General features: G+C 32.5%; 11 protein-coding genes across 27 annotated transcripts; 6 read left to right on the top strand and 5 right to left on the bottom strand.

Moving 5' to 3' along the window:
* The first annotated feature begins 9,176 nt into the window (after positions 1-9,176).
* On the top strand, positions 9,177-15,729 carry LOC129309739 (protease Do-like 9). Of its 3 annotated transcripts, none has more exons than XM_054951427.1 (11): positions 9,177-9,334; positions 9,728-9,794; positions 10,546-11,195; positions 11,397-11,596; positions 11,923-12,103; positions 12,228-12,419; positions 13,764-13,996; positions 14,759-14,860; positions 14,949-14,999; positions 15,113-15,217; positions 15,327-15,729. In XM_054951427.1, the coding sequence occupies exons 3-11, from the start codon at positions 10,583-10,585 to the stop codon at positions 15,423-15,425; spliced, it is 1,776 nt and encodes a 591-aa protein (XP_054807402.1). In that variant the 5' UTR covers positions 9,177-9,334; positions 9,728-9,794; positions 10,546-10,582; the 3' UTR covers positions 15,426-15,729. The 3 variants fall into 3 exon arrangements, with proteins under 3 accessions (XP_054807402.1, XP_054807404.1, XP_054807403.1); XM_054951428.1 differs by having other exon boundaries at positions 9,194-9,334; positions 9,731-9,794; XM_054951429.1 differs by lacking the exon at positions 9,728-9,794 and having other exon boundaries at positions 9,181-9,334.
* Positions 15,730-17,782: 2,053 nt separating this feature from the next.
* Positions 17,783-19,959, top strand: LOC129309649 (RING-H2 finger protein ATL48-like). Its single transcript, XM_054951305.1, has 2 exons — positions 17,783-18,031; positions 19,453-19,959. The coding sequence occupies exons 1-2, from the start codon at positions 17,947-17,949 to the stop codon at positions 19,623-19,625; spliced, it is 258 nt and encodes an 85-aa protein (XP_054807280.1). The 5' UTR covers positions 17,783-17,946; the 3' UTR covers positions 19,626-19,959.
* A 15,285-nt stretch (positions 19,960-35,244) lies between these two features.
* LOC129309648 (RING-H2 finger protein ATL46-like) lies at positions 35,245-37,024 on the top strand. Its single transcript, XM_054951304.1, has one exon. It carries the CDS (start codon positions 35,871-35,873, stop codon positions 36,900-36,902), a length of 1,032 nt encoding a protein of 343 aa, XP_054807279.1. The 5' UTR covers positions 35,245-35,870; the 3' UTR covers positions 36,903-37,024.
* A 4,663-nt stretch (positions 37,025-41,687) lies between these two features.
* LOC129309309 (RNA-dependent RNA polymerase 2) lies at positions 41,688-46,672 on the top strand. The gene is made up of 4 exons (XM_054950840.1): positions 41,688-42,438; positions 43,261-45,164; positions 45,500-45,647; positions 45,741-46,672. Exons 1-4 carry the CDS (start codon positions 41,905-41,907, stop codon positions 46,512-46,514), a joined length of 3,360 nt encoding a protein of 1,119 aa, XP_054806815.1. The 5' UTR covers positions 41,688-41,904; the 3' UTR covers positions 46,515-46,672.
* A 5,393-nt stretch (positions 46,673-52,065) lies between these two features.
* LOC129309080 (uncharacterized) lies at positions 52,066-53,442 on the bottom strand. Its single transcript, XM_054950433.1, has one exon. It carries the CDS (start codon positions 53,091-53,093, stop codon positions 52,578-52,580), a length of 516 nt encoding a protein of 171 aa, XP_054806408.1. The 5' UTR covers positions 53,094-53,442; the 3' UTR covers positions 52,066-52,577.
* Positions 53,443-55,976: 2,534 nt separating this feature from the next.
* Positions 55,977-59,628, bottom strand: LOC129309079 (protein NUCLEAR FUSION DEFECTIVE 2). Of its 3 annotated transcripts, XR_008592790.1 has the most exons (5): positions 59,425-59,628; positions 59,232-59,311; positions 58,674-59,083; positions 57,138-57,267; positions 55,977-56,143 (listed from the first exon to the last, which is right to left on the bottom strand). XR_008592790.1 is itself a non-coding variant. In XM_054950432.1 (4 exons), the coding sequence occupies exons 1-3, from the start codon at positions 59,485-59,487 to the stop codon at positions 58,678-58,680; spliced, it is 549 nt and encodes a 182-aa protein (XP_054806407.1). In that variant the 5' UTR covers positions 59,488-59,628; the 3' UTR covers positions 56,909-57,267; positions 58,674-58,677. The 3 variants fall into 3 exon arrangements, 2 of the variants coding, with proteins under 2 accessions (XP_054806407.1, XP_054806406.1); XM_054950432.1 differs by lacking the exon at positions 55,977-56,143 and having other exon boundaries at positions 56,909-57,267; XM_054950431.1 differs by lacking the exons at positions 55,977-56,143; positions 57,138-57,267 and having other exon boundaries at positions 58,448-59,083; positions 59,425-59,626.
* A 1,304-nt stretch (positions 59,629-60,932) lies between these two features.
* On the bottom strand, positions 60,933-66,897 carry LOC129309610 (probable alpha,alpha-trehalose-phosphate synthase [UDP-forming] 9). 7 transcript variants are annotated; one of them, XM_054951245.1, is made up of 8 exons: positions 66,516-66,670; positions 66,352-66,409; positions 66,027-66,093; positions 65,169-65,294; positions 65,012-65,086; positions 62,214-64,295; positions 61,807-62,080; positions 60,933-61,724 (listed from the first exon to the last, which is right to left on the bottom strand). In XM_054951245.1, exons 6-8 carry the CDS (start codon positions 64,202-64,204, stop codon positions 61,383-61,385), a joined length of 2,607 nt encoding a protein of 868 aa, XP_054807220.1. In that variant the 5' UTR covers positions 64,205-64,295; positions 65,012-65,086; positions 65,169-65,294; positions 66,027-66,093; positions 66,352-66,409; positions 66,516-66,670; the 3' UTR covers positions 60,933-61,382. The 7 variants fall into 7 exon arrangements, with proteins under 7 accessions (XP_054807220.1, XP_054807222.1, XP_054807221.1 ...); XM_054951247.1 differs by having other exon boundaries at positions 62,214-64,209; XM_054951246.1 differs by lacking the exon at positions 66,516-66,670 and adding an exon at positions 66,693-66,897 and having other exon boundaries at positions 62,214-65,086.
* A 10,054-nt stretch (positions 66,898-76,951) lies between these two features.
* On the top strand, positions 76,952-82,293 carry LOC129307908 (uncharacterized). Of its 6 annotated transcripts, none has more exons than XM_054948858.1 (7): positions 76,953-77,630; positions 77,933-78,013; positions 79,444-79,583; positions 79,660-79,698; positions 79,766-79,920; positions 80,094-80,218; positions 80,449-80,649. In XM_054948858.1, exons 1-5 carry the CDS (start codon positions 76,998-77,000, stop codon positions 79,824-79,826), a joined length of 954 nt encoding a protein of 317 aa, XP_054804833.1. In that variant the 5' UTR covers positions 76,953-76,997; the 3' UTR covers positions 79,827-79,920; positions 80,094-80,218; positions 80,449-80,649. The 6 variants fall into 6 exon arrangements, with proteins under 6 accessions (XP_054804834.1, XP_054804833.1, XP_054804835.1 ...); XM_054948855.1 differs by adding an exon at positions 82,074-82,293 and having other exon boundaries at positions 76,963-77,630; positions 79,660-79,920; positions 80,449-80,533; XM_054948859.1 differs by having other exon boundaries at positions 76,952-77,630; positions 79,766-80,218.
* A 12,228-nt stretch (positions 82,294-94,521) lies between these two features.
* On the bottom strand, positions 94,522-98,317 carry LOC129309686 (spermidine synthase 1-like). Of its 2 annotated transcripts, XM_054951357.1 has the most exons (9): positions 98,091-98,315; positions 96,803-96,879; positions 96,379-96,501; positions 96,126-96,230; positions 95,908-95,980; positions 95,747-95,818; positions 95,460-95,655; positions 94,972-95,098; positions 94,522-94,884 (listed from the first exon to the last, which is right to left on the bottom strand). In XM_054951357.1, exons 1-9 carry the CDS (start codon positions 98,263-98,265, stop codon positions 94,810-94,812), a joined length of 1,023 nt encoding a protein of 340 aa, XP_054807332.1. In that variant the 5' UTR covers positions 98,266-98,315; the 3' UTR covers positions 94,522-94,809. The 2 variants fall into 2 exon arrangements, with proteins under 2 accessions (XP_054807332.1, XP_054807333.1); XM_054951358.1 differs by lacking the exon at positions 96,379-96,501 and having other exon boundaries at positions 98,091-98,317.
* Positions 98,318-116,719: 18,402 nt separating this feature from the next.
* On the top strand, positions 116,720-119,050 carry LOC129309494 (U-box domain-containing protein 19-like). The gene has a single exon (XM_054951091.1). The coding sequence runs from the start codon at positions 116,816-116,818 to the stop codon at positions 118,856-118,858; it is 2,043 nt and encodes a 680-aa protein (XP_054807066.1). The 5' UTR covers positions 116,720-116,815; the 3' UTR covers positions 118,859-119,050.
* Positions 119,051-121,547: 2,497 nt separating this feature from the next.
* LOC129307841 (serine/threonine-protein kinase STY13-like) lies at positions 121,548-124,709 on the bottom strand. Its single transcript, XM_054948763.1, has 6 exons — positions 124,126-124,709; positions 123,541-123,662; positions 122,824-123,017; positions 122,539-122,713; positions 122,210-122,344; positions 121,548-122,114 (listed from the first exon to the last, which is right to left on the bottom strand). The coding sequence occupies exons 1-6, from the start codon at positions 124,433-124,435 to the stop codon at positions 121,908-121,910; spliced, it is 1,143 nt and encodes a 380-aa protein (XP_054804738.1). The 5' UTR covers positions 124,436-124,709; the 3' UTR covers positions 121,548-121,907.
* Between the last annotated feature and the right edge of the window lie 3,901 nt (positions 124,710-128,610).

Genomic DNA, 128,610 nt, shown 5'->3' with positions numbered 1-128,610 from the left:
TAACCTGACCAAAGGTCATTACATTTACTCTCAAACCATGATTTCTCCCATTCTCAAATCGCTGGGTGTCATTATCCTTGAGCTAGGTTTATACCATGTGAACATGATCACATGGGTGTCATTCTCGAATCTCAAGTTAGGTTTTGAGTTCCTTGACAAACAATGAGACTTCCCTCAATAAATTATGAGATAAAGGCTAGTATTCAGTTATCGAAAGGCAGTCACACCACATGAATTTATATCTATTCCTCTCTCTAAAAAAACTCCTGCTAACATGATCATACAACTAACATGCTTATACACATCAAACACGCCATTTATCATACTATCAAACTCAAGGCATGCGATATATCATATCTTAATCATTTTCACATAACCATATCTCATTATTACAGCCTTATCACATTATTATACTCATTTTGTATGTCTACATTCACAAATCTCATATTCAAGCATCACAATTAATTTATATACATAGTTATGTACATCATCATGTACCCATTTAAATTTCAAGGTTCACTAACATATATCTCATTTAGGCACATTTGCCAACAACCTCATCATTATCCATTTTCCAGGCCACACTTTGCATTTAAACATTTTCCAAACATATTCATATTATAGTAATCATGGAAAGTAATATTTCACATTTACAAAAACAAGTTCTAAAACTCTAAAATCAATTAATAAATAATTTTACAAACTAGATTTTTCTCAATTATCTTGTCAAAGGTTTACCCCTTATACAATTTGCTTTCAAGATTAATCTAAAATTCCAATGGGGTACAAGATGATTAATTTATAATTTATCATACTAATCACTATTAATAACATAATAATCACACTTCCAACTCTCACATCCAACACTTGGCACACCTAAAATTCCTAACTCTTAAGTTTAATCACAACCATTAGGTTTATTAGCTTTTCTAAACCACAACTAACTTCATTCAATTCTTAAACCACTATTAATAATGCCCAACCACCTCAACCACCATTATTAATGGCACTTTAGGGCATAAATTTATCCATTATTAAGAACTCAATCTCATGAACACATAAATGTAAATGTCCTAAGAGGGGGTGAATTGGACTAATTAAAAAAATTATAAATTTACAAAAATAATTAAAGTAATGAAGGAACAAAAAAACTAAGCACGAGAGGTAGGAGAGCAGAGCTTGACATAAATGATTTATCTTGGTTTGATTCCTACCATTTAAGTCTACGTTTAGTCCCTAGGAACCTCCTAAGATTTTTAACTATGTTACCAAGATTAACACGGGTTCTTAGTTACCTCAATACATTAATAGATTTCACAATAAGTCTAAATATCTCTCCCTTACAAAGGTAATGAAAACTCCCCTTAAGTTTCTCTGTTTGAAGATGGAAAATAGGAGTGACTAGAGTAAGTTCAATAATAAACTACTACTATTTTAAACTCTCTTTAAAAGTAGATATATGAACAATAAAGCTCTCAACTAATAAATAATACACAAAAAGTAGGTAAACTTTAATGCTTAAATAATCACAGGGTTTTTCTTTTGGCTCACATTTTTCGTTCTTGTTCTTAGGTTTCATAAATGAGTCTATTTATAGTTAATAATTATAAATGATCTGTTAGACTTATAAATTTTTTTTGAAGGTCGCTTGTGTTCTGTTTCCTTCTTTTCTTTGAGTTTTCCTTAGATATCCTAGCTTAACTAAGGTTCTTCGATGGATGAGGCAATGGAATGGTAATTTATAGCAAAGACTTCCTTTTTCACACAGTAACAGCTAAAAAAATTAAATGCTTCTAACAAAAGTAGGTAAAGCTTATACATTTTGGTGTAACAGAGAACCTAGGAGATAATTCAAGACAAGATAGGCAAAACAAATAGCTTCAAGATAATAATTATGTTTTAATATCATTCAATAAGGATTTAGAGTGACACAATTGATTACAGATAAAAAGAAAGGTTGAGAGATGAGTTTCGGTGAGATTCAAAATCATCATGAAAAATAGAGCACGAGAAGGTAAGGTAGTACCGATGTTGTAGAATGCCAGCATTGGTGCTAATGTGATGAAAAAGCTTTATTAGATAAGATTACCACATGTGTTGTTCGAATAGTATCAATGTCGTTTATCTTCATAAATGATGAAGATTTTTAACAATATTAAGTGAATAAAAAATATTTTTGAAAAGATAACTTAGCACTAGTATTAGAGAAAAAGACATCAAAATTACATGATGAACACAAAGTCCTCATAAAAGAAAGGATGAGGCAGCATTGGTACTATACAATTAGCACTAGTGTTACAGATAATGTTCATAATTTAGTACATATACAATTGGGTAGCACAGGTGTTATCTTATCTCAGACAAAGATAAAAGTGAAGAACAAGACTGATGTTAGATAAAAAATACCAATACAAAGAAGAGGGATCAATTGATAGAAAATCAATTGCACATATACAAAGGGATAACACCGGTGTTAAGGACAAGTAAGAGCAGTGTTAGATGGAACACAAAACAAGAGAGAATCAAGGAGATGAAGATCCATAACATATAGCATCGGTGTTAAGCCCATAATATCAGTGTAAAGGATACTTTGAAATAATTCCAGAGCAAGATTTACATCATAAAGCATCAGGAAATTACAATCACACGGAATATAGTTAAGTCAAATACTTAACTAAAAAAGAGATACTTAGAAAGAAGAAAAATCTGTTACATGGATAAGTTTACACTTAGTCAGTTTTAGATTAATGTTAATCCGATCAACTTTGGTTAAGATTAGGTGACCTGTAACGCACAAGCTTCTCTTTATTTTATCATAATCAAAACCAGGGTTCACCAATAAAATCACCAATACTAGGTTTTGATAGCTTAAACAACTCTCATTAACTCCATTTAAGTCTATGAGTTTGGACCCAAAGTCTTATAGTTTGATATTCATCTTCATATAGAAAAACCCTAACTCAAAAACTCTTAAAAGAGGACAAGAAAGGAATAAAAGAGTTTATAAAACTTATCCTAGGTATTTGATAGCTCCAAAATGTTCCTATACCTTCCAATCAAATATGCCCTAACAGAGCAAAACAATGCTCTCTGCTACTCCCTCTCTATCTCTTTCTTTCCCTCTATTTATGTGTCTTTCCATTATTTAAAATGCAACTTTGCAATTTCAACTACAGATGATTGTCCTCATTGTAAACCATGTCCATCCATGGTCAAAGCCACTTATCCTAAATTTATCCTTATTGTCTTTAACTATGACTGGTTATCTTCAGTGTAAAACTTAACCACGAATGGTTGTGATTAGAGAGCCCACCCTGCTTCCATGGATGCTCAACTACAATCAGTCATCTCTCGTGAAGGACATAACTGTGAAGGGTTGTGAATAGAGAGTATACTCCACTCTTAGAAGAGTTCATCCATTCATGATGATTACCTATTAGGTTACAACTGTAGACAATTATAGATAGAAACCTAACTTCTCCTTTTAATTTACTTTTAAACCCCAATTATTGCTCCACATCATTCTTAACTAATTTTTTTCTTTGTCTAATACTTTTAATTAAAATTTTCAAGATGTTACATAGAGGGCATTTTGGATAGACAATAACACATCCTTTCCAACGCTAAGGGGTAGGTGGTATTAAATAATCCTATCGGGATGAGATTGTGATTGGGATTAAATTTTGTATTGCCCCATACCAAACATGAAAAAGTTAACATTACCTAATATCAGTATCAATCCCACCCTCTCATTCCTTTATACTAAATAGGGAATAGGGGTTTTTTGTTGATTATTTGTGAAAAATTGTTCATATAAACCATGTTTTAGAATAATATGTCATGAAGACTATCCTATTAATAATACATATTAATATATACAATCAAGAGAAATAATTTGAGAAAAGATAATAAATATGAGAAACAAATGAAATCAGATTGTAGTCTTACATTTGAAATTAAAAATAATTAGTATATAATTTAAAATTATCTTACATTTGTAGTCTTACATTCTCCATTATCCTAACTTCCCTTTAATTTATTCATAATTTAAAATTTAAAATTTAAAAATAATTAGGAAACTATTATGTATAATTTTATCGTCTCCAAAAAAATTCTCCATTATCCTAACTTCGCAACTTCTTATCCATGAATTTTAATTTTAATTTTAAAAATCTTGAGAAATTACTCATAATTTTAAATTTCAATTTTAAAAATGTTGCAAAATTTTTAATAATAAGCAAATTCTATGTAACTTCCTTATTCTTGAAATTCTCTTAATTGTCCTAACTTCTCAACTTTTTATTTATCTTAAAAATCTTGAGAAAATTTTGATAAAAAATATATTACATGTAGTTTATTTGACTAACTGTCATGGATTTTTTCCTTGCCATATAGAGTCTTTTCTCAATATTTTCTAGATGTGGGTTAATTGTTTCTTTTTAAATTCAAATCCCCTTCCTTAATTTATTTTGCATTTATATCAAACTAGCCAGAGATTGATGACCTCGATGATCGTGATGTTGAATAAGAAGAAGATTTTAACATGGAATAGCACCACCATTGGTCCTGCCACCGATTGCTTATCACTCCACCTAGCCCCATCACTATATTTTAGGTGCTAATTGATAATATTAATTTGGTAAGAAAATAAAAACTAATTATTTGTTTTCAAAATTATTCCTCTTTTAGTGCCTTTTAATATTTTTTAGAGAGTGGGTGTTATGCTGCTCTCTTTCACATGTTATTAAGGCGCTTGATCATTACAAAAAGAAGACTGTAGGTGAATTTTTTTTTTAAGGTATGATCTAGGTATACTATCCCTACTTCATGCCCATCTTAAGTGCAAGCATGCTTGTTTGTTCTTATTAATAGGCATTGTAAATAATATAATATTTGATTTATCAAGTCTATATTCATATTCTTAAGTGATAGCAATGTTATGACTGCATTATCAATTCAGTGGTTGTCTAAGTGTTGCTACAAAGAAAGAATTTCAAGAATGGTCAAGTGAGATCAAATCATGCACTTGTGAAGTACTCCCTTTGATCTTTATTGTATGACACTTTTAACTATTTCACGTATCTTAAAAAATTTATTTTTTCTTGATATAATAAAAAATAAGATATATTTTTATTTTTATCTTGGGCTTTAAATTATGATACAATTTTATTAAATACCTTCACGTTAACTGAAAAAGGGTAAAATTAGAAAAAGCAATTTAATTATTATAAGGTGTTCTATTTTTTGTACTAAAAATTATTTTTAAAAGGTGTCTTAGAAATAGGACTGACGAGAGTATATGTTATTCTTTCATACTATGGAAATTATATTCTCGTCGTGGCTTTTTTTGTTAGATTCAATTTTTTCATCACTTTCAAATTTATTTTGAAGATTGCTTTAAATTTAATTCATCTTAACTTTATCATAATTGTAATTATAAAAAATATAAATAAAAATATCATGGGCATCCCAAATTATTTTACTTTAAAGTTAATAGAAAAATTTTATTCTATTAATATCAATTATACTTTTCATTTCGTTCATGTTGTGCTCTTGTTTTGTTCTATTATTTGAAACTATTTTATTGTGGCTTATTGGTTTTTTTAATGTGGTTTATTTGTTTTAACCGCATTAATAATTAATTTTAACTTATAACTATATTTTTAAATCAATTTTTTAACTTTATTGAGAATTACTTCTATATTCCCTGCGTGCATAGGATAACGGTGATATACTATTTATGCTTAAAAAATATTATTGCTAAGATTACGTAATTATAACATCACATAAAAAGCATCATAGGTGTATATAGAAAAATATAATATTGTATTTAACTTTAGTTTAAACATGTCATATGTAAATATTATGTAATTTAGATGAGAATATAATTTTTTTCAATAAAACAAATGAAATCTCTCTACTATATGCATCTGTGTGTATCTGTATATGTATGAATATGTGTAAATAGAATTAATTTAAATAATCAAACCCTTTAACATAAATGAAATAATAATTGTAATTAATTTTTGTAATTCATTCAAATAATACTAATTAAATTAATATGAAAGAATAACGGTAGCTTTAATTTTGCAATTATTTTAATTTAAGAAAAATACAAGTTTTGGTTATGATTTAAATCTTATTATTCATTTAAATTATTAATTATATGGTCACACTCGTGCATTGCATGGAACATATGCTACTTTAGTATTAAAAAATACTATATTTGGTCCCAAAAAAATTTAGGATTTTTTTAACTTTTTGTTAATTCATCGCTTACATGTTAACTCTAATTTTACATGTATCTAGTAACCTTTTTTCCTTTTCTTTTAAACATGCTTCATGCTACAACCATAAATAATTAATAGACATAGAATGTGTATAGTAGCTTCTTACTATCTTTTGTTGGCCAACAAGGAGTAGCTTCTTCCCAATTTAAAGTGTTTTATTTTAAATATTCTCATTTTCTAAATAAATGGAGAGATAGATGAAGGGTAAAAATTCAAAATAATTATTATTCCATTAAAATTTTAAAGTTCCAATAATTTTAAAAATAAAAAAAATCCAATAGAATAAAAAAATATTATTTATGGAATATTAAAAAATTATTGATATTGGTAAATTTTAAAAGCCAAGAAAAATGTATGGAATTATGTGTATTTTGGTTAAATTTTATATGGAAAAATATTTATTCCATCACCTTAAATTTAGTTCTTTATGAAAAACTGTGAGCAAAAACATATTCCTATTACTTTAATTCTGTTTAAATTTAATTTTCACTCTGACTTTTTTTCTTAATTTTAAATGTTTTCTTTTTTCTCAAACATTGACAAAATAAAATACTTAATAGAAAAATTCTTAGAGAGAATGGCCCCTAAGGCCTTCAAAACAAAGAAATTTGCACATAATGCCCAATATATTGTGAATTTATTTTGCGAGCCTTATATAAAAATAAGTTTTTTTTAGTGAAAAGACTCACTTGCCCTTCTTTTGAAATGCATAGGTTTTCCACATATATGTATCACATAATGACTATATATAACATAACAAGATATATACATTAATAATACAATGTTTGTTCAGTATACATAATTTATCTGGCCTAATTGAATAATAATATACAAGTTTTTCATGTGTGTGAACAACAAATCCATATATAATATGATAATGTTCATACATTAACAATATAATATTCGTTTATTATATATAGTTTATGTAATTTAGTTAAACAATAAAATACAAATTTCTTAGGTGTATAAATAACAAAATATTTGTATATAACATAACAATATTTATATATTAACAACATAAACTCATTCATTATGTATAGTTTGTGTGATTTTGTTGAATAATAATATATAAGTTTTTCAAGTATATAAATAATAAAATATTTGTCTATAACATAATAAGATTCATACATTATTGTCTTGTGCACGGTATTATTTTTTTAAAACTAGGAGTAAATGAGTTTTTTAATTAAATAATATATTCACATGCAAGGCTTTTGAGCCTGTAGAATAAATGCAGAATATATTAAGACTTATGTGTCATTATTCCAAATTCTTATTTGGCTAATTAGCAATTTAACTAACAATTTTTTTTAGATATCAATTTAATAAACAATTTACTTGATGCTTTGTTTGCTTCATCGTTGTCTTGTTTCCCATTAAAAAAAAGAAAAAAAAAGAAAGAAGAAAAGTCAAACAAATGTATTTGCGTCCATTTAAATTTTAATTGAATATAATAAACTATAAAAATAATTAATTAAATGATAAATTAATTATAATTAATTATGTTATAACGCAATTTACTGAGATACAGTTTTTTTAAAATTAATTTTAATATAATTAAAGATATTTGAATAATTTATTTAAAATCAAATTTAGTTGTGTAAATTACTATAAAAGATATTGCCTTTCAAAATTAAATTATTGATAAATTTATATTTAATATTATTAAAGTTGTTACATTTTATTGGAGAAGTAAGATATATTATTTAAATTACATGTCTAATTAATTAAAAAATTTAAATTATATTAACATTAACATTTAATTTTACATAAACAAGTAATTCAGTATATTTTAATTAAAATATATTTAATAAAAGAGAAAAATTTAATTCTTAAATATCAAACATTAACTTTACAATAACTAATGAAGATGTTAATATATAAATTAATTTTTAATAACATCACGAATATGAAACATATCTAAAGCATTGTCTAAAAATTTTGGCAACATAAAAATATATAACAATGAAACAAATAATACAAAATCTCTCTCTCTAGACCTTTGTAACAATAATTGTAATAATCCTCAATTTAAAATTAAATTAAATTAATTTTTTTCTATTAATTAATATTTTATTTAAATTAGTTTTATATAAGAACTTATGCTAGAAATTTTTTTAGGATTCAAAATTTAAATTTTATTAAAAAAATAGAAAATAAGAAAGTTTGATTTTATTTTTATTAAATTTTATATTTTTTTATAATTTTTTTGAGCCTTTCTTACAATTTTTCCACGTGCTTTTATAATTCTAACACAGAAGCTGAGTGTTGTGGGTCTGTTTGGATTTCAGTTGGGTATAATAGATTATAAAAATAATTGATTAAGTGATAGATTTTAATCATAATTGATTATATTATAACGCAATTTGTTTGGATACTGTTTTTTTAAAATTAATTTTAACATAATTGAAGATATTTAAATAATTTAATCAGAATTAATTTTATTTATATAAATTATTATTTAATTTAATTTTTAAATACCAAATATTAATTTTTTAAGGATACAAAATTTAAATTTTATTAAGAAAAAAAAGTTAAGAGAAAAGAGTTTGGTTTTATTTTTATTTAATATTGTGCATTTTTTATAATTTTTTGTTGGGCCTTTTTTTATAATTTTCTCCAATACTTTTAATCAACTTTTGGCACCGAAGGAGTTTTTGAAAAAACGCGTGTTTTACCTCATAATCGATTTTTAATTTTTTTTGACTGTTTGGGTAAATTGGTTCAAAAAATCGATTCTAAAGTAAAAAATCGATTATATTGCGTATCCAAACACACTGGCAGCTTAGCGAATTAATCGATTTTTTGGGCAAAATCGATTTTTTAGTTTAATTGGTGTTTGGGTAATGTGATTGGAAAATCGATTAAAATTCGTATCCAAACACACGCGAAGCACTTCGAAAGTTCATCCGGTCTCCACCTCCCCCCGCTCCCTCCGTCATTAGGCCCTGTGCCAGCAACCGTCGCGGAAGCGTCACTTTTCCTCTCTTCTTCTCTTTTGCTTCCTCTTGTGCCGTTTTGTTTGTGGAATTGGTACATGCTTGGTATGTATGCCTCTAGTGGTTCGTATACTTCAAACGCAGTTGGTTTTTATTGAAATTTTCACTTTAAACAACCGCATAGAACAGGAAAAAAAGGGATTTTCTGAGGTTATTGGATTTCATCTTTGTTTCGTGAAAAGGGTTGGCTTGGTTTTAATGCGTTATCCCCGCTCGCTTCCCGTTTAACTCATTGCCCAACCCCTCGCGCCTTCTTTTTATGCCCAGTCAGTGTTTGTCTTTAATTTATAGCCTTTTTCTTTATACTATTGTGCTTATTCTGGAAGGAATCATTCCTAAAAGCTTAACTCTTTACTCCTGAATCGCTGTACTGCATCTAGAGCTATCCATTTGTGTAATAAAACGCCTATTCGAGAAATTGAAATTTTTGTTGAATAGGAGGTGGCGCTTGGCGTTTGAATATCAGAGGCCTTACAACCTATTCGGATTTGTAATTATTTTATTGGTACGCACCAACTCGTGTCCTAGCTCGAATCTTTCTAGTCGATTTTTCCTAACTGCAGCATTCCAGGTCCACATGCGTAACCCCATTTTGTTGAATATCTGATGTACTTTCTTGGTCTATAGCTGTTTTGATCTTTAATAAGATTTCTAGTTCATATATGTTTAAATAAATATTAAATGCAGGCGTGGTTAATGCTTATCTAATTGTTGGTGGCTGAACTAGCAATTCTTATGAATAAGTTTGGCCAAATCCTTCTCAAATATGTCACCATCATTTAATTTGTGAGTTTGTTGCATGGGTAGGAATGCACCATCATTGTGTTTCTTTTCTTGGTAGCTTAGTTTTGTTTACCGTTCCATTCTCTATCCTTTTTCTTTTTTATATTCCTTAATTTTGTTAATTTCTATGAAGCAGCAATTTTGTTGTAAATTCTTGATTTGATCATCATATCAAATTTATTACCCAAGTGTCAATGTGTTGAGTAAATTGCAATCTGAGCGTCTAGTTTGCTGATTCTACAACTTTAAGTAGTCTTTTCACTATTTCTGACTTTAGTTTGTATCTTGGTAGATGTAGATAATAGGTTTTATCATCATCATCGTTTGTGATTTTGCTTAAAAAGGAAAATGATCCTTGCGGGTAGAGTTATTTAGGCCACCAATCTATTAGTAAAGTCACAAAAATATCACTTTTGCATTGGTCTCGTGGGACTCTACCTAATTCTGTCAGTTTTCTTCATTACTGTTTGCAGATAAGAACCAAAATCAGATTCTTTACAATACCAAGACATGGGGGACAACAAGCGAAAGAGAGGACGCAAGCCCAAAAATCCTGCTACAGAAATCCTAGACTTGCCTACCACTGGCACTGCCCCTAACAACAACAGCAACAACCCTTCCACTAAGGATGATGTCTTCTCTGTTGGCAATGTTGATCGAATTGACAACACTACCTCTCCACGCTACCGTCGCCGACCAAAGAAATCAGCCAATCACTTTGACAAGCTTGATAAGGCACCTGTAATTTCTACTGCTAGACGGGTTTCCCGTTCTGTTGACATTGATGGAGATTTTACTGTTCCTGGTGATACAGGGGGCTCTATGGCAGTAGCAATGGCCATGGAAGCAGATCCTGCATGGGAGAGTGTTTCGGCAAGAGTGGTGCCAGCAATGGACTCCGTTGTTAAGGTGTTCTGTGTGCACACAGAACCTAATTTTTCATTGCCGTGGCAGAGGAAAAGGCAGTACAGCTCTAGCAGTAGTGGGTTTGTGATAAGTGGGAGGAGGGTGCTCACCAATGCCCATTCAGTGGAGCACTACACCCAAGTCAAGCTCAAGAAACGTGGCTCCGATACCAAATACTTGGCCAGAGTGCTTGCCATTGGGACTGAATGTGACATTGGTACACATTTTTCCGTTGACATCTAAATCTAACTAATTTTTAATATATTAACCAGATGAATATGAGAATTAAATAGTAAAACAAAAACAGTGACAACATCAGCTATTTTATGAAAATTTGGAGGGAATCCATCACAAAGGAGGCCTCTAACTATAATTCTTATAAGAATCTGAATTAAATCTCTTAATGTTGCACTTGCAGCCATGCTTACTGTTGAAGATGATGAATTCTGGCAAGGAATGTCACCTGTAGAGTTCGGTTGTTTGCCCACACTGCAAGATGCGGTTATTGTTGTTGGTTACCCTATTGGCGGAGACACCATTTCAGTGACTAGTGGTGTTGTATCTCGCATTGAGATTCTATCATACGTCCATGGTTCTGCTGAACTTCTAGGATTACAGGTTAGGTTGAAATGACTGGCCTCTGCCCTTTGAAGCATGGACAAACATGCATGTTTACACGTCATCCATATGGGGTTTCTAGTTTCTCATTCTCTCTCTTTTTGGGGCTAGCCATGTTGGACTTGTGTATGATGCACATCATAACTGAAAATATTTCATTTTGGCATGTTTGTACACATAACATGTTAGGCTCGTGTTGATAATTTGTTGTGGCTGTGTCAGATACTCACATAGTAGAAAATAAGTGTGTCTTCTTTGTTCACTGGTATCATCAGGTTTGCTTCATTTGTCTCTTCCTAGTTTTGTGAAGGTTATTTCTTTTGCAGATAGATGCTGCTATAAACTCGGGTAATTCTGGTGGGCCTGCGTTTAATAATAAAGGAAGTTGTGTGGGAATTGCATTTCAGTCCCTCAAACATGAAGATGCAGAAAATATAGGTTATGTCATTCCAACACCAGTTATCATGCATTTCATCCGTGATTACGAGAAGAATGGTGCATATACAGGTATGATGGTTGCTGATTTGATATACGAAGATGTAAATTTGATTTTGACAAGATGCATCTAACAATGGTAAAAGAGTACAGAAGTTTTAATCTACTCGTTATTTTTGTTTGCATCTGCTTTCAGGATTCCCTGTCCTTGGGGTTGAGTGGCAGAAAATGGAAAATCCTGATCTGCGAATGGCAATGGGCATGAGATCTGATCAGAAGGGGGTACGTATCAGAAGAATTGATCCAACTGCTCCAGAATTTAATGTTTTGAAACCGTCAGATGTTATTCTTAGCTTTGATGGGGTTGATATTGCCAATGATGGGACAGGTAAATGGAATTTTGCTGCCTTGTATACTTTTGGGCATGCTATCTAGCCTATATTTTTATTGATATATATTTTTTTTTAGCTGGTAGAGAATTCCTTTGTTGGAGGACCTATCATTGCTTTTCTAAAGCAACCACTATAGACAAAAATGAATTGCGAGAGCATGAGCTCTTTACTTCTACTGTCCATCTCTCAGATTATGATCTTTTTGTGATATACTCTTCAATGTCTATAACTGATTGCTTAAAGTTGATAGATTTTACTTCCTCAAAACTATGATGGATAATACAGATAAAGCCTTTGTATATTGCTTTGACTCAGTTAGATAAGATGGAAACATCTATTTATATGATAAAGAGACATAGAGAAGAACAATCCTTTTGATGTATGGCCAGCTGAGAGGAAAGAATCGGGAAACATAAAGGCTGTTCATAAATACTATACAATCACATAGTTGACTATCCACAAAGGAAAATTTACGAGGGACTTAGGTAATATGAGATTCCTAGTTGTATATTGAGCAGTATGGCAGTATGGAATGGGATACTTAAACTGGATAGCTCTCCAACTTGAATAGTTAGTTTTTAGGGGTGTCATATCAAAGTTGATGATTTTGGCTTTGGAAAGGATATATATGGAGGGATCTGATTGGCAAAGAAGCTGAGTGAAGTGTCAAAGCATATAGCTGCTGAGATGTTTGCTTTTGAAGGGCGCATCCAATTGATGGAGACCAAGGTAACATGAGGAACTATATGGTTGTTCTATGGGGAACTTAAGTGAGTTAATTCTTCTATTTCAGTAGTTAACTTTTGAAGGAGTGTTCCTTACCTCACTTGGGGTGTCCATTAGATATAAATCATTTAATTTTGAAATTTCTTGGAGGAAAATAAGGGACATCACAGCAGCCTTTGGAAATAATTTAAATTTCAAAATTCCTTGGTATGTTCCTTAACCCCTGTCCGTTGTACGTGGTAGTGATGGGATATCTTTGTTAGTTAATCATCTCTCCTGGGGATGGGGATGAGCTGTGAAATTTCAAGTACCATACTTGTCATGATCTTTTCCTTAATTCTTTATTAGATGAGCTGTGAAATTTTGAGTACTATCCTACGAGGTTAAAGTTTATCTATGAGCAATATGTGATCTTCACCTAGTAGGATAAGATTTGTTGTTGTTAGAATGTGTGATGCTTGTTACTGCTGACAAGAAGAATTTTGGGCTAAGCACCTGTCCTGGCATAACTTTTCAGCTTATATGTTGATGTTTCATTGCTTTGTATCTAGTTATTGAGTTTGGTGTTCAAGTGTCTGCCCCTAATGCTTTAACTCCTTTGTTACATTTTACAGTTCCATTTCGCCATGGAGAGCGCATTGGTTTCAGTTATCTTATATCTCAGAAATACACTGGGGATAAAGCAGTAATCAAAGTATTGCGAGATTCAGAGATATCGAAATTTAACATTAAACTTGGTAGTCACAAAAGGCTCATTCCGGCACATAGCAAGGGCAAGCCTCCCTCATATTATATCATTGCCGGATTTGTTTTTACAACTGTCTCAGTTCCATATCTTCGTTCTGAGGTTTGTGGTTGATTCACCATCGTATGCTTCCAAAGTCAGTCTATTTCATGTTTATGTTGACAACGTTAATTTTTTTTAATATGCATGCTATCTCGTGTTCTTAGATTTTGTTTCTTGAAATGGTATCAAATGTCTAATACATCTGTGGTCTGCATTAATTTCAGCTGAACTAACAACATAAAATGATTCTATTTTTCATGAAACCAAAGAGTGTGACCATAATTGCTTAGGAGATTGTTGGGATGTGTGAAGAAATTTGATAATTTCATGAAAAATGATGAAATAAACCATCCACGTAAATTTGTAAATTTGCAGTATGGTTTCCATGTACAAGTGAATGGTGCTGTTCATCATTCATTAGCAATATGAATTATTGTCGGCTCTTGACTGCACTTATAGGGCCCTTAATGTGTGATCGGCCTTGTGCTTGTGGGATATGCCTGAATTAAGTTGGACCCTGTGGTTTAGTTAGTTGCTAGAGAATCTTTTGTATTTAGTCGGATACAATAGTATATTTAATCAAAGTCCAGTGATGTGTTAGTTTTCAATCCCTTTATTTGATTTTAGGTATTTATGGCAGAGCAGTTTATACTATGACTTGTTTCACTTTCACATTTTCTAGACTTATACCATGAGCTTTTGAAATTTTTGACCTTTTCCAGCTAGACTCCTGTAGATCTGGAAACACACTATAACTTTAGTAACTTGTGTTTCTGCATGAATTCCTGAATTTTCAAACCCTTCTCTTTCACGTATAAACAGTATGGAAAGGATTATGAATACGAGGCTCCAGTCAAGCTTTTGGATAAACTGCTGCATTCAATGCCACAGTCACCAAATGAGCAACTTGTTGTGGTCTCTCAGGTACACTCTGTCACTGTCTCTTGCCTTTTGCTGTTGTTTCTTTGTAGTTTCCAACAAAGTTGGATGATCTGTGTCCGCTAAATTGTAGGTGCTGGTAGCTGATATAAACATTGGGTATGAAGATATTGTTAATACTCAGGCTAGTATTAGTAATTTTTATTTTTCCATTGTTATTTCCTTGCTTCTATTTATATTATATTTAGTCTAGTCCACTCAGCCCTTCACTGACTCCCCTTCCATTTACATCTGAAGGTCCTCGCTTTTAATGGAAAACCTGTTAAAAACCTGAAGAGCTTGGCCACCATGGTTGAGAACTGCAATGATGAATATCTAAAATTCGATCTAGAGTATGATCAGGTGCCTCTTCTATTCCTTCTTCAACTGAGTGCTTGTGTGAAACATGGCTTTGTTTTAAGTGGAACATGGAATTTGCCCATCTATTAACCAGTAATCATGTCACACGCAGATAGTGGTCCTTCGCTCAGCTACTGCTAAAGCAGCTACTCTTGATATTCTAACTACGCACTGCATTCCATCAGCCATGTCGGATGATCTCAAGGGATGAATTGGAATGTGATTTTGTGGATTGTGCCTTTCTTTAACCCTTTACATCATCTTTTGAAAGGTTCAGATATGTAGGCTTGTAGGGTAGACTTTGCTAACCTGTTGTTTATAGGGAGATGGCGTTTCATTTCATTCAAGTGTTAATACGTCTCTAGCGACTGATAGAACTCCTATTTTTGACGTGGGTTTGGAAGACGCCAAATCAGGTTGCATAATTTATCGGTTTGACTGTATTCTTTTACATTTTTCTGTTACGAAATTTTGTGTCAGATGAGCAATACGAAATTTTGTATTGGATCTTTTTACTTTTCCCACTGGGATAACACTAGCTCATGATCCTAGAGTTCTGTTTTCCTTGGCTTGCTTTTTTTTTTAAAAAAAAAAATATTAATCTTCGTATACTATAAAGGGATGCTTCCATGAAGAGTTAAATTGAAATACCAAAGGCCTTTTGGGTTCAACTGGTTAAGGCAAGGACTGTTTGGTTTAATTAGCCAAAGAAGTTGGATTAGTTTATTTTGATCTCGAGTTTGAGTTTTAAAATATTTAGTCGAATAAAATAAATGTGTCAAATGTATTCTTTAGATAGTCATAAGGTCGTTGATGATAATTATTTCACAAAATGTTTTCAATTAGTTTGAGCGAGCGAGTGATGATAATGTTTACAAGTTTTTCAATAGGTGGATGGCATAAAGAGTTAAATTGATGTGTATTTTCTTAAACCTCTTCAAATAATCATTGATGAAGGACTAAAATGTAATACCGGACATTAACCAAAAAAAAAAAAGCCTTGAAAGGAAACTTCTAATTTTAAAATTAGTGCCTTGTCTAAACTTGGGTATGAGGCATAAAAATAGTCCCTTGTTTGACTTAATTTCTTTCTCTTTTTTAATAATAAAATGAGTTGGATACACGCTAGTTATAAGTATTAGGATAATCTTTCAGGTTTAAAAAAAACACTTACAAAAATATTCAAAAAAAAAAAATACTTATAAAGGTATTAACAGATCGTTTATTTTTTATACAGATGGTTTTGATTAATTTCTACATTTGGGCCTAAGGGAATAGTGTTGGAGTGCATTTGGTTCATTAGCCAGCCCAAGAATATCCACATGTCTGGTGTGAAAGAGTGCTACGTCGACATCAAAACGTTAAGGACCATAACACTCCCAGATCCTCTCAGCGGCAAGAATCTCAACCTCCCCAAGCGGCTAAATCTAATCCATTTAAATAGTTAAAATCTCATCAGTACATATAAAAAATATATGTAAATTCATGAAAAAAATATATGCGTATTTTTAAATGGCTGTTAAAAATACATGTAAATAAGTTATTTTAAAATAATAAAAAAATATTGTGTTATATCACATAGGAGTGAAAATATACCAAGTTTAAGCTATATTTTGACTAACCAGGTTAAGTCTATTTATATAAATAGCTTAAATTATAAATTTAAATGGTTAAAATCTCATTAATACATACATCATATGACTATTAAAAATACATGTAAATAATTTATTTTTAAAGAGTAACAAAAATATATTTGTTATATCACCTAGAAATGAAAATAGATCAAGCTTAAGCCATATTTTAACTAAACAAGTTAAGCCTATTTATATAAATAACTTAATTATAAATTTAAGAATTATCTCTTTATTAAACAAATTGCCCCAAAATTTAAATATAATAGACTGGATGTTTCTACAGACTTGGCTTGGCAACAAAAAGGCTGATTATATTAAAATAAGTAAATAAGTGTGCAGAGTCGTACACTTTACCTTGTTCAAATTTTAGCCTTATTTGTTTAATAAAAAAGCCATACTTAAATTTATAATTAAATTTATTTATATAAATAAGTTAAGTCTGTTTAATCAAAATTTAGTTTAAGCCTCACATATTTTCATCCACATGACATTTTAAAATATTTTTTTAAAAAATAAATTATTCATATGTATTATAATGTACTCATTCTGTTTTAAATTATAAAATATTTTTTTAAAAAAATTAACATTTTAAAATATAAAATACTTTGATAAACATAAAATTTTAATAATGATAATTTTTTAATATTACTCTTCTCAAATATTTTTTTTAATATTTTTTTATCAATGAAGTATTAAATAAAAATTATTTTTAAAAATTTATATTTTTATTTAAAAAAATAAAAATATAGAATATATTTAATGAATTTTATTAATATATAAAATTTTATTTAAAAATATTTTATAATTTAGATCAAAAGAGTGGTGTGTAGTAACAAGATTTTGGTCATTTACTGGTAAATTTTTTTTTTTTTTTTTTAACCATTTGAATGGACTAGATTTGGCCGCTGAGGGAATCGACTTCTTCCCAATAATATCAGAGTGTTCGGTTCGGTGCATAGCCTGCCATTGCGTCAGGGACCCTCAGGCTTCTCGCTCCACATATTTCAATTTTCAACTCAGGCTTCGCTCATCCTCAATTGCTCACTCCCTTCCCCTGGTCCGAACTGATCCATTTTCTCCTTGAATTCTCAGTTTTGTATGGAGAAGATGGGTACTGATGATCGCAGTTTAGAAGAATTTTTCGAAGAGAAGAAGCGCGTCAGAAACCCTCTTGTCCCCATTGGTATCATTCTCTCTCCGCGATCTCGTATTTCCTTGTTTCATTTTTACTTAGACTTGATGCTTCCCAAGTTGTACTTTTTTTTTTCCCAATAACTTTGTTCGGTTCATATCTTTTAATCGAATTTTCGGTGGCATGTTGCATGTCTTCTGTTTGATATGGTTGTTCTGTTGTTTTTTTCCTCTATCCTCTGAATGAATAGGAAAGAAGGTGAATAGCAAGTACGGAATGTTGAGAAAGATCCGAGGGAATTTAGGATTTGATTGAGGGAGAAGAATTTTAGGGCTCTCGGGACAACTCGCTCATTCACATAATAATAAACCCAATAATCTACTTATCAAGGGTGAATCCATCACCCTCAAAAGTCTGCTTTTCTTTTCGAGTTTTTCTATGGTCTTGACCATAGCTTTGCCCATAGACGGATCTCTGCATACACAGGCCCACAGCTCTTCTGGTGAGTGTGAGCCAATCACCATAATTCATAGGCTGGTGGCAAACATCCTAATCTATCCACACCTCATCTTCACACCTGAGCCTTATTAGCTTTTCTTTCTCCACTGAAGTAGTAACCTTGAGAGCAAATCACCACCTCCATACTCGCTGACCATTGATTTTGTTACCCTTTGTTGAGTTGTGACTTGCTAGGGATGTAATCTTGGGGGATAATGGTGTTCTTGGATCAATGAATATAGAGTCGGAGCGAAGGGAATTAGAGATCTTACTGTTGAATCTAATGTGGTACAAAAAAGCACCGTGCCGTATGGTTTTTACTTATTAGCTTATATGCATGTATTAAGAAACTAAAATCTGAATCTGACTTTCATCTCCTTTGCTACCTGTTTATGTTTCCATGTTGATGTAATAATTACTCCCTTCTCTTGGTCCTGAATATTTTTATATCCTGAGGATGCAAAATCTTTTGCATGAAACTTACTTTTGACCATAGATGTAGTCAATCAATTCACTAGGTTGCTGTAGGTTGTTGTCTGCTGACCATTGGAAGCTAATTAATTTAGCAAATGGATCATAATTCTAGGTGGAAATGGTTTGCACAATGTCAATCTCTGACGATTGAGATGTGGTGGATATATGGTGCTTTAAACGAATTCTGATGGGGAGTTCTCTTTCTGATTGATGCCATCTTCTATCCTGCATGCAAACGCGATAGACATTGTCCTGTGTTGGGTAATTTCAACTTTAGATTGTTGTCTCCAATGAGATGGTTCTTAATGACCTTTGTTAAATTAGTACTTCGGTTCTAATTTTATTGGCTATATTTCTATTTGGTCTTCTTCACTTGTTTTGTGTAACAAAGCTAAATGCTTAGCATACAGATGTTATGAATTAGAAGTTAAAAGGACGAATCATGAAGCAATCTTAAAGAATTAAATTGTCACTTATTACTGCTGGTGTGCAAATTTTAGGTGCATTTATTACTGCTGGTGTGCTTACGGCTGGCTTAATCAGTTTCAGACAAGGCAATTCTCACTTGGGTCAGAAGTTAATGAGGGCTCGTGTGGTGGTCCAAGGTGCCACAGTGGCCCTTATGGTTGGCACTGCATACTATTATGGAGAAAATCCCTGGCGATCGAGTTAAACTTTGAATTGTCTTTCCCCTCTGGTTGATTTTTTTGTCGCGTAATGTGAGCTTTGGTAATTGAAGGACCAAAATCCATATTCACATCTTTTGAAACTTTGTTGAGATTAACATTTGCATACGCAGTTGAATTGTTATCAGTGTACTATGATATGTATATATATATATATATATAGTTTATTCAATAACACAGCTTTCTTGACATGCTTGAGCGAACTGGAGGGAAGCAGAAGGGATTTGGGTCCTACATAGATAGGAAATTGTAATCTTCATCGGAGTATGTGGACTGATGTGTGTTGCTTTTTACAAATAGTGCCCTACCATGTTGTCTAGATGAGATGTGGCTGTGAGCCTCCTGCCCATTATGAAATGCTCACCTAAATTTGGGTGTCCCTTGTCCGTTAGCGGTTTTTTTATCTGCCCCTGCTATGTGGAGTTGTTAAGTGTATGGTTGAAGGGTGATATTGCAATGGTTCATGCTTAAGGGGTCATATTACTCCTATAAATATTACTGATTTTTTTTTTTGAATCAAACATATTTATTGATAATTTTTAACTGCTAATCACCAATTTTAATGAAAAAAATCTTGAGGACAAATGAGAAAAAAAAAATATTAATTAGCGTTTTTAATATTTATCTATTTGTATTTTATTCAAATAATTCATAATAAATTCAAATAGTGCTTTTATTGCTTTCATAAGTTTCACTGTAATAGTGCTTTTATTCATTATTATTTTTACTATGAGATAATAAAATTTTTAGTCTTTTAAATTTATCTCAATTATTGATTTGGTTCTTAAATTTAATATTTATAAATTTGGTTATTTATGTTTTCTTAAATTATCAAATTAGTCATTTAAATTATAAAAAATAAATTAAAGTGTTTTAATAACTTGATATCTATGTGTGTAGCTAAATGATAATAAATTAGCCTTTAAATTAAATTAATTTTTTTATTAATATAATCCCTCATGTTACGTTTTGTTGTTTTATTTTTTTTAATTTGTGAGTCTGTTTTTCTCAACCTAAATAATTATATTTTTTATTAATTTATTAGTTTTCATCAGTATTTAAGTCAGTATATTTTAACAATATTATCTTTCATTTAAATAATAAAGACTAATTGATAAAAATAAAATTAATAAAAGTTAAATTTAAGAATCAAATTGATAATTAAGATAAATGTGAGGGATTAAAAATTTTATAATTCCTTTTACTATCTTCAGTGACATTTTCCTGGCGAAAAAAGTTATGACTTAGTGGCTACATCTAAATATCATACATCTATATAAAAATTGTTGAAGCAGAAGGAAGATATTAGAATTTCTTGTTTAAAATTATGCAATAATGTAAAAGTACAAAATTTTATAAGCTACTAAAAAGTAATATGTTGTTTTATATAAAAAAGACAGGGGGTGAGGAGGACTGAAGAGTGGTGTGAATTATGGTTAACAAAAGCAGTTTTTTTTAAAAAAGATAAAATGTAGAATCGCTCTCACTTGCTAGTATATTTCGAAACTAAGGTGTAGATTTATATTTGATGGTGTTTCTGTTAATCCCAAGGAGGTGAATAGATTGGTTGATTGTGTTATAAAGGAGTTTCAAGATTTATCTATAAGAAATAATGCTGTTAAATGTTCTCATACCCATAAAAATAATTGTTCTTGGAAATTTCTTGAAAAGGGCATGATGAAATTGAATTATGACGGTGTTTTTGATTGTAAGTAGGATGTTGGTGGTATTAGAATTGTTGGCAGGGACGATGAAGGTAGATTTATTTTGGGCTTTAGCAAAAAAGTGAGTTGTTCATCTGCAATAATGGTTGAAGCTTTAGTTCTGAAAAGGCTTTAGTATGGGCAAAGGATTTGGGATTATAGAGAGAATGTGTGGAAGGTGATTGTGAAGTATTGTTTAACATTATGAATAATGGTTTTGTTGTAGGTTGTGATTGAAAATGCTCTAGTGTTATCAAAGACAATCAAAGCTTAAAGAATTCTATAAAAACTTGTATTTTCTCTCTAATCAATAGAGATTGTAATAGGGCTGTAGATTTTCTTGCAGGAGAGGCTAAAAGGAAGATGGAACCAGTTGGCTTGGTGTTTTCGCCTCCATCTACCTTAGCTCAGATGTTGGATATTGATAGAATTGAAGCTTTAATTTTTTTTTTTGCTAATGCTAATAATGCTGGTTTTTGCAAGACAAGAATTTATTTTTTTTGGCCAATGGAAACTATCATCAAAAAATCGAACACGTACCAGGTACAGGAACAAGCAAAAAATAAAAGACAACACTAACATAAAAACTAAACAGAAGTTAAGCCAGTTCAGCCAATGCCATCATGTGGCACTTTATTAGCATCTAAGCTTTGCAAATCTTCAGACATACTGGTAAGAAGAGAGGATGGGGGTCGAACCAAAGGCTGCTAGTAAATCTATAGCTCTGTTACCTAATCTCTTCACAAATGAGAAAGAAACCCAGCTCAATTTATGTTTTAGATCTAAAACATCCAAAAGAACTTGAACACTCTGCCATTCACAACCAAGAAGGCAATTAGAAGATAAAGCTTGGAAGGCAACAAAGCTATCAATTTCAATCACCGTATCTGTTGGGTCAACTTCTGCCACAATCTCAAGATCCTTCTTAATTGCTAAAGGTTCTGTCTCAAGTAGGGATTTAACTTCCATAGAAATAGCCCAACTGTGAAGCCAATTACCAATAAAGTCTCTACAGATAATCCCAACTCCTGCTCTTTCGAGATCTGGAAGAAAAAAGCCATTCACATTTATCTTTACTTGACCTTGAGCTGGAGGAAGCCAGCGAGAAAGGTGGTCTTGAAGGAGATTCCTAATAACAGCTTGGTCCATAAAGCGTCTATTACTCTTTTGCATCTCCACATCCCAAAATTCCTGAAAAGCTCTTTCAGCTAGCTTTAAAGTTGTTGCAGGCTCCAGAGGAAGATTTTGGAAAATAAAATTACATCTTGACTTCCAAATATACAACAAAAAATAGAGATAAATTTAGTTCTGTCATATTCTTCAAATGCACCATTGTCAAATAAATTTTCACGCAGCCATCTATCAATTCTCATAGGAACTAGATTATCAGTGTTAAAAGAAAATTGTGAACCAAGCCATAATGCCTTCACCCATTCACAGAAGAAGAAAAGGTGATCCTGGGACTCCATAGTCAAATTGCACATTTGACATATGTTTGAAGAGGTGCACTGTCTTTTATACAGGGCTTCCCTTGTAGATAGCGAGCCAGAGCATAGTCACCAAAGGAAATGCCTAAGTTTCAGAGGAGCTTGTAAAGACCATATTTTCTTGTAGAGACTTTCAAGAGGTTTCTCTGAGTAGTGTGGGTTAGGTAAACTTGAAGAATCCCAGCCTTTCCTTGCTACTTTATATCCAAATTTTATTGAGTAAATCCCATCTTTTGATTCCAGCCATATTGCTTTATCTCTATGATTGTCATTATAGATTGGGATTTTTAGAATTGCTTTAATTTCTCTCGTAGATAATCTAGATTTGACAATGTCAACATCCCATAAACCTATTCATAATAAGTTGATTAACAATCATTTTCTTTTCAGCTTCAATTAAGTTTTCCACCTTAACTTTATAACTTGGGAGGCCCCAAATCCACTGTTCTATAAAGACTTCAGCTTTATTGCCATCTCCAATTTCCTAGTATAAAGATTTTTTAATAAATCTTGTCCAGCTAGCAAACTAGTCTATCCCCAAGATGCTCAAGGGCCTTTCTTTTAATGTAAAAAATTAGTATTCTAGAAGTACACACTCTTTATGACTTGTACCCAAAAATCATTTTGATTGTGCATGACACGCCAAGCATTTTTTGCCAGCAAAGCTAAATTAAAATCTTCAAACTCTTTAAAACCCATACCGCCAACCCTTTTGGATTTTGAAATATCCTTCCATTTCTTCCAATGAATTTTATTTCTCCCTTCATTTCTACCCCACTAAAAATTAGCAACAAGGCTATCTAACTCAACACAACTTTTTTTAAGGAATTTAAAGACAAATATGGGGTAAATGGGAATAGAATTCACAACAGTTTTAATAAATAACTCAAGGCCAAGATCAAATAACATATTTTGCTTCCAACCTTGTATTCCTTTACCTACTCATTCTTGAACATTAGCTAAAGCAACAAATTTAGACCTTCCCAAACAGTTGGCAAACCAAGATATTTTCAAGGTCATTAAAACCAACTACACCCAAAATAGAGCAAATATCTTCCCTTACCTCATCAGGAGTATTAGATGACAAGAAAACACAAGATTTTGTTGTATTGATCTGTTGTCCTGAAGTTGAGCAAAACATGTTCATAATAAGCTTGAAGGTTTCACATTCAGAACAAAGCACTTAAGAAAAAATAAAGCATCATCAATAAAGAAAAGATGAGTAAGTTTGGGACAAGTATTTGCTAATTTAACACTCTTAATCTCATCAATTGTTGCATGAATAGATATCATTTTTGAAAGAACATCCATTGCCAAAATGAAGAGATATGGAGATATAAGATCCCCGTGCCTGAGGCCTCTCTCAGGGGTAACTTCAGCAACAATTTTCTGAAAGAGTGAGATTAAAATTCACAGTTGTTAGACATTTCATCACCCATTTGATCTAACAAGAAGTAAAGGCTAAGCGGGTAAGCACGGCTTCAAGGAAATCCCATTCTAATCTATCATAAGCCTTGTTAAGATCAACTTTTAAAGCCAAATCAAAACTACTTATATCTTTCTTGTGCTAGAGATAATGAAAAACTTCATGAGCTAGCAATACATTATCTTGAATCAAACGATTGGGCACAAAAGCTCGCTAATTAATAGTTACTAGCTTTCCCAAAATACTTTTAAGTCGATTAGCCATCACCTTAAAAATTACCTTATAAACAAAGTTGCACAAGCTTATTGGCCAAAAGTGACCAACACTCTCCAGTCAATTCACCTCTGAGATAAGAACAATATTGCTGCCATTTATACTAGACAAATCTTCATCGCTTTCAAAGAAACCTTTCACCATTCTTACAATATGATCATCTATAGTAGGCCAAGCCTTTTGATAAAATAAATTAGAGAAACCATCTGGGCCTGGAGATTTAGTAGCTACTAGTTTAAACACAACCACCTTAACTTTTTCATTTGACATTGTTTTACACATGAGCAAATTATCTGCCTCAAAGACCTTAATATTGATATAGTCAAGTACATCAGAGACCTATTAAGTTTAGAGGCTCTAAAAAGCTCCTTGTAGAAATAAAAAAATTAGCTATCAGAATTTGATTATTTGCCCAGGCCCCACTTCCATCCTTAATCCTTAAAATTTTGTTATAGTTCCTCCTTTGTGTAGTAATAACATGGAAAAATCGTGTGTTTCTATCCCTATCAAGAAGCCATTGTATTCTAGATCGTTGCCACCTATAAGCTTCTTCTCGCTCAGAAATCATAGCAAGTTCATTCTCCAACTTCTTTTTTAAATCTGCCTTCTTATTAGAATAATCACCATGAAGACACTCAGCAATTTGGGACTATAGCTTTCTAATAAGTTTCTTATTATTGGGGAAGACTTTTTTGCTCTAACTAATTAGATCCTCTTTACACCAATTTAACCTTTCTACCACACAATCCACTTCTTCAGCCTTTATGATTGTAGGTAAGCTCCAGCTAGGATTTATAATATTTAAAAAATAAGGACAGTTGCACTAGTTCACCTCTTAAAACATTCTCACTCTACTAATCATAATTAACTAATATAACTCCTGGCAATCCGAGACTTAACTCGAAAGGATGATTACCAATGTTTAATTTAAAAACAGGGGATCCCACATTATCTAAATAAAAATGAGTTGAAATCGATTAAAGTCTTTCATATCAGAATAAAAATAAGTTACAGAAGTATGAGATATCTCAGAAGAGTGAAAGAAGTCAAAAACAGTTGAAAAACAAAACATGTGTTGTGATACAGGACAATGCACCATGGTGTGTTTCTCTTTGTGCCACGCGTCGCGGCTCAAGCGCCTTATGCAGGGATGTGTTGCATGAAATTTTTGTTGATTCTGCTGTCATTTTACAGCAGAATTGGGGGACTTCTGACTCACCCCAATTCTTCGTCCGATGTCCGAAGGATGTGATCTATGTGTCTACAGAAAGCTCTTTACAAGAACTAGCTAATGGCATAGGCTTCACTTTCAAAACATGTCATACTAGAAAGTTGGGCACCCAAACACATTTAAACCACTTTTTTAACATTTTTACACAAAATGGGTGTCCAAAACTTTTAACAATTGCCAAAAGCTTTTCTTATCACCTGGACCATGTCCAATAAACCTAGGACCACCAAAACAACACGTTATAAGTGTTGAAACATTAATATAATAAAAATTCACTCCTTAACCTCATTTTACCAAAAATAGAAGGGGAAGTAATTTGTTATTGCATCTCGCCTAAATCGTTCACAACAAGTTTAAATCATTATTTTTACACTTGCACTAGTATTTTGACCTTGCAAATATATATATATATATATATATATCAACATACACAAATACTAAGGGTCTAAAATATAAATCTAACATTTTCAACAACCAAAATAATGTAAATGTGATAGCATGCATCCTAGAATTGGCAAATTATATACTATTACACAATTAAATCTAAACTAAAGGCATATAGAAAGAAATGTTCTAATTCCTCGCCTCTTTAGTCTTCTCCCTCTCAACACTAAAGGTAGAGCCTAAAAAATTTTAAATAAAAGGGGTTAGTCTAGCCACTCGGTAACTAAGGTTAAACCTACCTTATGCAGTTATATATTAATTATAAACCAAATATATGCACAAGAAATTTAAGTATGTAAAACATGCTGGCATATAACATAACCTGTCGATTATCATTAAATATCTTCTTTAATTCTCATAACTAGGTACATTGTCACCATATTCTCAAATATGTGACATAACCCATACTCATGCGACTTACCATCTCTTAACACGTGTGACACGTCATAAATTTACTTAGGCAATGATCAACCAACTTTTTATCCTCCTTATTTTCTCAGACTGAAATCATAGGTTATAATACTGACTAGGGCTCTATTCGTGTGACTGGACTACCCAAGCTCACCAATTGTGAGGTGTGACCTGGCCAAAGATCACAAAACTCACTCTCAGACTACGGCTTCTTCCATTCTCAAATTCTTAAGGTATCTCATACTCTAGGCTATTCTCCTTATTGAATCAGTAGAGATTGCTAGGTTCTAGTCCCTCAACAAATTATAGGATGGTCCCTCGATAAACTGTGGGATAAGGCTATATGCCCGTACATCAAAAGACAGCCTAATTATTATTTAAATTTTCTCTACTTCCAATCCCTAGGTGAACTCTCGCCACTGATCATGCCAAAATCAATACTCATTCATTTTTACTTTTTCGCTTTCATATACTCATTATTACAACAACTACGTTGGGCTCACAACCATGCACTACCCAAGTGTGTATTCTCATCATTTTCTCAAGATTCATTTCTCATTAACACAAAAATACCTTTACACAACATCACATTTATTTTTCAAAAATATAAGCATATTCATCATTAAGATTCTCTTGACTTCACATTTTACATTTTTAAGCCAAAAATAGCTTTTTCATACACTCATTGAAACTAATATATAAATTTTACTTTAAAAATAAATCCCACGCATGTAACATTCACAATTCATATTTAACAACCAACTATTAATAAATTAACATATAATTATCCAAAGTAGAGTTTTTCCCTGTTATCTCAAACCTTTGAAAGGTCAAAAATTTACCCCTCAATCAACTAGCTTCCAATCTTGAATTTCCGATCCAATAGGTGACCAAGAACTAAAATTATAATCAATCAAGTTGAATTCCATTAACATAACAAATTTAAACATTTGAATCCTCAATCTCTACTTCTAAACTTCCTAACATTCACTCTACAAGAGTTGGAGCCTATCTATTAAGTTTAGTAATTACCTTTAGTCCCCAATAGCATTAATGAGCAATTAAATCCCCATTAATGGCATCATAAACTTCCAACCACCTATAATAAATGAGATTTTTGAATATTAATGGTGCCCAACAACCCAAGACACCAAAACTCATTATACCTAAGTTTAGATACTCTAATCTACCCCCATTAACTCTATTTGAGTAAACAAATTCGGACCTATAATCTATATGGACCAAAATTTTACTTCTACTAACAAACCCTAATCATAAACTCATAAATGTGAAAGAAATAGGGAGATTAATTAGTGTGATACTTACCTTGGGTATTTGTAGCCTTTAAAATACTCTCAATGTCATTCACAAGTAAACCCTAGCAGAGCATTGACACACCTCTCCATTTCTTCTCTTTTCTTTCTTTCTATTTCTATCTCATTTTGCATCTAATAAAATGTAGAAAATGGTCATGTGCTACGATGCATGGCATAAAGAGGTTCTCCCTTATTCAAAAACATATGAGCGCTGCATCGGATGATCTTCATGTCACAACGTGTGGCACAGCAACATCAACTCTCCCTTTTCTTCTCCTTTTGATGCACGGGTGGCCCATCTCGATACCGGACCCACAACTAGGGCTGAAATATTATCAAATATGGTTATTAGACCTCTCTGGTCACACACCACTTTAACTTACTTAATTACCCTAATTAGGTTTAATTAATCAGGGAATTAAAACTCAAGATATTACACCTCTACCCTAAAAATCTTTAGAGTAATTGTATCAATGAAGCACAAATTAAATCTCAGCATAGAATGGTTCAAACCTACAGGTTCCTTATGAAAAACAATAGCTTTGGGGAACTTGTTACAAAAAGATACATAGCCCATAGCTCTATCTATACGTTCTTTAATATGAGCCTCATCTAATCTATTATTTGTCCAAGTAAAAGGAGATCCCTTGAATTTCAGATCAATTAGTTCACCTTTAGAGATGAAAAGCTAGAAATTCATAATTTTTCTAACAAAATGGGGATTCCCGCCCCATTTTTCAGCTTGTAAAATAAGATTATTAAAATCATCAATACATAACCAATTAGTATTATCATGAGGTTTTAATCTTGCTATCTCAACCCAAATGCATCTCTTCAAGCCCTTATCGGTAGGGCCATACATAAAGTTAATTAAATTAGGAAGATCATTTTCACTAGAGCAAACAGCAACATGAATAAAAAAGGCCGAGCTAGAGAGGACTTAAACCTGAATATCATCTCCCCATCATAAAGTTAGTCTACCACTCAAACCTTTTGGGGGTTTATAGAAGCAACCAATTAAACCCAACTTTTTTTTAATTTTTTCAACTTTACTTACCATCATTTTAGTCTCTATTAAGAAAACAAAAGATGGTTTATTAGAATGGCACATTTCCTTCAAATTTTGGATTGCCAAAGTGGTACCAAGTCCTTGGCAATTCTAAGATAGTAAAATCATTAGGACCTATTGACTGCATGAGGCCAATCACTAGTGCCGTTAGATTTTTTAGAGTTATTTAAAGAGCCTTCAAAGATGAACCAATCTTTAGGAAAATATAAGGGTGCTTATAAGAACATCAACTAAAATGTTACCTTCACTATTCAAGTTTTCAATAAGGTTCTTTTTTGCTTTGCTTTTCATTCTTCCCTTCCTCCCTGAACTTCTTAAGTCTTCTTCTTTACCCATCAAAAACTCAATCTTGTTTCCAAACAAACCACGTCTCTTCTTATCCTAAAGGGTGCTCAGTTCATACGGACTATACTTCAGCTTTATAAAGGTCATTTCTAAAACCATATATGAAACCAGAGCTTCATCTTGAATTAAAACAATCTCCTTCCCTTTTATCCTCTTCAGTTGGAGAGTTTACAATATAATTCACATTAAATTCTGTCGTTGATGACAAGCTCACTTCTTCAATATGAATGTCTCCTTTTCGTCTAATATGGGCTCTTCTATGGTATTGTAAATTTTGGTCCATGTGAAATGGCCCAAAATTATCATTATAGTACAACCGTTGCTTCAGTCGCCCAGCCCAAATTTGATCTACTTCTATACAGGTTTCCTTTGGGCCTACATAAAAACTTCCTTGGCCTAACTTGTCCTCAACTCTACAAACCTTACTAGTCAACATTCTCTCACTTTTCTCATAGTTATGTCGTTTAGCCTGTACCATCGCTAAGGCGTTCTAACACCCCTCATTATCCAATGGTGAGATTGTATTACCTAACCGATATCCCAGAAAATTTGTTTGACCTCCCTGAGCTCCCCAAGCATATCGTCCACACCTTCCTCACGCACCACCTTGAATTTCAGTACTTTGCCTTCGCACCAAGTCTGATCCACTAAAATGAGGGATTCTTCCCAGCTCTTCATCAGAGAGGCATTCATTTAAGGCCCAAACATTAGCTCACTTGGGTCATTATTAGCCATACGTTTTTCTAGAGAACAAAATCATCGCTCATGGCTAAAGCATCCACAGTTAAAGCATATCATTGTAAGACGTTCATACCGGATTAATACCTAAAGGTCATAAAAAGGAGGTCAAGGAACCCAAAAGCCAATAGGAAATGCTTGACAAACATTAACTAGAATCCTCGCTCTGATAAAATCTCTTTTCACATGGCCATTGACCTCCGTTGCTTCAAACATCATTAAATGTCCTACCACTGAGCACATCCTCCCAATATTATCCCTATTCATCAAACTAATAGGGATATTATGAAATTGTACCCAGAAAGGGCACCGATCAAAATTAATATCATCAATAACTTTCTAAACTTTCCTCTCTTGTATACTCAAAAGATTCCCCATAATAGCCCACGAGCGCCCTCTAAGGACTCTAGAATAATCATCAGCGTTGGCAAAATAGAAGGTGAAGTCCTTTGGACTGCTTTCCATAATATCTAGATCTTCCTCCTTTAAACCCCAAGCCTTGCGAATCATTCCGATGATAGTTGGCTTGTTAGTTTCCCTTTCGAAAAAAAGTCACCCCACCAGAGACCACCTAGTGTTTCCTTTATCATTCCATTAAAGGTTCAATACTAAACCAGATTTCCCCCTTGTCCCCTGTCCACCCCTTGAACTTCCCTCCATCTTGTCGATAACTATCAAAGAGAAGAAGAAAAAACCTAATTGGAAAATAAAAAAAACTAGTGCCCACTCAAAGCTCATAGGAATTTTTCACTCCAATAAAACCAAAATTGAAAACCAAAATCGCAGACAAATTTCACTCAAAGAAAGCAACACGAGAGAAAAATCACTCACCACTCTTGCTCGCACACTCTCACTAGTCGAGAGAGAACACTTCAGCTTGTCGAGAGAAAAAAAAGAAAAAAAATTGGTTAATTGTTTTGTTGGCTTGTTGAATAGTTGGAACTTGTTTTTGTACTTTTTTTGGGTGAGTTTTTGTTGGTTAGGTTGTGTTTGTAGGTTTTTTTTTTTTTTTGGTTTTGACTATTAGCATGTGCACTATTTTTTTTGTGATTAATAAAATAGTCTCTTTTTTTGCCCAAAAAAAAAGAGAAGCAATATGTTATTTTTAAAGCATTTGATTATAAAAACTAACAAATTATCATGAACAATTATAAAGCCTCAACTTTACAGGATTCATATTCAATAATGAACACAGGAATATGAATAACATGCATGTCTCTTTATATATATATATATATATATTTGACCTGAACATAAATCTTTACATTAGATCATGGACGTCAGGCCAAAAAAATATTACATCATGGACGGTGATCGAATGCCTCATACGTGACATAATTCTTGTAATTTCATGCTAGTATTTAGCACCAAATAACCCGAGAAAGCATCAAGGATATATTATCATATTAAGAAAAAAATTAGGAATGTCAATAACAAACAATCCAAAAAAGAAGAGGAAGGGATGTCAATAACAACATGTACATGCACATATCTTTTTACTAAATCATGGATGGTGATCGGGGGCCTCACATAGTCACATAGCGTACATAATGCTTCAAAGCCTTAACGGTATTTAGTTGCGGCAGTTGAAAACCTCAAGAAAATATAATATTATTGGCGAAAGGAAAACTTAAAAGAAAATATTGTTCACACAGCGCTTAAGTATTGATCCTCCCCAATCAAATCCAGTCCAGTCCAAACCCAACTATATATTTCCGAATTCTGCTTTGTCAATCAGACTCGTGCTCATTCATTTACTTGCATTCACCTTGTCATCAGAAGATCATAGCGTTCCTAGCACAGACAGATTGATCCAGTAGGTTTCTTTCTTGGCTATTTTCTTTGGTTCTTGTGGCAATTAAAGCTTGGTAATAAACATTGTGCACTTGTTTTTCTTTCATGTTTTGTTCCCTGGGTGATCTAGATACACGTCAATCTCTGTATCTTTCCTCATTATCTGGGTATGGTATACTTTATCGGTACTATTGCTTATACTTGACCCAGAAAGAAATCCATATTCTTTATCACAATCTTTTCTTCTTTGCCCTCTTTCTGCAGAGAATTTGATCATCTTTATAGTAGGAGTCGGAATAGTCATCTTGAGATTATGTGAACTTTATGCTTCTTGCAAATTTGACATTAGATTAATTCCAAGGTTAATCATGCATGGGTTTTTGTGCTTCTTCATCTCATATATCAGCATCTTCTGAGTTACGAACAAGGCCCCTGTATTTAATGGAAATATATTGAGCTTATGAGGGCAGCACAATGGAAGTAACTCTTGATTTTGAACCTTTGATTGTGGCGAAGACAGACACAAATAGAATTACATTTACAATTTTCTACTTTTGGCTGAGCAAGAAACATAGAAGGTTGAATGAAGTTATTTACTCACATCAGAATGTCATCTTCAGGCAAAAGAAAAGAAACAGATGTAATGAACTTGTAAGTGAATTGTTTTATTGTTGATGGATATATACTTATAATATTAAATTTATCCTTGGTGACCGTTTTCTTCATAGCTGGTCAAATTGGTTAAATATCAATTTGCTTGTCGTGAGATGTTGAAGAATTTATAGCGTGTCTGATAAGCTAGCAATCATAATGTGTCGTAGAAAAAGAAATGCAAGATTTATTAAACACATAGAAGTCAAGAAAGCTTATGTAAGTACCAAGTAGTAATTTGCGGACAAATGATGAAAGTATTGCTGTCGAACATGTTGGCCACCTTGTAAGTGCTTACAAATGCTGGAGATATAGGCAATAATCAGTAACGTTTCATAGGTCATGTTAATTAACATGTACATGTTTTCCTTTTTCCCAGGTTGATGGCTGATTTTAAAGTGATAGGCTTGATATATTGGAAGTGGAATTTCACGGTCCAGAAGATAGTACTGTCCACGCTACTCTATCTCTCTAACTTGCCGTGAAATGGTTTTGATTATTGATAATATATGAATTGGCTTATAATACCTCTGTAACAACCTAATGCTTGCAAGCCCTTACGACGATGGAGCCTGGAAAATTCGTGTCGAGATTCCCCATGAATACCCATACGTACCCCAAAGATGTATTTTGTGAACAAGATTTCACCCAAATAATGATTTTGAGTGGCGCACCCAATTTTCTGTTAATTTTTTCCCCTCTTTTTTCTTTGCCTAATAGGGAAATGAAATCGTTTTGGACTATGGAATGATATTTAGAAATTGTTTGTTTTTCTTTTTCAAAGGTTGGCTATGGCTATGGCTATGGCTAATGGCTGACTCTTTGTCCATTTCTTTGTCTGCAGTACTGGTAAAATATGCGAAGATTGGAGTGGAATATATGGTAATTGCTAATTTTAGGATCTTCATACTCAAGTACGTAAAACGCATAGGGCCCTTTCACCCAAAAAAAAAAAAAAATGCATAGGGCCCTCTCGCCGTATCCTAGTAACCTGATTTCCTCGTACTCTCTTGCATGCATGCATATTTATATATTGATAGATGACCGTGCATGATGCATCTTTTGTTTTTCTCTTCTTCCAGATCTTGTAAATATCTTGGAAACCTTACTTCCACAACTCTTGCTTTATCCAGATACTTTTGATCCTAACAATTGTGATGTGGCATTGTCGTTTCTCCAAAATAAGTTTGATAAAGAAGTGGGGAAACTGTAGTTTACGGGTTCATTTTCTTTCCCAACAGCAAAAAGTCGTTGTTTAATTCCTTTAAGTGACGAGCTGAACCATGTTAAATGTGAAATACTGTTGTTGTTGGGACAGAATATTGTGCTAGGAATGCAAAGAAGACATTGGAAGCCCGTCAGGTGGTAAAGAGAGTGGAAGTGAGGAGGATGTGGATATCAGTGAAGAAGAAAGTGGATCAAGTGATGAGGATGAAGGTTCTGGTTCTTGAGATTCTGATCCTTGAATGCATTTGGTGGTCTTAGCTTTAGACATTTCAACTGTCCATAGCAGAAATGTTCTGATTCATGTCCATTGAAGTTACTGTATGGTGCTTTTTTTCCTTGCATCTTCTCTGGGGTAATGACTTTGAAGGACAAGTACAAAATAAGTTTCAGCTCACAACTTTGATAGGAGTTAGCAAGAAATAACTTCATATGAACGACTTCTTCCACGCTGTGTATGATTGAATTTCTCATTTTGGAGTTAAGCAACGTTGGCAAAATGCCTGAATCTCAAATCAGAATGCTTCTGAAATGAGAAAGGAAGTGAGAATGAAGACTTATTTTCTCTTTCTTTTTAACCCTTTTCTATTGTATCTGCATTTTTTTTAGTTTTAATTAAAGCATTTCATAAATTTGTATTTCATAGAATCCAAGTCCGATCCTTTTGACTTCTAGCTAGTTGGGAGTTGAACACCAAAAATCACCACTAAAGCAACTTTTGGACAGACATAATCATAGGCAATATTTAGATGCCCTGCGTGCAAAGGAAAGGAATACGGGACCCCACCATCCTGTGTTGTCTTCCGTTGGAATCTCTCTCGTGTCACTTTCTCTGAACATGTGAAAATGGACTTACGGGAGGCTCGTGAATATCATCTCACATCCCACCTACCACGAATGTCCATCTTTTATATTATGGCCTCAGTGAAAAAAAAGGAGGGATGAACATCTTTAATCTTGGCCTTCAAGAATTGTTCTTCCGCTGCAATCATGCCAAGATTGAGGTGAAATGGCGTAATTAGTCGAGCATGATACGGTGTCATGATAACCTGAAATGATTTCGATTGTGAACTGCGTTTTAAAAGACAAGCCACCCTAACAAGTAGACAGGTTTGGACAATGAAATTCCATGAAAAGGTCAATATCTTGATCATTTGGCGCTTTCTCTGTTTAGAAGTACGCCTAAATATTCAAAAAGTAATATGTTGCAGAAGACAGTCAATGCTTAAGTGTACAAATTTGAAGTTTCAATCAGGGATAACATCTTAACATTCCAGGTATGATAATACTTTTTTGAGTTACAATAAAATGCCAATAACTAAAAAGATTCATATACAAATCGGATCAAAACTTAGATTCATATACAAATCGGATCAAAACTTTCCTATCTTATCATGGTATATTCAAGTATTCAACAAAATGGTGAAGTACGTAGACCCTGTTCCCAGAGCTGCCACAGACCTTCTTTTTCAGAATTAAAAGGAAATCTTAGTCCCGTTTGCAGGATCTGATTGCCGACATATTGGTGCTTCCTCTTTATTCATTGTTTAGAATTCTTTTACAAGCTTTCTCTTTTGTGCAATACCTATCTATCTATCTATCTATCTATCTATCTATATTTCTATATAAATGTATTATTTTTGGGTCTGCACTGTGAAAACATAAACAAGAGAGGACCTTTTCATTGTGCCGTCATTATGTGCTGAACCACAAACATCATGCTGGTGTCTATGCTTTCTTAATAAGAACTTACACAAGTAATATCACATGATTCGTTATCTTAAAAAAGTTTTTCTATATAATAAATTTTTATTAAAAAGATAATAATACTTTACTTAAGTCATTTTATTAGTTACTAGAGAAAAAGTAAACATTCTTTGCCTCACCACTGAAAAAGGCGAACACTCTTTGTCTGGGGTTTCTTGATTCAAAAGTAGTCAAAAGAATCAGCATCCCTTCAATTGTTCTCATTTGCAGTGAGTTCAGTTCTGTTCTCCAATCTCTTTTTCTTCAGTTATACTGACTCTGAGTCTCTTTGATGGAGTTTGCATGAGGAAATCGCCCCAGTGTTCCTGTCTCCAAACTCAAAGATTGCTTTAAGAATCTTGATATCTGTTAACATGCCCAGCGTTTTACTTGAAACTCAGCAAATAGGTGATAGCTTGAAGTACTCATCCCCTGAATCGCCTCTCTCTTCTTTCCAAGCTCCTTATTACCTCACTGTAAAAGACAACGAAGAACCATCTCCTTCATCATCAGTAAGTAAAATCAGCCCACTTATTCTGTTAGTGATAATAGTTCTAGCAGTCATCTTCTTTGTCTATGGAATCGTTCATTTGGTTCTTTGGCTTCTGACGAAAACTCCATCGTCCTCTTCACCTTTATATCATTCCAATAGATTCCCAGAATCCACGCGTTCTCGTGTGTTTCAAAGGCAGCTTCATCATCTCTTTCGCTTACATGATTCAGGATTAGAACAATCTCTCATAGACGCGCTTCCTGTTTTTTACTACGAGGATGTCTTGGGTCTGAAAGAACCCTTTGATTGTGCTGTGTGTCTGTGCGAATTCTCTGAGCAGGACAAGCTGAGACTGTTGCCAATGTGTGGCCACGCTTTTCACATCAGTTGTCTAGACACGTGGCTTCTCTCAAACACCACATGCCCTCTCTGCAGAGCGACAATCTCATCAAGTTCTGGTTTTTCCATGGAAAACCTATTATTCAATGATGAGAATTCATGGGTTTTGAATAGATTCAAAGGAGATGAAGAGAATGTCACCAGGTGTTCAGATGCTCAGAGAGTACTAGGCAGTGAAGATGGAATGATTGAAAAAAGGGTTTTTTCTGTGAGACTTGGAAAGTTCAGAAACATTAACGGAGGAGCAGAAGAGGTTGGAGAAGAAGAGGGTGGTAGTAGTAACATGGATGGAAGGAGATGCTTCTCCATGGGTTCGTATCAGTATGTGGTGAGTGGCTCAAATCTGCAAGTGGTGATGTCTGATGTTTCGGACAATGAGGAAGCTGTGGAGGGGAAGAAGATAGGAGATAGAGTTAAAGGTGAGAGCTTCTCTGTTTCGAAGATCTGGCTTTGGTCCAACAAGAGCAAGTATCGAAGTTCTTCTGATGACGCTGCTTTGCCTTGGTTACTGTAAGTAGTTCAGTTCACAATGAAGGTGAAGTTTTTTCTATATTCAGAATTTCATGACAATAAAATGTGCTTTCTTGGTCTCGACATAATGGTAAACATACACGGGGCTATACATTGTTGGTTTTGCGTCTAGTTTGTTCTTTTTCATTTTGTTTCTGGAATCAGATCCACCCACATGAATTTAGGAAAAATATGACTCTTCAAACATGATTAGCCATGGAGTATGACGCGTGCTGTGAATGTTGTGCAATTTGTTATTCATTGGTTTTCATGCAACCCTCTTTTTCTGAATTTGTTAAAACATTTTCACAAGATTTAAATGTTAAAAAATAAATATGTTGTGAGAAAAAAAAAATATTTCTGAGTTACTATTTATCTTTTGCATAGTATGAAAGAAAGGTATCGAATAATATTTTTATATTTTAGGGAAGTTAATCTCTTTCTCTACTGTTTTGTTTTTAACTCTAAAAAATTTGCATGGTCCAATTAATCATATTTTTCTCAGGCCAAAATAAATTAATAATATTTTTATTGAGAATTAGAAGGCTACTTACTAGATAAGAACATATATTATTTTTAATGTTAAATACATAATTATCCATTTTTTTTTGGTATAACATAATTATCCATTTATTAGTTACGAATTAATATATTTGGCAATGTTAAATTTTAAAAAAGATAAAAAAACTAGGAAATAAAATTTAACTATATTTACCTCAATAAGTTAATTCCTAATAATCAAGAAAGTTAGTCCCAACTTCTTGAGAATTTATAATTTTTAATAAACCTAATAATAACAATTTCATTACTTTATGTGAAATTTAACTTTTCTTTTTTGACAAAAAAGAAAGAAATAAAGAAAGAAACTTAACCTCTCCTCTACTTATCCCAACCGAGCAACTCATAATTTTATCAATCTATTAATTTTTTTAATTCATCATCTGCCTAATTAATATTAATATTATTAATATATTATGGAAATTTATTGTGTTAAGATTTAAGGTATATTTTATATTCATTATATATTATTAAGATATTCATTTGTTATTATTAGAATAGCCTATATATTGCAAGCCTTTCATATCAATAATGAATAGCACTTCTTCAAATCTCATTTATTTCTCTCGAGACTTCTTTCATGATTTAAGTAATATTTTGCATTCATTAAATATTATTAAGATATTCATTTATTAGTATTAAGATAATTTATATATTGTAAATTTTTTATATCTATAATAAATGACACTTTTCTCAATCTTTTTATTTTGCTTTTGGAATGATTCATCCTTTTGAGAATTTCCCTCAAGTTTCCTATCCAATGATTTATTCATCTAAGAATCGTTCACTAGTTTTCTGTCCAATGATTTTAAGAATCACTCTAAAATTTTGTTTAATGATGATTTATGATTATATATTCATTGATTAAAGAATCACCTTAAGTTTATATTTGCTCTTTTTGAAGCCTCTCTATGTGATACATTTTTCAGATCAAACTATATAAATTGTTGCAAAGATATCTTGAGTTTAAGGAGAAATGTTAAGTCATAGATTTATTTTGTTACGATATATTATCTATAAAAATTTATTGTGTTGAGTTTTAAGAACTGTTTCTTATTCATTAGGTATTATTAGAATATTCATTTGTTATTATTAAAATTATTTATATATTGTAAGCTTTCACATTAATAAAGAATGACACCTTTCTTGGTTTCTTTTTTTAGTCTCCCGACTTCTTTAAGTGGGATTTAAAACATGTCAAGTTAGATATCAATCATCTAAAAACAACACTTGCTATTTAACATGTAATTTGAAGTATTTTATATTTTGATTTTAAAAGGGCATGAACCATTTTGTCATTCCCTTCTTGAAAGAATCCCTTTCTCCTCATTTCCATCACAACCTCGCAAGTTGCTAATGTTCTGCAATTGCCATAACACTACAAATTGTGATTGCAAAGAAAATACAAGAGCCAGCTTATGAGCGTGCCATTGCTTATGCTCTTGATGCTTCCTTCGATTCATCTTCCCGAAAAAAAATCTAAATTAACAAATTGTGTATAGGATGAAATAAAAGAAATTAAAACTTACAAGTGAGTCTCAAATGGATGTCTCACTTTACTTACACTTATCAACCATGGCTGACAGTGGATATCTTGGTCTTTGAGATCACTTCTTGTTGTGATTGCAATGAAGGGAGAATACAAAATGTCCATGACTTCTTTAAATCAAATAAAGATATACAAAACTCTTAATTTTTGAAGTTAATGATTAAAATATGAAACATTAATCAATTAAAGCTGATATAAGTGGTAGAGATATTATTTATTGTTGGCGAAACTTTTCTTCTTATATTTATTAAAAAAATAAAAAATACGTATAAAACATTTATGCAATGCTTACTACATAGAAAGATGTTTTTTTTTTTTTTAGAAAAATGTATCTATCATATTTTTTAGGCACATTTAATTTAAAAAAAAAACAGTGTACGCCAAATATTTTTTAAACTAACCTAAAGTTCAAAAAGAGAAAACTAACAAGTTGTGCGGCTATTATCAAACTAAATAAGTCGGAGCGCATCTCAATTACAAAATCCAAGCAAATAGATCATCACCAATTGGGCCCTGCATTTATGAGATCGATCCTATTCTGGATCCAGGCTTGTGCGAGAGAGTCCATGCAATCACTTCAATTGGGTAAACTTTACATGAGTTTCTAAAAAGGCCACTATATTCAACCAGTAGAGCATAATACAGGGGATCTCTTCCAACAAGACATCCAACTTTTGCTCCCGGATTATTCATTTTTTTTTTTAAATCAAATCTGAAATTCATTCATAAATCTGAAGCAGAACAGTACAAAGGAACTGAAGCAAGAACAAAGTAACCTCAATCATCATTCACATCCTAATATAATATCAAGTGAGGAATGATCAAATGTATAAAAAGAGCTCTCCATAAAGTGAGCTTCCCTTGTTAGGCAATGGGCATGACTAATAATGTTTCTAAAAGCAAAATTAATGAAAACAAACTGATCTCTATAAAGAATATTACAAGCATTTTGAATAATATCATGATAGAGGTGGTTTTTATGGTGCCCTCTCATTATAAGATTGATGGCTTCCATACTGTAAAAGTAGACTTCAACATTTATAAACCCCTTAAACTAGCAAAGATCAAGCTCTTATAAAATTCCTAGGACTTTCACAATAGTGGAAGGATAGTTTTCAAGTTTGCAATTAAAACCCACTACCCAACCCCCTCAATCATTGTAGTCCGCAGGTCCTAACACATATAAGTAAAGGTTATTAGCCATGTTGGGTGTAAATTATAGTAGGAACTTGATGGAATAGTAGAGTTTCATCTGATCCATTATAATAAATCTAGCTGCATGAATTTTGATCACAGCTCAGGTTTGATTGGTTGCTTCTACACCTCTTGTGCAAATTTACAAGCATGTATAATATACATAGCAGTCTCCACTTCACCACATCTCAAAGGGCATTCATTTGATTCAACCATCCCCTTTTATTCCCTTCGACTTGCTGTATGTAGCCTATTTTTACTAAGGAGCCAAATGAAAGCTTTTATCTTTTCAAGAATGTTCTATTGCCATATTTTTGTCCAACTTTCAAGACATTTTTGTCTCTTAACTCTTTTTATTTTATATTTATAATTTTTGAATCTTTCAAATTAAATTTTGATTATTTTGATTGGTGATAAAATAAATTTATTAAACATTTTAATTTTAATAAATATAAAATAAAAATTTTAAATTTAAACTATTCAAATTTAATTTAATTCATATTTTATTTTACGAAATGGAAAGGAAGGGTAGCGGAGAGAAGCAAGTCCATGTCCCACTCCACTCTTGTGTTCTTGACACACTAAGGCCCTGTTAGGTATGTAGATTTTAATTTAGAAGGATTGAAATTAGGATTGGGATTAAAATTGGCATTGAGAATGATGATAAAATTTTAAAATCATGTTTGATATGAGGTAATACTTACAAAAAATATTTATTTTTATTTTACTTTATAATTAAACATAAGTTATAAAAAGACTATAATAACCTTTATAATTTTAAAAAAAATTGTTTGATCTTTTTAAACCTTCTAATGAGCGACCATGGCAGTGGAGTATTATCTTCTCCAACGAAGCTCCACGCTCCACCACCCCTTCATTGCGAGATCCAAAGGCCGATGGTTGTGAGATTAGAGAAGGAGAAGGCGGTGGCGTTTGCTAAACCCAAAGGCCGATAGCGACGAGATCGAAGAGGAGAAGGCGGCGACGTTTGTGAGACCCAGAGGCCCTTGGGTGTGAGATCGAAGAAGAAGGAGAACCCATCAAAGATAGTGAAGGCGAAGGTGAGAGACCAGACGTGTGCGACGGATCCAAGCAAACCTGAAGAAGAAGATGATTGATTTGAGTGAGCGAACGCAACGACAAAGATCATCTTTTGGAGCCAGATCTAGAATATCTCAAAGTGAAAATGATAATGATGGATCTGGGCTTCTGACGATGGATCTTGAACCAATGAAGGAAGAAGATGAAGTGGATAGGAGGGCATTTTAGTCTCTCCAAAAATCAATTCCAAGTTTGATTTTGCAATACCAAGGGGAATGGTGGTACTAAATAATCCCACCTAGATGGGATTGGAATTAAAATTAAAATTTTTATTTTTACATACCAAACACAAAAGCTTGGAATTAGTCTATTCCAATTCCAGTACCTCTCCTTCATTCCTCTGTAGCAAACATGATCTAAAGTAACTCAACGCGTGTTGAATTGAATTCAATTCGTGACTAGGGTTTTTCTTTTTGACTCGTGACTCGTATGAACTATGACCTCCACACTTAAATTTCCACAGTTTTTCCATTTCGTCTAAAATTCCAATCGCTTTTCTAGGCCGTATCGCCACTTCTTTTCCTCGGTCGGCATGGGCTTCCTCTGTATCGGAAAGCCGCTCGTATGATTCTGTTATAGGCCCTTTCTTGGCTCTCCATTTTCAATGGGTTGGCAAAACAATCCCACAGTTCGAATCTCCAACATACCCCATTCTGCCGTAGCCAAAGAGCTCCTAGAATTTCTGGAGTCCATAACCGGTCATGACTCAGTCTTCGCCTTGGAAATCTTTACGGAGCGCAAGAACTGGAAGTCACGGGGTTTCGGCCGCGTCCAGTTCGTTACCCTCGACGCCAAAGCGAAAGCTCAATCGCTTTCTCTTCAAGACCGCCTTGTCTTCAAATCCCACTACCTCAAAATCTCTGAGACTTCAGACGACATCGTCTTCAGACCTGCCAATGCGAGAAACCGGGTCGACAATGGGGTCTTGCATGCGGGTTTTATGGTTAAAGAGAACTGTATGAGTGTGCTGGAATCCTGGGAGGGTGTGAGAGGATGGATCATGCCCGAGAGGGAGAGGGCTGAGTTTTGGGTCTGGCAAGAGAAAGAGTGTTACAAACTGGAAATAATATTTCAGGATATATTGGAGACAAATGGGTATTTTATTGGGGAAGGAAAACTGAATGCACTACTTCTGAAGGTATGCCTTAAAATTGTTGCTGTTGTTTCATGTATCTAGGTGAACGTAATTTGTAGCTATGTAATTTTTCCCATCTACTTGGAATTCATTGACCTTGAGACATATTCTCGCAGAAAGTGCCAATATTGGGAATATAGGGTGGAGAAAAGATTTGGCTTGATGTGTAGATAAATTAACTAATTATTGGTAGGATTTCCTGAAACCAGAGTAAAAGTTCGTTAAGTTTTCTTCAACAGCCAGATTATTTCCAGAAGACAAAGATTGTAAGGTTCTGGACTCTGGTTAGTACAAAAGTCAGTAATTACAAGTGTTCTTGAGTGGTTTGAAGTTCTTATTTTTCTGTGTCATAATATTGGGTGAAGTACAATTGCACAAGATGCGTCAGGGCTCAGGATGTTGATGACCACTGAAATATTTTGACAGTTTGTTTTACCCTTGTGAAGCATAGTTGTTGTGTTGGTGTTTTCAGTGACTTGTAACATGAACAACAAAAAGACCGAAAGGCTACTTCTATTTCTAAAAACTTATAGCCATTCAACTTCTCATTGTCATTTAATTGATTGAATGAGCTAAATATGGTTTGAATTTCTGCATATGAAATAATGCTGTATGGTTATTATGTGTATTGGAAGTATGGCTTTCATAGTCACTTTGTTGATCTGTCAGATGTTTTTTCTACTGTCACAATCCATGGTATAATAGAACTTATAGCTTTTATCATTATTGGCTCTTTCATTTTGACCATTTCTTATCTTCTTAAGGTAAAGTTAAATATTTGTTTTGCCCTCTTATAAAACTGACTGCCACATTTGTTCATTTCAGCTCAAATATGGACCAAAGATCTATAAAAAAATCGCTGGGCCAAATATAGCATCAAAATTTAAAGCTGATAGGTACCACTTTTGTCGGGAGGATTTTGAATTTGTTTGGGTACGGACAACAGACTTCTCGCCTATGAAGTCAATTGGACACTCGACATCGTTTTGTTGGGTAATTGAAGAAGAACCATTAGCTGTGGATATTTTTCGAAGTTTCCCACTCTACAGAGAGAATTTAAATGATCTAATTCTAGAAGATGGGGAAGAATTCTGTTCTTCAGCAGAAATAGTTCCACTTGTAAAGTGTGGTTCAGATTCAAAGTTACAATATGAAATTATTTTTCAACTCAATTCTCTTGTTCATACACAGAAAATAAGTTTTGCATCAGTAGATGATGATTTGATTGATTCGTTCAGCACCTTAAATGAAGAAACTTCTGCTGTAATTCTTCAGAAGTTGCACAACCTGAATTCCACATGTTATGAACCCCTAAAATATGTGAAGAGTCAGTTACATGTGCTAAGGTGTAAAAAAAGAACTATTCCGCCATCTTCACATAAAAGGTTGACAGATAATAACATCATGAGCTGCCATAGAGCCTTGATTACCCCATCAAAGATTTATTGTCTTGGTCCTGAGCTTGAAACCTCTAATTATGTGGTAAAGCATTTTGCATCATATGCTTCAGACTTCATTAGAGTTACTTTCGTTGAAGAGGATTGGAGTAAGCTTCCAACTGGTGCAGTCTCCACTAGCATTCAAAAGGGCATCTTTCCAAAGTCTTTTGAAACTGAAATATATAAGCGGATATTGACTATTCTTCAAGATGGGATTATAATTGGGACTAAAAGATTTGAATTTCTGGCCTATTCAGCAAGTCAACTCAGGTCAAATTCTGTTTGGATGTTTGCTTCTAATGATAGTGTGACAGCAGATGATATTAGAGAATGGATGGGAAGGTTCAAAGTGATACCCAGTGTCTCTAAATGTGCAGCAAGGATGGGTCAATTGTTCAGTTCTTCCATGCAAACCCTTGAAGTTCCTACACGGGATGTGGAGTTAATTCCAGATATTGAAGTAACCTCTGATGATGGTACAACCTATTGTTTCTCTGATGGTATTGGAAAAATTTCACAATCTTTTGCCAAGCAAGTAGCAGAGAAGTGTAAATTGGACCATGTTCCATCAGCCTTCCAAATTCGCTATGGTGGATACAAGGGTGTCATTGCTGTTGATCAATATTCTTTCAGGAAGTTATCATTGCGCAAAAATATGCTTAAGTTTGAATCCAGCAGCACAATGCTTAATGTCACTAAATGGAGTGATGCTATGCCTTGCTTTCTGAATCGAGAGATTATAACCCTGTTGTCCACCTTAGGAATAGAAGATGAGGTATTCGAGGCATTGCAGCAGGATCAGCTGTCTTTATTAGCAAAAATGTTGAATATTAGAGAGGCAGCTTTGAATGTTTTAGAGAGTTTAAGTGGTGCAGATTCAAAAAACATTCTAGTGAAGATGTTGCATCAAGGTTACGAACCAGACATTGAACCTTACTTATCAATGATGCTTAGGTCTTATTATGAGTACCAGTTATCTGATTTGAAAAGTAGATGCCGAATATTTGTCCCTAAAGGTCGGGTTTTAATTGGTTGCTTGGATGAAACTGGTCTTTTAAATTATGGTCAAGTGTATGTCCGCATAACCATGACAAAATCTGAGCTTGAATGTGGACATGAAAGCTTAAGGAAAGTGGATGAGAGCACATGTGTAATAGTGGGCAAGGTGGTCGTCACAAAAAATCCTTGTCTACACCCAGGAGACATCAGAGTCCTTGATGCTATCTTTGATGTTGAATTAGAGGAGAACAGTTTGAGAGATTGCCTTGTCTTCCCCCAAAAAGGGCCTAGGTAAGTATAGAAGATTTTTACATGGACTTGATAGATGTTATCGTCGTCTTCCAAAAGGCCATACCATTTCTGCTGTTTGTGTTTTTATTCTCTGCTTGTATTTAGAGTCATTAGTCATGTTTTTAGGTTGATTACAATCTGATGCTACCAGCTGATCAAAAGTTTGGTATTCCAATGCGCATTGTTAGGGGCATACCTTTCATTTCTGTTGTTACCTATCTGTTAAAAGTAGATATTGCATATATTGTCTTGTGAAGATTTACTTATGAGAGTAGATATTTTATAGTTCTGATCTATTGCTGCTACGGAGTGAAAACACATCTCTTGGTCTACAGGCCACATCCAAATGAATGCTCTGGTGGCGATCTTGATGGTGATTTATATTTCATAAGCTGGGATAAAGACCTAATCCCATGCAAAACAGTGGCTCCAATGGACTGCTCAAGGAGGCCTCGTGTAATGGATCATGAGGTGACAATGAAGGTAGTTTTTGGCACAGTTCAGTTTAGACTTGACCATTATCTAATATTAATGAATGTGAAATTGTTCCTTATTTGTTCACACCTGTGTGTGCAGGAGATCCAACAATTTTTTGTTGATTACATGATCAATGATACTTTAGGTGCTATCTCTACGGCTCATCTGGTTCATGCAGACCGTGAACCTGAGAAGGCTCTGAGTAGAAAATGTCTGGGGTTAGCGGAGCTTCACTCCATGGCTGTTGACTTTGCAAAGACTGGAACACCTGCTGAAATGCCAAGAGCCTTGAAACCGAGAGAGTTTCCTGATTTCATGGAGAGGGTAGGAAAACCAATGTATATCTCGAAGGGGGTTTTGGGAAAACTATACCGAACCATAGTCGAGTTGATCTTGCAGCAAAGGTCCAACTCTGATTGGTGGTCTGAGAAACTAGCAGAAGCATATGATCGTGAACTTGAGGTGGATGGTTTTGAGGACTTTCTTGAGGCTGCAAAATTTCATAGAGATATGTATGCTGAGAAAATGAAATCTTTAATGAACTTCTATGGAGCCGAGACTGAGGATGAGTTGCTGACTGGTAACTTGCGAAGCCGTGCTTCATATTTGCAGCGTGATAACAGGAGATACGGAGATATGAAGGATCGGATTCTGTTATCGGTGAAGAATTTGCAGCATGAAGTTAAACATTGGTTTGAAAGTAGTTGCCAACCACATGAAAAAATGCAAATGGCCTGTGCTTGGTATCATGTTACCTATCACCCTCCATATAACCAGGAGGGCTCTAGTTTTCTGAGTTTTCCATGGATCTTAGGGGACATTTTATTGCATATAAAGTCTAGGAAGGGGAAAAAACTGAGGGTAAACTCGTAGTTATTGAATAGCATGTTTTTCAATGAAAATTAGATGGGTACGCGGTGTTGCAGGGAATTTGGTAAATGAACTGTACTATCCATGACTTGTAAATGATAGGACTTGTTATAAACATTCTATATTTTAGCATGATATAACATGTTAGAATTTGTTTGTCATTTGGAGCTAGTTCAGGCAATAGATAAGACAAGATGCATGTTGTGATTAAAGTACAAATCCACTTTAGGGAACCAAATAATAATAATAATAATAATAATAATAACATAGAACTCTTCTAGAACAACTTATGATGTGTGTTTTCTGTGGTAAAGGATTTTCCGTCTACTTAATTTAATATAAAATGCAGTGGTGGTTGGTACTTAGGAATTGTGTGTCAATGGTTGAGAAGATTTTCCTCCCCGTGTTCCTTGTATTATCTTATCATGCAGGACAAGTAATGAGCGAGAGGGTTTTCCTCCTGATGTTGTATATGTTGATGAATGATGACGATTTTGGAGTGAAAGAGACATCATGTGGGGTTGACATCTACAATTTAGTCCATTAGGGAGGCCCGTCGAGGAAGCCTTTGCTTTGGTTGGTCATGTTTCTAAATTCTAAGGAAGGCCATACTTGTCGTGAAACATTTATAGCTAGATATTGATTGAAGGCAAGACCTCATGGCATCTCCATGTACGAGTCCATGTTGCAATGGTAGATTCAACCTGTCTGCTGATATTATTAGGCCTAGGATAATTGCACATTGCAACCTCAGTTTGAGGGAGATAGTGTTGACTAGCTTAGAATCACGGATACGTTGGAAATACTAACGTTATCCCAATCTGATTCACCGGGGACGCCGATATGTGTCCTGTAAACATAGGTTCGTCTATATTGTTACACTTTTTGTGTCTGATACATTGGAAATGAGCCGATGCGGCTAGGTATAGAGCATCGCGTTTTTATCCAGTTGTTTTTATTGTTAAAACCGTAAAATTGAAAATCAAACCTCAGATTGGGACTATCTATAAGGTTTCTCTTACTAATTCACAATTAACTTTAAAATTAAGATAATCATGAGACTAACTTAAATAAATTATTAAGTTTACAAAATTTACATAAATAAAATCTTAAGTTTTTAAAACTTAAAATGTTATAAAATTATTTTATAAACAGAAGTTAGAGTAAAACCTATATATAAAAGTATGAACATCATATCAAGTAAGATAACATCAAATTGAAGTCCAAAGAGAAAAAATAAAGAATTCTGACAAAATACGCTGCAGCATAAAATTTTTAATTGTGGCATAAACTGTAAAACTCATGATAGCAACAAGCTTTCATGTCAGATTTCTTAACCAAATTTTTGATGCATCCTAAATCTTCATTCGATATTCGATTGAGGTGAATTAGATGTCTATAGAAAGCTTTTTTCAAGCTCTAACTAATCACATTAGTTTCACATTCAAGTGATTTCTCAATCAAAAGTAGAATATCAAAATGCAAACTCATTCATTTCTTGCTTTTAAAAGATAACTAGGTGTCCAAAATCACAACCAAGTATCATATGCTCACAACCACCCTTAAATCACACTCAAAAGACTCAGGACAACCTATGTAACACAACATAATAACCTGATTTTATATATTTCACAATTTCAATCATTAACCCCTTGATTTTAGAAATAGCAGGGGGAGGCTTTTTGACTTCAAAATTCAATATAATTCAATACAAACATGCATATAATCAAATTTATACTTGCACTAGTATTTTAACTTTGCTCATATCTTTCAACTAAAAAGATACCACATGTATTAGGGTCCAAAAATACACATTTCAATAGTCAATATTCAATAGCGCAAATAATAATTAAATATGAACATCCTAATTAGTAATTTCAATTAATTACACATATGTATCTAAAATTATGAGAGGCTTACAGTAGAAAACTGAGTTCCTAAGCCTATAGTGCCTTCCCTTTGTCTTGCTCGAAACTAATGCCTGTAAAATATTAAATAAAGAATTGAGTACAATTACTCAGTAACAAAGGTTAATCTAGCCTATACAAATGTATGTTAATTAATTATAGTGATGCAAATCGCATATTCAAATGAAACATATTCACATATAAAACCACCTATTTTATATAGTTACAAAACTAACAATCATGTAACATTAGATTACTTAGCAAGCAAGGGCTACAACAATAACAACCATGTATCCTTCGTAAGACATCCAAGATCGTAAAAATAACAACCATGTGGTCATATAATAATATGCATCAAAACACATATAAGGTTATAATACTAACAACCATATGCCTCAGTCAAATTATGCCAAACCACAATAACAACAACGATATGGCTGTGATGTGATATACATGATCACCGCCAACTTTATACCTTTCTGATACTTTCAACATGAAATTGGTGGCTATTTAGTAGGCTATGTCCATGAACTTGGATTTCCCAAACTTTTCACTTATAAGGAGCTGTCAGGCCAAGAGTATTACACTTACTTATGCGACACAGTTTTCTTCAATACTAACAATCATGGAATGTTGTACTCCTAATCTAGCCTCTTCATGAATCGGTGAAAACTAATTAGATTTAAGTCCCTCGTAGAACAAGTGGGACAGTCCCTATGCAACAATCGGACAATAAATACCTCCCGATTCTAACAATTGGCAATCTGGCTAGCTTTCGATTCTAATGGTAAGCCATCAATAATATGTGAATTTACAACATCTACTCCTCTTCTTATAGGTGAACTCTTGCCTCATATAATCATGCCATGCACAAATGTTCAAAACATAGCAAGCATATTCATGCCCACCAATAGCATGCAACTTTTATTGACCTCAATCTTATCATATCATGCTTATCAATATCACAAACACAGTCATGCTCAACGCAAGTCTTAATTCACAATTTTTTTTATAGGCACCCTTGTACACTTTAATATCTACTCACAACAACAATCATATATAGCATATTTTTTACAAATGCCATTCACATCAATTTCATCACATCATCTAAACTTATTTATATTACCACAACTTACATCAAATATAGTTTTACAATATGTCATGGTTTTCAAATAAGTCTTTTCACATATAATCAATTAATTAAACAAATGCACAAGCTAATTTTTTTCGGTTATTTCAAACCTTTGAGAGGTCGAAAGTTACCCTTCAATCACAACTTGCTGTTCAAGCTAAATTCAAGGTCATCAATACTTCACAAGGTTATCTACAATTAAAATTGACACTCATTACTAATAATAATTAAAATTACCACTTTCAACATCTAATTTCATACTTTAATAATTAAATTTTTTAACTACAAGATCAACTTCATATTCAATAAGTTCATTAAATCCCATCAACTTTATTTAGCTCTCAAAAACTTAAATAATCCTTAATATATCATTCAACAACCCAAAATTATCATTAATGTCACAAATTAATCACCTCCAACAAATGTTTTTAAAATTAGATTGGATATTAAATCGAAAAAGTCAGCAGTTCATGGTTCACATGATTCAACTTGGTTGGACCAATAGTCAAATCAGTGATGTAATAATTAAATTAAAAAATTATATATGTATATAACAATCTAAATATAAGAAATAAATATGAAATTATTGCTTAACTTAAAAATAAAACTAGATATTTTAAGTTTATCATGACTTAAAAAGCCACATGATACAACATAACATTAAATACTTAAAAAAATTGGTCATTTTTTTAAAAAAGTTGATCAAAAAATTTTAAATTTTTTTTAAACAGTCTGATTTTTGAAAATCGGGTCTGGTTTCTAGCTTAATCTCGATTCCTGATTTGACTACCTATCTAAAATGACGTGACCTCTAAAACAATTTTTACATGCTGACTGAGCTGAAATCCAGATCGTCAATAGTTGAATCAGTCTAACAATCCAATTCGATCTAATTTTTTAATCACGGCTTTCAATTCTCAAATTTAAACATTTTAATCACCCAAAACTCTCAACTCTTGAGTTTAATTACAACATTAGATTTATTAACTTTCATTAACTTTAATTAACTTCATTAAATCCATTTACCACCAATAATAGCTTCCAACAATTCTAACCTTTATCACTAATAGCATTTTAATGCACAAATTTGTTCATAATTCATAAGTCACTTTTATAGACGCATAAAACCACTATATGTAGGATTAAATAACTCAAACAACTCTCATTAGTCCCATTTAGATCAATAAATTTGGACCCATAGCCCTAGATTAGAAAATTCTTATCTCCCAACTTCAAACCTCACTTTCAAAACATGTAGAGAAAAGAAGAGATAAGGAAAGCATACCTAGATGAAATTAAGCTTTAATCACTTTTAAAATGTCCAAAAGTTGATGCCTTAACAAAGCAACTACTTTCTTCATTGCCCTCCCTCTGTTTTTGTCTTCTTTCTCCTTGTTTCAGACATTTTTCACATTTTTTAAAAAATTGGTTCTGAAAATCATATTATAGTGTAAATTTTTATGCTACAACATAATGCATAATGCGCCAAAATTCAATTTTTATCTACAGTTCGAGTCTAAGTAACCCAATTCATTTCAAAACCCAATTCAAAGGTTAAAGCCAAATTCAATAATTATTTCTAACTGTCTTTAAACTCATTTATGCTTAAATTTATATATTTATCATTTATTAATTTAATTACTTAAGAGGATAATTTTCAAGATATTATATCATTGGGCAAGTTTCTTCACTGTGTTGTAATCGCATTGTTCCTTGTCAGACACTCCTGCACGTATCAAAGGCTAATCTGATGTGGAGTGCGGAGTTTGGAGCATGGCGCACACCCATGCACAGGATAAAAAATAATAAATGTAAAAACGGACGTCGAAAGAAAATATGAGAGATAAAACAGTGGAGATAAAATAATACATTACTTCTTTCAAATTAGTACAATGTGGCTGATAATTTTTTTCCTAAAGATTTCTATAAACTGTATTCATAAGGTACTGAACACTGACATGATCATCAACCCAATCAAAGTAATTAAAATATGCAAAAATATTTATATATACTATTCAAAAGAATAATATTCAAATAAAAAGACATTGAATCACAAGTAAATAGAACATTCACGTATAAATTACATCGAACAAAATGGAGTTATCAAAGCACAAATCTAAGAGTCTACTATTTTTTCTTTTCTTTTCTTAACTCAACAATGTCTTTTTACGCTTAGCAAGGAAAAGAAAAGCAAAAAATTCATTCTTATCAACCCGCCCAAACCTCTTGATCAATTGAGCAGAGCCTGGTTTATCAATTTCCCAGGTCTGACCCACCAATCCGGGTTGGGTAAGTTTTTTTTTTTTGGCCCTTTTATTCTCTTGGGCGAGAGGACAAGATGCAGGTAGCACTCAAGAATGTGATTCTTAGACGTGACCCCATATTCTGCTTAAATTGCCCCATAATCTAACCTAACCTATCAAATTCCGGCAACATGGTTAATACCATTTTTCCACTAAAACAACAGAAGATCAATAAAAATTAAAAAGAAAGGCAAGGCATCCATTCGGACTGGTTCAATAAAAACGACAACATATAATGAATAAAATATAATACACAGTGCATTTCCCTTAAAGGCCACATTATCTTTCTTGCAGTTGATACCAGCAAACCCCACCCTCCCAACAGAAGAGACAATAGTCAGAAAACCGAAGGAGAGAATTGAGTATTACAACTTACAAGCCAAATCCTCCTTTATCCCATGCCCTTTGTATACTCATCTCAATAGCAACACGCCGCCGTTTGTATTTTTATACGTTACCAACCACCAAAAGGAAATTATTATTTTACATACATAGACAGATACAATATTCACTAGAAAAAAAAAAATACCGTATAAACAAAGGAGGCCAAAAATGAAAAAGTAAGCGACGAGACGCAGCCAGCGAACCACTAGTAACAGCAGCGCGTAAACCTCGCGTGATCAGCGTCTCGTGCGTTTCTGTCATCTATTCCAACTCATGATGTGTCTCTTCCAGCGCACTACCCCACACGCACCTTAGCTTGTACGGCGCACTCAGCAAATTTTCAAGCGAATAGCGCAACGTCCTTGCCCGGAGCTGCATCAACAGATTTCAACGGGATTGAGCCAGGCGTGGCGGCGTAGCGGGTGGAGAAATTGAGGTATCCGTCGTAGCCGTTGTCTTCGCAATCGCCGTTCTGGTTGTTAGGGCCTTCGTCGAAGTTCAAGGCGTAGCTCAAGGGGTCGTATTGGTATTTCCCGTGCTTGCAGCCGCCGCCGCTTCTATTCCGGTTGAACCTCCTGATAAACGTCTTCCATCTCGGCCCAGCGACGATCTCGGACCACTCACGGATCTTCTTGAGGGCCCTGAGGCCGCGCGACCACCAGCGATCCTCGGTAATAGGAGAAGCGTGCGCGCGTGAGTGAGACCATGAAGTAGCTCGTACGCGCTCCCACCAGGCGAGGCCGACGGTGGGGGAAGGGCGGGAGCCGAAGCAGGGGAAGCAGAAGCAGCAGCGCGTGTTGGCTAGGAGACTGTTGGGTCTGTCGTCGGCGGCGGATTCGGGCTCCTTGCGGGACATATTAGAACCTTGAATTTTGCAGTGAAATCGAGCGAATCGATAGAAGAATAGATGGGATTAACGAAGTAGTAGGAAGGAAGAAGGGATTGGTAATTGTAGGATTGTGTGAGAAGTGATGGAGCGGGAGACGATGAACCCAATCATTCAGCGCTCAGTGCTCGCTCTGGCACGCAGTCCAAGCTTAGCAGTGGGTTATACGAAGATATATAATGTGAGGGTTAAGGACGAGCCGACGAGGGACAGGGTGATAGGCTGATAGCTGATAATTGTGGGGGGGAGCCAGGGCATAATAGTAATTGGAGTTAGAGAATGAGCCGTTGAAGGGATTAGCCATGAGTGGATCAATATTGTGGTGGGGCCTAGCTCAGGGGTGTCAAGCCTTCACACCTCTTGCACAGGAAAGGTTTCGAGAATTTTTTTTTATTATTATTATTATTTTTGTGGGTGTGGGGCCCGGTAGATTAGAAAGAGAGTGATAAACTAACCCAAGCGCAATGTAATGAAATTTCTTTTTCCATACGATTTAAATTTTACTAAAACAATTTTTTTTTCTATGAGGTAATTGAATATGCGTTTTATATTTTTAACTTCAATCTTACATAAAAAATACAATTGAAATGATTTTTTGTATGAGCTCTGATAGCCTAGATTTTTTATCCAGATTAATCTAGCATGCAGCGTGTGGGCATTTTTCATGGGCATACCTCAACAAATTATTGTTTTGATTTCACTTTTAAGCACAAAATATTACAATCATCATCATCAATCAATCTTTAATTATAAAAATTGTTTCCACAGAAGAAGCAGCAGCAGCAGCATGGTTAACAAGCCTTCAGTTGTGGATGGCAAAAGAGAAAAAGTCCTCAATCAGGCAACTCCTTTCTCAAAATTTCATTGTAAAACGACACCAAATAGTGGGAAAAAAAAACAAAATTTTGACCTGAATCAGAACCATTATCAAAAATAAATTAATAATGAAACACTTAAACACCTATTGTTTTTCTTAGACACTGTGACTGCGTAATTATAAAATACATGTCACAGTTTACTTGGGTGGTGTCACTCTCTTTTTAATAATATAAAATGTCTTCCTCCCGAAGTTGGATGTCACGGGACAAAGTTGCAGTATACATAGCTTTGGGTTTTGGAATACTGTGTGCTAGCCCCAGCCCCCATGTGCAGCATATAAACTGGATAAAATTGTCATCACTCATCGACTGTCAGCCAAATAAATAAATATAATTTTTTATTTTTTGCTTTATTCACATTTTACTTTTAATTTATATTTTTTTTTAATATTTTAAATTCATATATATTTATTTTTTATTATTTTTAATTCTTCTATGAGTAAGGCATAAAAATTTTGAAAGGATTTAAAATAATAAAAAATAAAAATATAATAATTTAAAATACAGAAAAAAGTATAGGAATTAAAAGTAAAACGTGAGTAAAATATAAAAATTAAAAGTTATATTTATCCTTTTAAAAAATAAAATTCACTCATTGACCAATTTAATTTCATCAGTTTGATATTATATTTGTACCCCAAAACAAAAACAAAAAGTTTGATATTACATTAAAATGCTAAACCAAACACTGATAAGATTGTGATTAAAATTATGAAAATAGGGACGCACTTTTTTGCCTGCTACCAAACAACTGAACTAGAGCATAATGGCATATGGCACCCAACTGTAGTTTTTTTCTGTTTTGCCGGCCTAAACCTAAATGATTGTTATTTGTTAGGTTGGTTTCAATACACTATTTCAAGAATTGATTTGATTCTACCTAATAGTTTTGCGTGGCTGTTCGCCCAAAAAGAATATTGTGTTTGGGCAGCTACTTTTGAGTAACGGATATTATCATTTCTAATTACAGTATTAAAAATTCAGTCAATCTGACTAATTGAACCTATAAACTATTAAACCAGCATATTATCCAGTTACATGAAATATTTTGTTCATGACTAATTTGATTATACTTGACTGTAATTTGACTATTAACTCTTGAATTAATGTTTTGATTGATACAATAATCAATATGATTTTGTTTCTACCTCATTTTAAATGATTGGTGGTAAAACCTTATGAGCTCAATCAACATAAATTAGCAAGCTTGTATTAAAAATTGACTCCTTTTGGTTTATTATATATGTGGAATTTTCGAAAGTGAATTTAATATTGCACGTACTTTGCAATTTTTGCATTTTAAGCGAGTACACTTAAATGGGTAGAGAGCATTCAACGAATAATGAATTTGTATTGTTGATTCAAGTTGAAATGGGAAAGTTAATTTATAAATGGATGGGAAAATAATTTTGTTTTTCGTCAATTTGACAATTTGCATGAAAGTCCTTGCGCGTCAATGTCTACACAAAACAAGTAGGGCAGGGAATCTTCTATGGTCTTCTATCTTGTCCAGCGCACTTTTGATGGAAGAGATTTCTAACTTCCAATTCAAGCGGCCTTATTTCAGTGACATGATCAATTAATTTAAGAATTAAGGTGGAAAGATATAGACAGAGGAAGAAAAATATTTATGCTCAATAGTTATTGGCTGTCACAGATTAATCTTATGATTATCAAATTAATCAATATATTACATCAAAATAAAACGGTAAGCAATCTTTTTTCACCATTCAATTATCGCTCATTAAGTGATTGGGTAGTTAAAGAACGTCGTGCCTTTCTGATTGGGAATTTTCTCAATGTGATCTAGTGTCAATATGTTATGTTATGATAATAAATAATTGTTTATTGTGCTTTTCGAAACAATTTGTATATCTTTGCTTTGTGCAAGATCGAGATCAGCAGTTAAGAAATATATCACATTTAATATCTAACCACAACTTAAATAATATATAAAAAGAATATAAGTTAAGCATAATCTTAACATGATGTTATCTCTATTTACTAATACCTTTTAGATGACATTTGGATAGATGGATTTAAATTTAAAATTTAAAATTTCATATTTAAAATTTTCTATCTGACATCAAAAGTTCACACCAGTAAAAATGAGTTGTCCTGCTTGCATGACTTGTCACCATGCTTTGGTAGTTTCGAATGACGATGGTTGACAGTTGAAAAAATTAAGGTCGATCAGATATTTGAAATTCTAAAAGAATAGTAATAAAAAAAATTGTATCTAAAGCCATAAAATTTTGTGTTCAAATAGTAAATATTGTCCAAATCTAAATCTCCACTAATCCAAACATTACCTAGGTGTTATTTTTTATTCATCAACATCACATTTTACTCATTTTTAAATCTCATAACAATTTCTTCAACTAATATTACCGCATCTAATATTAAAAATTTAAACATTTTAACCATGTACATTACATTAATCTAACATAAAAAATAAATAAAAATTTATCTTTTAAAAAAATAAAATCATGCACTATTGATGACAAAAAAATAAATGAATAAAACTAATATAAACATAAATATTTAAAATTTTATACAGTGATAATAATATTTATTTTATTATCAATGCCTTAACTATTTAAAAAATATAAAAAATTTATTACAAATAATTATAAAATATAATATTCTTGTTTAATAGGATTTTTTTAGTTAAACAACATTTTAATCCTAACATAATTAATAATAGAGAGTTTTGAAATATAAAATTAAAGATTAAGTAAGTTAACTTTAAATTTTTAAAATAAAAAAGGTCATATACAACTGTATTAAAATTCAAAAAAAAAATTATGCATTTAACTTTAAAAATTTTATTTGCGACATGGTACTAAATTATGTGCCATGGTGGGTGAGAGTAAGGTCTAAAATTCAAATCATGCCAGGAAATTTTTTTTTTTTTTTTAAAAAGACTCAAGCAATCTGTGACATATTGGGCCAAGCCCAACCATGCCGAGATTAGAGCTTTTTTCAGGCTGCTTGTTGAGAAATGAGAATATTAGTAATAAATTCGTTTTTGGACAAAGAAAGAGTAAAATAGCATCCTAGTTCCAACAGTCTGCACTCTTTCTCAAATGATATTGGATAAAAGGCTAGTACGAGAAAGTCGTGATTAACGCACCTAATGGCGATGATACTCAGGTATCTCGTGATCTTCAACTAAACGTCCATCTTCAATCCAATTTTCTCTCTTAACTTCGCAACATTACTTTATGTTTCTACCCTCCTCCATCTGTCCACACTTCTCACTTCTTTTTAATAAAAAATCAATTAATAAAAAGAAATTAGTTTACAAGACATACATTTGCAAAAATTCTGAAGGGAATGGTGATAGAAGAGTTTTAAATCCAGGGAGACATTAAATAAAAGAGAAACAAAGTAGCTAGCAAGCATATGAATACCTTGCACAAACAGTAGAAAAGGGTAATGCTTCAGAAGAAGGTAGTAAAACAATTTCTTTCGATAACACTTAAAAATAAGACCACATTGGATGGAGCTCCCATTTAAAGAATTTTTTTTTTGGTTGTTGGTATAAACCATTCACATCTTGAAATATCCTGAATTCATTATTCATCACAAACTAATTCAGACCTCTCGAAGAAACCTTACAGTGATAGCGAAATACTGATAGAATAACCCCTTTAAAATTACATTAATTATTACGTTTGTCACTTCTCAAGATTCGAACAATCACCCTAGAGAATGTTGGCCGTAGTTCTTTCCAACTCGATCAAGCGCCCATTGGTTAAAAAAACTTAGATCCAAATTAGCAAACTAGGAAAACAAAGCAGATTGTAACAATTTGACTCAGGTCCGCACTTCTCACTAAATATGGCATGGTTTTTTTTTTTTTTTTTAACTTACCCTGGCCACCCCCTTTGCACATCCCCTTGATGTACAGGTGCATGTTAAAAAACATGTTAAAAAGCAAGTTAAAAAAATACCCTGCCACTAATATTAAGTTTTATAAAAGCAAGCTATTTTATCCTTATGGATGTCAAAGACACGATCATAATTCCTAGCATCGCTCTATGATATAGATTCAAATTCAAGAAGTGAATCGAGAATCAGTTTTATACTCACATGAGAATGCATCTTTGAACAGGCTTAAGATCAATTACAGCTACATTCTTCCCCGTCATATTACAGCGTAATCCAAGCAAATAAAAAAGACTTGCGAAAGAAAGCTAAGAAGAAACAGAGAAATAGACTGCAGTTACAAACACATCCATGGCATAAAATTAAAAGATATGAACAATGACATCAACAGAAAATTTCTGATGAACTGGATATTGTGTTTTTCTTTTGGTGTGTTAGGTTCTATTCATAGATTTTTGTGAGCCTTTTTTTTTTCCGGCTATTAGTATGTTATTGTTTTGTTGTGATTAATAAAACTGGCTCTTTTTCTAGAAAGACGAAAAACCACGAAAATTCAAGGCAAACATATTTATATAATCGTTTTAAACACCTGCATGGGTGAATAATAGTAACATACGGAACCATTTAGTAATTCCCGTAATACGCGCAAGTGCATATTATCATGTACATAGTCACAACCGATCAAACTACAATAACTAGCAAGTACGTACATTAGTCATTAACATGGTTTTCAGTATCAGAAACAAAGGGCAAGCAACTGAGAAGTTAGTTAACTCACTGGTTCAAAATGGCAGAGCAACGCCGCCCTTAGAGCCATGAACGGCCCAGAAAACGTTGCCTGCAGCATCGTAGTTTGCGGCATCAATAGCAATAGCACCAAAGATTGCACGGAACGCACCACAAACCACAGAAGGTGCAGAAGAATTGGTCTTGGGGGAAACCCGAACCACTTTGTGCAATCCCAACCGCAATCCGTCTCCAGTACATGCAGATTCCACTTTGGAGATTTCCGCTATTCGACGATTCAGATCTCTCGAAGAAATGTCAATGTCTTTAGATAGTAACTGGAATAAGACAGCTTTTTGCATGATACAAGCACCCAAAATGCTCAAACCTCTGTTGTTCTCTTCTGAGAAGGAAGCATGAGTCATGGCACGACGAAGAAGACCTGTGCTGTTGAAGGAATAGCTGGTGATAACATACAAACTGGTTAGCTACAAATTACTAGAAGGATACAAGGAATTTGCTTAATTTTGAAGGGCCAGTGTTTAACCAAAAAGAAAATAGAAAAAGAATAACACGAGAGGGGGGGAAATGAAAAAACGAAAGGACAAACCCTAATTGTTTCTGAAGGGTTTCAAGAGCCACTGAAAACGGCGATGATGATCTGGAGTAAAGATCACTAGCGGCGTATCCCTGCACAAAAGGCAGTAAACATATCATCAGCGATCGACCAGCGATCGTTCGATCGCTGAGAAAAAGGAAGAGGGAGAAGAGAAAAATCTGGAAAAGACTACAAATCATTGCACCTGAAAGTTGGGAAGGGTGGCGATCAGTAAAATAGAGAAGAGAGTAAAGCAAACGGATGGCATTTTCCACTTTGTTTTTGTGTCTCAGAATTGACGACGTCGCAGTGTCGTCTTCGTCTTCCCTTCTGGTTTCTTCCTACCCTCGGCAAAGTGTCACTGGGACCACGGGGTTTCACTCCTCCCGTGTGGATTCAACTTATTTTAAAGGGTGAATGTTCAACTTGGTGTTTGTAGATGTTTTTTAGGAGCGTTAGATATTTTATAGTTTTAAGTGACGCAAGTTGAATAATTTTATTTTAAATTATTTTTTTAAAGAGCAAAAAATTATATTATTATTGAACCGTTAACTTATATATTGATATGATATATTCATGGAGTCTATATACATTGACAAATAAGTCTTGAATTTTGATATTAATTTATTTTTAAATTCTTTTTTAATAACATTAAATATCTTAAATTTTTTTTCTAAAAGCACTTGGTATTTTAAAATTTTATTAAAATAAAATTTAATTATTTATAAATATTCATTCAAATTTTATAAATTACTTTTAAATATTAAGAATTCAAATTAATATTTAATAAATTTATAGATGACTTTTTATTTTTTATATATTGATCTTTGATTTTTTTTTAAGACAGTGTTCAAATCTTTATATTTTTTGTGCATGTCAGAACTTACTTACATTTTTAATATTGATTAAATTTCTTTATTTTTTTGGTTAACTTACGATTTTCCTCTAAAATATTATATTATTCATATTTAATGCTCTTTATATGTTGTAATGTTAAGAGTAAAGTTAGAAATATGACAATCAAAACCAACAAAATAACAAAAAAAATGTTTATTTAAAAGATATCGTTTATTTTTTTAATGTGCTACAAAAAAATTTATTTAACAAGAAAAAATAGAGAGATAAGAAGAAAATTTTTTTTATTAATTTGGAGGTTCATTGCCTTCATTTTTATTGCAGAATATTTTATTAAATTGGTTAGGTAATGTTTTAAATAATAATATTTAAATTATTAAATATTAAAATATTTAATACTTTAATAATATTTATTAAATTTTATTTTAACAAGATTTTAAAATGCCCATCACTTCTAGAAAAAAACTTTAAAATTTTAGTGCTCTTGAAAAAAGAGTTTAAGGACAAACTAACATTAAAAAATATAATTAAAATTCTATATGTTACTGTACATGAATTCCATAGACATGTCGTGTTAGCATATAATAGTAGAGTTAATGTTTCATTATTAATAAAAAAGGTTTTTGCCCCTTGAAAAAAAAAAAAAAAACAAACGCGCGCGCGCACCCCCCTCCCCAACCAAACCCGCATGCATCATTTCCTTTCACCTCTACTCATAATAAGCACTCTGCCCTACAAATTTTTTCCTTTGAAACATTAAATTACCAAACAATTAACAAGCTATTTCATCGAAGATACACCAGGGTTTACTAGATGGAAAATTAATAGAAATTAAAAACAAATTCTGAATCCATCAAATTAAAAAATTGACAAGTCATTTTCTTTCCGGTTTACCTCTATCTTTTCCAACTTATGACTGAATCCATCAAATGAAAAAAGAAAAAAAAAATTGAATCCATCAAATATGTTACATAATAAGCCACAGATATGAAATAAGAACTCTTCTAATGGTGTGCATAACCGCCATTTTGAGACTTGAATGCCCTAATGACTTGCATAAACCAAATTAATTCGAACTATACAAAGGATTTGCAAAGTCCCATGAAACTAGAATTCCTTAACCCCTCAATATATTTGATATTTTTTCTTTTTAAGGCTACTTCTAGAAAGCAAACAAATTCACTCTTCCCCTCCCCTCATATCAATCAAAGTTCAACCACTCTAAACACCTCTTGCATTCCGAACCATATCCTCTAAGTTTGCTTCTCCACCCTATGCTACTACTTCAACGAGCAAGTCCAGCATTTTTCAAGCAATGTTCTCAAAACCAGCTTCTACTCTGTCAGAATGACCTTCTTCATCACATACTGGTTTAAGCCTTGAAGCAGCAGTACCAAGGCTTTTAAGCAGCAACATCACATCAGCAGTATCATCTAAGTAGTACCTGGCTTTGCTTGGTTTCTGGCCAACAGTGCAAGCAAAGATTTCCGGTGCTGAAGATGGGCTTCCTCCGTAAACTTTGGTTGATATGCTCTCGAACATGTCCTCATCAGACCTATCATCCCCAATGCACAGAATGAAATCTGGCGATTTCTCAGTCCTGGCCAGTGTAGACAGAACCTCCTCTACAACTAACCCTTTAGTGATTCCCTGTTGTGTTGATTATCCAAGTTTAGAACTTTTTATGAACAATTATGGGTTGAGACGGAGAAAGAAAGGGACAGAGATTTACCTGTGGTTTAACTTCAACAATGTACTGTCCCTTCTTAACAACCACCGGGTCATTTGTAAGGACACTCTCAAGGTGATCCAGCAGCGACTTGGCCTGCCAAGATCCAAAATCAAGATCTGCATCACGGTGGTGCCAAACCAAGGCACTCTCCTTCATCTCCATATGAGAGCCATCTGTTGCCTCAGTATATGATCTCATCACAGGTTCAACAATGCTTTTCCAAGCAAAATCTGTAGCTATATGATTTGTTTCCCAACTTGATTGTCCATCCCACCTGCATTCAAGAGTAAACAAAACTTCAAAAATCTAGAGATTTATAACAAGTAAAATCTCCCTTGTAAGCACGTGCAAAGAGAATTTAACTTCATATCTAAGAAGCCAATGCTTTGGATTGAGGAGAGACTAACCTTATAAAATAACCATGCTCAGCTGCTATACCAAGGTTCTTGCACTGATTTAACCACTCACCCAATGAAGCCCTTCCCCTACCACTAACTAAAAACACAATGTTCTTGGGGTCACTGCATAGGTTGTTTAGCACAGATATGAGTTCAGGACTGGGGCTTTTAACGATGGAATTTTGGGACACAATTGTACCATCATAGTCCAAAAAAATTGCTCTCTGATTTGACCTTTTGTATGCAGAGACAATCTGGCCAATTGACAGCTTCCTAAAACTGGGAGAAAGGGCCAGGATTCTGAAACCCAGTCCAAAGCCAATACCCCAACAACGTTTGTAGAGGTGATCCTGGCATGAACGAACTAGATCCTGCACAAAACTTCGAGCCCAATAACCCATGTCATGAGAGCTAACATACCTATAGTGTTTCTCATGCCGCAACTGTTTCTCTGCTATAGACATATTGATGGCCAAATTTATTGCATCAGCTACAGCCCTAATGTCCCATGGGTTCACCCTCAATGCCCCACTAAGAGATGGCGAGCAACCTATAAACTCAGAAACAACAAGCGCACTTGTACGAGCGAACTCTGAAATAATTCCCAAGGGTTGATCTGTTTGCATATTCCCCTGCCTACAGACAATATACTCATATGGAATTAAATTCATACCATCCCGCACAGCATTCACAATGCAACATTCTGCCAAAGAATAATAGGCTATCTTCTCATAAAAAGGAAGAGGATGATCTATGATGATCACAGGTTCATAATTTAGCAAGCTGAACCTTTCATTTATCCTGTTAGCAATAATGTGTATCTCCCCCTTTGCTTCCTGAACATCTTTGCCTGAACTTTTTGGGGGATTTACAATTTGGACTAGTACTAATTCACCTTGCAGTTTTGGATTCTGCTCTAGGAGTAATTCTATAGCCAAGAGCTTCAAATTGACTCCTTTAAAGATGTCCATATCATCAACACCAAGAATAAGTTGCTTCCCCTTAAATTGCTCACACAGTTCTTGAACTTTGACAGAAGATGATGGGTGATTTATGGCAGAGTGAAGCCTAGCCATGTGAATCCCTACTGGCAAGATTTTAATGTATATTGTGCGGCCAAAGTATTCAAGCCCAATGTAGCCCCTTTTGGATTCATATTCCAAGCCAAGCATTCGACTACAACAAGATAAAAAATGACGAGCATAATCAAATGTATGAAACCCAATTAAATCTGCATTGAGAAGTGCTTTCAAAATTTCATCTCTGACAGGCAGAATCCGAAAAATTTCTGATGAAGGAAAAGGGCTGTGGAGGAAAAATCCTAGCTTGACTTTATTGTATCCTTTTCGAAGAAATGTTGGCAGAACCATTAGATGATAATCATGAACCCATACATAATCAACTTCTGGATTCATAACCTCCAAAACCCTTCTCGCAAATATCCTGTTAGCAGCAACATAGGCCTGCCAAAGCAACCTATCAAAGCGATTGCCATGATCAGGAAACATGGGTAACATGTAATGAAATAGAGGCCACAAATGTTGCTTGCAAAATCCATTATAAAACTTATTCTGAATGAGCGATGGCAGGAAGGTAGGCCAGCATTTGAATTCATCCAGCAACTCTTGAGAAATTTTCTCTTGTTCACTTTCATCAACATCGACCTTCAAAGATCCCACATAAACAACATCAGTATCATAAGAAATAGCATCTTTTAGCTGCCACAAAACTGAATCTTCATCATAACTAAAGCACCATCTGCCTGAATCTTTATCCTTTTGAGCATTAAGGGGAAGAAAATTTGATACAACAATTATCTTTTGACTATGTTCAGATGAGGAAGCATGTGAGTTATCATCACCAGTACTTTCTTTCCCATCTATATCAGAAATAACTCCTGGAACAGTATTAACACGCGGAAGAGCTCTGGGAGTTTGAGGGTAATTTAAAATGTCCCCAGACACCAAGTCCAACAAATTTGTGCAAGACGTAGCCACCATCTTTACTGCAATTTCCAATATTGGGTGTCAGGCCATGCAATGTTATGTTGGATCAGCAGTTACAAGAAATGGCACAAAGAAAAGGAAGAACCTGTGACAATAGAAAAGAATTCGTGATGACTATAACATGCAGGACTACACGCAATGCTATAGGACACAAGTACATAACTCAAAGCAAAAAACTCAAGGTTAATTAATCAGTACTTGAAACATTGTTTAGGCAATCACTTGCTTCTTTTTTGTAAAGGTTTAGTCATCGTGATTGCTTGTTGAAATAGAAAAACAGATAAATGCTACTCAAATCACCTGATAATTATTTGATGAATATTTTTTACCATGTCTAACTTCATCATCAATTGTTGAAATATGGAAAACAAGAGACAAGATCATTATTCAATCAAAAACACCCCTACCAGATGCATGTGTGAGTGAATTCCCTAATCAATTCAATTAAAACCACATTAGATAAGAAGCAGCATGTTAGACGAAAGCCAAGGTGATTACAAGTTCAATTTTTTATACAACGCCTATCGGCCAGGGAAAAAAAATAGCAAAGTATGCTTGGCTTTAAACACTAATTGGAAAAATCAACTTTTCCCAAATAATATGTTCTTCGCTCCTAGCAAAGACAAGGGACAGCAATAAATCAGAAAAATGATTGAAGCTTCTATCATAATTTCACTGCTGATAAATTTTTCACTAATCCAAATTATCAAAATAAAGGACATCAAAATTTCATATTCAAAGAAAGAAATAAACTTATCAGGCAGAAAAGGAAAAGAAAGCAAGAAAGGCGGAGATTCCAACCAAGGGTTTGGCCAGTCCAATTATACTTGATCTTGGAGTCATCCAATGCTACAAAAGCACTATAATATCTGTCATCTGACCAGAAACACAGACTCACAATATTAGAATGAAAGATGTGGGATAAAATGGCTAATAAAGAAAACGAACGCATACATACCTAGATTGAACTAGCACTTATACAGCTAAGCTCATGATAATCAGTTCTTGTATTACTAGCCCTTCACGCGGCTTTCCTTCCCTTGTCATATAGAGCACGTGAAGAAAAGAGCGTTACCCTTGGGAACTGCAAGTAAAGCAGAGTTAGGCAGAATAAAGAACTGATTCACATTATTTATATATCATTTTAATTTAATCCAGAAAAATCATTAAGACTAATTACCGGTTGAGACAATAAATCAAATAATTGAATAATTGAACTCCTCAAGTGAGAGAGTTCATCCATTTATTTAATTTCACAGAAATACAGTATGCAGAAACATGGTATACTGAAATAAACCCAGCCAATATGCCAGGACAAAGGAGAACGTAAGTAAAAACAGAGTAGCAACATGGGACAATTTCCAAGCAACAACATAGATAAGTGGGTGGATTCATGGATTATCTCAGGAGTTTGTTGAACTTTATCTTTTTGTGAGCATGAACAGTCAGTGGAGGCATAAATGCATTGCTTTTCATTTGCAGCTATTTAAACATATTCAGAATGCTTTGTTTATTTCTACATAATTTGTTTAATTTATACCTTACATTTCTTTCAGTAATTTTTATTTTCCTTTTTTCAATTTTCAATAGTTCGTTTTTACATTGCCCAAACATGCCAAGTAGCTTCAATACCAAGTAACTACTGTTAGAATAAGGAATATTTATAAGCACCATCGTTACTTTCATGTACATGAAACAAACTGGCTTTCATTTCTTTATGAGCAGTATATTTCTTACCAAACAAGCAGCCCCTAAAGCAAATATAACAGAGCCGACACACAACGCTAAACAGCCAAACAGAGGGAAAAGAGCGCACCTTTTTCTGAAAGGAATCAAACTGATGCGACACCAAGAATTTACAATGACTGTACATAAATTTCCTGCTGGAAAAACAAACAAAATTCAGCATGAACAAAGAACTTCCGTTTGATCGCTGAGGAAAAAAAAATCCTCAATACCAAGTAACTAGAGTTTCAATAAGGAATATTTAGATGTGCTGTTGTTACTTTCATGCGCATGCAACAAGCTGGCTTTCATTTCTCCATGAGCAAGTATATTTCTTAACAAACAAACAGATCCTAGATCAAATATAACAGAACCAAGCCACAATGCCAAACAGAGAGAAAAGAGCACACATTTACCTGAAATGAATCAAAATGATGCAACAACGAGAATTTCCAGTGACTGCACATAGATTTCCTGCCGGAAAAGCAAACAAATCATTTTCATTTGATCGCAGAGAAACTAAGAGAAACGAAAAAAAAAAAACTCTTTCAACTGGGCGAGGTCTCAGGAAGTCATTTACCCTGTTCTCCAGTTTCTCAACAATCAAGCAGGCCCATTACAGGAAAGATTAAATGAAATGCAGTGAGACAAAAGAAAAGGAGACAACAATGGATAAATTCAAAACTGAAAAGTGGGTAAGAAGTATGAAGACGAGTAAGGAAGAGGGGAAAAATTTACAAGTGGAGAGATGGTATACTTGGATATATACGATGAGTGTGTTAGGTTGACGACCGGTGAGATTTTTGGGAGTTTCATGGGTTTGAAACCGACCTCGAGAATTAGAGAGACGAAAAGAATACGATGGGAATATTGTTTCCGAGGTTCCGTTTGGTTTGGGCGTCTGTTCTGTTCAAATTTTTGTAAATTCAACAAAGGATGCTGCATTGAATTGCTGAGACAGCTTGAACATGGGAAGTAAAAAAGAGAAAGATATATCTCATTTGGATATATTAATATCTTATCAATTAATTATAATCATTAATTTGATATAAATAAATAATCACCTTTAAAATGGCGAGAGAAGCCAATCCAGTTGGATGGCAACTCAGGTCGCTCTTACGTTTTAGTCCTGATCCTGAATTCCTAATCAGGTTTGTTTTACACAAATGCCCTCCTCGTATGGCATTTTAACCCCCACTGGCTTGCCATTGTATTCAAATTTTTTTTTTACCAGATGTTCAAACTAATCAATGATCCACCACAACCTTGAAAATTTGAAAGAAAAAAAGAAAGAACGGAGAGAAATTAATGATTGATTTAAGTTTTTTTTTTTTTACCAGCATGCTTGATTTAAGTTTGAGCCATTATCAATTCAATTATCTGTTGCGATTATTGGGAAATGTCTGGGTCTAATAAAGAAGTAGATTAAATTAAAATGATTATTAGGAAAGCAGAAAAGGGTAAAACAGTGATTGAACAGAGTAATTAGATTAAATTAAAGAATGGAGAGGAAATCTGAAAGGCAGTGTCGTCAAATTAATTAACAAATTGGATGGATTGGATCATACAGAGACCGAATTCTTCACAAATCAGTCTTGTGAATCCAAATAGCATTGAATAAATTTAATTTAATTTAATTATTATGTGGAATACGGATTCCTGGCATGCCGTTGAAATTATGCTTTGCATAATGGGAACAAGATTGACCATGTCTGGCCACCCATATTATTCTATCATTTTGACCATCTCCATCTTTATCTTCTGATTTTGATGATCACGGATTATGAAATACTATAGGGAAGACAGATTAATTAGGCAATTAAAGTTGTCGTAAACAGAATGTTAATTTGGGCGATTCAAAAGAACCTTTTTCGAAATAAATTAATAAGGTTACAAGATTGACGCCAAGAGTCGTCCCACAAAATTCCCACTCGGTTTCCGATTCAAGGCATATTAATCGATGAACACGTTTCCTTAATTTATGACATGGAGCGTGCCATTCCAACCTACCGGTTTTTTCAATATTAATCCATTAACACGTTGCCCACTACGCATATTTATATATATATACACACACACACACACACACACAATATGCAACTGAGCAATACTCTATCTATCACAAATAGCGATATTAACGTCCTAACGAGGATACGATCGTGCGCGAAATTCCACCCACAGGCGCACAATTATCCCCATGTTGTTCTTATCCCGTTCGTGACGGCGAATCATAACATAGTTTTTTCTTTTAAATAATGAGATCAAATTATAATATTAAAATAAAACCATGGCAAATACACGAAAAAAAATGAAGCCAAATAAAATCTCATGATGCTGTTTAGAGGTCCAATGTATAGCACTGCTTCATCGTTTCTGGTTTTTATGTTTTGAAGCTTTACATGCCATCCTGACCAAAGTCATTTTTGGAAGTGTGGGTGAAAATCTTCAATGTCAATTGCTTCATGAGTTTAAAAATTGGTTTTTTAAATCTTACGAGAGATTATTAGATGATTCGATATTAAGCTATCCTTTCATTATATAACTCACAGCTCTTCCAACTACTATCATCGAGCTGGACTTCAAGCTGACTCCACCTCATCTTCAAGCGAGTTTTATCAAGTTTCGTCCACATGGATCCAAAATGTTTGGCTCCAGCTTCATGTGTTTATCCCGTTTAAGTTTTTGTATTTTTTACTGTTTTGTAACTTGTTTTGTTGTGCTTGTCTTTATTTTTTATTATGTTTAGCCTTCTTTTCACATGGGCCTTCAAGAGTTTCTTCTGAGGTCCTTTTGTTTTTGTAATTGTTTTACTTATGTTTTTTTAAAATAAAGTTTGAACTTGTTTTAAAAATGAAATAAAATCCCACATTGGAATCTGCATAGGCTTTACACCATGATATCTCTTCAAGTTTGGGGGAAAAGGATTTTTTTTTTTTAGTCATTTGACAAAGCATATCATTAACTTTTCATCACATAACTCTTTTTTTTTTATACTCCCTTTATTTAAAATTATAAGATACTTTTAAATAAAATCTCACATACTAATAACCCTAATTAAAGACACTTAACAACCTCATTTTTTCAAAATAAAAATATAAAATTTTAAAAACGTCTTTCATTTAATAGCCTTAAATTCACACCAAATTAATATTAAATAGAAAGAGAGAAAGGATAATATTAAAATAAACTTATTTAGTGAAATTTTAATTTTTTTAAAGTGTCTTATATTTTAAGATGACAAATCTCTCTCAAAAATATCTTATAATTTATAATAGGGGTAGTACTATTAAATATTGGTGGAAAAAATATTATATTAAAATATGTTTATTTAATGGATATAAAAATAAAATTTATTAGATTTTTTAGAAAAAATTAACAAGTTTTAAGGTTGGAAAGACTTGTACAAGAAGGAATAACACGCTATAAGAAACAACACACACACACTTCATTAAAAACAAAAACAAAAACAAAAAAGACAAAGGCGCGCGCGCGCACATATATATATATATATATATATATAGCAAAAGTTGAAGTGGACACCAGCATCAAATTCTGGTTCCTCAAACTGTGCGTCGCTAATAAATTCAGGACGAGTTATTGACATATATTGAAATCGAACAAGGTCAGATGTGGCAGTGATTTTTATTAATATATGAAAGAAAAAAAAAACATTCAATGGATTTGAAGTTTGCCTCATTCACGATGGATTTATTTGTATGCTCAATACAATCACAAATGTGGTCAAATATTTTTATATTAGAATCAAAAGTCCCGAAAATCCAATCAATAAAAAACCCTTGAAAACTTTAAGTAGATTCAATAAAGATAAATAAATAATTTTTTTAAAATTTAGATGGGAGACATGTTTAATTATTTACTGTCTCGCCCACGCAGTTCATGATTGAAAGAATTTATGGCAACCGACAACGCACGCGGCAGATCGAGCATGTTCCCTACCTCAGTCTCTCGTTCTCGTCCCAGTCAGAGGATTGAGGAATGATTAATGTTTTTTTCCCCACCCCGTCTTGTAGATTCGCTTTTGTGTTTTTTTAAGTGTAAAAAAGGAGCAACAGAAGAACTATATATAAATGCCAAATCAAAAATTAATTATCCAGGAGTTCTAATTATTTGTAGATACATAAATTTAAAATATACATGTAAAACTTAATTATCTTATACATAGAATTGAAAAAATAATTAATTTCTTTATTCAAAATATATTTATAGTTCTCAAAAGCATTTTGGTAAGTATAAAGAGTGGGTTTCATCAACAGCAAAAAAAATATCTCCTCCAAGATAATAACAGTGAACATCTCTTAATTAAATTTTTATATAAATAACAATTGGAATTTAAATCCATGCATATATAGCAATTTGAGTTAAATAATGAGAATTTACATTATTCACGTTAATTTTAGTTAGTTTTTAAATAAAATGAATTTGTTAGATTAATAAAGAGCTTACCAAAATTCTGTACACACTTTTTAAATTTAAAAATATATCTTAATTTTAGTAAGTCCTCAAAACTCATCTCATATGAACTTTTTCATAACAAAAAAAAAAAAAAGCTTGCTCAGATTATTTGGAAAAAAAAACATCATCATCATTTAAAAAGCAGAAAAATACTTCAAAATTACACACAAAATCTTCATTAGGGCAACAGATAGATCCGAGTCTATATCACGAGTCACGTCTTGTCAATTGTGTCCATTAATTAAAATATTGAGCACCAAATTAGCCTACAAATATTTTGAATTGTTCCGTGTTTTACCAAAAGGTGAATATATTATATGTAGACAAGATTTGGGGGAAAGAAAGGAGGAGACGGTCTTCATGAGGAAATCAATCAATCAATGGCGCGTCTTGTGGCAATTAAGCGGTCAGGGATTATGCTCTGCCTCTATTATCTGTGCTACGTACTACTTTCATGCCCCTTGATGCTTTGATTGTGTTTTATAGAATAACAATTACATAATTAAAACCGTGGGCCAAAAAAAAAATTACATAATTAAAACAATATTTATTAACGGGGGAATATATGTAATATGGTTTTTCATAGATTGACAAATGTATGTCGATGAGATTTAATGTAGTTTACAAGGTATGATACTTTAATTATGTAAAATATAATTTATCAATTTTTCATTAAAAAAATTGTTGACATAAATGCTAACATGAATTGGATATTGAAAATTCACTAGAATCAATCCATGAGACTTACAATTCAAGGTATACTTATAGAAGTGCTATAGCGTGTTTCCGATTAATAAGCTCTTTACTTCACTTATGACATTTAAACACACACTGTTTTTTAAATTTTGTGAAACACGAGCAAGTATCAATAACTGTCTCATTAATCCCCCAATGATGCAGAGAGAAATTTTGCTCCTTCCTAATTAATATCTCGTCTTATTTTAGACAAAAAAATAAATTATTCACTAATTTTCTTATGCTAAATGTAATTTTAGAAACGTCAAAATTATCCGCAATGTATTTTGTAATGTGATTGGCATGTCGAGCTCGTTTCTTGAAACCGTGCTGCAAACTGTGTTGCTGATGCGCTGGCTAGACATATGAGATTATCTTTTGATTTGATTTTCTTGTCTGACATTCCTAATGTTCTTTTGCAAGAATTTAATACCGAGAGGTCTGTTTTATTATTGTTGATGGACATCTTTTGTGATGTAGCATGTAATTTCCTTTTGAATAAAAAAAAACATCAAAATTATCAGCAGCTAATTACCTCGCTAATTTCTATTTTTAAGCAAGGAATATGACTTTGTTCACTAGTTTTCTCAGTTAACGTTTCAACTGCCGAGGATCCATCATCACCTTGTCTCCCTGACTTCGTTAATTAATTTTCCTCATCTCCTCTTTAATTTTCACTTAGTATTATAATACTAATTGTAATTTCTTATTAAACATTCCATTCATGGGTGATGCCGTAATTAATGGTCAAGCCTGACATCTTATGCGGCATAGAAAATATAGAACCTCTTATCATCTATAATTTGTTATTACTAATTTACTACGCCATTAATTGGACCTCTTATTAGCTTGACCATTCCTTGCGTTTTTTAAGAAAATAGAGTCTGTCATGCAAATTTACAATTTGTGGAAACCATACTTTAGTTCAAATTAATAGAAAAGGGGATGTGGCTTACGTGCACACCTCCTATATGATTCTACAACAAGCAAAGGCAAGGGGGAACTAGCAGGGATTACAACCTCTTAAGTTTTTTAATTATTTGTAGCATTAATTGTATAGATGTTACATCTTTCCATCCTCCCAGAATTTATAAAAGCTTTGTAGTATATATATTTTTTAATCTCAACTCCTTTATTTTTTATCTGTTCGTGGCAACAAGTTCTTTTGGCAACGATTATTCTACATTTCTATACCCCGAGCATGCTCTTTATATACACACACTTCCACACACATATCATAATATTATCTTTTGTTGTGTTATTAGAATTATAGAATGGTGGTTTTGGAATGGACGAGGCGATTTGCTTTGAATGCGCATGACGCATGATGCTAGCAGCAGTGAATGACCGGCATGCTCATTGAATCCTGCAGAAATTTCAATTATTACAATTCGAGTTGTTATTGTGATAAAATAATCACAATTCTTACATATAATATATCTTGTTCTGTGGCAAAAAAATAATAATCAAAATTTCCATCCACATATAATAAATTAAATTCTAGCGGTTCGTGATTTATAATATTATATGAAAGGAAAGTTTAAGAATCCAATAATATTTAAATATGTATTATTGATGAAGTCGTAATGTGTCCTGAAGAGTTTTTTAAGAAGTTAAGGGGCAAAGAATAGGGAACAAAAGGTTTCCAAGACTGCAAGGAATAGGACAAGGAAATCTTTGGCTCGAGTAAAATACATAGATGATGAAGAAGGATATTTGTTTTTGATAGGTGGAGACGATAAAAATATATGGAATGGTAGCTTTTACAAGCTTTTCAATAATAATCGACTAGCAACTTGAAGAAATCGATAACTCAAGAAGATGCGTTAGCAATCATATGCAATCGATGTGAAAAAACACTTCAATCTTTCACCTTTGATTCTAAAGTCTAACATTGTTATTGAAGATCTTTATGAATTGTTTCCTTTTGTTCATCACAAATTATCCGTTGTGTTTGAACAATACAATTATCACACATGTTAGAGATGTGAGATCTCAAATGTGATAAGAGAGTTTTTGAATTCTCTTACCTCAATTCACTTGAATGTAAATATTCAAAAATAATGATATAAAAGATGATTTGATCATTGCTAAAATTAAAGTACAAAGTTATACTAATTACAGCTATAACATTGAAATGACAAACTCTAAACCTAAGTAAAGAATATATAAAGTAAATTTGAGTCAAAAACTTATCAATGAGTTTGTTATGCATGTGGATTATGTGTGTGTTGATTCTATTAGTTGGACCCCTTCTTTTACTTGTGTGCTTGAGACTATTGTGCCCAAAGGATTAGGAGGCCACATGCGAGATATCTACTATCACCAGGCATGGTCTGGCAAGATTTGTAACATGTCAAATAGTGATCCCACATCCTTTTAATGGCCTTTCATGCTCAATCACTCCAAGTCACCTCTTGCTTGAGCACATGCTTCGCACAGACCCTTGTCTAAAAGTGAAGCGAGCTATGTTTTTAATTGATTATTAGACCTGAAGTTTCTTCTTATTCTTCTTTCTTATATTATTTTGGACTTTTGTCAATTGATGTTTTATTTTAGGTCCAAACACTTTCTTTATCGTTAACTCTTTTGATAAACCTAATTTTCATTTCTCAACTAGATCCTTTGTCTCGAATTTGGTTGGATGTTAAATTCTTTTTATTTTCTTTCTTTTTCATATTATGTTATTTTTTAATTTATATTTCATTTACATAAAAATAGAAAAGATGTGAACAAAATTTGGTGATTTCCAACACAAAATTTGTGTTGGTGAGGTTAATAAATCTTTTAAGAAAATAAAAAATGACAAAGTCACTGGAGCTAACAAAATCCTTATTGAAGCATGAAATTGTTTAAGTAAAATGGCTAACTAAGCTATTTAGTGATATTTCCTACATGATCCAAGAAAATGCCTAGTAAATGGATATATATTTTAGCTTCTATTTATAGGAGTAAAGAGAATATTCATAATTATACATGCTATATAAAAATATGAGCCATGTAAAGATATTGTGGAAAAGAATGACTAAACATAAATTGAGGGTGAATACTTGTATTTCTAATAACTAATTTATATTTATGCCAAGAAAGGCTGCAACAAAAGCAATCTTTCTACCAAGGGATTAATAGAAAAGTACTAGAGCAAATTAAAAGACTTAATATAATTTTCATGGATTTAGGAAAAAGAAACTCATGATCATATATTGAAAGAAGTGATTTGGAAAATCTTAAAAAAGAAAGATATTCATGTTGTGTACATATAAATGGACAACTACTAGAGTACGATTGTATGGAGGCGATGCAAAAGAATTTTCTATAAGAATTGCCTTATATGTTAACCATCCTTAAATCCTTATTTGATTTAATTTTGGATGTTTTAAATTAGTGCATTCAAAAATAAATTATGAAGTGCATGTTTTTTTTATGATATTTAAAAGTTTAGTTATTAATAACACACAATGAGAATGTACGATCTGTAGAGTTAAATCTACATAATAGGATGAGGTTATTTGTGATAATAAAATGTTTAAATATTTCAAAATTAAAGAAGCAATTACTAAGATAATGGTAATGGATGCGGATGATAGATCTAAAGTGGGGAAAACGGTGGAGAAAGAGGGGGGTTGTTTTAGGAGATTGGGGAGTGGGGCCCGCATTATCCAGCAGAGAGGAATCCGTGTTTGACGGAAAACGGTGGATAAGGCATGGTTTCCTCTGCCAGGGTGTCGCTTCTTTCTTTTCCTCTTCATCATTATCCTCTCCTCCAATGCGCACACACCTTCCCTATTTATTTTTATTAATTATTTTCCCAGACCCCTTCATCGGTGATGGACTGGAAGGAATGAATGTTCCCCTCTTTGAGTAAGACCTTGACCGTTGACCTTGAACCACAAGTCCACAACCATATGCCATATCCTATTTCCCCTTCCACTCTCATTGTACAACCCGCCATTATTTTCCATCATATGAGGCTCCAGCTTTCTTCCACCAGGAAATCGTGTGGCTCAGCCCACACGATGCGACGCTACTGTGACCCACATGTTTTAGGCCCGTTGCATTCACAACCAGCAATAATATCCCTTAACTGCTCAAGCCTGCCAATATCTAGCTGCAACACTTGGGACTTGTGACTCAGGAGATCGGAATTTACGAACTTCTCTTTCTCTTTCTCTTTCTGTTTTTTTTTTTTGTTTTGCCGGAATTCAGTAATAATGTTATCCCTTCTATTAAAAAATATTATTGGTTTTTCAAAAAATAATAACAAATATCTCTAATCCTATTTATGAGTCAGTTTCAGTGTGTTTTATCAAAAATAAAAAAATCTTTAAATTTTATTGATTCTGTCTTAAAGATTACTAAATTTTTACCAATATCCCTAATAAAGAGAAGGATAATTATTTTTAATAATTTTTCTTAACATGAGTAAACAGTTAAAGATAAATATAAAAAATAATGAACTTTCCTATAAATAAAATTAAAGATAATATTTTCTTTGTCACATGAAAAGTATGATGCCAACATCTTTATTACTTCAAACTTTTGTACCATTTTTTTATTTTTATACAAACATTTTTCATTTTTAGCTTTTTATGGGGGATGATGAATACATTTTTACATGGGAGAATCACATTTAGGGCTTTTATGGAAAAAAAATTATATTTAAAATTCAATACAATTTGAAATGTCTCTATGATCTCAAGGCCTTAGATGGAAATATGTTTTAATGAAAAAAGATCCACTTGCCCCCTTTCAAGATCAATTAATCTTCGACCATTTAATCGTTTCTTCCTCCTCTCCTCTTCCTCTTCCTCTTCGCTTTCCTTTTCCTCCTTACAGCATCGCATTGAATAACTTTCTTGTTCCTTAATTTTTTTCATTCCTTCCCATATCTTCTCAATCTATCTACCCTTCTTGTAATGAACCAACATACAAAAACTAAATTTTGCACATCTTGATCTTGCTGCCTCTATTGTCATCCCTGAATAACTTTTGCATATCATTCCTCTTATATCAATGACCATTGTTTTGAGATAACAATTGGTGAGTTCCTTAGCACCAAACATCTAAAACTCAAGTTCTGCAAGTTTTCTCCTAGATCTATTTGTCATTTTTTAGGGATTGTGAACACTAGGACTTTTTAATAGAAGTCAGAAATAATAAGTTGTGAATATTTTAATTAGAAATTCTAGATTTTAATTGTAAATAATTGAACATCTACTTGTAAATATTTGGATATGTAGTTATAAATTTATGAATTTTGACGGTGCATTAATTCTAAACCTTTATTTGTTAAGATATGGGTTTTTCCTTATAAATGTTTGAATTTATACTTGTGAATATTAGAATTTTTATGTATACGTTTATGAACTTTGCTTAATTGTGTAAGAGTATAAAATGGTTCAAGTGTGATATTTTGCATTGGTTAGTGAAGTATGACAATAATATCAAAAAAGCTTAAAATGTCCTTGCACTCACACTCACAACCAAAGAAAAATGAAAATATAAGATGAAGCATCAAAATGTAATTAATATTCCTTTAGGATTGAGTAATTGCAAGAAGGATGGATAGATTGAGAAGATGGAGGAGGAAATGGAAGAATTGGGAAACTGAAATCTAATGTTGTGAGGAGGAAGAGGAAGAGAGAGAAGGAAGGAGAAAGAGGAAGAGGATAGAGGGTAAAAAGTTCAAATGGCGAAAGATTGATTGGTTTGGGGGGGGGGGGGTGAATGTGCCTATTCTTGTTAAACTCTCAGGCTTGTAGAGACATTTTATATTATATTGGATCTTCAGTATAATTTGCTTTCTTCTAAGGGTCCCAGGTGCGATTCCTCCATTTTACACAAAAAAGATGCCATGCTACATCCGCAACAGCGAAGAAATGAATTAGAAAGGGGAGCTCAAATGAAGGCCTTCAACGGACATCGGAAGCAATTGTTGTTTTTTAATTTCTCACAATCCAAAAACCAAAGCCTAAATCCATTACTTAGCATTACAACGATCCGGTTTCACGTACTCCTGCGAGATTCCGTACAAAACATAAACATTAACTTGCAGCGTCTCATTCTAATAAATAAACCCTGCTCTGCCAAAGACTCGGCATTTCCGCCAAGCTTCTCCCTCCACCCTGCAACTCTGAGAATTGTGATCGGAGGTGGTCGTATCGCCACCATGCCAGGTCCTGGTCCTCACATGATGTACGCGATGGGCTCGGGCCTGGCTCTCACGGCGGTCACCCACGGCAGATTCAGCCCCCACCACTCTCTCACTTACGCCCTCAACGCCTTCTTCGGTCCTGATATTGGTTCCTTCTCCGAATGGCTCGCTTCCTTTGTAGATGATTCTTCTGATTCCTTTGCGTCCCGCCTTCCCGATCTCATCCACCATCCCCTCTATTACATCCTTATCTTGGGACTTCCTCTCTCTTTCCTTTACTCCTGGATTTCCAAGTTTCTTCTTCAGCACCAGCTTCTTGATTCTGTCCCTAGGGCAAGTCACCCCCTGAGTTCACTGATCTTGTTGGTTCTGCATAGTAGTTGATTTTTATGATCTATACTTATTGCTCTGCCTCAAAATTTCGTGACCTACTTTGATAGTCTTGTTTTCAATATCGGAGAGAGAATGATTAGGGACATCAAATGCATGCTATACAGGGAGGAAACTCCTTGTCTGCAAATTCAGTTGTCAAGTCCCCTTGGTTTTCTCATGAAGAAACCTTGCCTATAATTTTTTGTTTGTTTATTTCTTCTTAAATGCTTGAAATGAATGTATCCACTTTATACATGTTTCAGGTACCCCTTACGCGGAAGCAATGCTTCTTGTTGATATCTGCTGGCTCTTTTAGCCACTTCTTCCTGGATCATTTATTTGAGGTACGTATTAGATCAGTATCACTTGTACTATCGCCTCCTTTGATTTATGTTTGTTCTATAAACTCTGATCTTTATCTTCATTGATGTTAAGCGAACCAAATGATTTGGTTTTCATTCACTGATGACGTGAGCAAACTTTGATATTCTTTGTAATCAGTTTTGGTCTTGATTGGGTGTTAGATGTGCAATGGCTATCATTTGAATTGTGCAATCTAGATAGGTCTCCTAAAATTATAATATCCAATCGCTGTCTATTTTCATTGATTGCTGTCAGACGCATGATTGGTGGAGCTCAAGTTTATATCAAGGACTGCCGCCTTTTGACTGTTGAAAATTGTAAATGTGTTACTTGTGATTAAGTTCAATTTTTGTATTTGCCAATAGACTGCTTTGCTTCATGTACTTATATCAAGTTCTTTTATTCTGAAGAGAGGTGCTCTCTGAAATTTGCATGTAATGGAACATAAACAGAAAGCTTCAATGAAGTCATTAGCATCCATTCTTTTTAACTCAGCTAAAGCTTTGATTTGGTTCCTATGAGCTGTACTGTACCAAGCTATTAGGATATCTGATGGAATTCTAAAACTTACACCTAGTCACACTGACTAGCACAGTTTATTCATTGAAAAAAAAAAAAAAAAAACTCCCACTCCAAAGTATACTTTCATTTCAATTCGTTAGCATAACCTTATTATATTTTGCTCAAAAAAAAAAAAAGCATAACCTTATTATATCTTCTCTATTTATACCTCCTATTATTTGCTGTATTTGTCACACCTGGTTAATTAGTAACAAATCCTGAATAAAATTGAAGGAGCCTCCTTCACTGCATCAGCAGCTGAAGATAGTAAACACCAGTCGCTAGAAGCTATCCATATATACCATTTACTAATTACAATTAGTACTTCCAATACGACTTGATATCCCAATAGACTCTGAGAAAGACGTCTATTATTATTCTCACCAGCTGTTGCAAACCACTTTTTTTTCATATTGTCTTACTCAAGTTCTCCATCATCTCTTATCAGGTATTCAATTTGGTTTCTGATATTGACCAAGGTAGTATAGAATGCCTAGATTCTATATTCGGTAGTGTGGATTGTTCAATATCTTACATAAATAAGATAGCTCTCTCACCTTAATAGCTAGCATTTGAAGGAAAGTTTTCTGTCCTGCTTGAGTGTATTTAAGATCCCCCCTAATTTGTTACTATTTTTTGGCCATCATAACATTCATTACTAATTGCCTTGTCTTTTACATAAAGTATATTATCCCAATGCAAAGTATTACAAGAATTGGGGTTCTGCCGAGTTTTACTGGTTAGCAATCTGTCTAGTGGGGTCCAAACTCCAAATGAAAGCGAACATGTTGCAGCCACTCTGTTGCAATTAATCCTCGAAATTTACTTAGTTCTATTCAAAACCATGTAGGAGAATGGGCACTCAACTGTGTATACTTGGATTTTGAGCACGGGTTGGTGGGAAAGGCGAGCACCAATTAACCCAGATGCTGTTGTTGCGGTTACCTTTTTATGCACATTCTTGTATGGTGGCTTTTTTTACATCAACAGGTGAATGTTTATACAATCTTCCGTGTTAATTATCAAGTTACATATTGTGGTGTTGACATTTTCTTCCCCCTCGAAGACCTTGCAGAGTAAATTCATCAAACTCCATTGTGAAAAGGTCGCATCAATCACTGCTACTCATCCTGTTTATAGCCTGCTTATACTGTTTATGGTGTGCAATTCAGATATACTTGGTCAAACCTCGTCGTCCTGCAGTTGGTGAAGAGGCTGATCTTGGTGTTATAATTTTTTTAGTCACATTTTTCTTCCTACCTCATGGTTTGTGTATAATGTCCATGCATCCAAATGATCTTCACACAGATCAAATTCCTGTTTAACGGTATACTATTTTGCTCTTTCCGAGATTTTTCTCTGCATTTGCCACTGATATAATCTCAGCAAGCGTTTGAATCAAGCACTTCGCTGTGCAGATTCACTAGCCAAGGACATGCTGACCACTATGGTCTAGTCCTACTAACTGCTCCACCCTCCTTTTGTTTGGGTTTTGTGCAGGATGATCTGCAGATGAATTTTGATGTCATGGCTGCTAGAGCCTAACAAGCGTTTGAATCTTGGCTGGTGTCATGACATTCAAGTTGGAACTTGTACAATCCCTTATCAGTCGTTTAGCCCTTAAGGTAATTTCTGTGCTTCTGTGTAAACGTTCAATGCTCGTATGCTTCTTGTTTTTCTTTTGTTCCTTTTCCCCCTCTGGATGTCTCTTTTTTTTTTTTTTTTTTGGGGGGGGGGGTTCTGGATAGTTGCTTGAAATCTGAAATATTGGGGCATTGTTTTTATTTCTAGCTGTAGATTCATTCCAAGTAAACTTAAATTCAGTACCTGATTCTGATTCTGCTTTCACTTGCAGCTTCACTCCTCCAAGGCATTGCATCCCAGGAGTAATTGTTCATGACATGTTTACTGGTTCTCAATTTGTTTTATAGTGATGCAAGGTAAATTTTTACAACTAGGTTTGCTTTTATACACAAATATTGAAAGAAAGGCCTAGATCATAGGCAAAGCATCTTAATTAATATAACAAGAGAGCGTTTGATATGGTTTTACTTAATGATTGTTGTTATTAATAAAGGAAAAAAAAGTACAAAAATACATAACTCATTGAAATACTAAACTGACAAATACTAAAAAAAAAAAAAAACTAATATATGACAAATATTTCAAATGTGGATAATATTTGGAAGAAGTGAGCTAGGCTCAAATTGGGCTTAACAATGCCCCCTTAGGCTATAACTTTTATGCAATGGCAGCTAGGCCAGAAATCGCAACCCAAACATTATTACAAAGGGGTATTTCTTTTTTTGGGACACGTTTTTTTTTTTTTTTAATATTTCCTGACCTTTTCATCAGAAACGAATCATTAATATATCAATATAAAATTTAAAACATATTGCACTATTTATCTTAATTTCGTTCATATGGCACTAATTATCTAAAATATGGATGGAAAAACATTCTCAACAAATACATGGAAAAAAATTGATCCCATAAAATCTGCAAAATAATATGCTTTGGAGCTTCAGTTTTTTTTTTTTTTAAAGAACGACTTGGCTATTTAATTTTTTTTAAATGAAGTTTCTCAGTCTCTACAAATTGAATTGGACGTTGATTAATTCGAGCTAATCAAGCAAGTAGTTTAAGAAACAAATTTATACACATAAATTTTAAACGTGAATTTTTAAATTTAAAATCAAAATCCAAATTCATTCCTAATATATATTGATTTGGACAGACTCCCTTCAGGATTTGTGGGGAATGATAAGGAAACCACGTATTAATACTTTTATTTAAAATTTTCAAATGATCGTGTAATTCTCTTTGACAATAAAAAAACGTTTGCTACAGGAGTCTGGCATCACTTGATGTGATCTTATATATTTTCTTTTCGTTTTTTTATATCTGTTTTATTTTTCCTTGTTATCCAAAAAAATACATACCCATTCCTTGATTAAAAAATGTAATATATTTTTAATTAAATTTTATTTTTTAATAAAGTAATTATTTATATTTAAATTAACATATTTTTTCATATTTATTCTTATTTAATAAAATATTTTATTTTAAAATAAATATAAAGTGATTTATTCAATAGGAACATTTATAAAAAAAAGACAATAATTAAATCTTAAAATTAAAAATATTTTATATTTTTAAACATCTAACCTCTCAAAAAATATTTTTAAACGAGGGAAATATATGACTTTTTCAGGTTGAGTTTGATTTGGAAATAATTTTGTGCATTAAAGTATAAAACTTTAAGTTTTTAGGGAGAATTGCATTTAGGGTCTTGGAATGAAAATATTTGCAGAGTAGGTGCAATACATTTTGAATTTTTTTTTAATTTTTTGCAGGCTTAATAATTTCATTTGGAATTTGTTTCTTGTTGAAATGACTAAGTTACTCCATAATTTGTTGCTACTCGGCTATGCTTTTCTTCTTCTCTTCTCCTTTCTCACTCTTCCTTCGTTCTCACAGCCCATCAAAATTATCATGAAGATCATGAATTAGGAAGCTAAGAGATTACGTTCGGTGCCCCACAGCGAGAAAAAGAGCTTCTAAGTATGGAGCAACAAGAAGGTAGGGGAAGAGGATCAAAAGAAATGATTGTGCTTTCGCAGATGTGACCCTTTATTTTTTTCAAACCGATTTATTTCCTCTAATAATTTGATTAACCAAAATTCTCAACTTTCAAACACCTATCATGGTAGAATAATGTTTATTAGAGTATAAAGAATTAAAGATATTTTTTCAAAGCCCTACTATACCATGACAATAAAGAGTTTATTGTGGTAAGGAAAAAAAAAAACGAAACCTCATTTTAAAAACCTTATTATGGTGAAATTTTTTTTAAAGGTTTATTATGATAAAAAATGATTTTCTTTCATTAAATAAATTAATTTTAAAATTGACTACCATAATTGAAAAATATTTACTATAATAGAAAAAATTAAACTTAGCAAATAAGACTTACATTGGTAAATAATTTTTTTTAAATCATTAAAATATACTCAATGGGACTCTATTTCCAAAATAAGAGTTTGAGAATCAAATTGTTGTAATAAAAGATGGACAACATTAAGAGTTCTCAATAACATTTTAGTCCAAAACATTAATCTTTTTCCCACAAATTCCAGACATAGAGATTCTAGGGTCCACCCAAATATACAACCAAGGCTAAATATTGGGTTTGATTTAATACACATTGACCAAAGTCACGGTTTAGGGTTAACAACTTGACTACAATACAATTATCCAAAACATCATATATATAACTTTTATCATTAACCATGTATAGTTAAAGTCCACAGTTGAGTTATAACCACTTAATACAATTTATATACAACACACTTAACAAAATATCATCTCAACACCAAACATGATTTTAATACTTAAATTAAAATTAGTCCATAAGCATCAGACACAAATCTTATGATTACAATTAAATAAGTTTATTGAAAGTTAAGAGTTAACATGTTTTAATTTAACAAAATGAGCCTTGAGTTGGCAAATATATATCAACTACCAGAATATGGCATAAACAAAAAAAAAGGTGGTGTCTCATGCACCAATTTAAACCTCAAGTGCTTCTCCGCTAGACTTGCTTCTATAAAAATATAATAACCATGAGAAATGAGATAAAAAGATCCTATTAACCAATTTTAATGTGCCATAATGCATGTCATGCAACTAATTATATGATTGTTAAGTAGGAAAATACAACACAATTTTCAAACAATTTATTCCAAACAATTTTTAAATAAATATGAACAAGCCAAATAAGGATACAAGACTACCACCTTATCTCTTCCTTTCTCCAATATTGAAATCCATGCTTGATGTCTAGCTCACTTGCCTAAAGGTAAACTAATTCAAGCAACAAAATATCACTCATAGATCAAATGAGAGCATATTACATGATATAGTTCATTTCCAAACAATAACCTCCCGAATAACCTCCCACAATTGAACAAGTCATGCACATAATAATCTGCAAAAAAATTATAAATTCCAAACAATAATACATATTTCCAAACATACTAATTTCATATTGAAAATAAATTTATATCAAATTTTCATCTTACTAACAATAAATTTTTCAAGCATCGATATTCATTTCCAAACATTTAATTTTCCAAACACAATTATTTGCAACAAAACACACATAATTAATTACAAGACACACATACCATACCATAACAGTAAAGTTACATTTTCTCTTAGTAAGCAAATTTCTTTGAACAAGTGACACAATCTACACAACATACAAAACCAAACATAATCAATACTTGTTATTAAACACTAATCACATTCTAATCCTAAATTTAAATTAATTAATTTCATTAACCCAACACCCTTCCACACACTCAAATCTAAAAAACTTGACTATTTTCATTGTTAATTCACTTCTAATGCACCCATTCAATCTCTAATTATCATAATTAACCTCTTGAAAACCTTAATTCCACATCTATTAATTATCCAAAAATCAGGAGCTTAAGCTCAGGCCTCAAATCATCATCGCAACACCTTACAAATATATATTTTTCTAAATCCAATTTTTTCTCTAAACTTCAATTTTTTTAAAAAATTTCAATTTACTACTACAAACAAATTTCTCCATCTCAAATATATTCCTATAATTCAAATATATTCTCCATCTCATCCGCAGAAAGTTCCCTTGAATCACTATGCTCAAATCGCAGCTCTCCAGCTATATCTTTGAATTTTCATTTTCCTAGACATGCCATTTGCATGTCAAGACAAAATTCTATCATATTTTTTTAGATAAAAACTCAATTGTATAATAAATTGTAAAATTCTTCTACTTTGAACATGTTGAAGGTTATTGTAAATCTTATGCACGTGTTGATCTAACATATATACACATTCTTATGTAGATGTTATTTAGAGAGTTTATATTATTATTTATGGAGTTTATATTATACAAATTTTAACTTGTGCAGATATTCAGGCATCTCATATAGACAGATTTTATATTATTAATATATGAACCTTGTTATATTATTTACAAATATACTGTTATAAATTTCACTAAGGTGAATATTTGGCAAAAAGACGTGTGAATATATTACTTAAACTGAATATATATACAATAAAATATAAAACCCAATGTCAGTCTTTCCAAGGAAGCTAAAATTGTTTATTTTTTTTGTGTAAGTCTATTACCCATGGATATATCCTGCAGTTTATACAATAAATCTACCTATTATTTTATATTTTTTAATTATATTTTACAAAACCATCTCTGATCTCACGTCTTATCCCTTGCCTTATTTCTCTCTAGCATTAGCATATGCCTCTCGACTTCTCCAACAAATTCTACTCCAACAGATATACATGTTGGTATATGGATGTTATTTATTTATGTTGTTATTTACTGAGTTTATTTTGTAAAAATTTTAACTTGAGCACGTTTAGGTATATCATATAGGAGGATCTTGTATCATTAATATATTAACCTTATCATGTTATTTATAGATGTACTGTTATAAATTTCATTAGAGTAACTTGTACATTTTAGATCTATTAAACCACATGAAAAATGTATAAAGTACGAAGCTTATATTATTAATATATGGATCTTTTGATATTATTTATGGATGTTCTATTGTAAATTTTATCTTGATAACTTTTATATTATTGAGCTACTAAATCACACCAACAATGTATATAGGTTGACCTTGTGTTGTTTGTATATAAGTCTTTTGATGTTATTTATGAATGTTCTGTTATAAATTTTATTAGGATAACTTGTACATTTTAATTTTATTAAATTACACGGATAATGTATAAAGCATGGGCCTTGTGTTGTTAGTAAATAAACCTTTTAATATTATTTACGGATGTTTTATTATAAATTTTACCTAGGTGTGACTTGTACATAGTTACTAAACCACACAAGATAATGTATATTTTATTTTATATATTCGATTTAAATAATATATTCACACACTTTTTAACAAAAATTCACTTGGTAAAATTTACAGCAGTACATCCATAAATAATATGATAAAGTTCATAGATTAACAATATAAAATCTGTCTATATGAGACACCTAAAGATGTGCACAATTAAAATTTGTACCACATAAACTTTGTAAATTACATTTACATAAGAACATATACATCTGTTGGAGAAAAATTTGCTGGGGAAGTCAGTGAGCATAAACTGGAGAGAAATAGGGCAAGGGATAAGATGTGGGATCAGAGATGGTTTGACAAATATAATTAAAAAATATAGAATAATAAGTAGATTCATTCATAAATAATATGATAAGGTTTATCTATTAACAACATAAAGTCTATCTATATGGTACACCTGAATATTTGCATAATTAAGTTAATATTTGTACAACATAAACGTCATAAATAATGACATAAATTCTGCAAATAACGTCTGCACAATAATATGTATATTTGTTAGAGCAAAATTTGCTGAAGGAAAATCTCTATCCGATTTACAATAACCTTCAACATTCAGAGAGGAAGAATTTTACAATTTATTCAACAATTGAGTTTTTATCAAAAGAATATATTAAGAGTTTTGTCTGAAGATGCAAATAGAATGTATAGGAAAATGAAAATTTAGAGATTTAGGTGGAGAGCTGCGATTTAAGCATAGTGATTCGGGAGAACTTGTTGAGGATGAACTAGATCCAGAAATTATAAACAAACAAGAGGAAGAGAAGTATGGGGATGGTGTCTGCGAATGCACAATCACTTCTTCTGGTCGTCTTCTTCTTCTGCCTTCTTGTCGCTCCATACTCAAAAGCTCTCCTTCTCATTGTAGGGCACCGAACGCACTCTCTTATCTTTCAAATTCATGATTTTCATGGTAATTTTGATCCACTGTGAGAATGAAGAGTATGGAAGAAGAAGAGAGTAGTGACCAGCTGTGAATTATGTGAGGGATAACCTAGTCTTTCCAGCGAGAAACATAACTGCAACTAATACTCTTGGGCTTGCAGAAAAATTCCAAAATCTATTGGGCCTTCTCTACAAATGTCTTCATTTTGAGAGTCCCAAATGTAATTGTCCCGAGTTTATACAATCAAGTTTAAGCAGATCAATTTTTCTTTTTTCTTTTTTGATAAAGAATTCAAATGTATTAAAAAGTAAGAGGATAATTTACAATAGTATAGGGCTCTTTGCCAAGTTTGGATGAGATAAACTGAATACAATAGTAACAAAAGAAACAGAAGCAAAACAAGATATTAATAAATCTATATCATAATTAAAAACATTCAAGATCAAAAATTTATGCTAAAGAGCCCGCAAAAGCTTCTGATTATGGAAAATTATATTAAAAAAAGGCATGACCTAGGGGAAATTGAAAAATTGCCATTGATAATTTAGGACATCAAGCTAAAACAAATAAGACTGAAAAGTCTTGAATCTTTTACATTGGTCATTGCCAAAGAAAAGATTGCACCTCCTAATAATTATGCCAAAGGGAAACTTGACAAAAGTTGTGTTTCTTTTGTTAATTTATGCTTTTTAATCCAAATCTTCCATCCTTTACAATTAAAAAGGGAATGAGATTGGGTTAGGCTATCAACTTCATTTCTTGAAGAAAGACATTGAGACAGCCGCAAGATATAAGAACGGTGCTAGCAAAATCCTTGATTACCTTGTTTGAAAGGAGAGTGACTTCTTTGTAAAAGATTTCATTCCTTCTTGGCCAGATGGAATTTAGCAAATCAGATCAATTTTTTGTTCGCTCCAAAACGGGAAAGAGTAAATTTTCAAGGATCAGATCAAAAGACAATAAAAATTTTATATGAGAATTTTTTTTATGCGGTATCTAATTTTGTGAGTTGTGACTTGAGACAGTGCAGCACAATACTTCATTGTTTTACTTCATTGTTTTTTAAAGGGAAAATTACAACCAACTTCCTTTTAAGAGAATTTATCACAAACAAAGATCAATTCGAATCAGATTGTTATTAAAATGTCAAATATAACTTGTTGTTTCTTGAATGGGACTTGTTGTTAGCATTGTCCGTAATTAGTTTCTTTGAGAGGAGGTTGGCTATAATTCTCCCTTTTTTTTAAACCATACAATCACAATTTTTTATAGAACGATTAAGTATTTTTTTATCTGGGTTTATCATAATTAAAATATTTTTATTCTTTTTTCAGTTTAATCTAATCCTCCAATACGCCAATATTTTAATCCACACACGATTTTAAGCCTTTTTCATGCTCTCAAACTAACCTGGGAAATAAAATAGTATACTTTTTAAAAATTAATACACACGTTATAATATGATATAAAGAATCAACGGCACTTTGTTTAATTAGTTGAGGAGGTCAAATCAGTTTATCCTAAGTTTTTGTGTCTAAGTCTAGGATAAATAGCCACATTTAATTAAAATGTCAAAGGCATTCCCTAAATTATGCATGAAGTTGTTATTAGTAATGATAATCTTACACAAGAAGTTCCAGGTTAATTTAGACGGTAGCGGAAACACTTTAAATTTTTCAAAATATCAAACGATAAAATAAAAAAATATAAATAAAGTAAAATTATATAGTCAAAAAAGCATATATTTTTTTAATATTTTTATCACGATAAAAGAGTTTAAATTTAAATAATTGTGTTCCTCCTAGATCACACCTATCGACATGGAGCCTATTTTATTTTATATTTTTTGATTAAGAGTTATTTCTATCCCTCAACTTTACCTAAAAAGTCACTGAACACCTTAAACTAAACTAACAGGTCAATTTTATCCCTCAACATTAAATATTCCCTCCCTTGTTACTTTGTTGTTAACCCACCATTTGTTCATTGTAAGTGGTGTAATTTCTCAAACTACTAACTATAATTAACTAATTATACTCATGGTAATCAAAAGATTAACCCATAAAGGTAATTATCAAGTTTTAGTTCAAAATCAACGAATCCTAAGTTTTCATAATCAAAATGAGTTTAATCAATCATAATCTCTTATATCAGAGTAAAAATAAGTTATGAAAGCATGAGATATTTCAGAGGAGTGAAAATAGATAAAACCAGATGAAAAACAACTCTTTTGTTGTGAGATAGGGCAATGCACCGCAGCTTAGGTGCCATGAGTTGTAGTGTGTTACACACAAATGACAGCAAAATTGGATAGCAAAATCGGGAAACTTCCTATGCATCCTGATTCTCCATCTGGCATCCGAATGACATGATTTAGGTATCTATAAAAATTTTTTTTTTCATAGATTAATTAATGGCATGGGTCTTTCAAAATAAATTATACTAGGAAGTTGGACACCCGAACACATTTTATCACTTTTTATAATGTTCGCACAAAAAGGGTGTCTAAAACCCATAATAAGTGCCAAAAACCTTTCCTAACACCATGTCTATTGGACCTAAGATTATCAGTACAACATGTCACATGCACTTAAATATCTGTATAATATAAAATCACTCCTTAAACCCTTTTTTTCACCAAAAAACAGAAGGGGGAGGCAATTTCAATTGCATTGCATCAAAAACTATTGTAACATGTTTAAAACATACTTGTACTAATATTTTGGCCCTATCACCATATATACATATACATATATATATATATATATATATCTTCATACACATATACTCAGGGAACAAAATACAATTCAGATATTTGCAACAATAAAATAGTGCAAGTGCATAATATGTGACCTATAGTTGGTAACCATATGCTATTACACAAAATAAATATAAACTAGAGGCATACAGTAGGAATGTACTAATTCCTAACCTCTTAAGCTTTCTCCCTGAAAAGTGTTAAAAAAGAGGGGTAAGTTTAACTACTCAGTAATTAAGATAAAACCTATCCTATGCAGTTATATATCAATTGTAAATCAAACACATGCATATGAAAACGAGCTCATAAAACACATGCTTGAGTGCATACTAAAACTTATTGACATAGTTAACATATTTTATCGCATACATGCTAGGTACATAATCTCTCAGACATGTGATCATGGCCTGCCACAACGTGCGACTTGCCACAACTCAAAACATGTGACACATCATACACTTACATAAACAATGATTAACTAACCTTATATTCTCCTTATTTTTTCAAACTAAAATTGTGGGTTATAACACTGAATAGGACTTTATCCGTGTGACTGGATTACCCAAACTCACCAATTGTGAGGTGTGACTCAGCTAAAGATTACATGACTCACTTTCAGACTACGGTTTTCCCCACTCTCAAATCTTTAGGGTGTCTCATACCTTAGACTATTATCTTTATTGAACTAGTGGAGAAAGGTAGGTTTTAGTTCCTTAATAAATTATGGGACAATCCTTTGACAAACTGTGGAACAAGACTATACGCCATGCACCAGAGGGCAGCATAAAGTACCATATTAATTTTTCTTTACTCCTAATCCCTAAACAAACTCCCGCCCACTAATCATGCTATATACGATGCTCATTCATTTTCACATCTTCATTTATGCAATATTAAGGTTAACACATTGGGCTCACATCTGAGCACTACTAAGTGAGCATCAATCCTCATTTTTACTTATAAACACATTACTTTTAAACCTCTTGTACTGCTCTTTTTCATGTTCATCACCAACTAGTCATTCAAAACACAACATGAAGTGATTTTCATTTTGAACATTACATATGCCATTCTAAAACTCATTTTGCAATTACTTTCGTATGTTTAATACACATTACACAATTCACATGGACATCAAGTTTCAATGTATGTAATCCAATCTCACAAATCATAATTTGCATTATAAACACACAATTCACATCATAATTAATATATAATTACCTAAAATAAAATTTCCCCGGTTATTTCAAATTTTTGAGAGGTCAAAGTTTATCCCTCAATATAATAACTTTCAAGTTTGAATTCCTAAGCTAAATAGGTGTCTAAAAACTCAATCTACAATTTACTAAATTAATCTTTATTAATATTGCCAAACTCAAGCATTCAACTCTTATTTCTCCACTTGTAAATTGCCCAATGCCCACTTTGTATAAGATTGAGCCTATCTCTTGGATTTATTAACTATCTTTAGTCCCCAATAACACTAGTAAATAATTAAACTCTTATTAATGGCATCATACTCTTTCAATAACCCACATTAATGCAATTTTCGCATATTTATGAAGCCCAACAACCTAAAACTCTAAAATTCATTATACCTAGGTTTAGATACTCTAATCTACTCATATTAACTTTATTTAAGTCAATAAATTCAAACCCATAACCTATATGAACTGAAAACCATCTTCCACCATCAAACCCTAAACATAAACTTCATAATGTGAAAGAAAATGGAAGATTAAGCGGCATGATGCTTATCTTGGGTGTTTGTAGTTTCTAAAATACTTCTCATGTCATCCAAGAACAAACCCTAGTAGAGCTTGGCATGCCTCTTCATTGTCTTCTTTCTTTTTAAATTTTGTCTTAGTCTTGTGATTGATAAATTGCAGAAAATGACCATACGCCATGGTGGACGCACAATCCGTTACAGTGCATGGCACAGAGAGGTCCCTATTCTCGTATATGAAGTGTTTGTGCACCATGGCAGATGCACTCCACATTGCGGCATGTGGCATAGCAACACTAACTCTTCATTTTTTCTCCTTTCGATACCCAGGTGGCTCAACTTGATACCGAACCCACAATTAAGGCTGAAACACAATTGAATATGATTATTAGACCTCTTTAGCCACACACCACTATAATTTACTCAATTATCTGAATTAAGCTTAATGAATTAAGAGATTAAAAATTAAGATGTTACAAGTGGGCCCTACATTCAATTTTTAAATATTTTTTATTATAAAATATTTGAATTTAGGGCACTCACTACCTTTTTGGAGCAAAGTTAAGGGGGGAAATAACTATTAATCCAATACTTTATAATAAAAGTACTAAAAAAATTAAATGTGTGGCCCACTAATGATGAACAAATGGTGAATTAATGACAAGGTGATTAGAAAGAGAATCTTTAAATTTGAAGAACATAACTAATTCACAGTTGAATTTATGATGCCCAAGGACCTATTAAGTAAAGTTGATAGGCAAAAATGATCCTTCATCCTTTTTTCTTTAAGGTAGGAGAGTAATCATATACATTTTTAAAATAAAGGCAAGCATAGAAAAGACACAAGTATAGTACTATTTAACCCATTTCAAATTATAAGATACTTTTAGATAAAATTATATATATCAATAAAGTCTATTAAATACACATTACAATTTTATTTTTGTTAAAACAAAAGTATAAACTTCTAAAAATGCTTTTCATTTAATACTCTATTTATGAAAGAATATTAAAAATAAAGAATATAATGAGAAGGATAATGTTAAAAAAGCATCATCAATGAAACTTTATTTTTGTTAAAGTATCTTTTATTTTGAAATACTGAATCTTTTGCAAAAATGTATTATAATTTTAGACGGAAAAAGTACAAAAAACTCAATTCTGAGAAAGTTGATGATAAAATTTTTTGCTTTAATCTAAGTTATTTATGAAACTCCAATGATTAAAAGTTTAAATTTTTTCAAAAAATGAAATTTAAAATGAAAGATAATATATTTTTATGAATTACAAATTAAAGTAAAAAAATTTTAAAAGAAAATATATATAACAGTAATGGTGAAATTTCAAGCAAATTACCCCCACCATTTATGTATAGAATATTGACTATTATGTAGATCAAATTAGCTTTAGCATGGCTCGCCTCTGTGAATGTATTATTGGCTGTGGCAAACGATCTATAATTTTGTTAATGACATTTCCCCCCTTAATTTCAATGTTTTTCAAACTGTTAAGTATTTCAAGTTTTCGTATATTCTATAACTCTACTTTTGTCTTATTTTAAATAATGTTTATTTATTTAATAGTTAAAACTTAGGATTCCATTTGAAAAAAAGTTTAAGTATCATAGAATTTTACAGATGATAAATGTGAAAGCTGACGATTTTATCAACAAATTTAAGATTCAAATTAACCTATTAATTAAAATCCTCTTATATTTAAACTTCTTTTCTAATGAGATCCTAATTTTTCACCATTAAATAAAAAAAGATATTATTCAAAATAAGATTAAGTCAAAGTTATAGAGTATACTGAATCATGAGATACCAATCATTTAGAAAACATTATAAAAAAAGGGCAAAAAACGTCATTTTACAAAATTATGAGTTATTTACTATGACCAACGATGCATTCATTGTAGCAAACCACGCTGAAGTTAATTTGATCTATATAATAGTCAACATTCTATATATAAACGATGAGAGTAATATGTTCAAAATTTTAAAGTTTAGGATTTAAGAAGCTACTTGCATAATAAATTAAGGTTTGTGGTACTAATTAACAAAAGACACATTAGCAAGAAACTGCCAAGTCAACATTAGCATTTTACTAGGGCCCACAATGAATAGTAATGTTGTTAATAAAAGATAACAGTAAAATTTAATTTATTATGAATTTAAAAGTTTAAAATTTATTTTACACATTTTAAGAGTTTAGGGTTCATGAGGTTTTTTGAGCAATATTTTAAAGTTCATGTTGCTCATTAATCCATTAATTTATTTGATATGTATTTTTTTTAAGTCAAAAACTAATTCTGACATTATCTAAAATGTGATTTGGTAGGTTGAAATGATATTTTTTGATGATGATAAAATCTTAACAACCTCTTCTTGAAAGTTCAAAGGGGTACTCTCTTTTCAGTTGGCATCTTCTAAGCAAACCCGCCCCCTTTTTTTTAGCTTTTTCTTTTTTTTTGGTCCATGGCCTTTTTGCTAGACGAAAGTAATCAACCTAACAGCATTCTTTTCCATACTTTAAGACAAAACTTTTATGGAATAAATTGTTGCTATTTTTTATTTTTATTTCTTGCTACACACACAATATATAATACTGATCGGATTAATAGAATACATTATATTGTTAGTTAGGCTCGCTAATGCCCTGGTCCCCCTACAGCTGTCGCATGTACATCCTATGCTCATATATTTTCATTATAATCTCAATTCTCAACGAATATATTACATATTAATAAATTGTCAAACTTTTCTCAACAACTTAAATAATTAATTTTTTAATAAAAATAACATAATTAGATAGCAAGTTACACTTCCTAAACATGTAACTTGACATGACAAATAATTGATCTGTTACATATCATTTAAATCTAAGAAATTAAACATTGGCCATAATTTAGACGATTATGAAAATCAATTCACGGGGTTAATTATTTAAGTGCAAGAGGAACGTTCTAAAAGAAATTGACCTTTGAGTCGAATATATATAAATTGATTAAATTCATAAACTCAAGTAATCTCCCAAGTAAGTGTTTTCTTAAGCTTAGAAAGTCCCTAACCTGGGAAAAAAAAAACTTAGGCTTCATTTAATTACTAAGAAAAGGGAAATAAAATAGATTAAAAAAAATAAATCATAAGAAACATGATAAAATTTAATATATATATATATATATATATCACAAATGTAAAAATCATCATCAACTCTAAAAATTTCATAATCATGACTCCCTATCCAATGAGCTAAATTTCACTTCTCTGTTGTAAATATAGTTCGCTTATCCCTCTCTACATTTTGATCTCAATTATTTTCATTTCCTTTCTTTCTAGCAACCAAATATCTTTCTTTCGTACTCTTTCTAGTAGTATTATACCTTATTAATCAAAGAGAAATAATGTGTCACCTTATTATTCATACAAGTGCTTTTCTCAAGTTATAGGGTAAAACTGAAAGATTAGCATATCTTTTTGTTTGATAACCATAATTTTTGCAAAACACCTTATAAATATGATCAGTATTAAACCGAGTTTTACAGGCATAAGTGATTACTACTCTGCAATTAATTAGTTTACACAGAGAGAAAGCGTCGGCAAGAAAAATGATTGATCAATATTCATTGAAATGATGTGCTTAATATTCCAATTGTATGGATCCAAGTAATAAATTTAGTGCGAGAAACAGTTGTGTATTTGAAGGCAAAACACACATTTTTGGGGGGACAGCAAAAGTTCAAAATTTCTCAAAAATCTCAGACATATCGACGACGTCTCATTTGACGAAGATTATTGTCGGAATTTGCATAAGTTGGGGGGCATCAATAGGGATGGTCGGCATATTAATTAATTGCTGTTGACAAGTATTATCTCTTTCTTGATTAACATCAGCTCCATTCAAGTACTGTTCTTGGGCTTTATGCTGGTGACCTTCCTCGCAAAGGATGGTAAGCAAAAGGCAGCAGCATGAAGCTGGAAACAAAAAAAGGAGAACAAATTAAAGGAAACAAGACAGATCTTCACCGAAGAAGGGTTGGTTGACTTGTGGTCAGCGAGTACCTCAGAGTTGTAGAACTTCAAGGGTTGCTTCGATATGCCATAGTTGTGTGGATCTATGGGATTTACGGGACATCTGAAGTCCACGTATGGGCCTTCTGTGGAACAAAGCAGGAACCCAATGACCCCACTGAAAATAATTAATTAACTGTTCGGTTAGGCTTCTCTAAACCGCAGACATTGAATGATTGAAAACACTAATTGCCAAGGTAAGGAGATATATACACATATAAACATAAACACACACAGAGGTTACAGTAATTATAGGGACAAAAGGACTATTCCTTTCAGGCAGGAAAAAGGAACAGAAGGGGTGAGCATTATTCATGCAGATCACCATTTGTTAATTGAGTTTAATTAGCTAGGGTTAGGGGAAGGAATTATTAGTATGATTAGAGATGAAAATTAAATGAATGATTTGGCGAGGTGATTGAGAATATTAAAGAGAGACGAGCTAATGAAGGACGTGATGATATATTAAAAGAAATTGCCTTGGATAAGCAGGAACAGTGGTCCAAGCATAATCGATGGAGCCTTTGAAGATTTGGCGGCATCTGGAGAAAAGCTCGGCGATGTCCAGAGAGCCACACCATAAGCTCTCTGCTTGGATGCACACAACTCCTCCTCCACGTAAAGCTCTTGATGCCACTTCAAAAAACTCTGATTCGAATAGCTCATGATCAGCCCCTGCACCACCAAAGATATATATATATATATATATTTATCAGGGAAAAACTGGAAGGGAATTGAAGAATGAGGTAGGTATGTAGCTGTATACTTAATGGGTCGAAGGCATCTACTATTATTGCATCGTAGGTGCCTCTTTCTACAGATTTCAGAAACAAAGTTCCTGCACAAATACAGTTTTAGACCAAGATTAAGTTCATCACATATATTTACAAGCAGCGGTAATTAACAAACTAATTAACATGTACGTACCATCTGTAACATGCAGCCTCACTCGAGAGTCCCTGTATCCGACAGCCACATTTGGGAAATATTCTTTATACACCTTCAGGGTCATATTCATATACCATGAAGCTAATAATTTAGAATGCTATCTAGTTGTTCATGTATATATGTATATATTAGTTAATGTTAACGCAGATCAGATGCTGAAGAATACAAGCAAGCACGAGGATGTATATTTGGCTTACATCAATGAGCATAGTGTCTATTTCACAGATGTCGATTTGCTCGACAGAGGAGTGGCGGGAAATTTCTCTGAGGATGCCACCATCTCCACCTCCGATGAGCAGCACCTGAAACATGCATGAGTCAAATTAAACAGAGAATTGGTCTATCTTCCACAAACTTAAATGCATTATTGTGTTCTGAAATTAATGATTTATTCTGATCATTTCTAGTATAGATGTTTATCGCTGATCAGTGCCTGGGATATGGTGGAACCTTTTTTGGGTTTGGGATGGAGCAAAGAGGAAGATGAGTCATCATCTCTTGGTATGAATATTCGTCTTTCTCAGTGAGTTGCAGAGCTCCGTCCAACACAAAAACTTTACCATAGGTTGCTGACTGCAATTCAAAAAGGCAAAAAGAAAAAAAAATCTAAAATGCACAGATTTCATATATTTAAATACTAAAAGAAAGTTTGACTGCCGACGTTGCTGACTGCATCTTTTTGTTTCAAAAGCTACACTTTACGCTTCAGTTTTCCTTGACACGTTGATAAATGCTAAAAGAAAGTTGGTGTAATTTAGTCTCGATGCTATAACGATAGTCGGTGTTATTTATTCTTTATATTAGTGATCGAACTAATTAAAATGTATAGAATATATATGCATATGATATGTTCGGTGAGGAATGTTAGAATCACCTGAAATACAAGCATAGATTGGTACTGAGACGTGCCTTGGAACAAAATGTTTTCAACCTTCAAAAAGTGAGCTTGCCCTGCAATGAATACATTTCAATCAACTTGGATATAGCTTTATGGAAACTTTCACCTTAAAAGTATGATCTTCTTCAATCATCCAGATTCTTCTGCAAGAAACTTTTTTTCCTGATTTTATTTTTAAATATTCCTTCTTTTCTATGGGATAAGCCAGACACAAACAAGATAGGAAATATAAATAAAGCATACCCAGGTGATGAACTTTTGAATAATAAGAACTAAAGTGCCATTCTTTAACGTGTCGCACGTTAAAGAAAAGGACAGAGAAATAGACATGAATACATGCGGTTGAGCAGATAATCAAGAAAAGGGGAAAAGAAGATAGTAAATAAATGATTAAAATTATTAACACAAAACATATCAACGTAAAGTTAAAGAAGACGTTATGAAGAACGATTTTTTATGAATTAATTTGATTATTGATTTAAAAGTGATTATTTTTTATTCTCACGATTGACGAAACACCAATTATTAATAATAAATGAACTATCTATGGGGTAAAAAATCCCTTACTTAATGTACAAGTCCTTTTGGGTCTTAAACTCTTTAAAGCTAAACTCGTTTAAATTTTACACACAAAGATATTACTTTACAAAAGATATTATTATTATTTTATTCTCAAGCAACAGGTGCATTTTTTAAGAATTTGGATTCTGTGAACCTATTTGACATATGATATGAAATTTGTTATCTAATAAAATATGACATCTCTTAGTGAAACAACATATGTGATGAGTATTTTAATGATAAAAATTATTATAAATTTGATGATTATGATTGAGACTCTCACGAGGCTATTTGCTAAATTCAAATCCATTTTTAAATGAAAAATTACACACAAGGATCTAATAAGAAATTTAATTATAAATAAGAATCAATACAAAATGAATTATTATTAAAATGAAAAAATAAACTTAATTTTTCATATAAAACTTGTTATTAGTCATTATTTATGAATAAATTTTTTATAAAATCCTGGATGTGATTTTCTCCTCTTTTTTAAATGTTCTCATTTCATTTACAAGTACCGACAAAGGAGTAATTATTTATTTGCTAAAAAATGCTCTTATTTATCCTACATCGCACTTATGTAGTAGTCGCGCATCACCAACAATTGCATCAACTTGAAAGCTCATTAGAAATGGAAGGGAAGAGAGAGAGAAACAAAATACAAAGTTCAACATAAATTATTTAATATACGCAATCTGACCTGGCCAAATGGAAGAAAACTCAGAAAACCATCCGGGACAGTTGAGGGAGAGGTGATTAGCAGAGGCTTCATCATCTTGTTGCGCAGCTGCGATCCTCATAGCAGAGGAACCATTTTTATTGCCATTACTAGTCGTTACATTATGAGCACGAACCTTAAAACTCACACTATCCATGGCGCTGTAGCTATTATTATATTGTTGGTGCTGGCGCTGTATTTGGATCTCCCAAGGTTCAGCTCTTAAATAGCCTCGAATATACCGTGACGCGACAGGAGTGTTTGTTATCCAAAAAGTAAAATCCGCGCTGATTATGTTCACATATTCACAGTAATTAAGGCAAGGGATCTTGGATGGAAAAGGCCTTTGCCATTCAACGTATCAAAGAAGAACAACACTTGTCATCATTGGGTTTGCAACTTTTCATCTGGATGTTGCCTCTCGCGACATTTCGAGGAAGACATGGTTTTGCTTGGCGGTTGCAAGTCTTCATTATACCGCGTTTCTCCATCATCATCTTTTTCCTTCTCTCTCACTCTTTTTGGTTGCCCACCTGATTCACCAGAACTTCACCCCGACTACATTCAAATTTGACCCGAATTGTGCACTTAGCTTTGGTGGGTGATTCTAGAAAATTTTTTTTGCATACATAAAGCTCGAATTCAAGACTTTATTTAAGTGAAACTGAGTTGTCTACCTCTTGAACCAACTCCCGTTGGTTTTTCCTTCTCTCTTTTACTTGTCCCCCAGCATGCACGTGGTCTTGCAGGCCCTCTGCAAGTTATTGGGCCCTCGCATAAGCGGAGTTACACCTGCCGGGTATACATGGGCCGAAGTTAACCTGGGCAGATATGAACATTTCCAAGTGCTGCACTGTCATCAAAATGTTATTAATAGGAGGCATTGCTTTAGTGACGGAGATGTTCTCTTTATAATAAAAAAGAATGTTATTAATCTGAGACAAGATAGGAAGGAGACTAAAGTTTGCCATTGGAGCATGATGTAATTTTTTAATATTAGCTGAGCTTTTCTGATGATGATTGTGTAATTTTGACGTTTTATGGAAAGGATCGGAAATGCAGAACATGTTGTGATGAATATCACCAGGAGAAAAGCAGGGGAAGACAAGACAGAGATTAAGAAAGGATAAGATTGTAAGGTGAAGGTGTCAGCTGCAGATTTGAGGAACTGCTACGTGTTGGGGTCGGATAGGAGGAGAGGCGAATCTTTGATGAAGATTGCAGATGACTGAGAAACAATAAAAATTTAAAAAATAAAGCAAGCATGCTTCCCTTTTATTTATTATTTGTGTTGTTTATATTCTATTTAATGATATATGTCGTCAAATACCTTTCATGCCTGCATTGCTAACGATATATATCATAGCTCCAAGTTTTTCATTCATGGTCAAGATTTCTGAAGACCTTCGTCTGTTCGCTAGCTGTCTCATCCTATATGTATTATGTGTAGACATTAGGGAAAATTTCACTACAACCCCTCGACTAATTTATTGACAGCAGTAAACCTCTGTTAAATTCCAAAGCATCAATTCAGTTTCTGCAAGTACCACTTGAATTATATTAAAATTAAATATTTGAAGAAAATTACACAAATAATTCTAACCTCCTATATTAATTATTTATTTTTTATATAAAATTAGTTTATTTTCCTTATATAAATTATTTATACATATAAATTTACTTGTTTATATTCAAAATGATATTATATTATTAATGAAAAGTATAAATTTTATGTCAGTAATTTATTTTTTATATTTTATTTTTTTATATGAGTTATTTATGTGTCTATCTTCATTTATTTATATTTATAGTAGTATTATATTGTTAACAAAAATTACAAATTTTTCCTTTTGGGGCTATTCATTTTCCTTGTATCAATTGTTTTTACTTGAAGGGATTGGGAATTTGGGGTTATTTGTGTTATTTTTTTCAAAAATTTAATTTTAATTTAGCCTAAATGAGAGTATTTCAGAATTTTAGAGGGGTTGACTACTAATAAATTTGATCAAAGGGGCTGCGATGAAATTCCCTAGACCGTATGCGTGTACAAGTTATATGTATCGTATATGTCACGCCTAATTAATTGTACCAATTGTTATCAATCCTATCCTAGTTGAAAATAATTGCACTTAACGAACAAGATTTATATTTTTCCCTGGCACGCCAAGTTTGAGCATAAAATATACCTTTTCAAAGTCAGGCCGCCTCTCATTAATAATTAAAAGAGCAAGACGGTTCATAATTAACAAACAATATTTTATTTACATAAATCATAAAACAAATTATAACAAGTTTGGCTCCTAGCTTCTAAAACAAATTCGCTTTTTTTTTTTCGGTTTTTTCTTATTAACTTTTATGTGACAATTTTCTATTTTACATATTTTTATTTTTTTTACAATTTGTCAATGAAAAATATATGAAGACTTGAAAGTTCAAGGATTTTTTTTACTGTAGATCTTAAAAGATTGAATGAATTGTAAATATTAGTTCAAACAATTACTAATGGGAATATTAATTACAATTTGAGTGTTATATTTAAAATTTAAATGCTTGATCTCTGAGATTGGAACTCTTAAGTTTGTAATTGTTTAAAATGATATTTCCAACTTATTTTTTAGAAAATTTTATTGAAAACCAAATTGAAATTAATCCAAATTTTTACAACCTAAATGTTACAATAACAACAATAAATCTTATTCTACTTAGTGAGGTTGGCTACATGAATTACATAGCATTATTTTGCTCCATCATCAACCAAACTTTTAAAAGTATTGTTAACCAAGAAATCTCATTCAACAACTTTTACAAGTGTTCTCTTTAGTCTTTCTCTATATCTCTTTATCAGGCTCAAGATTATCTATTTCACTCTTTTCACTAGTACCTCCCATAGCCTCTTCTATACATGTCTAAATAATCTCAAATGATTTTTCTATTATTTTTCCCTCAATAAATATCACACACACTTTTTTTCATATATGCTCATTTTAATTTTTTTAATGTATGCCCATACATCTATCTCAACATTTTTATTTATGTTATTATAACTTTATGCACATGATATCCCTTTAAAGTCTAACATTTGGCATCATATAACATAGCTAGTTTTATAAATCGATAAAACTTCTCTTTAATTTTATTAGGTTTTTTTTATCACAAATAACTCATTTAACATTTTTTCAATTAAAATGCCCAACTTGTATCATATGTGTAAAATCCCCTATCATGTTGAATAATAGCTCCCAAATATCTAAACTTTTTCAATTAAGGTATAATATGATATTTTAATCTTACTTTCAAACTACTACTAACTGACTTTTTATTAAAATTACAATGCAAATATTCTGTTTTAATATTACTTAAATGAAAATTCTTCAACTCCAAGGTCTTTCTCCATATCTCAAGTTTGCAATTAACTTCTTCTCCTAAATCTACAATAAGAACTATACCTTTTGCAAAAGCATATATTTGGAGATTTTCTCCTAAATATATTCAGTCAAAACATCTAAAACTAAGTTAAACAAATAAGGATTCAAAGATGATCCCTCATGTAGTCCAATTCATATAGGAAAGTTCTTTATTTCACCACCAGACATTTTTATATTTGTTGTTTCCCTCTCATATATATCTTGCATAGTCAATTTGGATTTCTTTCTTTTTTAAGGCTTTTCAAAGTACTTTTCATGGTGCACGGTCATAAACTTTTTTTAAATCAATAAAAATCATATATAAATCTTTATCTTTGCTTCAATACTTTTCCGTTAATCACTTAGTGAATAAATCACTTTTGTATTCTCTTAAAATTTAAAGCATAATGAAATTTATCTAAATACACTTATCGTTGAGTTGTTGAAAGGATTAGAGAGCTATGTAGGTGAAGAAACATGAAGAAGTTGAGCACCATCACAAAAGCTGATGAATTGATCACATCGTGACTAGATTGTCGCCTACCTTGCAACAATCAATATTAAACTAACCCTAATGTAGTACTAGGGTCAACTTGGATTATCTCCCTAGGAAGTGGCCCAATCAAATAGAGGTTATCTAAGGCTACAAGTTATCCCAAAATGTGAGAGTTTTGCTAAGCCAAACTATCTAAAATACTAATGTAAACTATGCTAATGAAAGTATGTAAAGTACCTTTATATCAATTAGGTAGATATCTAGGAATATACTGTTAGAGACTTCCTTATCCATCTGAAGTCTTTAGCTAAGAACCCATCCCTTACTAGATCATGATCTTACTAGATTCAATTAAATTTAGTTAGATTAACTAGTTAACCTAACTTACTTCCCTAAATTAAGGTGAACTAAGCCATGACCAATTAACTTAAGTAGAATCCTAATGTGTTTTCTCTACCCAAAGCCATGACTAATGCATGTAAATGAATAAGAATATCAAAAAATTGTGTAATACCCTAATTTAGGTCTATGAATCACCCATAAGATTATGTAAAGATAAATCTAAGACAAATCGTATTACATTAACTCAAAATTATGAATTAAATAGACATGGCCAAAATTCATGGCATTAAACAAAGCACAAGAATAGCTAGAGTCAACAAGCATTCTCTCATTACAAATGACAATGAACTCAAATTAGAGTCAATAGCCAATCAAGTTGCAATCCAAATCTAAAATTACAACATGAAATAAAATGAGAGGAATTTAGGTTTAGAAAGCTCTTTAGCCAAGTGTAGACTATAGGGATTCCATTTTTGTCATCTTCCTTCTAGGAATCTTCCATGATCTCCAACCTTCCATCACCATAGTTGAAATCTCCAAGTTCTATCTTAGTTGGCCAAAACCCTTGATTTCTTCCATGGTAGATTTGAGCCTTCAATCCTTGAGTGAGTGAGAGGGATATGACATAAATGAAGAGAGGAGGAGAATGAGATAGGTTTTTGTGTGATTTAGTGGAGAATTGAAAGAGATATGAGTGGTTGAATGGGTGAGAAAGTGTATGAACAAGTGAGAAAGTAAGAGAAAATATTTAAAAATGGAAATTTAGAGAGAATTTGAATGGAAATGCTCTTGCATAAAATTGGTTTGATGGAAAATGAGAGAAAGTGTAAGAAACTAATCAAGTGATTGTGGTCTTCAATAACAAACCCATGTGGCTGAAACTAATAATTCATTTTAGAGGGAAATGATGATAATTCCTATGTGATCTTTCAATCCATTGCAATGCATCACTTCCTAATTTATCTTGCACTTCCTTGAGCCCTTGAAGGTCTTGCCTGTTTTGCCCTTGAAAACCTCTTTGGTTTTCCTTAAATTATGTCTTCACTTCTCACATTAATTCATGTAAGTCACAATTTAATTAATCAAATAATTAATTCATCATAGTGTATGGATAGGGAGGCACAGCGAAAAATTAAAATTTTAAATTCCCTATCCTGATATGGACCAAACGAACTCGTTTAAGTAGGTGAATATAAGAGTTACCTTTTAATCCTTTGAAATTGGCACACATTTGGATTTTAGGAGCTGACAACATAGATCTACTTTCTCTACTGGTATCCACATGAACAACTCTCTAACTCAAATAGCGTACTAGCGCTCTCAGCGTTCGTTCTTTTTTTAACATTAATTTTCCTTTCTATAGGGTGTTTCGTGGCTCTTAGAGTGTTTTTGCCATCAAAACTTTTCTAACTCTCTCTTCCTTCATAAAGGACATCCCTATCTATATATAGTATATGGATAAAGATTTTCGTCTTCCACTTAAAAGCCCACAAAAATTTAATTAAATTTATCTCATAAATTCAATCCATAATATCATATCTAATTTGAATTTATCTTATAAATTTAGATTATAAAACTGATATGATATTCTCTCATATCATATTAGTTATTAAATTTAATCTATCATATAAATTAAATTTAAAACTAACATAATATAATATACATATCACATATACATATTATATTATATTATCTATATTTAATTTTATATATTATATACATATATCATATATATATATATATATGATATATATACACATATATGAATATATATATATTTCAAAATATATATATATATAATATTATTTTTGAATTTTATATTTCATATAAATATATATAAATATTTATCAAATAAATTTTCAAATATATATATATATATATATATAATTTATTCACCATATATTACATTCATTAAATCTAGACATATTCCAGATTCAATGAACTTGGATATTATGACTCGAGTTAAGTTGTTCTTGTGTGCGATTCTGTAGGCCCATATGAAATTGATAGTAGGCTAATTACGCTATTAGTCCACAAGTCATAAGTGGCATCTAGCAAGACATTACAACTACCTAATTCACATGGAGATTGATGATCCAATGTAACTTATCATGCAACCATATCACATCTCTTTTGTTACATGATATTTTCGTCAAGTACGAGACATGAAATTGTCATTCTCCTTTACCTGACCGTTACTTTCTCTATCTCTGAGTAGATTGACAGTAGCAATGAAAAAATCCTTTCCATTATAGTATGGCCATATATTTTTTCAGTTGAGGGATAAATTCCATCTTGATCACTCATATTCATCTGCATGAATATCACTAAACTCAATCATAGCCTTTATGATCACCTAGTCAAAGGTGACTTTTGATTAGGTCGAAGTTCAGTGGACATTATGTAAGAATCTATAATGATCTCAGGTGGGCTCAGTGATATAGTTACATATGAAATAAGCTTATAACTTATACAATGCAACTTTCTCATAGTGGGTTGATCCAGCACCTTATACTCTTTCAAGTGGCTATGACTTTAATTTATATCTCCATAATTAATCAAAGTCATATTAGTCTTATTTCATCTATGATCCTCAAAGATGACCGACCAAGGATATTTAGGATAATCACTATAGTTTGTCTAGGAATATAGTTATTATATTGAACATATAATTGTTATGATAACAAAAGAGAAATTCATTAAACAACAATGTGCATAGTACAGTGATTGGCCTTAGGACATAATTTTCAACATGACATTTATTTAATTGGACTAAGATAGAAATATTTAATTCAACCTAAGTATTAAAATAAATAAGAGAATAAAAATGCAAAGGCCTCACAAGAAACAAGTGTAAACATGCATACACTTGAACCAAAACTTAAACATGAAGTAAAAACCCTTTAGAGAGACAACCTTAAAGTATGTCTTTTCTTAACAACTCCTAACTTAGGATGAATTAGTAGAAACTAATTTAACCAATCATGTTAACCCATTAAAAGATATAATTCCAATGCATAATCTCATATTTGTGAAAAAGTGTATTTTATGACTAAAATATCCTTAATATATGTAACTTGATACTTGGACAATTTTGTACTAAGAATGTAATATGAATGTAATAGGAGATTATTTAGGCATGTAAAATGGTCCTTTTAAGCTAATAAATGCATGTAAATAATGAGTCACATCACGCTACAAGTCCAAATCAGCGACACCAAGCATCCCATTAAGGGTCAATTTATGGATTCTGCATCAGGTTCGGATATCAACCTCCCCATCAAGGGGATTACTTCACTTCAGTTTTTGTCAAGACCCAGCTGGTAAATAATATTTCACCACGGCAACCAGATCCAGATGGAACCCAGAAAAGAAGCTGAGTGCAATATAAATCCTCACGAACCTCACTGAAATATTTGTGCTCATAATAATTTTAGAAAAAGAAGGCGGCACTGCCAAGCAGATGAGTTCATCACGAAAAGGCTGACGCAGGACATATTATATTGTTGATGTTATAAGGAAAAACATTTCCAACCATCATATGTAAGGTTCTCTGATCATTTGGTCAGAGGAAAACATAAAGGAGCTTGGAGATCTGGAAACATGGAACACTGGCAAGGCTTTTGAACAGGCTGCTGGTGTGTCAGACCAACCCAAAGTACCCAGCTGATACTTAACGATGCACATGATCATGAAACAGTTAAGAAACTTGGTGTGATCAGTTGTAATAATATTATGTCTTTGTTGCAATATATTCAGGGCGGGCAGATAAGATTCATGGGCTGACAATGCTGTTGGCTTAGCAATGCTATATATATTGTCCTCAAGTCAGCTGGTATGGATGTGATAAGGGCCAGCCCTTGATGAAGAACTGTTCAAGATAGATACAGAGCAATTCGAGAAAAGCCTTGACTTGCAAATAGCTGTTGTTAGAAAATTAAATTCAAGTGAGTGGTAGGTGATGATATAGTCAAAATATATTGTGGTTTTCAAGTTAATGCGTGAGTGAAGTAGATAAACAGGGAGATAGAAGAGTTGATAAGAAGAGAGAACAGAGAACGAGGCGTGGCTAAATTGCCATGGTAAGAACTAAGAAGGGTGCCAATCAGTATTTTCACTCTCATTCCATCTCTCTCTCTCTCTCTCTTCCAGCAAGTTCTTGATGTGGCAGAAGAGGATCCTCACTCACGCTACTTTCAGAATCATATTATCTACTATATATAACAATATACATATAAAATTTATATTAAATTATTATTTTTAACATGTATTGATTAACAGAATGTTTTTAATTAATGTTTATAAATCGTCTCCTCTTCCTCTAGTACAGATTTTTGTAGTTTCAATAAAGTATGTTGGGTGATAAAGAAATATGTTTAGCCAAGATTATACTTGAATCTAGCCACAAGAATAATTTGCAGATAATTTGAGTATAAATAATTATGCCAAAAGTTACAGAGCTGCCATGATAAATTATTATCCAGTCAATTTGGTTTTGCCCAAAAGAGAAAGAAGGATTAACATGTAATTTAAACCTTAAACTATAAGTTCAAGGATGATTTGAATCTTAAACTTTTAAAAAATATATTTTAAATTTTAAACAATTAAAGTTGGAATAATTTTGCCTCCACAGTTAAATTTCATTTGATGAAAATCACACATTAAGCCTCATTTTGGTAAGCATTTGTTTAAATGGGATGAAAGTACCTCAACTTTAATTATTTAGAGTTTAAAATATATTTTTTAAGAGTTTAAGATTTAAATTATCTTGAATCTATAATTCAAAATTTAAATTGTATATTAATATGAGAGAGGAAACAAAAATATTTATTAGAACCATCTTCTTTAGGTTGAGGTATGTATGGGTTTCCTTGCTTGCCTTTATTAGGTTGACTGGATGACGTATAGAATATATACATATATATATATATATATATATACTCGTCAAAAAGATGGGTAACGATTAGTTTAAGGCTTTAAATAGTGAGCATGTATATAGGACATGAGAGGATAAGTTAATATTTTATTTAAAAATTACACAAAAATCTCAACCGAAAGTCTATTTGCCTCTAGATTCTAGAAATTATTTTGAGTACGTAGTTTTTCTTATCTTGAAATTAATTGAGGTAGTCTTGCGGATTCATGATGAGAAGTTTATTATTACAGTAAGCTAAATTGGGAAAATGTTGTCTCGATCCCAAATGAAGACTTTGTGATTGTGGGAAAGATCCCACAATCGGCAAAGCACTAAGCAAGTAGCCAAATATAGTCAAAGTCCATATGATGGCCATAGACGCAACAGCCTGTAATTTAATGGCCTTGGCTCATACTTTATTTATGTTTTTTAATAATTCCAAATCCGACATGCGTGCCCTGAGGCACCGACCATTGCCATTTCAGCCTGCCAGCGGGGACCATTATATTATCCAATCACCAGAGCTGATTAACATCATCCTTAATGCCATTGTAATATAATAATCTGATTAATTGATACAATCATTTTAAAAAGGTTCGCGTTCAATTTTTTTCCAAGCAATAAAGAGATTACTGTTAATTACTCTATCTGGCCCTATTTATAAGATAGTGGAGGAGATTTTTTTTTATTCCATTAAAACTTTAATATAAATTCTCCCATAATATTAAAGAACGAAAATGCATTATTAATATATATATATTTAATAAAAATAAAGTTTAAAAATTATTAAAATTATAAACAAAATTCATGAGTTTTAATGTTTTTTTTAGTTCGATAAAACATGTTAAAAATAATTTATAAATAAAATTAGAGAAGTAAATTAAACTCCTCAAGTAAAAATTGTAAGACACTTCCAACCATGCATATTTTAATACTAATAATGTAGTTATTTTATTACTTCCATTAAAGATGTAGTGTTTCCCTTTTTGTCCTTAACTCCTTTATCATAAAAAAAGGAAAGAAATGTTTAGTTAGATTATTTTTTCCATCCCTTTATCAATTAATACAGGGATAAATTTGAAAAAATAATTTTAAGAAGTACTAAGTATCTTTTACATATACATATATATATATATTTGATCATGCTTAATTGAAAAAAAAAGGTCTTACAATTTTAACAGGAGCAAGACTAAAGTAATTTAAACATTGTAATCTCTCAACTTATTATCTTATTTCTTAAGTTAACAAAACATACAAGAAGAAAGAAAATCACGTTAACCCAATAAAAATGAAAACAGTAAAAAATATATGTTATCGACCTGCTTTATGTAATGGATACTTGTAATGTAAAATAAAAAAGTTGTCATGATAAATAATTGAATTAGTCATTTGTTAATTTCAATAATAAATAAGCCACCCAATTATATTTACAACTTAATATTAATATGAATTTATTTTAAATTTTATATTTGATATTATTATTGAACTTGGCTAAATTACACACAACTCTTCTAAACTTTGAATCATGTATAAATAATTCCCTTAACATCTAAAACTTAATAATAAACTTCCTTGAGCTTCCAAGTTTATACAAATAACCCTTAGTCATAAATTATAAATCCTCTTAAACTTTATTTTTGTATGCATTTAAGCCACCAAACTTTAAGTTATATGTAAATAATTAATGTATAAAATTAATCACATAAAGTTATCTATATAAATATAAGAGTTGAGGGGTTCATTATTAAGTTTCAAAAGCTAAAGAAGTTATGTGTATATGGTTTAAAATTCATGAGAGTAATGTATAATTTAGCCATTGAACTTTAAGATTGTCTCAAACAATTATGGTTGCAAAGAGTCATTTATAATAGGAAGGAAGAATTATATTGTCAATAATTTTAGTTTAGTTATCAATAGATCTTGTAGTAATTAATTTTATTGTGTGAAACCTAAATATTTTTCTTAAAAGAAAATGCAAGAGGGAAAGAGGGAGAAATCAAAAGAGGCATTCTCATGAAAGCTTTTTAAATATGGGTCTTTTTTCTAGCTGATTTTTAAATATAGATCCTGCAGGTGGGTGGGTGTGTGTGTGTGTGTGTCATAGCCATCAAAAGGAAAGAGAGTTTTTTAGCTGAGCTTGGCGTGAAGGTGCATGGAGGCTGGAAAAGAAAAATAACATGACGGATGCCAACACACACACACACACACACACACACATCCTTCACATTTTAGCGAAAAAAGAAAAAGCCCTTGTCCCAAAAAGAAGATCTTAAAAGTTGAAGGGTTCTGCAGAATTGGTTTCCTTGACAGCTTCCAAATTGAAAAAAAACAAACAAACAAACAAACAAACAAAGAAGTAATGGCCAGGTGCTGAAAAGCTGGAGGCAAACGGGTCGTTGTTTAAATAATATAATTTAAATAAAAAATATCAATTACGAAGACATTCAACCAAGTTCAAAATTAATGTTTTATACAAGATACAAATATAATAATAATAATTATCATAAAAATACAACCACCTAAAATTCTAACAATAATAAATTATAACATTATAAATATTCATTCTTACAATTACAATCCTTTAATCATTCTAAAGTCAAAAGCAAATAATCACCAGCATCAAAATCATCATTAACTTTATTTAAATCTTTGGACATTAAGACATCAAGCGTTGAATGGCAAAAAAAAAAAAAAAAAACCAAAGCCACTAGCAACATCATTAAGCAAAGATGGGAGCTTTAGCACAATCTGCAAGCTAAAATAATGACAAACTTCAACTTCAATTTTCAACACAAATAAAACACTTCCAAGTAACAATCAGGCAAAATAATTCAATTAGGCTCCCAGATTCAAATAGAAAATAAGCAACAGTCAAGTACTGATAGATTTAATACTAATAATAAAAAATGCGAAACACTGATCAAACAAATGAACAATAGCAACTAAGGGAGAAATCACTCAATTAGAATTCAAAAAGGCCAAGGAGAGGAGAAAGAGAACACTAACAAGTAGATGAACAACACACAATAGAAAAAAGATGAATATGGATGTTAGCATGAATAGACGATGAGGAGATTCAGCACAAGCACGAGGACACGAGCACGAGGAACACAAGTAGATGGTGAGCAGATTCAACTTGAGCATGAGAAACATGCGCAGGCGACAAGGAGATTCACTGTCCACAGTGAGAAAAAATTCACTAATTCAACATTGATGGTCAAGTTCAAAGGGCGACCATAAGCTGGGATGCAACTTGCGATGAGATTCACTTGTTTGAGGGCAAGCACAAGTATGAGCTGGGATTTAGTATCAATGATGAGTAGATTCAGCATCAATGGCTAGAATCAAAAAGAGATTCATTAATTGATCGAGCTTGAAAAGAAAGAAGTGAACGATCGAGTGATTTGATTCACTAATGCTAGGGATTCACTGAGTTAGGAGAGCGGTAGCTAGGGATCGATTTAGTAAGACAAAGTGAAAAGGTGAAGAAAGAAGATTAGTGAAGTATGAACCTTTTTTTTTAAGAAAGAACCCTAATCAATGTCGTTTTAGGGGTTCACCAATCAGCTAGGTTATCCTAAACTACACTGAGTTAATCACATATCAAGTTAAATGCAAAATTGAACAGGTGAAGTGGTTGGTTCACCAATTAAACTAGTCAACCCGACTTGGTTTTTCATTTAATGGGTAGTAGGTTAATTAAGGGTTTGAAGTAATGGCAAATGTGTCATTATATTTTATAACCATTGGGTTAAGATGGGTATAAATTTTGGATTCATTGGAATTGGAGACAAACTTTTTTTTCATAGGTGTGTGAAGGAAGCTTGAATGATGCATGTCAGAACATGACACATATATCAATTTTACAGCGAAAGGATACATAGATATCGATCTAGCTAGTTGCAGGATGCATCATACTTACACATCATACATACAACTTCTCTCTCCGGCAGTTAAAAGGTAGGTGAGAAATAGACAAATAGTGTACATGCGTCACGTTAGTATACTTATGCATGTAAATGGGATCGTGCCTTCCTGGGAAGAATCAAATGCCATGAGTGATGGTTCAAAGCAAGAAGCAAATTCACAAGAATGCACCATGTAGGAAGCAACGCGTAGATTACGTACACAACAGTGACATTTTCCTTGTCATTATATGCCTAATTATTCCATTTACCAATAATTAACTTCATATTCCCCGTATATAAATAATAAATCACAATTAATGGGCGCCTTTGGTGTGAAAGCAAAATTAAACCCGATTTGCTGAAAACTGTCCTACTGGCACATTGCACCAGCCTCCATGACATTGATCATGAGATGATATAAATTACTGGGTACGTATAGTACATTTCGTTATGTATGACCCAAATCAATCACCCAACTTAGCTATCACCACTCCTTGCTTGATATTTTAATTAGGTGTCGTGTCAATTGAATGGGTATATATATAATATTCGTGATGCCAGGCGGAAACGCGTTGTACTGGGCATTGCGTGATTGGTCCACGTGCTTTCCCGTCCACATCAACCTTTTTGAATTTTTTGACATGTCCACGTATATAAAATAAGGAGCAAAATTAGATTCAATATTGATTCGTCGCCACAAACGAGTCTTCTTCTTGTTCTTCTTCTTCGCAGCTGCTCGTGGGAAATGATCAAACTGGGTAATCTCTAATATTAGATACGTTAATGCATTGATGTGACAACCTTCCTTTTCCATATATAATTGTCACTCCCTCCAGTCGTGTCCTATTTATAGATGCTTTGTAAATATATATAAAAACTGACATTTATTATAAGATGTTAAACAAAAGGTTAGGATAATTTTTTTTATTTTATCCTTCCTTGAAAAATTATTGCACAGATAACTAGGTGATCTAAACTTTTTCTCTGCGTTTTTTAATGAAGTTATAATTAAAAGTTAATAAAAATTAACAAAAAACAATAATGTAATATTTTTATTATAGCATGTGAAAGATATCTTAAACATCTTATAGCACCAGAGGAAGTAATTGGCAATCGCATACGAGAACTCGGCGTAATTTCTGACACACACCTCCAGTGTCCTAAGAGGACTAAGCTCACGTGCATTTTATAATCAACTATCCCTAATTAAATCTCTCATGATACTCCTCCATCAACGTTAAATTTTTTTACCCCGAATCCAATAACCGAAAATCTCCACTTCATCGGTTTCATAAATATCTATTTCAGTTTAAGACTGTTCGATATCAATATCTTATACTTATAATGTTGACTTATTCATCAATTACTTAATACTATATAGTATTCCATAGCATGAGACATACACATGATCTGGCCAAAAACAGACATACATGATGCTTCTCTTGTTTTTGCGTGTAGACTTCTGTTTCTCTGATTCGCTATAATTGAGAGAAGGCTTTAATGTGAATGAATATATGTCATAATATTTAAATCAAAACAATTAATTAATTTCTGGGCCTCAAATTATAAGATATTTTTTAAAAAAATTTGGTGCCTCAAAACATAAAACATTTTGAAAAAATTAAAATTTTATTAAATAGGCTTATTTTAATATTACATTTTCTTTCTATTTAATACTAATTAAGTGTATATTTAATGTTATTAAACGAAGGATATTTTTAACAATTTATATTCTTTTTTTAAAAAAATAAGTCATTAAATTTATTTAGCAAAATTTATTGATATGTAAAATTTTATCTCAAAATATTTTATAATTCAAAATGAAAGGAGCATCAAGATGTTAGATATTAAAATACCATGGACGTTAAGATTATAAATATAAAATGTTATGTTACTAGTCATTAGACATCGCTCATCCAGGCCTCCTGGATATATAAAAACTCTATAAAAATGGAGAAACTTTACTCGAAAGTTCTTTTTATTTGTTATTAGGGCAAACAATACTTGAAAGGTCAATAAATACTAAGTGAATAGAATAAAATTATTCTTAATTAGGTCATGCAAATCATCATACGTGGAAACAGCAGGTGAAGTGTTAAAATGTGAGTGGATGCTAATAATCCAATGAATATGCTGATGAGCATGGTAATGATGAGAGGAAGTTAAGAACGAGATGCGTGGCATGGATTTATTGGTGGGGCAGGAGTTATCTAACAAGAGAGGTTGCAGTAAAAGTGGAAGTCATTTGGGTAATGATGAAGATGAAGGCCTCTTGATTAAAATAATAATAATGAACGATAAACACAATGAGAGTATTACATTGGATAATTGGTTTAAGGCTTAATTTGGTCATTTTGTGGGATCGCGCTTGCATGGGAAGGCAGACGTCGCGACCTGATAGGCCCAGCTGTACTCTCTCCCAAGTCGGCAAGCATTATCCCCCCTTCACCATCTCTTTCTTAATCCCCAGTTCTATTTAATCAATGTCAATCACTGTCACTCATTTGTGGCCCAAAAAAAAAAAAATTTCAAGTCAGTGAAAAAACTTTGTTTAAAGAAATTCAGGTAACTTAGCCAAGGACAAACCTGTCAGTCAAATTTACATTTAAAGTATCTATTAATTTATGTTTTTAAATAATTTGTTTCAGAAACCAGAAGTGGTAAAATAACTAACACACAGCACGCAAGAACCAATAAATTTTGAAATAAAATATACTTAATTTTTTTAATACGCCCGTTGTAACAAATTATATGACAGAACAAGTTATTATTTAAATTTTGATTTGCACATTATCTTTTAAATTTTAATTTATATGGAGATAACACGTCCCATAATTAAAAAAAATTGTTTGTATTCGTAATATGCATTAGGGAAAAAATTTAAAATGATTTGTGTGGGAATAAAACAAGTTTGTACTGTAAAAAAATTTTTGTTTATTTTTTAATGTGCCAAACAATTTTAAAATAAAATAAATTGTTTACATAGTATGGGGTGAAAATTATAAAATAAAACATGTGTTTTAAATTTTTAATTTGAATCGGCATAGAAATTTATGGAATAAAAGAAAGTGTTTATAGCACGTGGAATGAAATTAGGGGTGTCAAATTTCTTTCATCACAAAATAAAAATCAAATTCTACACAATTTAGGTTCAATCACTCCAAACTTTATATTCACATTCAAATATCTAAATTATTATTTATTTTTTTAAAAGAAATTAGTTTGGGAATCTCATAAATATATGACTTGCAATGAAATTTATTATTTAAACAAATTCTTTTCGTGAACTAAATTTTGAACGGCAACATCTATCTTGTCAAATTCAATCCTTGACTGTGTAAATTCAATTTTAAATGATCCAAATTATTTATTTTAAAATAATTTCAATATTTTCATATTATATATTATATTCCAAAATTGTACATTTACCAACTTATTATTATTATTTTTTTTAACTAGTAGAAGTGTAAAACAGGGGGAAGGATAAAGGCAGCAAAGAGTATAGAGGAGAGGACAGAGGATACGAAAGCACTATAGATATAGAACGCGATGGAGAGGTAAACTTAATATGCAATTTTCATTTAAGGCAAGACAACGCAAAATAGAAGTACTAAGGTCTATTTATAAGTCTTAATCCTAATACTAATCTTGAAATGTAAATGCAAGTCTTTTGAATTAGGATAAATGAGCAAATTATTCTCTAAATTTTAAATCCAATAGCACTATAAACTTATTTATTATATAAATTATTTCTTCAAATTTTAAAAAATGATACAATCTAACATTTGTTATTAATAAAAGTTAATATTAACGGTTAGTTACTAAAAAATTGATAGCAAATGACCTCAAAAATTACAAAAAAAAAATTAATTTTTTTTGTCATTTCCTGTAATTTTTAAGTCACTGTTTGTAATTTTTTTGTCCTTTATTGTAATTTTTTTAGCTCTTTTCTATAATTTTAAAGGTCATTTCTTGTTATTTTATAATTAAAATAATTAAAGTTAATTTTTGCGAATGATAAGAGTTAAATTACATCAATTTCACAAGTGAAAGGAACAATTGTGCAATAAATGAGTTTACGATTCATAGTACTATTTCACTTAAATTTTAGGAAGTAATTTACTCATTTATCCTTTAAAATATCTAAGAATTAAATATAAATATTTTAAAATAATTAAAAAATTACATTTATTTAAATCAAATCCTAATTCAAATATAATATAATTAACATATCATTCTAATGAGACAAATATTCTAAACCTAATCAATTCTATATCCCATCAATAATTTTATGTTATCTCGAACATTCAGGTGCCCTGATTCTAATTGATCAAAAGTTTTGATGAGGTTGATCTTGCATAAATATTCTAATTAATTGAATTATGTAATTATTGTTGAGATAATGATTTATTCGATTAATACATATTATCTATTAAGACTTATTCTGTTAAAATTTAGAAAAATTTTATATTCGTTACATATTATTAAAATCTTCATTAATTATTATTAGGACAGAAGCCTTTTATATCAATATAAAACTACACTTTTTTTAGTCTTCTTTATTTTTCTCCTGACTTCTTTCCTGATATCAAAACATTTCATATCAATATATCATAACACGGTGCACCACATCATGCTCTGCTCAATAACAACATGGATGTGTTTAAGATATCTTTAATGACAGCTCAAAATAAGCATGCCCAAGCCACATATTTAAAAGATGTTTTAATGAAAGTGTTTAGTGTCATTGTAGCGCAAGGGCACTCAAAACTTCATATATATTTGACATCATACTGAAATTTTATGGCTCATGTATAAATTTTAATAGTCCTATAATGCACGAGCTTTTTCTATTTATTAAAAGTAAAAACAAAAGAATGAGAACGAGATTAGATTTAGAGAATTTAAATCCTTTAAGGTTGGTATTTACTTACGATAACTGTTTTTAAATATTTTTTGTCATTTTATTATTTTTATAAAATATAAAATATTTTGTTTTTTGTCTAAAAGACAAACTTCATGAAAATTTACAATAGGTAAAATAAATTATTTGGTGAAATCTTGAATAATTATAAAAGCAAAATAAAAAGAAAGGGTCAAAGTTTTACTATAGAAAACTTCAACTTAAACAAACTTGGCTCCAGTACCATTAAAAAAATTGAGAAAAAAATAAAGAAAATGAAAAAAGTGACATATTAGTAACTAATAAATATTTTAATAATATATAACAAATATAAAATATATTTATGAATCTCAATAGAAAAAATTTTGATAGATAATATATATTAATAGAATAGATTTTTCTCTTTTTTTTTTTTTTTGACTCGGTGAAAGGATATTTTTTGACTTGGCCAGATGATACGTTTGGATTGGAGGTTGTACGTTCATATCCAGCAGAGCACCCACGTGTCCACTTCTGGCTGCGGCATCCCTCATTGTCCAATTCAACACTTCGTACTCGAAGCAACCTGTTTCTGTCTCGACAGCGTGCCACGTGTTGCCTAGATTTCCCAGTCAGCCAAGCCTCCTATAATAATAGCATCTCAACTCCTCTGCCCCTCGCTCTTTCTCTGCATGATATCCACAGTCAATAGATTCAGCCCTAGGCAAACAAAATCACTTTCCTCTGTTTCATTCCCCAAATGACTCGTTACTCCAATCACGACCATCGTCGTCTTCTCTCTTCTCCAGCTGTATTCCCATGCCAAGACATCTCTCCCGCCACTCTTCTCACGTCTTTGGTTTCTCTCTCCCTCGATGTCTGTAACTTTCAATGCAGGCTCTTCCCCACTCAGCGACGGAATGCCAGAGAAGCCATACGCCAGGTCGGTATTATCCTTATCTTTCTCCAGGAACTTCCAGAAATCCCACAACAATCCCCTGTTCTCTGCTTCTCCGAGCTCCACTATAGCTTCCAGAAGATTCTGTTCTTGCTTCAAGATTGTACTCGTAAGGGTGCCAGGTTATGGATGCTCATGAAATTACAATACGTTGCCTCCCAATTTCGGGTTCTGATTCGTGGGCTTGCCACTGCTCTTGACGTATTGCCTCTGCATCGGATTGAGGTTTGTGGTGAGGTGAAGGAATTGGTGGAACTAGTAGCCAACCAAGCTCGGAAGGTGAAATTCGAAGTTGACCCTGAGGACGAAGAGAATTCAAAACTTGTTCATTCAATTTTGCGTCAGTTTGAGAAGGGAATTGAACCTGCCTTAGCTGACATTAAGCGAGTTTTAGATTATCTAGACATAAAGAGTTGGACTGATTGTAATAATGAGATCGAATTTTTACAAGATGAAATGGATTTCCAGTATTCTGAATGCGACGAGCGCGAGGTTCCGTTTCTGAGTAGTTTGATCGGATTCTTGAGCTATTGCAGAGGAGTGATATTCGAAACTCTGGATTCTCGCAACCCCTCAGATTCCTCTGAAGGAAGGTGTAGTACAGAGACGATTAAATGCATAAACCCAGAGGATTTCCGGTGCCCAATTTCGCTCGAGCTAATGAAAGATCCAGTAACTGTATCAACAGGTCAGACCTACGATCGAACTTCTATACAACAATGGCTGAAATCAGGGAACAAAATCTGCCCCAAAACAGGGGCAAAGCTAAAGAACACAGACTTAATCCCGAACACAACGCTCCGAAAGCTGATACAACAATTCTGCGTCGACAATGGCGTTTCTCTGACCAAATTAAACAATCCAGGTCGCGATATAGCGAATACCACCGTCCCGGGAAGCCCTGCAGCAGCGCACGCCACGCAGTTTCTGTCGTGGTTTCTCGCTCGGAGGCTCGTATTTGGAACAATGGACGAGAAGAACAAAGCATCATATGAGATTCGTTTGCTCGCAAGATCCAACATTTTCAACCGGTCGTGTCTGATCCAAGTGGGAACAGTGTCCCCTTTGCTCTTCCTTCTGTCCACGAGAGACAAATCGACGCAAGAGAACGCCATTGCTGCTCTGCTGAAGCTCTCAAAGCATAACAATGGCAAGGAAGCTATAATTGAAAACGGAGGCTTAAAGCCAATAGTTACGGTTCTCAAGAACGGATTAAGCCCAGAATCGCGCCAGACCGCAGCAGCTATCATATTCTATCTAGCAAAGCAACACAGAAGATTAATAGGAGAAAACGCGGAGGTAATTCCTTCTCTAGTTGAGCTGATGAAGGAAGGAACAGCATGCGGAAAGAAGAATGCCATGGTCGCGTTATTCGGGCTTCTCGTACTCGCAAGTAACCATAAAAGAGTACTTGAAGCCAATACTGTTCCGGTGCTTGTTGATATCTTAGCTTCCTCAGAGAAGGATGACGTGACGACAGATTCGTTAGCAGTTCTTGCGGCTCTAGCAGAGAACAGTGAAGGAGCAGAAGCTATGCTGAAAGTGTCGGCCCTGCCTTTGATCACAGGGATAATGAAATCGACAACGAGGAAAGTAGGGAAAGAACACTGCGTTTCGATTCTTCTATCTCTGTGCGTGAACGGAGGAGAAGATGTGATCGGTTTGATGGCGAAGGACGTGTCGATAATGGCTTCCTTGTATTCGCTTCTCACGGATGGGACCAGTCGAGCGGCAAAGAAAGCTCGCTTTCTCATGAGGATTTTACAGCAATTTAACGAGAAACCAACTTCTTCGGTTGCTCCACAGCAAACACTTGACGTTATTGATTTGTTAGGTAGAAATTGAAAAGGCTTCCATTTGCTCATGTACATACTCTGACAAAATTTTGCTTCTATTCTTGGTTCTTTATGACGGAAGGGAATTTGTGAAATTAGCTCATGTTTTTCTTCAAGGAGCTAAATTCATCCTCCTGTTGTATTCTTTCCAATTTGCTGGTTTGAAATAAACGATTTAAGCAGTGGCGTGAATTTAGATTCATATCTTATTTCTCGTGGTTTGTTTACCAGAGTAAGACTTCAATTCTCTTTTTTTGATACAAGTGAAACACTTATTCTCAATTTCACATGTGTTCCAATTTTCAGAAATGCACAATGTAAACTCTGTTAACGGAAAATGATGAGCCCATTGGGTTTAGGACTCACCGTTTGGGCTTCTGCTTTAGGAACTTACATACTCTAGACTTTTCATTCCCTTCTCATGGATCCAACCCTTTTTTTGTTTTTGGCATTAATATTTGTCATGGATTCAACAAACAGCCTATTGGAGAAATATACTTTATATATGTGTGTCTGTGCATTTTATTTTTTAAAAAAATGTAGCCAAAACCTACCAAGGGGTATTCACAGGGTAGAGTCAAACCCAACCCAATCCGTGAATATTCATTCCCTTCAAAATTATTTGCTGCCATATCGTATTTTTAGTTCTCAATTCCCTCCAAAATTGCTATGCAATAACATTTACACTCCGTTTAAGGAATTAAATTAAATTCATTTTAGAAATATTCATCACAATTTTCCTTTTCTTTATTGTTGTAAACACATTTGTCCCACTTTAGCACTTGATTGACTTAATGGTCTAGTCCACAACCACGATGATCATAATGGTGGTGGTGATGTGAAGCAAACAAAAATAAAATTTTATTTGTTTAAAAAAAAAGTCATCCGACATTTTTAATGAACAAACTTGGAAGCAGGGGCGGACCTAGAAAATTTTATTAAGAAGGCTGGGATAACAAAATATATATAATAATCAAAACAAATTAAATCTATATCTATCATTAATATAATATAAATATTTCAATGCATATATTTATATTCAATTTTATATATGTATGATAAAAATAATTACATACCTTCATTTTTTTAAGTTTTGCTCATTATTTTTTTATGGGATAAGAATAATTAATTATCATGTCTATGATACAATTTTTAACAATTTTTTTCTTAATATAAACTATCATTTAATTGGCAAAGATTTCATCTTTCTCAAGAACATTGAATAATCTAAATGCATCCTTGAAATCTAAAGTTCTATTTCATATAAAAAAACTCTACTACTTATTTGCTAAATTTACTATTTAATTTTTTCAATTGATAATTGTAGTGAATAAATATATCAACACAGTAAAGATGCTGCTCAATTGTCACAATTTTTTTCAGTTAAAAAATAATTGTTACAAATTCTTTATATCGATGAGATCTAAGTATATCATAGTACAAATTATTCATATAATAAATTTCAATAACCTAGTTATTACAAAAAAAAAAGTAATTTTTTTAAGAAGAATATATCTTAACCGTAACATCATAGCTTTTAAAAAAGTGATTTTCCAATAGATATCAAGTATATAACATTTAATATATCTTAAAATTTTTGTTGCAATGCCTGATAATGTTTGATAGTAATAATTCTCATAATTTCTTTTATTAAATATAAAATTAAAGAAAAATCAAATGATGTCAATGCTTTAAAAGTAATTGAAACATTATCTTGTTGAAAATAAATAAATTCTATAATAATTACATCTTCAAACTATTAAAACAGTTGCATTATATATATATAAAAAACTACTATAAAATTAAAATGAAAATTCTATTTAATATTTTAAAGATTCTATAATGTATTAATTTATGAGGACAAAAATATATAACCTATTATATTAAAAAAAATTGAAATGTTAGGGGGGCCACTGCTGGTCCTCTGTCTCCATCCTTGCTTGGAAGTTCAAAAGCTAGGAGAACTAGAGAAGGCAAGATAATGAATTAAAATATATTCCTTTGAATTGAAATAGAAGGATAATTCACAAAGTAACACAATTTTTTTAAAAGAAAAGATTAAATAACAAAAAATGCACGTGTAATTTGAGATAGAAGTGTGAAGTCTTGGAAGAAAATATGAATATGAATTGCATGAAGGTTTATAGGAAAGATGGGACTGTAGTGTGAATAATTTGAGGAATATGTGAATAATCATAAAAATGAGAGAGTAAGTCGGCGACGTAACTCAAACTTGATTCCAAGTGGCACGCCAGAATTTTCATTCTGGATTAGAGCACTTGTCACCTCCTTCATCCCAACGACCCACATTGGGGTTCACAGTCTACTCACTTCTGTTTGGATGCTAAGAAAAAAAGCGCGCACAGCAGACAAAATGAATGGCTATAAATTAAATCCAAGCAATTATACAGTTTTTATTTTGTCCCTTGTCTGCATCGTTTTCTACTTTTCTACCATTCACTTCGCTTTCAAATGCTTTTCCGAGTTTCTCATTCCTCCAACATCCCCTCTTTCTTTACGGATAAAACTTCCACAACCGCCTCAGAAAATAGGATCAAGGTTCCATCACACCAAAGTCATCTTCATGACTTAATCTTGATCCACTATCAGCCTTATTTTGAAAATATATAAAAATTAAAATCCAAATTTCTGCGAAAGTACATCACCCTCTCTTGCATACTGAATCTGAAAGAAGAGTATACTTATCAGACAGACTTTAATTTAATCACAGCAATCATGCTGGAAACGCTATGATGCAGATCTTCCATGAGTGTTAACAAGGCCAGTACAGCAACAATGTCAAGCGGAAATTAATAATGGCCATACCCACAAAACCCAAACATATGTGAGAATGAAAGAAAAAGCGGTATGACTTACACATCCAATGAATTGACATGTCACCAGTTTCTCCTTCCTATAACGATTATACCCTCCCAGTCCACTGTATACTGCTCTGGTTTTTAAATTATGTATTCTCTCACCATAGATACATACTAATTGTTTGAACAATGAAAAATCATAATGGCCCGATCGCTGTTTCGCACCAAAGAATGAAAGCTTTATGGCCCTCTGTACTTGCGGAAGCAAAGACAACCTTGTTGCTGATCAACAGGGATCATACCTCCACCTTTTGATGTGTCAATGGCCTCTAACATGGAAACTACCTCATCCATCTCAGGTCGCTTATCAGGGTTGGCATCCCAACATCTCTTCATCACATTTGCTAGAGAACTGGGGCAGCATCTTGGTATGTCAGGTCTCAGGTTCTACCGTTTCAACAAAAAACTTTAATTAGAATTGGATTTTCTGTTTTACAAAGATCCAGATACAAGAATCTATGAAAACATATAAGACATTCTACCTGGCGAACAACAGCTGCAGTAACCTCTGCAAAACTTAGGTCTGGATACGGCATGTCACAACAATATATCTCCCACAAACAGATGCCAAAACTGTACACATCACACTTCCTGTTATAGGGGTTGCCATTTAAAACCTGTAATCCACCCATTGGACAGTAAGTGAATATTTAATCTATAATATGATGAGCTATCTCTTTGATCAACTTTAAAACTCCTTGCTTTTCTTTTTGGCATGCTACTTGCCTGTTGTCACATTAAAGCTACCAATACAATGCATATTGGCACAATGCAACATACCAAAAGCTATACTGCAAAGGTTTCTACATACCTCTGGAGCCATATATCCAAGAGTACCAGTTTCCCCAGTCATGTCATTAGGATTTGAAGCCTCAACCCGTGCAACCCCAAAATCAGCGATTTTGACCGTACCTTTCTTGTCCAGCAGCATGTTCTCTGTCTTTACATCTCTGTGGACAATCTTTTCAGAGTGAAGATAACTCAGCCTGCAAAATAGAGCCAGTTAAAGTTGAGTTGATAACTGAACAATTAGTGAGACAATTATTGCTCAGCAAGCTACACCACAAAAGGGGAAAAATCAGAAATAGGTCAATACCCTCTAGCAAGATCAAGCGCCAGCTGGATGACAACCTTGAATGGCAATTTCTTTCTCCTGTTTTTTATCAGGAAAGTTTTTAGACCCCCAGGAAGATACTCCACAACAACGCAACAGGCATTGCCTGGCATGGTGATTAGACCATTTTCAGTTTGTATCTGTAATTCTGACAACCCCGTGGTTGCACCTATAAACTAAACATGCAAAGAGATCATTGTTAACATCCATATGAAGGTATGACACCCCTTGATTATATACGAGTGTGTATGGCTGCAAGTAATTGCAAGATGAAACAGAAAATGTCATGAAAAGGAAGAGGAAGGAGGCATTATGGTAAGCATTGTTCTCTATATCCACAAGCATCTTTTCTTCTTCTTTTTTGAGTAGATATCTACAAGCATCTTTTGTCACAGCAAAAGGGATGGACAAAGACAGTGAGGTTCTAGGATCCCAAGAGAACAGACTCACAAGTAAATACTTAAATAGCATCACTATTTCAAGCAGAAACAATGAATGCTATTACGAAGATGGCATACTACCTTGACCATTTCCATCCTCAGAATAGAAAAAAAAATTACCGGTTTCGGCCATTCTACGGAAGCAGTAAATACCAGTAAAAGATACAAGTATATGGTATACTAAAATTCAGAAGCTCATTTGATAAGAACAATAACAATGGAAGGAAGAGAAGTCAAGGTTCCAGAAGCTGAAACTAACCTTAGTGACATTAGGATGGTCAAGTTTATGCCAAACAGCAACTTCTTGTGTAAACGCTGCTCTTAATGAAGCAATTTCAGCATCTGTCCTGTGGCCTTCTTCACCCCAATCCAACATTTTAACTAAGCATTGAGGGAGTAATCAAAATAATCGCTGTCAGTTAAATGTAGCGAAGCATCCCACTCATTCACATGCAACAATAACCAAGCAAACAAAATTCTCGCTTAAAAAATTTAGGCCTTAGCTTCAACAATAACATTTCTACATCCACTTCATCAACAAGGCCCCAGGCCAAAGGCCCGATGGGATCAACAAAAATTCAGATACAAAGCATCATTCAAGTCATTGCTGTTTCCGTTCATCACTCCCAGATAGCAAAATAATGGATTTTGTTTGCTGACCGTGTATGATACTGGATTTAAAACGGCCCATCAATAAATCAAATATAATATCAACTCCTCCTTCAGAAAATTCAGAGTCATCAACAGGGATGGGGATAATAAGCTCGTGAAACGGGGGAAATGAAAAGAACATATATTATCCAAAGATCAGAATTATACAGAAGGCGGTGAATTTAAGACTAACCGGCGACATCTTGGCCATCATAGATACCACGATGAACGGTGCCGAAAGTACCGCGAGCTATAACACTCTTGATGATTAGCTTCGAAGGGTCAATCTCCCACTCCTGTCTTTGCCTCTTGAACGTAGCTCCGCCGCCACCACTTAGACTTTTAATGGCAGTAGCGCCGATAGTAATCGCAGGAACATCTTCCTCTTTTGTCTTGTGCTTCTCCAAAGTCAATGCCTTGTTCAGATGCCTCTCCAGCTGTTCATCTATGCTCTTCAGATCAATCTGATCCGCCCTCACAAACCCATCACTCACCTCCTTCATCTTCGCTCCTTCTTCTCCTTATTCACCCTCTTGCTCGCTCACTCTCTCTCTCTTGTTCTATGGGAAACAGAGACCAATGATTTGGCTGTAAGCTATATGATTTAATTATTCGCCAGATACGGCATGGGTGTATGGATTGTCGTTGATGCAGTGATTGTTCATCTTCTTCCTATTTCTCTCCCCAAATTTGCTACTTCCTCTCCAATCATCCATGTGGGCACATGGATTTGCCTACGCATAGCGAGTGCCTCTGACCCACTCGGGTGATCTTCTGCCTCTCTTCCCCATTTATTGTACCTCTCAATTTTTATTTTTATTTTTTCCTCTTACCAGTCCAAAGCCGGACCAAATTACATGGACTAGTGCTGTGCAAAGTCGTCTGATCCAATTCAATCCAATATAGTCTAGTCATGTTTGATTAACATAAGCACTAGCCTTTCAAAATTTAAAAAATTAAAAAAAAATACTATTTTTTTAAGTTAAACTGAACAGGAGACTGAGCAGTTAGACCATTTAGTCAGTCCGGTCCTATTAATTTATTTCATATAATTATAATTAATTTATTTTAATAAATGTTTCAAGTGTAATTAATGCTAAAGAGATATTGTATAAAGATTTGTTGAGTTTCTTTTTAAACTATTATTGTAATATAGTGTTGTTGAAGTTGTTGAATGTTTTTGTTGAAATTATAAATTTAAATCATTTAAACTATAACAGAAATATTTTTTTATTGTTGAAAATTATTATAGATTTATTATTATTATAAGTGTTTTTATTATCTTAATTGAGTTTATTAGGTTGAAATAAATTATTTCCTTTCATAGAGAAAAAAGAACAAAAAAAAGCTAATTAAATACTAGACTAACAGGACCAGTCTTTCAGTCTTATAGATCAAGTTCTGTCCTATTAATCTTCGGGTTATCATTGGACAAGACTGAATTACGAGTTGCCTAATCTAGTCATTTTCATGAAAGAGACCAAACTATGAGTTAGATTAAAGTTCAGTATTGTCTAATCCTTTGTGCAATCTTAATATAGACTATTAGGTTTATGAGATTTAGCTAAATTTTTTTCTTAATTCAAACTTTTCTTAAAAAAAAAAACATACTATGAGGTGCCAAATTATAAAATATTTTTAAGTAAAATCATATATATCAATAAAATTTATCAAATATATTTTACAACTTTATTTTTTGAAATAAAAATATTAATTTTTAAAAATAACCTTTATTTAATACTACATTTATAAAAGTATATTGAAAAAAGAGAATATAATAAAAAAAGTATTATTAATAAATTCATGTTTTATATTTTAAAAAATTCAATCTCTTTTAAAGATATCTTATAATTTAAAATGGATGTAGTATAATATAAGAAAGGTAGTAAATAAGTAAAATTATCCCCAATTTATTTTTATGGATTTTCCCCTTCCTTTAAAATTATTAAAGTAAACAAGGATAAAATGGAGAAACAATATTTAAAAAATGTTGATTTAAATTTCTCAATTTTACCCCTACTAAATATTACATATATATACATACTTTAAAAATAAAATATTCTAACGTTTAATAAAGACAAAAGGCTGAAAAGAAAAATACAAAAATTATAAAGGTGTCATAGATCAAAATAAATACTCTTATTGAATTGGTTACTAGTCGAGAAGAATTTATAAATAAAAATAAGAAAGTCTCAAACTATGTGAATCAATTAGGACAATGGAATACAAAAAAACCTAGCTCTTCGTTCCAACTGAATACAGTTTCCTATCTAAAAGATGTTGTGGAGGTGTCTTGTCTCAAATAACATAAAATCTTTCATGTGGTTCTTTGCAGATGGAAGGACTCATACATAAGAAATAAGGATGAAGAGAGGCTTGGTAATTGAGGGGAATTGTCCCTTTGGTTGTAAAACTATTAAAGACCCAATGCACCTTAACCGTGATTGTCTAAACACATTAGATAGGTGGAAAGCTTTTGTCAGAGAGGAAAGTTGGAATTCATTCACTAACCTTACTTGGTGGATTGGCTCAAGTGGAATATGAAGAATGAAGTAGGCAAGAACTTTACTAAAAAGGTGAATTGGGCTATTCTACTTGGGTATATTTGTTGAGATATATGGGTGGATCGATACAAGAAAGCTCTTGATGATCATCATCCCCAATCTCATCCCACAGCTCACTCTAGTTTCTTTAGAGCTTGTTTGGATTTAAATCTACATAAGATGGCACCTTTCCTTTTTTATGATAGAAAACGACCAATCAATAATGCTATGAAAAGAATTGATGCTTTTAAGCTAGAAGTTGATATGTCTATGCTAAGTAATGGAAGCAGTAGATGTGGAAGTTCGGTTTAGGATAAACAAGGTATTTGGGTTCAAGGTTTTAATTGTAAACTCATTAATGTACCACCTATGATTGCAAAGCTTCTTGCTATTATCGAGGGATTTACCATATGCTGAAACAAGAGTTTGTTCATTGTGGATGTTTACTATGATTGTGTTGAAGCTGTTATGCTAACTATTAAAGGTTCTAATGAGTCCCATCCTTTTAAGAAGATTATTAATGACGCTTCTCTTATATGTCATAGAGAATGGAGCGTGATTGTTCATCATGTTGATAGATGTTTAAATGTATATGCTGACTATTTAGTTAAACTATCTCACAACTTAAATGTTAACTTTTGTACCTTTAATCATCCTCCACTCATTCCCCAAGAGGAGGTGGATGATGAAAGTGTTCAAGATAAACCTAACTCTTTTGGTGTAAGTTAAATGTATTTTGAATCCATTAATTTTATTATAAAAAAAAACTCTCTATCTAGCAGACAAATAGGACTGGAGAAGTAAAATTTGTTTTTAAAAAAAAAACTTGATACTATCAAGTAGACTCACTATTAGCACTATTTAGACTAAAAAATTATTTTCATAATTGAATTAAGTTAGACCAAAATTTGAAATTGAGTTGAAACTTTGAACAATTTTCAAAAATCTAGCAAGTCTAAACCTGATTTTTAAAAGGGCTGAAAATCATTGAAATTCAAAAAATGGACCCTTCAAAATGCCACTTCATTATTTTAAATCCTTCACATAATAATATTATTTGAGATTTTTTTTTAAAGAAAACATTGGCAACTAAAATTCAAATGCAGATTTTTTTTTTCTCAAAGAAGATGTTGACACCTACATTATGAAATCATTTTTTTAACAAACGCATAATGACACTTATATAATGTTATTGATTTATGTCATATTGTTTAAACAACTATATATATATATATTATGAATTTATTTTTTTATATATATTTAAATATTATTTTTATTTAATAATCTCATCATCAATTTTCACCTCTCTAATCTAATCTAATTGATTAAACCATAAAAAATTAGGTTCATTGAGTTTTTAATTTCACGTCCGGTCTCACTTTTAAAAATTGGGTGAAAGGGAGGAGTGGCTTTGTTGATGGTAAATTTTAAATTTTAAGTGTTTAAACTTTAAGTCAAGAACCCCTCCAAAAGAAAGATCAATTGAAACGTCTAACTTGATAAATAAGATCATGGCCAAAATAAAACTTGTTAAATAAGTTTAGGAGCGGGTATTTAGAAGTGCTTCTTTAAAAAGCGCTCTAAAATGTAAATGCAGAATTTACTGGAGCACTTTTCTAAATAAGTGCTCCTGTATGTCAGGGCTTCTCAATAAGATAACGCTCTTAATTAATATAAATAAAATATCAAAAATTTAAAAAGACCTTCGGGAGTACTCGTAGGTAAGCGCTTCAGAAGAAGGCACTCTTTTGGAGCGCTTGTTTGAAGCCAAGGAGCTCTTCCAGAGCGCTCACTAAAGAGCGCTCTGGAATAGTAGTTTCACATTTTTATTTTTCCATCCCCGTCAGTTTTCTTTTCCTCATTCATGAGATTCTTTCAAAACCTCTCTCTCATTTGTTGAGGCCTCCTGTTTTTTTCGTCGCTGTTCTCATCCATCGTGCCTCGCTATTTCATCCATCGCTGTTTGCTGTTCACGCCATCGTTGTTTGCTGTTTCTGCACTGCCGTCGCTGTTCTCTGTTCCAGAAAGTCATCCACTGCTGTCACTATTCCAGATCTGCATCTCTATTCTAAATCTGTATTGCTGTTCCAGATCTGTATCGCTGCTGTACACTGAAGGAAGTGATGCCGTGAAGA

Source organism: Prosopis cineraria, unplaced genomic scaffold (assembly GCF_029017545.1).
Source record: "Prosopis cineraria cultivar Desert tree isolate PC_DT_omini unplaced genomic scaffold, ASM2901754v1 PC4, whole genome shotgun sequence".
Lineage (NCBI taxonomy): Eukaryota > Viridiplantae > Streptophyta > Magnoliopsida > Fabales > Fabaceae > Prosopis > Prosopis cineraria.
This window is presented reverse-complemented; position numbering and strand designations above follow the sequence as displayed.

Excerpts from the sequence above, each read along its gene's own strand:
- LOC129309649 (XM_054951305.1), top strand. The coding sequence starts at position 17,947 with ATGGAGAAGATGGGTACTGATGATCGCAGTTTAGAAGAATTTTTCGAA. Across the intron at positions 18,032-19,452 it reads AAACCCTCTTGTCCCCATTG|GTGCATTTATTACTGCTGGT; the intron begins GTATCATTCTCT and ends TGCAAATTTTAG.
- LOC129309739 (XM_054951427.1), top strand. The coding sequence starts at position 10,583 with ATGGGGGACAACAAGCGAAAGAGAGGACGCAAGCCCAAAAATCCTGCT. Across the intron at positions 13,997-14,758 it reads TTCCATATCTTCGTTCTGAG|TATGGAAAGGATTATGAATA; the intron begins GTTTGTGGTTGA and ends ACGTATAAACAG. Across the intron at positions 15,218-15,326 it reads TCGATCTAGAGTATGATCAG|ATAGTGGTCCTTCGCTCAGC; the intron begins GTGCCTCTTCTA and ends TGTCACACGCAG.
- LOC129309494 (XM_054951091.1), top strand. The coding sequence starts at position 116,816 with ATGACTCGTTACTCCAATCACGACCATCGTCGTCTTCTCTCTTCTCCA.
- LOC129309080 (XM_054950433.1), bottom strand. The coding sequence starts at position 53,093 with ATGTCCCGCAAGGAGCCCGAATCCGCCGCCGACGACAGACCCAACAGT.
- LOC129309610 (XM_054951246.1), bottom strand. The coding sequence starts at position 64,204 with ATGGTGGCTACGTCTTGCACAAATTTGTTGGACTTGGTGTCTGGGGAC. Across the intron at positions 62,081-62,213 it reads GAGCATGGTTATTTTATAAG|GTGGGATGGACAATCAAGTT; the intron begins GTTAGTCTCTCC and ends TCTTGAATGCAG. Across the intron at positions 61,725-61,806 it reads TTGTTGAAGTTAAACCACAG|GGAATCACTAAAGGGTTAGT; the intron begins GTAAATCTCTGT and ends TCAACACAACAG.
- LOC129307908 (XM_054948855.1), top strand. The coding sequence starts at position 76,998 with ATGCTACATCCGCAACAGCGAAGAAATGAATTAGAAAGGGGAGCTCAA. Across the intron at positions 78,014-79,443 it reads TCCTGGATCATTTATTTGAG|GAGAATGGGCACTCAACTGT; the intron begins GTACGTATTAGA and ends AAAACCATGTAG. Across the intron at positions 79,584-79,659 it reads GGCTTTTTTTACATCAACAG|ACCTTGCAGAGTAAATTCAT; the intron begins GTGAATGTTTAT and ends TCCCCCTCGAAG.
- LOC129309648 (XM_054951304.1), top strand. The coding sequence starts at position 35,871 with ATGCCCAGCGTTTTACTTGAAACTCAGCAAATAGGTGATAGCTTGAAG.
- LOC129309079 (XM_054950432.1), bottom strand. The coding sequence starts at position 59,487 with ATGCCATCCGTTTGCTTTACTCTCTTCTCTATTTTACTGATCGCCACC. Across the intron at positions 59,312-59,424 it reads CCACCCTTCCCAACTTTCAG|GGATACGCCGCTAGTGATCT; the intron begins GTGCAATGATTT and ends CCTTTTGTGCAG. Across the intron at positions 59,084-59,231 it reads ACCCTTCAGAAACAATTAGG|CTATTCCTTCAACAGCACAG; the intron begins GTTTGTCCTTTC and ends TGTTATCACCAG.
- LOC129309686 (XM_054951357.1), bottom strand. The coding sequence starts at position 98,265 with ATGGATAGTGTGAGTTTTAAGGTTCGTGCTCATAATGTAACGACTAGT. Across the intron at positions 96,502-96,802 it reads AATCTATGCTTGTATTTCAG|TCAGCAACCTATGGTAAAGT; the intron begins GTGATTCTAACA and ends TTTGAATTGCAG. Across the intron at positions 96,231-96,378 it reads CCATCCCAAACCCAAAAAAG|GTGCTGCTCATCGGAGGTGG; the intron begins GTTCCACCATAT and ends TGCATGTTTCAG.
- LOC129309309 (XM_054950840.1), top strand. The coding sequence starts at position 41,905 with ATGGGTTGGCAAAACAATCCCACAGTTCGAATCTCCAACATACCCCAT. Across the intron at positions 42,439-43,260 it reads TGAATGCACTACTTCTGAAG|CTCAAATATGGACCAAAGAT; the intron begins GTATGCCTTAAA and ends TGTTCATTTCAG. Across the intron at positions 45,165-45,499 it reads TTCCCCCAAAAAGGGCCTAG|GCCACATCCAAATGAATGCT; the intron begins GTAAGTATAGAA and ends CTTGGTCTACAG.
- LOC129307841 (XM_054948763.1), bottom strand. The coding sequence starts at position 124,435 with ATGAAGGAGGTGAGTGATGGGTTTGTGAGGGCGGATCAGATTGATCTG. Across the intron at positions 123,018-123,540 it reads ACCATCCTAATGTCACTAAG|TTTATAGGTGCAACCACGGG; the intron begins GTTAGTTTCAGC and ends TTGCATGTTTAG. Across the intron at positions 122,714-122,823 it reads GCGCTTGATCTTGCTAGAGG|GCTGAGTTATCTTCACTCTG; the intron begins GTATTGACCTAT and ends TCTATTTTGCAG.